Source organism: Hyla sarda, chromosome 2 (assembly GCF_029499605.1).
Source record: "Hyla sarda isolate aHylSar1 chromosome 2, aHylSar1.hap1, whole genome shotgun sequence".
Taxonomy (NCBI): domain Eukaryota; kingdom Metazoa; phylum Chordata; class Amphibia; order Anura; family Hylidae; genus Hyla; species Hyla sarda.
The window spans coordinates 38,975,163-39,119,341 of NC_079190.1; the positions used below are offsets into that span (position 1 = coordinate 38,975,163).

Genomic DNA, 144,179 nt, shown 5'->3' on the forward strand with positions numbered 1-144,179 from the left:
GGCAGGTAAGGTCCCTCCCGGTGTCCTGTAAGCACTAACCCGGCTATTCAGTCGGGCTGTTCGGGACCACTGCGTTGAGATCGCGGCGGTCCCGAACAGCCGAGTTAGTGTCGCTTTCCCTTCAGACGCGGCGGACTGCTTTGATCGCCGCGTCTGAAGGGTTAATACAGGGCATCACCGCGATCGGTGATGTCCTGTATTAGCCGCGGGTCCCGGCCGTTGATGGCCACAGGGACCGCCGCGATAGGGGTGTATTCGCCGTATAAGACGCACCGACTTTTTTCCCCCAGTTTTGGGGAAGAAAAAGTGCGTCTTATACGGCGAAAAATACGGTAATTATTCCTAACTCACCCCAACGAAAACACTCCTATTTTTTTGGGTGAACATACAAGCAAAAAATGGTCTTGTAGGCGCTGCTCAAAACTTGAACGCAAATGAAGGACCCAGGCCAGCACAGGACAAGGTATAGTTTATTGTTTACAGTATTGACGCGTTTTGACACCAACTAGTGCTTTCCTCAGGTCCACCAAGAATTCCCCAGAGAGTTCTCAGGATGTGTTGGGGTACTGGTCTGGAGGTCCTGTGACCACGGCAGCACAGCAAACTCACAGGACCTCCGGACCAGTACCCCAACACATCCTGAACTCTCTGGGGAATTCTTGGTGGACCTGAGTAAGGCACTAGTTGGTGTCTAAACGCGTCGTCCTTACTGTAAACAATAAACTATACATTGTCGTGTGCTGGCCTGGGTCCTTCATTTGCATTTAGGTTTAGAGCAGCACCTCCAAGACCGTTTTTTGCTTGTGTGTTCCTTATCCATATTGGTTTCCTTCCTGGAATCTGATACCAGTCAGAGTGCGGCAGCCATAATCCACTTCACTTTCCCTACCATTACAGTTATACACCAACGTGTAACTATCTAACAGGTCAGTGTATCACTTCGGTGTGGTGGAGGGTGCACACCATTTTGATACACAATATCTGACTTTTCTTCTCTCTCCCAATATCCTCTATTTTTTAGGTGTAAACTTTGTCCAGGATAATCATTTCTTTTTGGGGTCCCAAGGAGTCTGACACTAGAGAGTTCATGATAATGGAATGATACTTGGAATCTCAGGACAATGACCCTGTTACCTTATATTCTAGGGCTATAGCTTTAATACAGGGTGGTAGAACACTGAGGCAATGGCAGATAGACATTTGGGGGTCCAGGGCAATAGTGTGACAATGACACTCTGATGCTTGAGGCTCCAACATATGAGTGTAATGATATAGGATACAGGACAACACACATTTCCAGTCACAGATGAAATGTGGAAGATCCCAGAGGAATCCTGGAACAATAAGGGGTCACTAAAATATGACACTGTAGCAATAATTATTTAAAGGGGTACTCCGCCCCTAGACATCTTATCCCCTATCCAAAGGGTCCCGCAGCTGGGACACCCGTGATCTCTGTGCAGTACCATTGTTAGGTCAGAAAGCTGGGTGCGGGCGGTGGGGATCGTGATGTCATGGTCACATCCCTCGTGATGTGACGCCACACCCCCTCAATGCAAGTCTATGGGAAGGGGCGTGGTGGCCACCACGCCCCCTCCCATAGACTCGCATTGAGGGGGCATAACGTGACGTAACAAGGGGCGTGGCCGTGACATCACGACCCCCGCCGCCCGCTCCAAGCGTTTGGAACAAAATGTTCCAAACGCTGGGGCAGCGGAGTACTCCTTTAAGCAGTGTAGTGATATAGTGTCACTCAAAGCTTTTCTAAGATATACACATCAAATGTACTAGTCCACCATCACAATAAAAAATAACTGTTTGTGTATCCTATACGTATCCACCACTAAGGACTTGGCCTGTATCCGTTTCAGCCTCGTTCAAGGCATCACTTTTGTACATGCACACTTTTTACGAAAAGCTTATCTATGGGTGCATTGGAGTCTATTGTTAAAGGGGTAGTCCAGGATTTTTTTTATTTGACTATGCTACAGGGGCTGTAAAGTTAGTGTAGTTCATAATATAGTGTCTGTACCTGTGTGTGACGGTTTTCTCTCAATTCTTATGTGATTATCGCACCATAATTTATTTTTAACAGCATACAAAATTACGCATGTCTCAGGATTTCCCAGAGTGCAGTGCGTCAAGACCTGACATCACTATTCAGGTAATCAGAGGGAGCCTGTTCTGCTTCAATTTTGCAACAGTTGTAGGTCCCCTGGTTAGAAAACACTGTGTTTCAATGGGTGGGGTGGCTGATGTGTGGGAGGAAGGAAAGTGATCTCCAACTTTCAAGCATGGAACTGTGGGATGTGTAGTTTAGAGAAGAAAATCCAACAGGAAATACCCAGTTCTGGCAGGTTAGTACTAAAATCCCCTTATGGTGGATGACTCCTTTAAAGGGGTTATCCAGGAAAAAAACATTTTTTACATATCAACTGGCTCCAGAAAGTTAAATAGATTTGTAAATTACTTCTATTAAAAAATCTTAATCCTTTCAGTACTTATGAGCTTCTGAAGTTAAGGTTGTTCTTTTCTGTCTAAGTGCTCTCTGATGACACTTGTCTCAGGAACCACCCAATTTAGAAGAGGTTTGCTATGGGGATTTGCTTCTAAACTGGGCGGTTCCCGAGACACGTGTCATCAGAGAGCACTTAGACAGAAAAGAACAACCTTAACTTCAGAAGCTCATAAGTACTGAAAGGATTAAGATTTTTTAATAGAAGCAATTTACAAATCTGTTTAACTTTCTGGAGCCAGTTGGTACATAAAAAAAAGTTTTTTTCCTGGAATACCGCTTTAATATGTCAGACTCTGTTGGACTTATTTCATGGCTCTAACAAGAACTTTTACTCTGTTATCTCAAGCAGTTTCCCTTCATGGTCCACAGTAAATGGGAGGGAGATTTGGGATTTGGAATGGACGACAGTTCTGTCACATACTCCATTTTTATCTCTCTCTGAGGCTATCCATTGTCACAGTGTATAACACTCCAGTGCTCCTGCATAGGCTAGGTCTCCATTCTGATTCCAATTGTCCGCGGTGTAGTAAGTCAGGGGCTCATTTGTTTCATATGGTATGGGACTGGGATATTTTGGCTCTTTTCTGGAGGGAAGTGATTTCGCTTACTCTTACAGTGTATGGAATTATTGTACCACTGGACCCTAAACAATGTCTCTTGGGTCTAAAAGGTTGTGGAAGGGAGCCCTGTGGGGTTCAACTTGGAATCTTACGGATATTGTACCAGGCGAGGAAACTCATAGCTCAGTACTGGATACAACCCTCCTAATATTAAATGCGTACTCCACTGGCCAGCTTTCGGAAGTAAATGTTCCAAATGCTGTTTTCACGCTGCGGGGGTCGGCCACGCCCCTCGTGACATCACGGCCACACACCCTCAATGCAAGTCTATGGGAGGGGGCGTGATGGCAGTCACGCCCCCTCCCATAGACTTGCATTGAGGGGGCGTGGCCGCCCCCCGCAGCGCAAAAACAGCATTCGTAACATTTACTTCCGAACGCTGGCCAGTGGAGTACCTCTTTAATGACCTTACTGTTTGGATCTCACTTATTGTCCACTTGGAAAAGAGTATCTATAAGAAGTGTAAGGCTATGTGCAAGTTTCACGCAATGTGGGGCACTGTGGAGTTTACAGAGGTGACTTTTACCCTTACCCTTGGTCTAGTGGAGCCTGTAGGGGGTCCCCTGGTTTGCGGATGTTTAACTCATACTTACTCTTCCCATGCAGGTCTGTGTCTTCTCATGTTCCTGGGGGTGTGTCTCTCTCTAGCACCACCTAAGTTTCATTTAATCTTTCAGGCAAATGAGTTATACCTAGGACCTTTGCTTCTATATTAACAGTTCCAAGTTAATAAAGTCTAACCAGAGTCAGCTCTTGATTGTTTGTGGTATTTAAGGCACCGTGTGGACATTTCAGGATGTTTAACCTAAGAACTGCCTCCAGTCTCCGCTGATAGGGTATCCTTATCTACAATCCTGTTCCTGCTCCAAGAGAGAGAATCATCTAGCAAAAAAGAGAGTAGCTGTACAAGGGCACTTCTACCACTTCTGTGACTTCACTACCCAGTGCTGTAAGAAGTCTATGTTTATTTATGGCAGTAAGGCCTAGCTAACTGAAGGTGGAAGGTTAGGTGCTCCTCACCCTTCCTTTCTTCAATATAGACTACACTCAACTGGTCATGATTTTCTCCCTCTGAGGAGAGGTTGGGTAGGGAGGTTTCTACCAACACACCAGAATTTTCTGAATGCAATGTAATGTAGTAGCGTCTATGTAACCTCACTCAGCTTACAAAAATCACAGTCAGTGGCAATATAATACTATATTACACAGTTTTATCATATAGGAACAGCATAAAGCAATGCAGTAGCAATAGTTCACATTAAAGGAACCTTACTCCTTGTTTTAGCTGCCCAAACAGCAAGCAGAAGGGACAGGTCCAGGAAGCCCAAATCCCAACACACTATGATTTACTCTGAAACGTTTGGCCATATCAGAAAAATAATAGTTTAAAAATGCCACTGGTACCCAGGTAAGCATTCACGGATGTGTTCCTAGTGGCTTTTTTTTTTTTTTGCCTGAGTATTTTTAGAGTACACCATAGTGTGTTGGAATCACTCTCCCTGTCTCTGTTTCATGCTGACTGCAGTTTGGGCAACAGTAAAGCAGATATCCTACAACCAATATTCCAGTGTTGCAGGACATTGTAGTAGGACACTGCACTGTATTATGACATCACTGTGTGCCTTAGTCCTGAGAATTAGGGAGACCAATTGAAAGCTTTTCTGAACTTGCTCCTGAAAGTGGTCATGGCGGTGTGGGGCTCTATTTCTGCTCTCTTCCGTAGACATAAATGGAGGGGGCATGACGACCACTGCTGCCGTAGCCTAGCACAGCCGGCATTCTGAAAATAAATGTTCAGAACGTTGTGGTGTCAGGCTAGAGAATGTGGGGGGTCCCAGTGGCCGGACCCCCTGCGATTAGACATCTTATTCCCTATGCTTTGGATAGTGTTGAGATGTCTAGGGGCAGAGTACCCCTTTAATTCACACTTAAGATGGAATGATTATAGAACTTGGGGTCCCAGTGAGTCATCCTAACATTTAGATATGTATAAGTATTAGAATTAAATCTGTATTACAGGGTCTTTAACTGTGAACTGCGTCTATGAACTGTGTAACGCTTCCTGTCCCCTACCATGACTTTGCTAACAAAATGGGATTTTTGCTAACAAAAAGAGGGAATCCATTTAATAAATGACCATTACCATAGAAAATACATAGTTTATTATGATATCAATATAAAATATTCAAGTTAAAATAAGAAAATGATATAATATAAATACATTGCTACATACAGCTGCATAGATGTTCTGATAATAAACAGAGTGCAGTATAATGGTCCCATAGACGCTTTCACAGTGACACTACAGTATACAAGCTTTAGTCAAAACCCGTCTTCTTAACATCCCAGCCAGCTGTTACTTTTAAGAACTTGCTGGATTCTCCTGTTCTCAATGCTATATTCATACTGAACCGATTCCTGGAAGAAGTAAAGAAGTCCTGAAAAAAAAAAAAAAAAAAAAAAACATGTAAGCACGTTTTCTATATCTTGCCAATAGGTGGAGTCTTGTTTTGGGTAAAAGGTATCATGGGGTTTCCCTGATGTTACATCACTAATGGTCTTAATGTGACTCCTAGATTCCTGTGATGTCACTACTATCATGATGTCACATTCAGCATACAGTCAATTGATGATGTAGCAATGTGACAGGATGCCACTATAGCTGCATTTTTTTTAAAGATTTATGAGGAATTCACATAGTATGTAACTTTTTGCCCAATATTTAAGGAAAATGGCACCATGCATCAGCAGTTGGGGCTTTATTTGTTTGTTACAGAGCTCCAAATCCTCTACTTCCACTAGGAAGAGCTTATTGCATTAAAATGGGGTAAATGTAAAAAGCTGTGTACAGTGAGCTCCCCCTAGTGGAGGATACAGGCAGGTAAAATGTTATCATTTAAAGGGCTCATCCCATGATTATAATGTGGTGTACAGGAGCAAGGTCACCATGAACACTGTTCGGGTGGCTATTGCCTCAAAGGTTCCCAGCTCAGTCTCAAGTCTATTTTTGTAAATGTTTTGCCATGCAAGTGTATTTTTCTAAATATGTATATGTCTTCTGCATTTATTGAGCAAATACAAGTGTTAGGGGTTAACTGTCTGTACCCAAAATCCTTAAAGGGGTACTCCACTGAAAAAAAAAAAATTCAATCAACTGATGCCAGAAAGTTAAACAGATTTGTAAATTACTTCTAATTAAAAATCTTAACCCTTCCAGTACTTCAAGTTCTTTTCTTTATGAATTTCCTTTCTGTCTGACCACAGTGTTCTCTGCTGACACCTCTGTCCATGTCAGGAACTGTCCAGAGCAGGATAGGTTTGCTATGGGGATTTGCTCAAACTCTGGACAATTCCTAAAATGGACAGAGGTGTCAGCAGAGAGCACTGTGGTCAGACTGAAAAGAAATTCAAAAAGAAAAGAACTTCCTGTGGAGCATACAGCAGCTGATAAGTACTGGAAGGGTTAAGATTTTTAAATAGAAGTCATTTACAAAGCTGTTTATCTTGTAGCCCTTTAACTTCACTGTGGAAAGCTGGTAAACATGTCTCATGTTCACCCTTTAGGCAACTAGGGGCTGCCCTGTTTCCACCCCCGTCCCCACAGAACATCACAGTAGCAGCTCTCACACCTTTAGCGGGAGTCTGCCTCCAACTACAATTTTCCAGGTCTAAACAATCAGCTGCCACCTTTTTTGCGTGTCCCGCTACTGGGGTAGTGCCAACACAAATGGATGGTTTATAGACAAGAGCAAAGCTGGCATTCCCTTTAGCAAAGGACTAGGTATCCTCTGGCCCGCCTGTCTAAAGCGTTTAAGCCAGAATAAAGCTACATTGATCGATATGACTGTAAAATGTCCATATTAGGATTATGTATTATTTTAACTGGACAATCCATAACATTGGCACTATGGACCAATTTCTATAACAGCATTTCCCATCCAGGGTGCCTCCAGCTGTTGCTAAACTACAACTCCCAGCATGCCCAGACAGCCATAGTTTTTGCAACAGCTGCAGGCACGCTGGTTGGGAAACACTGGTCTATAATAGCAAATAGGTGCATCCATGAAAGTAAATGCTGCTAATTCAAATTAGTATCTGAGCTGTACACATATATTCATTTTTGGGTTTTCCAAAAAATCTTTGCATGACCGTGATTTTTGGCAAAGCGGTCAAGAAAAATAACAAGAGATTGGCAACCCCACGTTGGTAGCTATATTTACCTCTGTAATAAAATGCGGCGTTAATGTTTGGTCTCATTCCTGGGAAACCTTTGGCAATGAACTTTGGAAATCCTTCATCTATGGCTTGTTTGTCTTCATCATAGCTGAAAGGGAAAAAGTCATATCAAATTTACAGAGCGGCCAAGAAAAGATCGAAAAAGAAGCAGTTTTAATTATGTTTATGTAACACAAGAAGAATTGTCTCAAAACTGTGCAATTATTTGTGGAAAACAACCATTTATCTCATGTTATCTCATGTTTACTACATAGAAATAATCTGCATTGTCAACAAATGGAATACAGCTTTAAACTATATACATTGCTATGACTGCCTATTAATTCAACTATGAGGTTATGTTACATTTTTCAAATCAGAAATTCCAGAAAGTTAAACAGATTTGTAAATTACTTCTATTAAAAAATCTTAATCCTTCCAGTACTTATCAGCTGTTGTATGCTCCAGAGGAAGTTGTGTAGTTCTTTCCAGTCTGACCACAGTGCTCTCTGCTGACACCTCTGTTCGTGTCAGGAACTGTCCAGAGCAGGAACCAAATACCCATAGCAAACCTATCCTGCTCTGGGCAGTTCCTGACATGGACAGAGGTGTCAGCAGACAGCACTGTAGTCAGACTGAATAGAACTACACAACTTCCTCTGTAGTATACAGCAGCTGATAAGTCTTTCTGGTGGAAATATTTTTTTTCAAATCAACTGGCGCCAGAAAGTTATACAGATTTATAAATTACTTCTATTTAAAAATCTTAATCCTTCCAGTACTTATCAGCTGCTTTATACTACAGAGAAAGGTCATTTCTTTTTTAATTTATTTTCTGTCTGACCACAGTGCTCTCTGCTGACACCTCTGTCCATGTCAGGAACTGTCCAGAGCAGGAGAGGTTTGCTATAGGGATTTGCATGGACAGAGGTGTCAGCAGAGAGCACTGTGGTCAGACAGAAATTCAAAAAGAAAATAATTTTCTCTGTAGTATACAGCAGCTGATAAGTACTGGATGGATTAAGATTTTTAAATAGAAGTAATTTACAAATCTGTAAATTGGGAGAGTGGGAGTTATTGCACCCACTCAAAGGAACCCCAAGCCCCATTTGAGGACCCCTTCCCTTCTTCGGCAAACAAACGCCATGCATGCAGTCAATTGGTGCCTCTTGGTCAACTAGGCCAATTGCCATAATTTACAGTACATGGCATTCCATGTTACAAAGTGATGACCCATACAGGAATGGAAACTGGCCTATTGTTCACACAGTGTAAAATGAGTAATAAAATCAAGTACTAAAAAAATGGCAGTATATTTGCTAAATAATGTGTTCTATGAAAGTCTAAGGAAATCGGTTTGTATAAAAAACATCTACCGTAATTCCAAATGACCATTAAAATAATGAGCATGCTCCTTATTTGTGATCAGAAATAAGAGGTAACGTCAGGAATAGCAAAATTCCGACCGTAAAACAGGAAAACATTTCTATAAAAATTTGAGGAAAAAAATATTTCTTCAACTTTGCTTAGAAAAACATTTGTATTTTATATGGCTACAAATATGACCAAAGGTAAGAGTATTGAAACCAATGTCACTATTTTCGACATTTTAAGAAGCCTCCCATTTTGATAATGGATTCCCAATGGGATTCTTACCTGTAATATTTATTCTTCACGAAGAAGAAAGTTTTGCCCAAGTGCTCGACATGAACGGCTGCATCAATTTTCTTAACGTTTTTGGGAAATCCAAGTTTGGTGATGCTCCTGGGCCCTTGAGACACCTCAAATCCATCGAGAGTCCAATATTTGTTTCCTGGAGTCAAGATAGAAAATTACGGTATGAGAAATGAAATAATGTAAAAATACACGTCACCTTTTATCACATCTGGTAATAAAACATTTCTGTTACCTTTAAACACTAGAACTTCCCCAGTATTTGGATTCTCATAGGCGGCATCAATGTCATTTGGTAAAGATGGCCACAAATTCTGGATGAAGAGTAAGTCGGACTCTCCCTCCCGAGGATGCTTGCGGAGTATGAACCTAAGAAATAAGGACAAAGACTTATAAAACAAAAAGATTGGGTAGGTTAAAGGGGTACTCCGGTGGAAATTGTTTTTCTAATTAACTGGTACCAGAAAGTGAAACAGATTTGTAAATTACTTCTATGTAAAAATCCTAATTCTTCCAGTACTTATCAGCTTCTGTATACTACAGAGGATAGTTATACAGTTATTTAGTTATACAGTTATATAGTTATTTTCTGTCTGACCACAGTGCTCTCTGCTGACACCTCTGTCCATGTTAGGAACTGTCCAGAGCAGGAGAGGTTTGCTATGGTGATTTGTTCCTGCTCTGGACAGTTCCTGACATGGACAGAGGTGTCAGCAGAGAGCACTGTGGTCAAAAAGAAAATAACTTTACAACTTCCTCTGTAGTATACAGCATTTGAGAAGTACTGGAAGGATTAAGATTTTTATATAGAAGTCATTTACATATCTGTTTAACTTTTTGGCACCAGTTGATTTTAAAAAATTTCTTTCCACCGGAGTACCCCTTAAATTTTTTTTACTTGATTGTGATAAGAGTCCCAACCGTCTAGGTCAGTGGTCTCAAACTGTGGCCTACCAGTTGTTGCAAAACTTCAACTCCCAGAATGCCGGACAGCCAACGGCTGTCCGGCATTCTGGGAGTTGAAGTTTTGCAACAACTGGTAGGCCACAGTTTGAGACCACTGCTCTAGGTCAACGTTCATAACTAGTGTTGCTCGCGAATATTCGCAATGCGAATTTTATTCACGAATATTGCATATTCGCGAATTCGCGAATATTCGCGAATATTCGCGAATATAGCGCTATATATTCGTAATTCCGAATATTCGTTTTTTTTTTTTTTTTTTTCACAGTCCACATCACAGTGATCATCCCTCTCTGCTTCCAGCTTGTGTGGTGTAAAGAAGGCTCTAATACTACTGTGTGAGACTGATGTGCGAATTTTCGCATATGCGAAAATTTGCATATGCTGATTTTCGCATACGCGAATTTACGCTTATGCTAATTTTTGTATATGCGAATTTTCGCATATGTTAATTTTCGCATGCGCGACTTTTCGCATATGCAAAAATAAAACGAGAATATTACGAATATGCGAATATTCGCGAATATATAACGAATATTCGTCCATATATTCACGAATATTCGCGAATTCGAATATGGCCTATGCCGCTCAACACTATTCATAACTCATAGCCAGTTTTACTGTAGTGATAACTTTCCACCTCTTTGAGAAGACCACCCCCTCCAGACTAGATCTTCTGAGACAAAATTCCAGTCCACCCTTATGTATACCGGCCATCTTCTTTGAGAGGACCATTCCCCTAGAAGGCCACCTTGTAATACAATTTTGGGTAATCTCAAAGTGCTTTCACTAAATCAATAGAGACCAATGCCAGCCATGTAAACTTCCAAAAGCCTTCATTTCCCATTCCTGGACCCTTTATACTCATGCATGCCCTAAAACCACTTTTTTAATTTTTTAATTTTCCTGAAATCATACAAATGTTTCATAGAACTTTACGGCCATATTCAGTATTGCTTTCCAGTATGGCACAAGGTCAAAAGCCTTGGTATTGTACTTTATTGCTCTAATCCAGTGGTCTACAACAAAACTGGTCAACAACAAAAGTGGTTTTACAACATCTTGAGGGCCACAGTTTGCATACCACTGATCTTAAAGGGGTATTTTACTGGCCGGTGTTCAGAACATTTAGTTCTGAAAGCTGTGTGTGCTGTGGGGGGTCGGTCACGCCCCCTCGTGATGTCAGGCCATGCCCACTGGCGGCAGTCACACCCTCTCCCATAGACTTGCATTGAGGGGGCTTGACATCACGAGGGGGCGTGGCTGACCCCCACAGCGTGAACACATCGTTCGGAACTAAATGTTCCGAACGCTGGCCAGTGGAGTACCCCTTTAACCAATAAAAGACCTAACTGTAGAAGAAAGCTTTACCACAACGTACCTGCTTACAAAGAAGAAAAGTTCTCCTCGAAGAGTGGTCACAGCATCAATGGCAATGTTGGGGTCACATTTAGATGGTGTGGAAGGTCCAGTTGGCTGTATGGGGTTTGATGTCTTTCCTAAAATATATATTTATAGATAGATTTATAGTCTATAGAATCAAGACGAGTAGCAGCATTGGTCGGGAATAGATGGACGAGTGACATTTTTCTTACCGTAAAGATACTGGATGGCATCAATGTCATCTTGAGGAAGTCGGAAATGATCAGGGTCAGTGTTTGGGTAAGTGGGATACATAAGAGCTCCTTGGTCATTGGAGTGATGGAGGCCAAGAGCGTGACCAAATTCATGAGCTGCCACCAGAAACAAATTGTACTCTAGAAAATAAAATGATGAAAAAATGGTTATTACCAAGGTGATCGCGCTGATAACCCCCCGCTGACGGATATATTTTACAATACATTGTAGTTTTCTGTCACTACAGAATCTACAGTAAGATTTGCTGAGCCCAGAACATCTTGTAAAATTCGTTCCACTTTCCAATTGTTCTGATTCCACAGAAAAGTCTGGAATGAGACTCTTCTGACTAGGAGCACACAGAATTAAAGGGGTATTCCGGTGAAAAACTATTTTTTTCATATCAACTGGCTCCAGAAAGTTAAACAGATTTGTAAATTACTTCTATTAAAAAATCTTAATCCTACCAGTATTTATCAGCTGCTGAAGTTGAGTTGTTCTTTTCTGTCTGACAACAGTGCTCTCTGCTGACACCTTAGTCTGTCTCAGGAACTGTCCAGAGTAGCAGCAAATCCCCATAGCAAACCTCTCCTGCTCTGGACAGTTCCTGAGATAGACAGAAGTGTCAGCAGAGAGCACTGTGGTCAGACAGAAAAGAAAAATTCAACTTCAGCAGCTGATAAGTACTGGTAGGGTTAAGATGTTTTAATGGAAGTAATTTACAAATCTGTATAACTTTCTGAAGTTGATATAAAAAAAAAATTTGTTTTTCACTGCAATACCCCTTTAAGCTGCATTGAACTTAAAGGGGTACTCCGGTGGAAAACTTTTTTTTTTTTTCTAATGAACTGGTGCCAGAAAGTTGAACAGATTTGTAAATTACTTCTATTAAAAAATCTTTACCCTTCCTGTACTTTTTAGCAGCTGTATACTACAGAGGAAATTCTGTTCTCTTTGAATTTCTTTTTTGTCTTGTCCACAGTGCTCTCTGCTGAAACCTGATGCCTGTATCAGGAACTGTCCAGAGCAGGAGAAAATCCCCATAGCAAACCTATGCTGCTCTGAACAGTTCCTGACACTGACAGAGGTGTCAGTAGAGAGCACTGCGGACAAGACAAAAACGAAATTCAAAAAGAACAGAATTTCCTCGGTAGCATACAGCTGCTAAAAAGTACAGGAAGGGTAAAGATTTTTTAATAGAAGCAATTTATAAATCTGTTAAACTTACTGGCACCAGTTGACTTATAAAGTCTTAAAAATGTTTTCCATCGGAGTACCCCTTTAAGTGCTAGATCGATCTTTTTTAGTTTTTTTTGTTTATTTTGAACTGGTGCATACCAGCTTTTTCCGGGGAACCGTGAAGAAGGCGGAAAGACTTTTACAATGCTAAAAGATGCAATGTCCAATTCATGGGATTTGGGATTTAAAAATTGTACTGTAGGTTCACTCAGCTCTAATCATTAGGAAATGCTATTAGTGTTTGATGGGATAGAAAAATGGGATAGAAAAATGAACAGCAGAATGATAGACCATGACCAGTGGTCTCAAACTGTGGCCCTCCAGATGTTGCAAAACTTCAACTCCCAGCATGCCCGGACAGCCGTTGGCTGTCCGGGCATGCTGGGAGTTTAAGTTTTGCAACATCTGGAGAGCCACAGTTTGAGACCACTGCCATGACAATTCATTAGCCCCTCTACAGCAGTCTATTCTGGGTGCGTCTTCATTTGGCAAAATTGTAACAGCCGAAATCAGGGCAAGGCCAGGAGAGCCTCCAAAATACCCGCCATATATGTGGAAGTACATTGTACACCCATCCATATCAGCAATGAAGAAAACCCAAGCTGGAGCGCCACAACCTGTGCTGGCCCCCAACGACCGAACATTGATGGCCTACTCTAAGGATAGGTACCTAATGCATAAGTCTCTGAAAACTTTATATAGGGGGGAGATTTATCAAAACCAGTGCAGAGGCAAAGTTGCCCAGTTGCCCATAGCAACCAGTCAGATCGCTTCTTTCATTCTTAACAAGGCCTGTGAAAAACGAAAGAAGCGATCCGATTGGTTGCTATGGGCAACTTTGCCTCTGGACAGGTTTTGATAAATCTCCCCCTATGTGCTTAAACAGGGACGTGCACACATAGGGGGAGATTTATCAAAACCTGTCCAGAGCAAAAGTTGCTGAGTTGCCCATAGCAACCAATCAGAAAGCTTCTTTCACTTTTTAAAAGGCCCTTTTAAAAATGAAAGCAGTGATCTGATTGGTTGCTATGGGCAACTCAGCAACTTTTCCTCTGGACAGGTTTTGATAAATCTCCCCCTTAGACTCAAAAGGGGGCTTGAGCCCCTGCTCTTTTAATGTAGCTACCCTATAATACCTTCACTGACTGGAGCCTCCGTGGGGTGATGCAGGTCTTATTCAGCTGACATCATTGCCAGGGGTCCCTTACCTCAGGAAATTTTTTTTATTAGAAGTTCCCCCCAAAATGTCTGTGCTCATTCCTGTACTTTAAAGGGGTTCTCCGTCCCTAAAACATCTTATCCCCTATCCAAAGGATAGGGGATAAGATGTCTGACCGTGGGTTTCCCACTGCGGGGGTCCCATGACGTCACGCCACCATCCATAGGCTTGCATAGTGGGGGTGGGGCGTGACGTCACACGGGGGCGGAGTCATGAAGTCATGATACTCCGGCCTCGTGGTCGTCACACAGCAGATTCTGAGCTGGCAGCGTGGCGTGCAGCTCCCCAAGGTGGGTGCTGAATGCAAGATCCTTTGGATAGGGGATAAGATGTCTTAGGGCCGGAGTATCCCTTTTACCTACAGTAGAACTTCAAATTCTCTATAAACGTATGTAAAAAAAAAAAAAAAAAACTTACGTTCGCTGTTTTTTGTAAATGTCTCGGCCTCATCAAAGTGAGTATCCCCCCCAATATGAGGCCCAGGCTGAAAAGCATGAGCTAACACTCCATCAGGTCCATCAAACGGACTGTTATCATTGTGATCTATAACATAAGAAGACACATATTAGTATTGGGGATCATAACACAAAGAGATCCCAGTCATACCCATAAATGATCATTTTTACCTCCACTAACAAATTTGATCTCAATATCACATTCTCCTTCGTAGACCCTGGTGAAGGTGAGTGGGGCCACATCACTCCAGACTTTGAATGCTCTCCGGATGGAGGACTCCACATCAGCTTGTGGCATGTCGGGTGTGAAATTCACAATTCTAAAATGGATAAATGACAATTATTTAGTTTAGAGTATACATTATCAGGGCTTAGTTGCTTTCATCAGATACATACATAAATAGTGTAAAAGTAAACATGCTATACTCACCCCCTTGCAGCTGCCGCACCAGTGCTCCCTGTCCTCTGGTGGTATCCACTTCTTCTTGGTTCAGTGTCTTCCCAACCTCACCGGACCAGCCCACTCCACCAGTCTGTGACTGATAGGCTGAGTGGGCAGGTGCTAAGGGGTTGGGACAATACAGAACCCGTAGGATGGGGAAACCAGTAGGGACCAGGAGCATTGGCGTAGCAGTTGTGGAGGTGAGTAGAGTACATTAAATTTTTTTTTTTTTTTTTTTGCACCACCCCCGGTCAAGGTGCAAATTTTTGTTTTGACTGGACAACCTCTATGACATGTATTTGACAGAGAAGTGAGCAACTACAAAGAGAGCCCCTAGTTTTGGAGGACCCAGCATGTCCGTGCATTACATGAACAGCCCATTAATATCATTGAGAATAATGTACTACTTCATTTCGCCTTTGGAGGCGCTGCAGGGCAATTGAACACTAGTTTCCTACCTACAGATTACAGCTGATCACACAAAACACCAGTTATCTCACATAGCAAATGCTTACTTGTAGGTGATGTCATTTTTCTGCCAGGCAGAACTTTTGGGGACTGTGTTGTATTCACCGATGTCATAAACACCACAACGAGGTTTCTCCATCACTTCTATAGTCTTCTTGTCCAGTTTTCCCGTCACTTCCAGACCAAAGAACTGTTGCATTTCTTGAAGCTTCTTAACAAATGGATTATTATTCTTATTTCTTCCTACTGGTCTTCCAGTGGTTTTTAGATCATAGAATTTCTCCAGGTATTTCTGTGGAATTAGAAATGTGGAAAATATTTAGTGCGTAGATAAGGCTACAATATAGGATGAGATTACACACATAGCATTATGTGCTAGTCTAGATCTAGTTATGTGCTCAGTGTCTTAAGCTAACCCTTGTATAATTAAAATAGATAGATATGAGATAGATAGATAGATAGATATGAGACAGATAGATATGAGATAGATAGATAGATAGATATGAGATAGATAGATATGAGACAGATAGATATGAGATAGATAGATATGAGATAGATAGATATGAGACAGATAGATATGAGATATGAGATAGATAGATAGATAGATAGATATGAGATAGATAGATAGATATGAGATAGATAGATAGATAGATAGATAGATATGAGATAGATAGATAGATAGATATGAGATAGATAGATATGAGATAGATGGATATGAGACAGATAGATAGATATGAGATAGATAGATAGGTAGATATGAGATAGATAGATAGATAGATATGAGATAGATAGATAGATAGATATGAGATAGATAGATATGAGATAGATGGATATGAGACAGATAGATAGATATGAGATAGATAGATATGAGACAGATAGATATGAGATAGATAGATATGAGATAGATAGATATGAGACAGATAGATATGAGATATGAGATAGATAGATAGATAGATAGATATGAGATAGATAGATAGATATGAGATAGATAGATAGATAGATAGATAGATAGATAGATATGAGATAGATAGATAGATAGATATGAGATAGATATGAGATAGATGGATATGAGACAGATAGATAGATATGAGATAGATAGATAGGTAGATATGAGATAGATAGATAGATAGATATGAGATAGATAGATAGATAGATATGAGATAGATAGATATGAGATAGATGGATATGAGACAGATAGATAGATATGAGATAGATAGATATGAGACAGATAGATATGAGATAGATAGATATGAGATAGATAGATATGAGACAGATAGATATGAGATATGAGATAGATAGATAGATAGATAGATAGATAGATATGAGATAGATAGATAGATATGAGATAGATAGATAGATAGATAGATAGATATGAGATAGATAGATAGATAGATATGAGATAGATAGATATGAGACAGATAGATATGAGATAGATAGATAGATAGATAGATATGAGATACATAGATATGAGACAGATAGATATGAGATAGATAGATATGAGATAGATAGATATGAGACAGATAGATATGAGATATGAGATAGATAGATAGATAGATATGAGATAGATAGATAGATATGAGATAGATAGATAGATAGATAGATATGAGATAGATAGATAGATATGAGATAGATAGATATGAGATAGATGGATATGAGACAGATAGATAGATATGAGATAGATAGATAGGTAGATATGAGATAGATAGATAGATAGATATGAGATAGATAGATAGATAGATATGAGATAGATAGATATGAGATAGATAGATGTGATAAATAGATAGATATGTTATAGATAGATTTGAGATAGATATGAGATAGATAGATAGATAGATAGATATGAGATAGATAGATAGATAGATAGATAGATATGAGATAGATAGATAGATATGAGATAGATAGATAGATAGATATGAGATAGATAGATAGATAGATAGATAGATATGAGATAGAAAGATATGAGATAGATAGATATGATATAGATAGATATGAGATAGATATGAGATAGATAGATAGATATGAGATAGATAGATAGATAGATAGATAGATAGATATGAGATAGATAATAGATAGATATGAGATAGATAGATAGATATGAGATAGATAGATAGATATGAGATAGATAGATAGATATGAGATAGATAGATAGATATGAGATAGATAGATAGATATGAGATAGATATGATATATATAAATAGATAGATATAATATAAGACGTATAGTAGCATGCAGTATATTTACCTCTGCCATTTTTGCATATTTGTTGTCCAGATCTTCCTGAGGGGCGGCAGGGTAGGCAGCAGACAGAGCCGCCCAGGACAGCAGCAGGAGGACAGGCAGACAGGACATGTTGCTGTAGCTCAGGTTGGAGTCGGATACTCTTCAGGCATGGAGTCCGCCTTTATATAGCCCCTGGATGTCTCATAAAACATGAGTCATATTAGACTTTCTTAATTACTGTGGCAAATGTGGCTGTGCTCCAGCAATGTGACACAACAGCATTAGGTAATACTACACAATCCCTGTGTACACTGTGTATGACAGGAAACTCAGCGCCCCAAGCCTTCCAGGTATTTGTGTCAGGCAGACTATTCCCACCGCAGAGGTTACTGTGACCCACGTGCGGGGTGGGGGAGACATGTAAGATCCTATTTTTTTCCCAATGAATTTCAGCTTGAACCTGCTAGAGGACTCACTTGGGAAAACCCTTGGTTGCAGAGTCATTTATTGCAGGAAGGCAAATGGGTTTGTTGGGTTAAAGAAAAGAAAATATATTGGGGGAGATTTATCAAAACCTGTGCAAAGGAAAGTTCTCTGGACAGGTTTGGATAAATCTCCCCCATTGGGTGTTTTTGTAGGGATCTGGATCGTTACTAAGGAGAAATGTTAAAATGATGGGGGGTATTTATGAAGCATTTTACCCAGGTTTTCTTGGCAAAATTTTTCTCAATATTTTGGCACAGTGTGTTTTTTTTGCGACTTTTCCTGCAACTTTTTATTTACCTGTGTTTTGGTTTGTTGCAGTGGTAGACATGTTTTTGGTAGATTTTTGCAGTGGTCAGGGATTTATGAAAATGCGACTTTTTTAAAAAGTCGCCTACTGTGGCGCAACCCACCAAAACAGGTGCTAATCACCACCGAATAAAAAAGCACTTACAAACTAACTGTGGACAGCGTTATTAAAAAGTCGCATATTTGTCGCATAGATTAAAAAGTAGAAGCAGAAGAAGGGGAAAATGTATTAAATATTCCAAAAAATTGAAGACCCTATCCTTGAAGCTGTCCATGTCGAACCTCAGAACCTGAGGCTACTAGAGCATCCTACTATGGGCCAGTGCAACCCCGGATCAGGCATGAAAATTGGATTATACACATATCATATACTATTGGATTATACACATATATACTATTGGATTATACACATATCATATACTATTGGATTATACACATATCATATACTATTGGATTATACACATATACACTATTGGATTATATACATATCATATACTATTGGATTATACACATATCATATACTATTGGATTATACATATATCATATACTATTGGATTATACACATATATACTATTGGATTATACACATATCATATACTATTGGATTATACACATATCATATACTATTGGATTATACACATATCATATACTATTGGATTATACACATATCATATACTATTGGATTATACATATATCATATACTATTGGATTATACACATATCATATACTATTGGATTATACATATATCATATACTATTGGATTATACACATATATACTATTGGATTATACACATATCATATACTATTGGATTATACATATACTATTGGATTATACACATATATACTATTGGATTATACATATATCATATACTATTGGATTATACACATATCATATACTATTGGATTATACACATATCATATACTATTGGATTATACACATATATACTATTGGATTATACACATATCATATACTATTGGATTATACACATATCATATACTATTGGATTATACACATATACACCATTGGATTATATACATATCATATACTATTGGATTATACACATATCATATACTATTGGATTATACATATATCATATACTATTGGATTATACACATATCATATACTATTGGATTATACACATATCATATACTATTGGATTATACATATATCATATACTATTGGATTATACACATATCATATACTATTGGATTATACATATATCATATACTATTGGATTATACACATATATACTATTGGATTATACACATATCATATACTATTGGATTATACATATATCATATACTATTGGATTATACACATATATACTATTGGATTATACATATATCATATACTATTGGATTATACACATATCATATACTATTGGATTATACACATATATACTATTGGATTATACACATATCATATACTATTGGATTATACACATATCATAATACTATTGGATTATACATATATCATATACTATTGGATTATACATATATCATATACTATTGGATTATACACATATCATATACTATTGGATTATACATATATCATATACTATTGGATTATACATATATCATATACTATTGGATTATACACATATATACTATTGGATTATACACATATCATATACTATTGGATTATACATAAATCATATACCATTGGATTATACACATATCATATACTATTGGATTATACATATATCATATACTATTGGTTTATACACATATATACTATTGGATTATACACATATCATATACTATTGGATTATACATATATCATATACTATTGGATTATACACATATATACTATTGGATTATACATATATCATATACTATTGGATTATACACATATCATATACTATTGGATTATACACATATATACTATTGGATTATACACATATCATATACTATTGGATTATACACATATCATATACTATTGGATTATACATATATCATATACTATTGGATTATACATATATCATATACTATTGGATTATACACATATCATATACTATTGGATTATACATATATCATATACTATTGGATTATACATATATCATATACTATTGGATTATACATATATCATATACTATTGGATTATACACATATCATATACTATTGGATTATACACATATCATATACTATTGGATTATACACATATCATATACTATTGGATTATACACATATATACTATTGGATTATACATATATCATATTCTATTGGATTATACACATATCATATACTATTGGATTATACATATATCATATACTATTGGATTATACACATATCATATACTATTGGATTATACACATATCATATACTATTGGATTATACACATATCATATACTATTGGATTATACACAAATATACTATTGGATTATACACATATCATATACTATTGGATTATACACATATCATATACTATTGGATTATACACATATCATATACTATTGGATTATATACATATCATATACTATTGGATTATACACATTTCATATACTATTGGATTATACATATATCATATACTATTGGATTATACACATATATACTATTGGATTATACACATATCATATACTATTGGATTATACACATATCATATACTATTGGATTATACATATATCATATACTATTGGATTATACACATATCATATACTATTGGATTATACATATATCATATACTATTGGATTATACACATATATACTATTGGATTATACACATATCATATACTATTGGATTATACATATATCATATACTATTGGATTATACACATATATACTATTGGATTATACATATATCATATACTATTGGATTATACACATATCATATACTATTGGATTATACACATATCATATACTATTGGATTATACACATATATACTATTGGATTATACACATATCATATACTATTGGATTATACACATATATACTATTGGATTATATACATATCATATACTATTGGATTATACACATATCATATACTATTGGATTATACATATATCATATACTATTGGATTATACACATATATACTATTGGATTATACACATATCATATACTATTGGATTATACACATATCATATACTATTGGATTATACATATATCATATACTATTGGATTATACACATATCATATACTATTGGATTATACATATATCATATACTATTGGATTATACACATATATACTATTGGATTATACACATATCATATACTATTGGATTATACATATAGCATATACTATTGGATTATACACATATATACTATTGGATTATACATATATCATATACTATTGGATTATACACATATCATATACTATTGGATTATACACATATATACTATTGGATTATACACATATCATATACTATTGGATTATACACATATCATATACTATTGGATTATACATATATCATATACTATTGGATTATACATATATCATATACTATTGGATTATACACATATCATATACTATTGGATTATACAGATATCATATACTATTGGATTATACATATATCATATACTATTGGATTATACATATATCATATACTATTGGATTATACACATATCATATACTATTGGATTATACATATATCATATACTATTGGATTATACACATATCATATACTATTGGATTATACATATATCATATACTATTGGATAATACACATATATACTATTGGATTATATACATATCATATACTATTGGATTATACATATATCATATACTATTGGATTATACACATATATACTATTGGATTATACATATATCATATACTATTGGATTATACACATATCATATACTATTGGATTATACACATATATACTATTGGATTATACACATATCATATACTATTGGATTATACACATATCATATACTATTGGATTATACATATATCATATACTATTGGATTATACATATATCATATACTATTGGATTATACACATATCATATACTATTGGATTATACATATATCCTATACTATTGGATTATACATATATCATATACTATTGGATTATACATATATCATATACTATTGGATTATACACATATCATATACTATTGGATTATACACATATCATATACTATTGGATTATTTACATATCATATACTATTGGATTATACACATATCATATACTATTGGATTATTTACATATCATATACTATTGGATTATACACATATCATATACTATTGGATTATACACATATATACTATTGGATTATACACATATCATATTCTATTGGATTATACACATATCATATACTATTGGATTATACATATATCATATACTATTGGATTATACACATATCATATTCTATTGGATTATACACATATCATATACTATTGGATTATACATATATCATATACTATTGGATTATACACATATCATATACTATTGGATTATACACATATCATATACTATTGGATTATACACATATCATATACTATTGGATTATACACATATCATATTCTATTGGATTATACACATATCATATACTATTGGATTATACACATATCATATACTATTGGATTATACACATATCATATACTATTGGATTATACACATATCATATACTATTGGATTATACACATATCATATACTATTGGATTATACACATATCATATACTATTGGATTATACACATATCATATACTATTGGATTATACATATATCATATACTATTGGATTATACACATATATACTATTGGATTATACACATATATACTATTGGATTATACACATATCATATACTATTGGATTATACACATATCATATACTATTGGATTATACACATATCATATACTATTGGATTATACATATATCATATACTATTGGATTATACACATATCATATACTATTGGATTATACACATATCATATACTATTGGATTATACACATATCATATACTATTGGATTATACACATATCATATACTATTGGATTATACACATATCATATACTATTGGATTATACACATATCATATACTATTGGATTATACACATATCATATACTATTGGATTATACACATATCATATACTATTGGATTATACACATATCATATACTGTTGGATTATACATATATATACTATTGGATTATACACATATCATATACTATTGGATTATACACATATCATATACTATTGGATTATACACATATCATATACTATTGGATTATACACATATCATATACTATTGGATTATACACATATCATATACTATTGGATTATACATATATCATATACTATTGGATTATACACATATCATATACTATTGGATTATACACATATCATATACTATTGGATTATACACATATCATATATTATTGGATTATACATATATCATATACTATTGGATTATACACATATCATATACTATTGGATTATACACATATCATATACTATTGGATTATACACATATCATATACTATTGGATTATACACATATCATATACTATTGGATTATACACTTATACACTTATCATATACTATTGGATTATACACATATCATATACTATTGGATTATACACATATCATATACTATTGGATTATACATTTATCTCACACTACTGGCATTAGATGTCTACATTCTTCCATATAGCGATCTGCTGTGTCCATTTGTTGCTGGATCCTCAAACGCCAGATACTTCTATCTTTGTCGCCAATAGTCCCTAATATACTTTCTTTTTTTTCTTTTTTTTATTACCACCACATATTACAAAAAAAAAAGAATAATACAATATTTTATACAATTTTTTTCTTTTTTTTTTTTTTTTACCCTCCTCCCACCCATCCCCCCACCCTTATCCCCCTAGAGGAAGAAGAAGAAGAAGAAAAGAGGAAGAAAAATAAATAAATAAATAAATAAATAAATAAAAAGGAAGAAGGAAAAGGTCAAAAATGTCTTATCGGACCCCGCAGCTCAGCTTTTTAGTTCTCTTTATCTCAATTCTATATTCCCTCCTCACCCCCTCCCTCCATTGATGCACACTCGGGCCTGTTACAGATATCCACTGTTTTACTATAATTAATCTGGCATAAAAAAGTGACCTTTGAATTTTTTTTCCCCAATCCCTTTTTATTTCTGTCCCAATATCACCTCCCAGGATCGCATTTATTGGTGTTAATTTTATTCTAATCTTCCAACTTTTCTCAACTAATTGTATAACTTCTCCCCAAAATGTCTTTATTTCTGGACATGTCCAAAGCATATGCAACAATCCTGCCTCTTCCTGCCCACATTTTGAGCAGGCACTCGAGTTCTTTTTACCTATTTTATACAAAACGAGAGGTGTATAGTACAACCTATAAACTATATTAAACTGTATCACCCTATGATTCGCATTTAATGGAATAACATTAATTCTTTCGTGTATTTTTCCCCACTGTGCTTCTTCTATCTCACCCAATTCTTTTTGCCATATTTTTCTACTGTGATGATTTCTCTTTAATATAGAATATGTATTAAGTGCTCTATATACCTTTGACAACTCTTTTTTTCCCATCTCTATATTCACCATCTTATCACAAAAACGACCTTTTACTATTTCTACTTTCTTCCCCTTATCTACCGTATCTTTTACTATACCTCCTAATCTCATATATTCCAACCATGTCCCAACCCCAACTTCTCTACCCTTTTTTAACTCTTCCCATGTGTTAATCTTCCCTTCCTTATATATATATCCCCTATTTTATTCACCCCCCATTGCGCTAGTGTTCGAAATTCTAATCTATTTATTTCCTCTACTGTGTTTTTATTATTCCAAATGAGGGCTATATCCAGTATCCCAGTTATTCCCACCTCCCTTTTTACCATTTTCCACGTTCTTATTGTTATACAGTTTTTCCATCCTTTCTCTTCTACTTGTCCTGACTCCAGTAACTGGTAAATATCATCATATGATCCTCTTCATCTTACTCTTCATCTCAAATACTCAATCATATGAGATCTCCTCCAGTCCCTAATAAAGTATAATTGGACGGCTAAAAAATACTTTTTCACGTCCGGAACGCCATTCCCCCTTCTCTTCTGGGTAGACATAAATATTCTATCTTAATCCTCACCCTTTTTCGGCCCCATATCAAAGCATTGAAGATTGACAGCATTCTTTTTTTTTTTTTTATTTCATCACACCAAATGGGTGAAGCACTAAATACATATAATATTTTCGGCAACATAATAGTTTTAATGAATATCATTCTGTCTGCTTTAGACATTTTGAAGTCGCTCCATATTTTAATTTTCTTTTCCATGTTCTTTATTAAGGGTTCTAGGTTTAATTTATAATGATCTTCTAATTTACCTGAGATTTGTATACCTAAGTATTTAAAGTGCTCGTCTCTTTTTAATATTTTTATTTCGTTTTCTATGAATATATTATTCTCCCCCAATGGAAGGAGTACTGATTTGGACCAGTTTATTTCTAACCCTGAGAAATTCCCATATTCCTTGATAATCTCCATCACTCCGGTCAGATCCGACTGTTTTTCCCCAAAAATCCAGGATATCTTCTGCATATAAGGAAATATACTTTCTTTCCTTATGGCGATGAATGACACACAGACCATTTACAGATGAAGGCACCCAGGCTGTGGGCGAAGGGTTTCTAAGGAATAAAAACTCATTGGAATTCACCCAAGAGTATTAGCTTAAAGCTGTTTTGGAGAAGTGACTATAGGTGTTTATCAGACATATCTATTCCTCTCTTTTTTTTTTATATTCACAAAGTATTGCCAGATTCTTTAAGGCATCATTGTGCAATATGTCTGCAACCTGCTCAGGTAGATTACTCATGACACAGTGGCGCTTGTAGAGGAAGGGAGTGATTTTCGGGAACACAAGTAGGGCTGTGACCGTAATTGCACCAAGTCAATCGGTCCTGATTGGGGTCCCACATCAATTAGGTAGAGAAATCCGAAAAGAGAACATAAAACAGATTAGACTGGACTAGACAATCCCCTTTTAAGCTCTCTTTCCTTAGACATGATCATAATAAGAAGCTTTTAATATGCTATAGAGACATATCAAAAGTTTGGATCGTTCGAAATCTGAGTGTTCAGTCCCAGAATGATGATGAGAACGAGCCAGAAAATTTGCGCGTAGGCACCTGTGGTGGTGGCTATATCCATTTTAGTTAATGGGAGATATGGAAATGGTCAAATGTTTTGTCACCAGATCAAGGTTTTCACTTTCTGTCCTATAGTTACCGGTAGGTTAAAGGGGTACACCGTCCCTAGACATCTTATCCCCTACCCAAAGGATAGGGTATAAGATGTCTTATCGCGAGGGTCCTGCCGCTGGGGACCCCTGCAATCTTCCTTTGGATAGGGGATAAAATGTCTAGGGGTGGAGTACTCCTCTAACTGAATTTTCCCTCATAATGTAAAAGACAGTAAACATACTAGGCTCTGGAAGCAGTTTACCTGAAGAACACCATCATTGTAGTATAATCCAGGGGCTGTCGCTATGACAGACATCTGGCCATCCACTAGAGATTTTGGACAGCTGAATTGGTCAGTATAGACTATTTTCTGCCATCCCTAAATGCCTTTTTAGTTACACAAATGGGTGTGACAGATTCCAACCAATGGCAGTATCTGTTGAAAACCTGTTCTGCCATGATTTTTTGGGACATTTTCAGATGCTGTGGTTGAAAAGTCAGTAACAATTAATGACAAATATTTACATATATATATATATATATATATATATATTCAGCATGGAATGGACACACATTTTTTACATAACTTTTGCTCATCAGATAGCAGGAGTGCTCGTAAGAAAATCTTTAATGTATTGTTTTGTTATCCCCTAAACCTGTGTCCAAAGTTTCAGCCACTAGGGGTCTCATGTCTACTGAATGTGTAGTTCAATGCCTGTTGTTAGGCTCTGTCCGTCTCTAGTAACAGAGGCATAAAGACAGAACACAGGAAGTTGGGTTGAGGCAATGCTTATTACAGGCTGCTCCTCTCTGTTCATACAGCCAGTGCCTCAGCTCCAAGATAATAATAATAATATTCATCCATTTATTTATATAGTGCCAACATATTCCCCAGCACTGTATAGAGCTTGTCATCACTCAGCTCGATCCCTGTGCCCACTGGAGTTCACAAATACGGGGAGAACATACAAATACAGGATCTCAGTACCTGCAAGCATGGCAGGGTTTACAAAAACCCTGCGCAGGACTGTTTTCCTTATCCCACTCCCGTTCATTTCCTCCTCACAGCCAAGTTAACAAAACTTTTCATTGTCCATAAAGGGGTACTCCGCCCCTAGAAACGTTTTCCCCTATTCAAAGGGGGTAACACCACAGCGTCGGCATGGAGATCGCGGGGAGCCCCAGCGGCCGGACACCCGCAATCACCGTGCTGGCGCTGTGGCGTTACGGTCATGGAAACCTAGGGCTTCCTTGATTGTGCCGTCTTGTCACACCCCCTTCATTCATGTCTATGGGAGGGGGCATGACGGCAAGTACACAGCTGTGACGCCTCCTCCCATAGACATGAATGCAGGGGGTGTGGCGGCTGTTATCGCCAGTCATTCAGCACAGAGCAGAGTTTGCTCCATGCACCGGATGACTGGGGAGCCATGGCGGAGATGGCAGGGGTCCCCAGCGGATGGACCCCCGCGATCAGACATGTTATCCCCTATCCTATGGATTGAGGTCAACATGTCCAGCAGTGGAGTTCCCCTTTAAAGTATGGTCTTTTACTGTGTAGCAACAAACAAGAGGATTTCCAACATGGGTAAAGATAAGATCACTTATTCTTTATTATTTCATATTAAAAACAAACATATGTCCAGTGCAGACAACATCGGGTGCGTTTCGGCCCCTCTCAAGCCTTACTCATACACTGTACATGTAAGCCATTGCTTCAGAGCCCTTAGGCACCATGCAGAGATTGCCATCAATCCGAATATATACTGAAATTTGTATTTTGCTACAGTCCTGATGAGAAACCGAATTTATATATAAAATGTTAAGTAATAATAGATTGCACAGATAAACATAGATTTGGGAATGTTTCCCAGAAGAATTAAACAGGACAAACAAGGCAGCAAGTTTAACAAAATACTGGACAGTCTACTTGTCTTGGCGTGTGTAGGTATTATGCCGTCGTTTAAGATGATTTATGGCAAACAAAACTTTATGTTTTGTTAAATGCATTTGCCTCAAAAATCCTATAGTGAAGTGGCTCTTTATCCTTAAAGGAGTACTCCGGGCATAATAAAAAATTTCAAATCAATTTATACCAGAAAGTTACACAGATTTACAAATTAGTTAAACATCTTAAAGGGGTACTCCGCTGGAAAACATTTTTCTTTAAATCAACTGATGCCAGAAAGTTAAACAGATTTGTAAAACAATGACTTCTATAAAAAAAAAATAAAAAAAAAAATAATCCTTCCAGTACTTATCAGCTGCTTTATACTACAGAGGAAGTTCTTTTCTTTTCAAATTTTCTTTCAGTCTGTCCACAGTGCTCTCTGCTGACACCTCTGTCCATTTTAGGAACTGCCCAGAGTAGGAACACATCCCCATAGCAAATCTCTCCTGTTCTGGACAGTTCCTGACATGGACAGAGGTGTCAGCAGAGAGCACTGTGGTCAGACAGAAAGGAAATTCAAAAAGAAAATAACGTCCTGTGGAGCATTCAGCAGCTGATAAGTAATGGAAGGATTAAGATTTTTAAATAGACGTAATTTACAAATCTGTTTAACTTTCTGGCACCAGTTAATTAAAAAAAGATTGTCAGCAGAGAGCACCCCTTTAAGTCTTCCAGTACTTATCACAGTGCTTCCTAATCAGGGTCCCTCCAGCTTTTGGAAAACTACAACTCCCACCATGCCCGGACAGCCTTTGGCTGTCCGGGCATGGTGGGAGTTGTAGTTTTGCAACAGCTGGAGGCACTCCGTCTGAACAACACTAACTTAGCTACTGTGTGCTCCAGAGGAAGTTGTGTAGTTATTTCCTGTCTGACCACAGTGCTCTCTGCCGACACCTCTGTCCATTTTAGGAACTGTCCAGAGCAGAAGCAAATTTTTAGAGCAAACCTCTCCTGCTCAAACAGTTCCTGATACGGACAGAGGTGTCAGCAGAGAGCACTGTGTCTGACTAGAAAGAACTAAACAACTTCCTCCAGGGCATACAACAGCTAATACGTTCACGAAGGCTTGAGAAACACTGACTTATTAGCTGCTGTATGTGCCAGAGGAAGTTGTGCAGTTCTTTCCAGTCTGGCCACTGTGCTCTCTGCTGCCACCTCTGTCTGTGTCAGGAACTGTCCAGAGCAGAAGCAATTTTCCAGAGCAAAACTCTCCTGCTCCAAACAGTTCCTGATATGGACAGAGGTGTCAGCAGAGAGCACTATGTCGGTCTAGAAAGAACTACATAACTTCCTCCGGGGCATACAACAGCTGATAAGTTTAAGAAGGCTTGACATTTTTAAATGGAAGAAGATTACAAGGTTGTATACCTTCTGGCACCATCTGAAATCTTAAAAAGAACTAAAATGTTTTCTCAGGAATTCCTTCTTAAGAAAGATAAAAGAGAAGGGGAAGACAGAGATAAGAGGGCCTCATAGCAAATATTTAAATAGGGCCTCTTCTGATGCTTTTTTGCCCACCTTCTCCTTTTCGGGATCCTTCCCTGCACGGTTGTTGGCTGATTTTGTAGGAAAGGACCCCCACTTATGATTGTATGGTACATACACAAAACGGCAATTTCACAATATATTCTAATAGGGACTCAAAAATAGAGAAACAGAAATGGCCGCACACCCACAACTTGTACTATGATCGAATTGCTGCTCAGCATTATTTATAAAAATTAACAGGTTGGTAGTGATCAAAACGTGCAAGCCATGTCAAGGCCACCTGAAAAGAGTGGGTCCCTGAACTAAAACTGGCATAGCGCTGGGCGACGACCACCATTAGCAACAATGGCACCACACCAGCATATGGTGGGGTAGCATGCTCTGTGGACTGACGTTGCCCAGAGCCAGGGGGACTTGGTCAGGCTGCAGTGGGGTTATGTGGCCACTGGGTTATTCCCCCTGTTGGCTTGATGTTGCGGCGATGGTTGTTGCCGCGCAGTGCTATGCCAGTGTTAGTTTAGGGACCCCTACTTATCAGGTGACCAGGACATGGCGAGTGGGCTTGCAGGTTTTGATCAAAAGGTACACTAACAGCCTGTTATTTTTTGGACAAATTGTGGATGAGCGGCCTTGTTTGCTTTTCTATTTTTGAGTTATATTCAAAAATAGAGAAAGAGAACTTGCTACAAGTTTTATGCTGCCTAACCTGCAGGCAACATGATACAGTGACAGGCCTCCCTACGAATAAGTGATCATTTTTTTTAAACATATCGGACATACTGTGTATGTCCCACGTTGTGATGTTGTGCAGCGGCCATTGTTGCTGATGGCGTAATGCCCACAGGCAGCATGAAACAATGACAGGCTTCCTATGAATAAGAGATAACTCCTGAAACACGTCTGACACTCTGTGTATGTCCCTTGTTGTGATGCTGTTTTCAATGCTGGATCAATGAGGAAGCGAATTTTAAAAGTACTGTTCACAGAGATTCTCTTCTATGGATGTTCACTCTCACAATGGTACATGATTCACTGTGAATGTCATTTCAGAGGAATCATAGTCAAACCTTGGCCAGAGACAGGGCTGCATGTCATCAGGGCAATCCCTTATGTCTGTATTGCTAGATCTCTCCCTATTTAGGTATATAGGTAGTAGATCTATTTAAATTATCTAATCTGGGCCGGCGGGCCTGGGAGAATCCACCAGGGACCAACCATATAATCCAGAGCCACAATAAAGGAGTAGTCCAGTGCTGAAAAACGTATTCCCTCTCCTAAGGATAGGGGGTAAGTTTCAGATCGCGGGGGGGGTCCGACCACTGGGGCCTCTTGCGATCTCCTGTATGGGGCCCCGGCAGCCCGCGGGAAGGGGGCGTGTTGACGACCGCACGAAGCGGCGGCTGACACGCCCTCTCAATACAACTGCCTTCGGCAATCTACGGCTCTGCCATAGTGCTGTATTGAGGGGGCGTGTCCGCTGCCGCTTCGTGCGGTGGTTGACACCCGCTATCTGGCCAGTGAGTCGGGACCCCGTTCAGGAGATTGTGGGGGCCCCAGCGGTCGGTCCCCCTGCAATCTGAAACTTATCCCCTATCTTTAGGATAGGGGCTAAGTTTTTCAGCACTGGACTACTCCTTTAATAGCCAATGATATCACTATGATTACTCTAAGGCTGCATTCACACCACGTTTTGTACATACGGGAGCCGGATCTGGCGGGAGGAGGGGCAAACCGGGCTCTCCCATACCCCAGCTTAATCAGCCCATGACTCCATTTACTTTAATGAGCCGACCGGAGTCAAACGGTGACTCCGATCGGCTCAGTTTTAACCCGTATCCGGTTTTGGACCGGACCTAAAACCACAGTATACTACGGTTTTAGGTCCGGTCAGGAAACCGCATACGGGTCAAAACTGAGCCGAGCAGAGTCACCGTTTGACTCCATTCGGCTCATTAAAGTAAATGGAGTCACGGGCTGATTCGGCTGGGGTAAGGGAGCGCCCGGTTTGCCCCTCCCCCACCTGATACAGCTCCCGTATGTACAAAACGTGGTGTGAATGCAGCCTAATACGGCAAAGCCATTCAGAGTGAATCATGTATCAGCATTTAACCTTAAAGGGGTTCTCTGGTGCTCAAGCGTTCTGAGCATTTAGTTCAGAACGCTCGGAGCTGGAGGCCGTGATCGCAATGTCATGGCCACGCCCCTTATTATGTCACACCACGCCCCCTCCATTCATGTCTATGGGAGGGGGCGTGTCGAATGACACGCCCCCTCCCATAGACATGAATGGAGGGGGCGTGACGTGACATCACGAGGGGTGTGGCCGTGATGTCACGACCACTGCCGGAGGAACCCGGAGTTTGGGGATAGGATAGGGGATTAGATGTCTAGCAGCGAAGTGCCCCTTTAAGTAACTGTTTCTTCCACACACAAAAAAGAGGTTCTGCAGTAACTGGGGCATGCATTGTACAACATTTCACACCCTCCTTGTATGAAATATCTTTGTGCCCTGTATAAAGACACAATACACAGTATGTAACAACTTGTCATTTTCTCCAGGATTTACACCAGGTGTGCAAATTTTTCACTAAAATTCTGACTTTTAAGTGAAAACATTGTGACACATCGTCAAAAATTTTTATAGTGAAATTTTCCCAATATGGAGGTGACCACAAGTACGTCACATATGTACAAGTAGTAAGTCTGTCATTCCCTCTTCCTTCCAGAACTGATTTATAGAGTTGTAAAGGAAGCGGTAAGTTCCAGTTTGAGAACTATAGACAATATTTTAGCCTGGAGAAATGAAGGTGATATGACGTCAGCATTTCAGGCATCTACAAGGTTCCGAAACATCAAGAAGGGTCAGGAGAGACCCCAGAGGGGCTCAGAGATCACACCTTGAGATATCCGCATTCTTTACAATTAGGTGAATGAGGCCGGGTTGTTATATGGCGGCACGCAGCCTCTTTTGTAAACAGATGTCTGACCGCTTAGTCAGGTACCGTGTAATTATTGTTCTTGGGGCAGGAACATTTTTTTTTGTCATTTCACGATAAGAATTATTTCCCCTTAAGCTACACATACGTAAGGAATTATCCCCAATTTAAAGCCCAGAGATCTGAATTTGTGGTTAAAATAACGACATCTGAGATATATACATATGGATACATCAGAACAAGCTATTTATGGCAGTCAGGGATCTTAATGGGGTACTCCGCCCCTAGACATCCTATACCCTATCCAAAGGATAGGTGATAAGATGTCTGGTCACAGGGGTCCCGCCGCTGGGGACCTCCCACGATCTCCGCTGCGGCAGCCCAGACATCCGGTGCATGGAGCTCGGAGCCGGATGACTGGTGATGCGGGTCGTAGGCTTGTGACGTCACGGTCACGCCCCACTTGTGATGTCATGGCCATGCCCCTTCAATGCAAGTCTATGGGAGGGGGCGTGACGGCTGCCACGCCCCCTCCCATAGACTTGCATTGAAGGGGCGTGGCCATGGCTTTACAAGCGGGCGTGGCTGTGACCTCACGAGTGGGGTGTGGCCGTGACATCACGAGCCTCTGGCGCTGCAACCAATGCTCTAAACTGACGGCGGGTGCAGAAGGGAGATTGCGGGGGTCCCCAGTGAGGGGACCCCCACGATCAGACATCTTATCCCCTATCCTTTGTAATCCTTAAACAACTCCTTTTTGCCACAACAGTGAATCATACTCCCGTCCCTACAGCTATGTGTTCACTATGTTTACAACATATATGTCACCTCTACTGGGAATGCCCAAGATTCAGCTGATGACAGGGAGCCTGTCTGCTTCAATGGTTGGAGGGATCGCTTGGTGGGAGAGATCAATCTGCACCTAATGCAACAGCTGTAGGCACCCTGATTGAAAACCACAGGTCTTTTGAATGGATGCAGCTCATTTATGTTTCAATGGGTGGGGTTGCTGATGTGTGAGAGGGAGGAAAATGGAATTATGGGATTTGTAGGCAAAAGATGAAAACTCAAACAGGAAATGCCAGTTCACAAAAAGCTAGCCACAGTGTTATGGTAATCTCACAACATAGCATTTTAGCCCCAAGACAAGCGCAGGTCCTTCCTAAGCATGTCCATTACTGTCTGCCAGGTACGTACTAAAATCACCTTATGGTGGATAACCCCTTTAAGTCATGTAACCAGGGAAGGTGTCAGTGACCAGGTGACTTGTGCGTGACCTATGGGAGTCCACCAAATTGCTCCCTTATATACCAGGGAGGAGCTAGCTAGTTCAGTCTAGAGTTCTGTTCTAAAGGGGAAGTACAGTCAAGACCTGAGAGTGTCTGGTGTCCTGAGGGAGACTTAGGCCTAACCCGCAGCCACGCTTCCACCATCCCTGGACCCCATTAAGGTGAAAATCAAAACCTGGTAAGCAACCTGGTAAGCCTGCTAAAGTCAGTGTGGGATTGCATGATTAAGTCCAAGTCCACTACAAGTCCCAGCGAGCCCTCAAGTCTCCTTAAGTAACTGGTCATCTCCTTGGGCCTAACTGAGCTGTAAAGACTATCACACCTGTCTGCCTCAGTAAAGCTGCCGTTGTTCCATAACCTTGCACCGGAGTGATTATTTGCCTCGCGCCTGGCCCAGGAACCAGCTGCCATACCTCGGGTGGTGTAGAGGATAACCATGCCCTGGCATCACGAACACAAGGGGTTAATGCCATCTGCCCCTAGGGTAATAACATCTGCTTTTACCATCAACACACTAACCACATGTGGTTTAGGGATTATTATGTGGGGCTCTAAACAACAATATTTATTATGCTATTTTAAACCACTTGACCTAGAAGAAACTGTGCCAATGTCACTAGCTAGAAAAAGAGCGATCGCTTAGGAAAACCCTATGAGGGTATGTTCACATGCTGAGGATTTGTTGTGGATTTTCTGCAGATTTGTTGCAGTGTTTCCCAATTAAAGGGGTTATCCAGGAAAAAACTTTTTTTTCAATATCAACTGGTTCCCGAAAGTTAAACAGATTTGTAAATTACTTCTATTAAAAAAAATCTTAATCCTTTCAGTACTTATGAGCTTCTGAAGTTAAGGTTGTTCTTTTCTGTCTAAGTCCTCTCTGATGACACGTGTCTCGGGAACCGCCCAGTTTAGAAGAGGTTTGCTATGGGGATTTGCTTCTAAACTGGGCGTTTCCCAAGACAGGTGTCATCAGAGAACACTTAGACAGAAAAGAACAACCTTAACTTCAGAAGCTCATAAGTACTGAAAGGATTAAGATTTTTTTTTTTTACTATTAACGTTTTATTAAAAGTACAAAGTTCAAGTAAAGTACAAAAACACCATCAATAAACAGGCATCGTAAGAAGCGCGGTTGTCGATAGGGTACACACATATGATGCGTACCATCACTATATAAAGTCAGGTATTCAGTAACAAGACAGGATGTTGAATACATTAAAGTGAATAGTTAAAGACATGACAATTCAAACATCGATTAGTCAACTCAAGGTACATGGTCCGAGCTTCTATGTGATCAGGTTAGGTACAATCAACAACAATGTGGTTGGTGTAAGCAACATATGGGAAGAAGAGGAGATGAGGACAGAAAGAAGGAGGAAGAAGAGACAGGAAAGGGTTCCATAGGGACAGAAGGGAATGGGAACGAGGAAGACTACTAGGTTCGTAAGGGATTAAGATTTTTTAATAGAAGTAATTTACGAATCTGTTTAACTTTCTGGAGCCAGTTGATATATATATATATAAATTCCTGGAATACCCCTTTAACAATACGGAAGTCAAAAATCTGTAGCAGATCAAAAGAAATCCTAGGGGGTAAGCATGCTCTTACTTGGTAAATGGGAAAAGACAAAAACATTCTATAAACTTTGTCGGTAAATCAAGACAATACACGGGATCCCTGATTTCTCTTTGTCCCTTGTTGACTTTCTAGCGCTGTGTTCCCCAACTAGGGTGCCTCCTGCTGTGGCAAAACTACAATTCCCAGCATGCCCGGACAGCCGAAGGCTGTCCGGGCATGCTGGGAGTTGTAGTTTTGCCACAGCTGGAGGCACCCTGGTTGGGAAACACTGTTCTAGTGAAATCTATCTCAGGTTACATCATAGTCATTGAATGCACTTTGCATTTGGTATTACGTATCATAATAAATAAGGAAAACCGTGGCATTTATAAACATGCTGGCGGACACACAATCACGGACAACTGCTTACATAAGAGATAAGATGTCCGCCACTCCTCTCCCGCCTCTACCTGTATATTTTGCTATCTTCCCATGAGTCATATATGCAGGTAATAGGTGATGTTACTATCGGTTTGTTTTTGACTTATCAGGGCTTTTTCCTATGACTATAATGTTTGTGAACTGAGGTTTCATACGCTTAAGGCTACACGTAAATATATGACTGTCTGGCATACGTGTGGCGTGAAACGAAGGTGCAGCTGTCATCAGAGACGTGCACAGACAAATTGGGGGGGGCCTGAAGTGGGAAAAAAAAAAGGCACTCATAATTATTTATGTAAATGCCCCCATAATGATGCCAAACTGCCCAGTGTCAAAAGGGCAGGGGCTCAAGCCCCCTTTCTAGTCAATGGGGGGTATTTATCAATTTTGCCTGTTGACAGTTTCTTTTTACCCTTTTTTTTTTTTCACTTTGGTTTTTGTGGACATGCACCAAATTTATTGTGGTGTCCCGGTACTGCATTGCATACCATACCTAGTGCAGAGGTCCCCAAAGTCAGAGTAACTACGTTCAGGCAGGGTTCCTCAGGTGGGACAGCCCCTAGTCGCCTCTCCTCAAGTCTATCTCTAATAATAAGGCATGTCTATATTTAATAATTTTATATATATTTTATAGTAATGTATAGTACTTACCTTGTTCAGCATCGCAGGACCTTCGGTCATGTGACCATGCTAGTAACCTCTATGGAATGTTGCGGGACCTTTGGAGGTCCTTGGGTCACGTGTTACCCACAAATCTCTGTAATGGTGATTGACATCAGTACGGAACAATTAGCGTTAGTCCAGCCCCTGCCCATATAAGGGAGCTGCGTCCAATTATCGCTCTCTTGGGTTGCTGCTCTCGTGGATGCCGGACTAGCAGGACGGTTCTACGCAACTTTCAAAGACACGCTAGGCCTAACCACCTACCGACCTCAGCGGAACCAAAACCATGAGTTCAAATCTAAATCCCGCTTATGCTAGCGTGACTACTGAACCACAACTAAACCCATAAATCCAGTGGAACAACGCACAATACTAAAAGACTCTAAATGCTAAAGTCCCAACCATTGTCAATCTCCAGAGAAAGCCGTTGTTATGCTTAGAGACTGTTATGTTATTGAAGCTTGCAGAAGATCTTCAGTAAAAGTTAATGCTGTTACAGAAAACTCTCCGGTTGTGGACAATCCATTATTATCTACCTCCCTATCGTTCCTGGGAAGGGTGGCGGTAGGAAAAGCGTTACTGAGGATCCCTCACCCTGGCATCACGAATAGCAAGGGTTAACAAGCACCCTTCAATAACCGCACAGCTACACTCCCCATTCCCTACATTCCCCAGGCTATTACATTATCATTTGGCGCACGTTGTTAGTTAATGTTGAAATCAGCTGTTCACAGCGCCTTTTACACAGAACTTACCGCCACAGAGGACGCGTATTTTACCCTGTAGAGCAGCCATTTCGGAGTCCCTCCTGCAGTATATCAGCAAGCGACATGAGTTATTTTCTTTTGAGGGGTTTATAGCCACCATGTGAAATGGATTTTATTTTTAACTTGAGTGTTTTTTTTTTTCCTGAACCTGTGTGGCCATGTCCAATGCTGGCTCAACGGAGGCAACTATGTCGCAGGATAGTATTGCGCAGCCCCGGAGGCGTCGCTGCTTTCACACAAAAAAACAATTTTTTAAATGTATTTTGACGCCTTTACATTTTCTGACATTGCTATGCGTGTTTTCCATGTACAAGATTTCTTGGCGGTGAATTGCGCCCAAAAAATACCCTAAAGGTGCAAAATTGCGCCAAAGATAGATTGGCGCAAATGATGAATTACTGACCAAAGTAAAAATCACACACAGGACCGTGTGATTTTGAGAATGTTTATAAAATGACAGTGGAGAGAATGCGCCAAACTTTGGCGCCGCAAAAAGACACTGCGCCAAAGTTACGGGAAAAAAAGAACATAAATCCTTTGATAAATACCCTCCAATGTGAGCACATCCCTGGCTGTCATACCTGTAGGAAACACAGATAAAATGTTACTGGTGAAGAGTGGGCGATCGAAATAATACTGTCTGTAAATGAATAAAGTAGTTATTGCAGACCCAATGCTGGCAATCGCATATCAATGGATCTAGTATAGTAAAACGAACCACAAAATGACTTATCATATTTTCATCAATGTACAATCAAGAAGAAATGATCACTGGGACCTCCATTGATCATGAGTGCAGCTGCCCTGCGGGCTTTTACTAGACGTATTACCCCTTTCCTATGGGTTATTGCCTCTGACATAGCAGTTCACAATTCCACATTACAGAGATTGTACGAAGATGGTGTAGTCTGCCAACAGTTCTCAGGATTGTGGGTTCCAGGAGATCGTACCTGAATTACGTATTAATGGCATACAGGGGTTGGACAAAATAACTAGGTACACCCCCCCCCCCCATATTTGTACACAGACAAAGTGCTCTTTTGTCCCTTTTGTCAAGCTTTTACTTTCAATCACAGCTACTTCAGTCTGCAGATGTTCGATGGTCTCTACATTCTGCAATGTAACATGACTGTGAAAAAAGGGGGCATTACTGGTAATAGCAGGTGTGTCAGGAAGAGGTTAAAGGGTTACTCCCCTGGAAAACATTTTTATTAAATCAACTGGTGCCAGAAAGTTAAACAGATTTGTAAATTATTTCTATTAAAAAATCTTAATCCTTCCAGTATTTATCAGCTGCTATATGCTCCACAGGAAGTTCTTTTCTTTTTGAATTTTCTTTCTGTCTGACCACAGTGCTCTCTGCTGACACCTCTGTCCATGTCAGGAACTGTCCAGAGCAGGAGAGGTTTCTATGGGGATTTGCTCCTACTCTGGACAGTTCCTAAAATGGACAGAGGTGTCAGCAGAGAAGACTGTCCAGGGGAGTACCCCTTTAACCTCTTCCTGACACACCTGCCATTACCTTTTTCACAGTCATGTAGCTTATATCACTGTTGGTAAACCTTATTACATGTGCTGTTCTAAAAATCTGTTTATTTGCATTGGGGAGTAATATGTCAGACTCGACAGGGTGCCCACCTGGTAGGGGCCTCTGTGACCCGAGTTGATAGGTTTGTCGAGGTCTACTGTGTCCTTGATTGAATTGCAGAATGTAAAGACCACCGAACATCTGCAGACTGAAGCAGCTGTGGTCGAAAGTGAAAGCTTGACACAAGGGACAAAAGAGAACTTTGTAGCAAAAAATAACCAACATCTGTGTGCAGTGCATCTCTGCTGTTTGTAGCTAATTCAAGTGCCCTGTAAGTTTATTCTAGATGTAAGATTTTTTATTTTTTTTTATGTTGCTGGGGTCCAATGAAAAAAAAAAACACATCAAAATGTTGTCTTCCGGTTTCCTGCTAATTTCTCCAGATACACTTTCCGAAACGGACTTGTCTCAGTGATTGGCTGAGTGGGCTCAGAGCAGAGAAAAGCCCATCTCCAAAGTAGCAGCTAGAGTGTTTCATTGCAGCCCCAGCAACATATAAAAAATGTTAACATCTGGAATACCTCTTTAAACTTGCAGTCAACTCTGCAATACATTGAGGGGTCATCGTTTTGTGATTTTTGGCTACAATTTAACCAAATTCTGTTTTGTCACTTGGATCAAGCTTTGACTTTTGACCACAGCTACTTCCGTCTGCAGATGTTTTACTGTCACTGCATGATGAGAAGTAGCCCTCAACACACCTATTAACTCAACAACTCTGGTAACAGATGCCCCCTACCAGGCATGCACCAACAATCATTCTTTTTGGGACTCTTCCTGGTCTGACATATCATGCAAATAAACTGATTTTTAGATCAGATCAAGTGATAGCATTTCTCAATATTTAGCAATATAAGCTACGTGAAAGGGAACAAAGGGGTGTTACTGTTGATGGCAGGTGTGTCAGAAAGAGTTTAATAGGGGGGTCTAGTTATTAAGATAAATTCTTATTAAATCATCCATTATTCATTGAATAAAATGGCGCTGACAGGTCTCCATTGTGTTGTGCTGCACATTTGCCCCAGGTTTCATTCCACAATTAGTTTATAGATCAGTATCCACAGTAAATAATAACAGTTGCTATTGAATGTCTTCAGGGGTCAAGTCCTGGGGAAAAAAGTGTTGGAACTCACTCAAAATTTCCACTTAAAGGGGTACTAGACATCTTATACCCTATTCAAATGGCGCTGGGGACCCCCACGTTCTCCCTGCTGCACCTGCCATTCGTTTGGGTGCAGCGCCAGAGGCTCGTGACATCACAGTCATGGCCCCTCAATGCAAGTCTATGGGAGGGGGCGTGACGGCCATAGACTTCCATAGACGGCCATAACCTCCCATAGACTTGCATTGAGGGAGCATTACTGTGATGTCATAAGCCTCCGCCCCGCATCACCAGTCATCCGGCACGGAGCTAAGCTCGCCCCATGCACTGGATGTCTGGGGTGCCACAGCCGAGATGTCTAGGGGCAGAGTACCCCTTAAAGGGCTGGTCCTGCAGGACTCCTGCTAATGAGAACTGCGTTCCTGCTGTGGAAAAAGTGCAGGAATTCCATTCCCATGAGTTTCTGCAGGACTTGAGCCCTGAATGTGTTGTCTAATATTATAATATTTAATCGATGAAAAAGTAAAACTTTGCATGTTCGATCAAATGCTGCATCTCAGATGTATCATTTTTTCTACAAGAAAATGTTATATTGACCTGCAGGGACGCCATATGCCGGGGTCCATGTGGATTGCATTGCTGTAAACCTGAGCCCTTGGATTTAGTAGATGTAAAGGGAGGACACCTGAGAGTTTAATGTTTCGGTCTTTGTACTGACATTACCTTTTGGTTCTGACTCCAGCTATTGTGTTCTGACTATTCTTTGGCGTTAATTTGTTTGATACTTACCTGGTCTGTCTGACTACCCCATCTGCCCTTAAAGGGGTACTCTGCTGCTCACTCTGCTACAAACTGTTCCGAACATTGGAGCCGGCGCCGTGAGCTTGTCACGTCACGCCCCACCCCCTCAATGCAAGTCTACGGGAGGGGGCGTAACGGCCGTCACGCCCCCTGCCATAGACTTGCATTGCGGGGGTGCGGCGTGACGCCTGGAGGGGCTGGGCTCTGATGTCACAAGCTCCCGGCGCCGACTCAAGCGTTCAGTTTGTTCCAAACGCTGAGCAGCGGAGTCCCCCAGCTAGGCCCTGTAAACTTAGCCGCCAAGTTGGAGGCCACTACCTAGGGCGGATCGTTCATGTAGCTAGGGATAGTAGTGTGGGTGGAGCTCAGGGCTTCAATGTTACTCCAAACATTACAAGAGTGATGGTTAGTTTTTTTTACCTTCCAGGTTTGTTAAAGGGGTACTCCGGTGAAAACCTTTTTTCTTTTAAATCAACTGGTGGCAGAAAGTTAAACATATTTGTAAATTACTTCTATTAAAAAATCTTAATCCTTCCAGTACTTATTAGCTGCTGAATGCTACAGAGGAAATTCCTTTCTTTTTGGAACACTGATGACATCACGAGCACAGTTCTCTCTGCTGACATCTCTGTCCATTTTAGCAACCATGCATAGCAGATGCATAGCAGATGTATGCTAAGGGCAGCATGGTGGCTCAGTGGTTAGCACTGCTGCCTTGCAGTGCTGGGGACTTGGGTTCAAATCCCACTAAGGACAACAATAAATAAAGCGTTATTATTATTATTATTATAACGTCAGCAGAGAGAACTGTGCTCGTGATGTCATCAGAGAGCATTCCAAAAAGAAAAGAATTTCCACTGTAGTATTCAGCAGCTAATAAGTACAGGAAGGAGTAAGATTTTTTAATAGAAGTAATTTACAAATATGTTTAACTTTCTGCCACCAGTTGATTTAAAAGAAAAAAGGTTTTCACCGGAGTACCCCTTTAAGAATATGTGGAAATAAGGAGCACAGCACAGTCTTACACCGCCCATGAGGAATGGGATTGAGCCCATTTGGGCTGGGGTCGTCCTCTCTACGGTCTCCATAACAGGCAAAATGAAAGCAACATTTATTTTATTATAAATCACAAAACAGGATTTAGAATTCTTGAAAGTTAGAAATTTGAATGTCCATTTCCAGAGAGAAAGGTACAAAACCGGCATCATAAATAGAAAAAAACAAACAAGTCATTTATAAGATCATAAGCCCATAAACTCCATGAACCACGGACAATTAGTGTCTAAGCAATGTTCTTTTGTGTGCACAACACAGACTTTAAAAAAAAGAATTATAAGAATCAGAGTCTTCTGTCCATATGTAAATTATTATCTATTTAACCATTGATTAAATGCATAAGACCAAATAGTTTTGTCTAGGACAAGAAAGTGTCTCAAAAATTTGGGAAATTCCCTGGTCGGTTCCACTGGTGCTCGGAATTACTGTCAGTACTTAGTGTCTACTCAGCATGTGAGTATGAGTGAACAGTGTGCAGCCAATCCCTCGCCAGTCTTGGGAAGCGCCAAAGAGAATGGAAAATTGGATTCATTCATGGAAATAGACATGGGTCAATGGAAACCCGAAAGACTGTAAACATTAGCAAGCAGGAAGGGGGATGGGGATATGACGAGAATTGACTTTGGTAAGATGCAGGGTGAAATCCCTCTGAAGTAAATTAGCATCTGGCAGCCTTCACTTGGACGTGCGGCGTATACAACTGGAACAAGTCTGCGCCAATAATAGCTGTAGCTACTAGAGTGAAGAAATCCTGAAGAAATAACTAGTAGGTTATACAGAGGACAGAAAGGATTTGCCATTTTCATGGCCTAGGTGTTGTAGACTTTTTATTGAGCCGATTTTTGCAATACTACCACCTCTTTCATCTACATTGTCAACCACTAAATATCCAAAACCCTTTTGCCCAATACTTTTTGCACTTAAGGGGCCTCATTTACTAAGCTGAAACCGACCAGTTTTTGTCTGGTTATTTTGGCGCAGAGTGTCTGAGACAGTGTGCGCCTGGAAAATCCAACAAACCAGACATTGCACTGTGAAAAGCTGAACAAGGGGCGTGGTCTGTCGCAAAGAGGCGTGGCCGACCCAACTGATTTACTATTGAATTCACAGAAAATTCTGTGAGTAAATGGCTGGAAATATCGACCTAGAAAAAGCTGGTCAGAAAATGTTCCCGACTTTTCCCAATAGTAAATAAAGAGGAATCCTGCAAGTCTGAAACAACTTTTCCCACTAGTAAAAACCTGAAAAACCAATCACTTAACACTTAAAAAAAAGGCCCATCCTTACACATACCTGTCATATCACAGAAAAAAACAATGCTTCTATATGTTACTCACTAGGTCATATAGATTCAATACATGTCTTTTTTATGAGTCTAGCTTCTGTATTTGGCTCATAAATTCCTCTGTTCTGCTGCTCACTCATTCTGACATCCACTGCTCAGGAAGGGGAGTGTCCGAGGCAATCACTGAGCCCGCCCTCACTCTCCATGCATTCACTTCCTCCCTGGGTCTCCTCATCCATTCATTGTAGGCTGCTCTGTAACCCCTCCTCTCTGTTTTGATGCTGCAGTCTGATAGGACAGGAGTGAGCATAGAGTGCTAGTCCTGCCCTCACTTCCTGGACTTTGTCCCAGCCTGTGCTTTAGCTAGGACAAAGATGATGCTGCAGCCAGACAGGATTATGTTCTAGACAGTGTGGGGACCCCTTGTTGTCTTTTTATAAGCCATAATTTCTATAAACAAAATGTTATAAAGGATATTAAAAAGGTTATTGTTTTACCAAGGTGTACAACATATGAAAAGGTTTTGATTCTGACAGTGCCCATTTAAATGACAGATAATCATCATAGACATATCCTTGCACAATTCAATGCATTGTACCATCACAGGGAACACTTCAGGAGCTATGTTTAGGTAGTACCTAAAATCGGATAACATACCTACCTACTTACCTAATATGGGTGCACTGCCTACCTACCTTTATAATGTTGGGCGCCTACCTACTTCCCTAAGAGGGGACCAACTGACCTAATATGGACTACCTAATCACTTACCTAATATGAAATGGCCTATCTACATACTTACCTAATATGGGGAGAGGGGGGGGGGGCTAGATACCTAATATGGAAATTTACCTACTTACCTTTTAGGGGGTCTAGGTTCTGTGACCTCAGAAAACTCTCCCCCAGTCTCCACACTCAGTCTGGTCAGTGCCTACTGATTGCAGTCCAAATGGTTCAAACCTATGCCCAGAGACTCTCTTGTATGTTAAATATTGTACAGTAGGTAGACCCTCATTTTAGGTAAGTATTCCCCTATATGAGATACACAAAGGCTCTGATTAGTTGCTTTATTGAAAGAGAGAGCTAATAGTGGTCTATGAGAGATTATGAGAGGACAATGGTTTACTTGAAACTCTGCACCACAGAGAATGAGGCACCAACTACAGTCTCACACTGCTGCCCCTTTCTTCGCTTTTGCCTTCTACTCCCATGATGGGGGTCCTGCATAAAAAGCAAGCCCGGAGCAGGTGGTCTTTTGCCCCAGTGACATGTTTGGTTGTGGTTACCTAGTTTTGTCTTTCACCACCAATGCTTCTATGGGTCTCACCTTTACCTCCAATGATTGGGGGTCTCTCACATTAAAGGGGTTATCCAGGAAAAAACTATATATATATATATATACAAAGAATAAGTCAGTTAGTTGATACTAAACTATTATATGGACCTGGCCTACAGGTGCACGCTACTAGGCTAGATATACAGCAACAGAAGAATGCAGCAGCACACTGCCAGCACAAGGATATAGGTGCAACATGAATATGCAGATAAAACATGGAGAGCTATACAGCTATGGTGTGATAGATGCAAATGTGAAACTATGAAATAGTGAGGCACTTAGCTCGCAAATTTGTCTCCGCCGGCGGTCAAATAGCTTGGAGGTCCATATAATAGTTTGGTATCAACTAAAGTGCTGGCTGACTTATTCTTTGTCTGTATTGCACATACGGGGGAGTGGCTACCTCCATGTTGGCCTTGCACCCCACCCACCTCTATCAGGTGTGTATATAAGGTGTCTTGGATGTTCCAGATCCTGCCATGCTTACTGAACTGTTCACACATAGGCATATTCACAGTGTAGGGTCCGTCCTAATGAGGCCACCTTATCGCGGTGGGACGGTCCAAGCTATTTGACCGTTGGCGGAGACAAATTTGCGAGCTAAGTGCCTCACTATTTCATAGTTTCATATTTGCATCTATTACACCATAGCTGTATAGCTCTCCATGTTTTATCTGCATATTCATGTTTCACCTATATCCTTGTGCTGGCAGTGTGCTGCTGCATTCTTCTGTTGCTATATATATATATATATATATATATATATATATCAACTGGCTCCAGAAAGTTAAGCAGATTTGTAACTTACGTCTATTAAAAAATCTTAATCCTTTCAGTACTTATGAGCTTGTGAAGTTAAGGTTGTTCTTTTCTGTCTAAGTGCTCTCTGATGACACCTGTCTCGGGAACCTCCCAATTTAGAAGCAAATCCCCATAGCAAACCTCTTCTAAACTGGGCGGTTCCCGAGACAAGTGTCATCAGAGAGCACTTAGACAGAAAAGAACAACTTAACTTCAGCATCTCATACGTACTGAAAGGATTAAGATTTTTTAATCGAAGTAATTTACAAATCTGTTTAACTTTCTGGAGCCAGTTGATATATAATTTTTTTTTTTTCCTGGATAACCCATTTAATTGAGCCCTATATCAGGTAGCCAAAGTCACTGGTAATAATATGTTTAATCAGCTATAAAATAACATTCTACCCTATGGTATTGATAACCAAGGTCCCAGTGAAACAGGCAATATCCCATCATTGGCTTTGAATGAAAGGGCATGAACATTCCTCTCCCGGAGGATAAATCACTAGCATTATTGGGGATTTATTTCTATTTACCCTCTTCTATAATGTGTGTTTAAGTGAAAAGAAATGTAAGAAGACGGATTTCTGTTTGCCCCATAAATCTCCTTAGTTTGCTGGGTAAACATGACTCTTAAAAAGAAAACTTACTGTTCAGTTATCCTGTATAGAGGTTGTCACTCATGGCTTCTCTTACGGTAGCAGAATACAGAGTTCATACGCAAAGTTCTATTGATTCAATAAGGAGTGCTGCATTATGTGTTCCCTGAAATGAAGTGCACTAATATTCCCTACAGCTAAGTGGAGGTAAGCATCTAGCCAGACAAAACTTGTGCCGATGGTATTTATTTCTACTGTATATATATATATATATATATATATATATATATATATATAAAAATATATATATATCTCGTATATACTCAGCACTATTTTACGTGCTGAAAACACCCCCCTCGGCTTATACTCGAGTGAACTCTCCGCCTGTCAATGCCTTCTCGGTGGTCTTCAACCTGCGGACCTCCAGATATTGCCAAACTACAACTCCCAGCATGCCCGGCTGTCCGGGCATGCTTAGAGTTGTAGTTTTGAAACCTCTGTAGGTCCGCAGGGTGAAGACCCCTGCGGCCTTCGTCATTATCCAGACCCCCCCCCCCCCTTTAGTTTTCTACTCACCTCCCCTCGGTGGGAAGGAAGAGTGAGCTGGTCCGGGCCATCTATGCTGCAAGGACCGTCCGGTGGGGAAGGTTAGTCGTTGCGGGCTGTCCATTTTCTCCGGGAGGCCCTTTTCTCCACGCTCCGGGCCTGCCCCAGACTAGTGACGTTGCCTTGACGGCGACGCACAGGGACATCCATTTGCAGCCTGAGCATGAACGTCCCTGTGCGCTGTCGTCAAAGTAACGTCACTAGTCCGGGGCAGGCCCGGAACGTGGAGAAGAGGGCCCCCCCCGGTGAAAGTGGACAGCCCAGAACGACTAACCCTCCCCACCGGACGGTCCCTGCAGCATAGATGGCCCAGACCAGTTCACCCTTCCTTCCCACCGAGGGAAGGTGAATAGAAAACTAAAGGGGGTCTGGATGATGACGAAGGCCGCAGTGGTCTTCAACCTGCGGACCTCCAGAGGTTTCAAAACTACAACTCCCAGCATTCCCGGACAGCCGATGGCTGTCCGGGCATGCTGGGAGTTGTAGTTTTGTAACATCTGGAGGTCCGCAGGTTGAAGACCACTGAATTGAAGGGATTGACAGGCGGTGATAATGAAGATGGGGGGGGGGGGATGATGACGGGGGTCTGGATGATGACATGGGGGGATGATGTATTTCCCTCCCTAGGCTTATAGTCGAGTCAATAACTTTTCCTGGGTTTTTGGGGTGAAATTAGGGGCCCCGGCTTATATTCGGGTCAGCTTATACTCGAGTATATATGGCAATTAAAAAAAAAAATGTTTTATATGCTATACATATGCACTAAATTATGGGAAAGAAAATACACTTCTTCCCGCAAAAAGACTTCAAATCAATAAAAAAAACATGAACGCAGGATTGTCCAAATGAGGGAATAAAAACATTTCTCTTGGCTCTCCTCTCCATGTTGCGGGAACCTGGCATGGTAACCCCCCGTCCATTTGACTTGACGGGGGCCGCCTCTCCAGGGTGCTCATGTTGTAGTCTGCCTCCTGGCATCCACTCACCCACCTTTGCTTCTGTACTTGTTACTCGATGCAGTTCCTTATAGCTTCCCCAATTCACTTCCTACCATGTAGATTCATATTACAGAATACATATAGGTCATATACACAAATTTCATTGTTGTGGATAACAAAAAATCATCCCAATGTGGTTCTACATGGTTCTTCATGCATGCCATGGCACTCCTCTTCCCTGGAACACAAAGGGACAAAAATTTGTTAAAAATAATTTTTTTTAAAAAAGGTTACAGTCTCCTATAACAGTTTAGAGCATGTAAACATACATTGGAAGTCCCGCACTTGGGATATTTAACAAATTACAAATGTTGTGATTAATCTTAAACTCAATATTCAATCCCAGGCGATTTAAAGCCTGGAGCCTCCTCTTCAGGTGACCCACCCTATCCCCACCTTTTTTCAAGGGGGTGAAGTGGTCGATCAACTTGAAGCAGAGATCTTTTTCCGTGTGGCCATGTTCGCTCAAATGTTTAGAAACAGGGAGATCTTGTTTTTTCTTGCGGATAGTATAGCGTTGGTGGTTAATGCGTGTTTCAAAGTCCCAAGTTGTCTCCCCTATGGGCACAACAGGACGTACACTACATATGATGAGTTACACGTTAAATAATGTCTGATCTTGTAATCAACCCCCGTCCCTGGATGTACAAAAGTATTACCCTTGCACATGAGCAAGATCTACAAAGGAAACATCCTAGGTTCATCAACGTTATAAACCTCTGACTAGTCCCTGGGGTGCACACATCTGCCCTCACCAAGCGATCCTTAAGATTGCCGGACCTCTGATATGCCATCATGGGAGGATTTTTAAACTCTTCCACTCTCCCGAAACCATCCCCCAGGATGTGCCAGTGTTTCCTCAGAACACTGGAAAGCCTGCCCGAGAGCTCCGAGAAAGTGGTGACAAAAGTGATTCTGGGTCCAACCTCTTTTTACTTTTTGTGCATTAAATCATGCCTGCTCTTCATAAGTACTTCATGTTTACTTGAAATTAACAATTTCTTGGGGCATCCACACTCTGAGAAGTTGGACATCATTCTAACAAGCGCCGGCTCCAATTTTGATTCTGAGCTAACTATCCTTTTTGCTCATAACATTTGACTAGTAGGTAAGGAACGTAACATTGGTTTTGGTTGTTGACTTTCGTACTTGAGAGTTGGAATCAGAAGTCTTAACAAATAGATCTGTGTTTAAACAACAGCCATCTATTGGCACCATTGTGTCTAAGAATTGTAGCGAATTTGGGGAGTGTGTCAAGGTAAACTTGATATTCGGATGTACACTGTCAAAATACTCATGAAACGCAAGTAATTGCGCCTTGCCGCCCACCCAGAGGAGAAAGATGACCTCAATGTATCTCCACCACTCCAGCACATAGCTGAAGTGGTGGGACACATAGACGCTCTCCTCCTCCAGGTGGGAAGCAAACACGTTGTTATAGGTTGGCGCAACTTTTGTCCCCATGGGAGTCCCCACTCATTGTATATAAAACTGTTCGTTGAATTTGAAATAGTTTTTTGTAAGAACCACATCCAATAACTGTATTATTAGTTCTGTTTGCTCTGGCAGAAAATCCTCCATGATGGTGTCCCTGGTTGCCAGGATACCTCTATCATGTGGGATATATATATAGTGAGGATAAAAAGTTTGGGCATCCCAGGTAAAAATTTGTATAAATGTGCATAAAGAAGCCAAGGAAAGATGGAAAAATCTCCAAAAGGCATTACATTACAGATTAGACATTCTTATAATATGTCAACAAAAGTTAGATTTTATTTCCATCATTTACACTTTCAAAATAACAGAAAACAAAAAAACGGGGTCTGCAAAAGTTTGGGCACCCTGCAGGATTTATAGCATGCACTGCCCCCTTTGCAAAGCTGAGACCTGCCAGTGTCATGGATTGTTCTCAATCATCATCTGGGAAGACCAGGTGATGTCAATCTCAAAGGTTTTAAATGCCCAGACTCATCTGACCTTGCCCCAACAATCAGCACCATGGGTTCTTCTAAGCAGTTGTCTAGAAATCTGAAACTGAAAATAGTTGACGCTCACAAAGCTGGAGAATGCTATAAGAAAATAGCAAAACATTTTCAGATGTCAATATCCTCAGTTCGGAATGTAATTAAGAAATGGCAGTCATTAGGAACAGTGGAAGTTAAAGCAAGATCTGGAAGACCAAGAAAAATATCTGACAGAACAGCTCGCAGGATTGTGAGAAAAACTATTCAAAACCCATGTTTGACTGCACAATCCCTCCAGAAAGATCTGGCAGACACTGGAGTTGTGGTACACTATTCCATTATAAAGAGATACTTGTACAAATATGGTCTTCATAGAACAGTCATCAGAAGAAAACCTCTTCTACGTCCTCACCACAAAAATCAGCGTTTGAACATTGCAAATTAACATATAGACAAGCCTGATGCATTTTGGAAACAAGTTCTGTGGACCGATGAGGTTAAAATTTAACTTTTTGGCCGGAATGAGCAAAGGTACGTTTGGAGAAGAAGGGGAACAGAATTTAATGAAAAGAACCTCTGTCCAACTGTTAAGCATGGGGGTGGATCAATCATGCTTTGGGGTTGTATTGCAGCCAGTAGCACAGAGAACATCTCTTGAGTAGAAGGAAAAATGGATTCAATGAAATTTCAACAAATTTTGGATGCTAACTTGATGCCATCTGTGAAAAAAAAGAGAGGATGGCTTCTACAAATGGATAATGATCCTAAACACACCTCGAAATCCACGGGGGATTACATAAAGAGGTGTAAACTGAAGTTTTTGCCATGGCCTTCACAATCTCCTGACCTCAACATAATTGAAAATCTGTGGATGGACCTTCAAAGAGCAGTGTGTGACAGACAGCCCAGAAATCTCAAAGAACTGGAAGACTTTTGTAAGGAAGAATGGGTAAAGATACCTCAAACAAGAATTGAAAGACTCTTGGCTGGCTACAAAAAGCGTTTACAAGAGGTGATACTTGCCAAAGGGGGCAGTACAAGATATTAACTCTGCAGGGTGCCCAAACTTTTGCAGATGCCATTTTTTTTTTCTGTTGTTTTGAAAGTATAAATGATGGAAATAAAATCTAACTTTTGTTGACATATTATAAGAATGTCTAATCTGTAATTTGATGCCTTTTGGAGATTTTTCTATCTTTCCTTGGCTTCTTTATGCACATTAATAATTTTTTTTACCTGGGGTGCCCAAACTTTTGATCCCCACTGTATACAAGCTTACAATGTCCAGGGATGCTAGGATGGTGCCATCTGGAACAAAACATTTTTTAATCTTTCCCAAAAATCTGGTGTCCTGTATACATGATTTTGCTTTACAGGCATAGGGACGTAGGACCTTGTCGAAAAATATTGAGATATGACTCATTACAGAATACCTCCCGGACACGATTGGACGGCCGGGAGGGTTCTGCAGTGACTTGTGTATTTTTGGTAGTAAGTAGAAAAATGGTGTAACAGGATGTTGAACAATGAGGTACTCTGCTAATTGTTTATCGACAAGGCCCTTCTCCAGTGCAGTGGTAATAATAGATTTAATTAGGTGCTCCACCTCCCATCTTGGGTCATTAGATACCTTCTGATAGGTGTTGGAATAAGCCAACTGTCTTATAGCCTCGGCGATATATTTGGACTTGTCCATCACCACAACCACCTCGCCTTTATCGGCGGGTTTGATAACCAGGTTGAGGTCATGGACAAGCCCATCAATCACCGAGATTTGTTGACGGTTTAAATTAGGGGAGAGGAGAGGTACGCGTCCCCATCACCTGCGATGCGCTGATAAACCCAGCTCACTACTTTAATGATGCACTCCATCCTATGGCTGCAGAGCATTACCCTAACTCACTCCCAAACATGCAATGACAGGCCGGTCTTGCCCTTAAGCAAGATGGCACCGGCGGAGTTCACAATCATATCGTGTGTGCGCACAGTGTACGTCCCTTCTGCAATGTTTATACACATCGTCATCTCCTGCCTGTTGCCAGAAACGCTAGACAGGACACTAAGGTATAACGGATGAACTATATGCACCTGTACACTTAATAATTGTAATTAATATACAGCCTATGTATGAACCTCGTGTATGAAATCTTACTCTGCACAATGTATGTATATGTAATCATTTGTTATAATGATGCACTACAATGATAATCCTTTGCACTTTGTACCATTTGTTGCTTGACAATGGCCGTGTGAGATCGCCGAAACGTCGCTCTGATGTTTGGTGAATAAAGCCGTACACCTTCTTCACCGTAATCTGTGTGCTGCTACCTTCTTTCAAGTGTATCTATGTATCTCATATTTATCTATCTATCTCATATCTATCTATCTATCTGTCTCATATTTATCTATCTATCTCATATCTATCTATCTATCTCATATTTATCTATCTATCTCATATCTATCTATCTATCAATCTCATATTTATCTATCTATCTATCTCATATCTATCTATCTCATATCTATCTATCTCATATCTATCTATCTATCAATCTCATATTTATCTATCTATCTATCTCATATCTATCTATCTCATATCTATCTATCTCATATCTATCTATCTCATATCTATCTATCTCATATCTATCTATCTATCTATCTCATATTTATCTATCTCATATCTATCTATCTATCTATCTCATATCTATCTATCTATCTCATATTTATCTATCTATCTATCTCATATCTATCTATCTCATGTCTATCTATCTGTCTCATATCTATCTATCTATGTATCTCATATCTATCATCTATCTCATATCTATCTATCTATCTCATATATATCTATCTATATATCTCATATCTATCTATCTAACCACAGAATAAGTTGGCCAGCACTATTGATTCCACACTATTACATGGACCTGGCTTACAGGTGCAGGCTGCTGGGCAAAATATACAGCAACAGGAGAATACAGCAGCACACTGCTAGCACAAAGATGTAGATAAAACATGAGTATATAGATGAAACATGAGTATATAGATAAAACATGAAAAGCTATACAGCTGTAGTGGTGGGACGGTCCAAGCTATTTGGCTACCAAATTTGCAAGCTAAGTACCTCACTGTTTCATAATTTCATATTTTCATTTGTTGCACTACAGCTGTATAGCTTTTCATGTTTTATCTATATACTCATGTTTGATCTATATACTCATGTTTTATCTATATCTTTGTGCTGGCAGTGTGCTGCTGTATTCTCCTGTTGCTATCTATCTCATATCTATCTATATATCTCATATCTATCTATCTCATATCTATCTGTCTCATATCTATCTATCTCATATCTATCTATCTATCTATCTATCTCATATCTATCTATCTCATATCTATCTATCTCATATCTCTCTATCTATCCATCTATCTATCTCATATATATCTATCTCATATATATCTATCTCATATCTATCTATCTCATATCTATCTATATATCTCATATCTATCTATCTCATATCTATCTGTCTCATATCTATCTATCTCATATCTATCTCATATCTATCTATCTCATATCTATCTATCTCATATCTCTCTATCTATCCATCTATCTATCTATCTCATATATATCTATCTCATATATATCTATCTCATATCTATCTATCTCATATCTATCTATCTCATATCTTTTTATCTATCTATCTCATATCTATCTATCTCATATCTATCTATCTCATATCTATCTATCTCATATCTATCTATCTATCTATCTATCTATTTATTTATCTCATATCTATTTATCTCATATCTACCTATCTATCTATTTCATATCTATCATCCATATACACTAATAATGTATGCAGATTGAGTCTAGCCTGATAATATTACACATAATATTGGGAAATAAATCATCACTAAACCACGAAAATAATGCAAATGATGCAACAAGTCTTAGAAGCAGCGGTCTGTGCGGATAAACATCTGTTTACACTCATTAACCTTGTATATTCCAGTGTAGAAACGTGTCACGGACTTCCTCCCCGGGAAATGATCATGTAAATTTCCCAATATTCTTCTTAAGTAGCCAGACAATCCAAGCTGGGAGATGTCACTCTAGAATCCTTCTCGTAGAAGGAAAGATATTTTTAACATAGGATAGACATGTTTATCCCACACAGATTTGTATTTACTTACTGTGGATTTACCCACCACATCTGCTGGAAGGTTGTTCCAAGCATCTTCATTTCGACACTAATCCTTCTGTAACACAAAAATCTGTAACACAAAAATCGGTAACACAAAAAAAAAAAATTATGACGAGAGTGCACAAGAACAGGTCACATTAGGAAAATATACCTTTATAGAACATAATTATCAATATAAAACCATACATAAAAAAAATAGCAGCACCAGAACACATACTGAGAGGTTAGTATGGACGAAAGGGGCACATAAACCAGGATGCAAATAATATACAGTACCAAGTAAATAAAAATACTAATGGACGCACTAACAAATCTATTAAAGTGAATAAGTGAAAAGGGTAAGTAGCAATATTGTATTCTATTGCTTATGTGCCCCTCTCGTTCATATTACCTTTCAGTATGTGTCCTGGTGCTTCGGTTTTATTATGTATGTTTTTACATTGCTAATCATGTTTATTAAAGGTATATTTTTCTTTATGTGACCTGTTTTCGTGCACTCTTTTCAAAATGTTTTTTTTTTTTTTTGGGGGGGGGGGGGGTGGAGGGGATGACCACCCCCCCCCCCCCACCCCCCCAAAAAAAATTTTTCTTTTTTGAAAAGAGTGCCCAAAAACAGGTCACATAAAGAAAAATTGTTGGCAGTGTGGCAGTGTGCACACTTACCCACAGTTTGTAGGGATTCTTTAACCCCTTAAGGACTCAGGGTTTTTCCGTTTTTGCACTTTCATTTTTTCCTCCTTACCTTTTAAAAATCATAACCCTTTCAATTTTCCACCTAAAAATCCATATTATGGCTTATTTTTTGTGTCACCAATTCTACTTTGCAGTGACATTAGTCATTTTACCCAAAAATGCACGGCGAAATGGAAAAAAAATAATTGTGCGACAAAATCGAAGAAAAAACGTCATTTTGTAACTTTTGGGGGCTTCCGTTTCTACGCAGTGCATATTTCGGTTAAAATGACACCTTACCATTATTCTGTAGGTCCATACGGTTAAAATGATACCCTACTTATATAGGTTTGATTTTGTCGCACTTCTGGAAAAAATCATAACTACATGCAGGAAAATTTATACGTTTAACCCCTTAAGGACCAATACAAATAAACCTGTACGCTCCTGAAAGACCAGGCCTGTTTTTTCAAATCAGGGATGTCTGTCTTTATTAGAGAATAACTCTGGTAACGTTTTGCCAATCACGATAATTCTGACATAGTTTTTTTGTCACAAGTTGTCCTTCATGTACATAGTAAAAGTAAGCCGATATCATTTGTAGTTTTTTTTTACAATGCAAAAAATCATGACATTTTTACAAAAAATTACGATTTTTTGCTATTTTAACACTAATAGGTTCCATATATTTATACTTACTGACCAAATAGTTTATGAAACTTATACTTCCAGATGTCTACTTTATTTTGACATCATTTTTTTGTTTTTAATTAACATTTTAAATTAGTTAGAAGCCTAACAATTTAACTTGAAATTTTGAAAATTTTGAAAATTTTAAAAGTACATCTTTTTTTGTGTGCTATGCAAGGTTTGCAGAAATTAAAAGGTAGTAGAACATAGGAACACCCCCCCCCCCCCCAAATGACCCCATTTTAAAAACTAGACCCCTCAAGGTATTCGCTAGGGGGTACAGTGAGTATTTTAACACCATAGTTTTTTGGCAGGAATTATTACAAAGTCAGTGTTAAATATTCGAAATTTGCAATTTTTCACAAATGCATCATTTGGGGGGCATATTTTTTGTACATCACTTCTGATATTGAAAGAAATGCACCCTATATTTTATTTAGCTGCTTGTCCCATGTTCGGAAATACCCCCGCTTTGGCCATATATGGTTCCTTGGCCGCGTGGTAGGACTCAGAAGAAGAGGAGCGCCATTTGGCTTTCAGGGCAGAACAGTACCCCCACCCCCACAAGTGACCCCATTTATATACCGCACCCCTACAAGTTATTGGATGGTCGGCTGGCAGTATAACGCGTCTGTCTGTGACAGTTAAGGCTCCTGATGGATATATCCGCCATGTTGTGGGAATAAGCACCCGCTCATGGCGAATATATCCATTACTGCTGCGGCTGGGTAGCTCAGTGTGTCCGCTCATGACTGCTGGCGGGAAATCCGCCGCTATGAGTGGACACACAAAGCTACCCAGCCGCAGCAGGGAGCTCATTACCGTGACTGCTGCATAATGTGTAGGATCACATGGTGGACATCCGCAGCATATTACATGCTGCAGATGTCCGCCAATGCGATCCTACACATTATGCATTTTTTTTAAATTAGATTCATTTAATAAATGTATTTTTAATATATATATATATATATATATATATATATATATATATATTTTTTTTTTTTTATTAATTTTTTTTACACTTTTGTTACATTTTATTTATTTTTACACTTTTATTTTATTTATTTATTTATTTTTACACTTTTTAATGCTTTGGAATACTTAGTATTCCAAATTATTGCAGTTATATGCTGCCTGCCAGTTTTCACTAGCAGGCAGCATTTTAGGACGTGCCTCTCAGGCAATACCCAGGGCAGACCTGGGGGTCTTTGTAGGACCCCCGGCTGCCCAGGTATGCAGCAGCACCCCGCGATCGCGCTGCGGGGTGCTGCAGAGGAGACAGAGGGAGCCCCCTCCCTCTGTCAGAACTCCTTACAGCGCGCGGTCACTTCTGACCGCGGCTGTAAGGGTTAAACTGCCGGGAGTGAAGTGAACTTCACTCCCGGCAGTGCGGCAGGTCCCGGCCAGCCGCGGCCACACACAGCACCCCGCGATTGCGATGCGGGGTGCTGCAGGAGTGACAGAAGGAGCTCCCTCCCTCTGTCATAACACTTACAGCCTGCGGTCACTTCCGACCGTGGCTGTAAGGGTTAAAACTGCCGGGACCGAAGTTTACTTCAGTCCTGGCAGTGCAGCAGGGTCCCGGCTGTGTGTTACAGCCGAGTCCCTGCCGCGATCTCGTGGGTGCACTGGGCAGCACCCATGAGAAGAATGGACGAGTATAGACGTCCAGGTGCGGGAACGGCCGCCAACCTGGACGTCTATACTCGTCCGTGGTCGTTATCGGGTTAAAAATGTCATCTTCTGACCCCTATAACTTTTTTATTTTTCCACGTACAGGGCGGTATGAGGACTCATTTTTTGCGCCGTGATCTGAAGTTTTTATCGGTATGATTTTTGTTTTGATCGGACTTTTTGATCACTTTTTATTCATTTTTTAATGGTATAAAAAGTGACCAAGATACGCTTTTTTGGAATTTGGAATTTTTTTGCGCGTACGCCATTGACCGTGCGGTTTAATTAATAATATATTTTTATAGTTCGGACATTTACACACGCAGCGATACCACATATGTTTATTATTTTTTTTTTAACACTGTTTTATTTTTTTTTATGGGAAAAGGGGGGTGATTCAAACTTTTATTAGGGAAGGGGTTAAATGACCTTTATTAACACTTTTTTTTTTACATTTTTTTTTGCAGTGTTATACGTCCCATAGGGACCTATAACACTGCACACACTGATCTCTCATCCTGATCACAGGCGTGTATTAACACGCCTGTGATCAGTGTTATCGGCGCTTGACTGCTCCTGCCTGGATCTCAGGCACGGAGCAGTCATTCGCCGATCGGACACCGAGGAGGCAGGTAAGGGCCCTCCCGGTGTCCTGTCAGCTGTTCGGGACGCCGCGATTTCACCGCGACGGTCCCGAACAGCCCGACTGAGCAGCCGGGTCACTTTCACTTTCACTTTAGAAGCGGCGGTCAGCTTTGACCACCGCTTCTAAAGGGTTAATACCGCACATCGCCGCAATCGGCGATTTGTGGTATTAGCCGCGGGTCCCGGTCGTTGATGAGCGCCGGGACCGACGCGATATGATGCTTCATATCGCGGGAGCCGGTGCAGGACGTAAATATACGTCCTGCGTCGTTAAGGGGTTAAAGGGGTTATCCAGGAAAAAAAAATAATTTATATATCAACTGGCTCCAGAAAGTTAAACAGATTTGTAAATCCCCATAGCAAACCTCTTCTAAACTGGACGGTTCCCGAGACACGTGTCATCAGAGAGCACTTAGACAGAAAAGAACAACCTTAACTTCAGAAGCTCATAAGTAGTGAAAGGATTAAGATTTTTTTAATAGAAGTAATTTACAAATCTGTTTAACTTTCTGGAGCCAGTTGATATATATATATATATATATATATATATATATATATATATATATATAAGTTTTTTCCTGGAATACCCCTTTAATTATCAGTGACTACTAATCCTTCTGTGCAATTTTGAAATTGTTCTATCCCAACTTGTATATCAGTTCATGATTTAATACAATATGGAACCTAATGTTTATGTTCCGATGATTTTTGTGCAAAAAAAAGGAACTTAAAGGGGTAGTCCAGTGGTGAAAAACGTATCCCCTATCCTAAGGATAGGGTATAAGTTTGAGATCGCAGGGGTCCGACCACTGGGGCCCCCTGCGATCTCTCTGTACGGGGGCCAGGCTCTCCGGCCAGATAGAGGGTGTCGACCACCGCACAAAGCGGCGGCCGACACGCCCCCTCAATACATCTCTATGGCATAGCCGGAGATTGCTGAAGGCAGCTTTGTGCGAAGGTCGGCACGCCCCCTTCTCGCGGGCTGTCGGGGCCCCGTACAGGAGATCGCGGGGGGGCCCCAGCGGTCGGACCCCCCGCGATCTCAAACTTATCCCCTATCCTTAGGATAGGGCATAAGTTGTTCACCACTGGGTCACCACTGGACTACTCCTTTAAAGCCTTTTAATTATTGACATACTGTGGACACTAATATAAAAGACACATGATAACATATGTAAAAATACATTATTTCCCAGTCAGTATACCCAGTATGCCTCCAGGTGTTAGGTCGATTCCTCCTATACCTCCTTTCCACCATCAAGTGCAAGAATGCACCAACAATAAACTGGCACTCCGGGCAAATTTTTTTTTTCTTTATTATAAAGCATAAACCGTGCTCTATGTGTTACATTAATTCCTTCAAACATATGGCAATGTTTCAAGCAAAGCCCTTCTTCAGGGCTCCAGCAGGAACTACAAGTAGGTAGGGACAAATAAGGCTGGGTCCACACTACGTTTTGTCCCATACGGGAGCGCATACGGCAGGAGGGAGCTAAAAGCTCGCGCTCCCGTATGTAACCGTATGCGCTCCCGTATGTCATTCATTTCAATGAGCCGACCGGAGTGAAACGTTCGGTCCGGTCGGCTCATTTTTGCGCCGTATGCGCTTTTACAACCGGACCTAAAACCGTGGTCAACCACGGTTTTAGGTCCGGTTGTAAAAGCGCATACGGCGCAAAAATGAGCCGACCGGACCGAACGTTTCACTCCGGTCGGCTCATTGAAATGAATGACATACGGGAGCGCATACGGTTACATACGGGAGCGCGAGCTTTTAGCTCCCTCCTGCCGTATGCGCTCCCGTATGGGACAAAACGTAGTGTGGACCCAGCCTTAGCTGAGTTTGCAGCTGCACTTCCTAGAGATGAGCGAACTTACAGTAAATTCGATTCGTCACGAACTTCTCAGCTCGGCAGTTGATGACTTTTCCTGCATAAATTAGTTCAGCCTTCAGGTGCTACCGTGGGCTGGAAAAGGTGGATACAGTCCTAGGAGACTCTTTCCTAGGACTGTATCCATCTTTTCCAGCCCACCGGAGCACCTGAAAGCTGAACACATTTATGCAGGATAAGTCATCAACTGCCGAGCCGAGAAGTTTGTGACGAATCGAATTTACTGTAAGTTCGCTCATCTCTAGCACTTCCTTGTCGCTCCGCCATTACAGAATATCCCCGAAACTGGAACGTTTACATTGTATTATAAAATGGTCCCCGACCACCATCCTACATTAAGTAACATACATAGAAAGACAAAAAGGTACCCGCACTCACCGCGAGGAAACAGCAGAGTGACTTCTATGGCATCTCGGACAGATCCGACTTCAGGCTGACAGCAGGGCGCTCAGAGTGGAGGCGACTGCCGGCAAAGTTTCACGCAGTTCGCGCTTCTTCCGGCCTCGAAAGTTTCACGCAGATCGTGCTTCTTCCGGCCTCGTACGAGGCCGGAAGAAGCACGATCTGCGTGAAACTTTCGAGGCCGGAAGAAGCACGATCTGCGTGAAACTTTCGAGGCCGGAAGAAGCACGATCTGCGTGAAACTTTCGAGGCCGGAAGAAGCACGATCTGCGTGAAACTTTTTTGTCTCTCTATGTATGCTATTGAGTGACTTGGGTTTCTTGGTTCCCACCTCCGGACCCACAGGCATCAGGACTCCGCGTTGCTATAGTGACAGAACGCTAGCCTCCACAGTACATGCTGACACAATTGGTCTTTCTCCACAGCAGTGCCCTCTAGATTGTGTTAGTTACTACATTAAAGGGGTACTCCGGTGAAAACCTTTTTTCTTTTAAATCAACTGGTGGCAGAAAGTTAAACATATTTGTAAATTACTTCTATTAAAAAATCTTAATCCTTCCAGTACTTATTAGCTGCTGAATGCTACAGAGTAAATTCCTTTCTTTTTGGAACACTGATGACATCACGAGCACAGTGCTCTCTGCTGACATCTCTGTCCATTTTAGTAACCATGCATAGCAGATGTATAGCAGATGTATGCTAAGGGCAGCATGGTAGCTCAGTGGTTAGCACTGCTGCCTTGCAGTGCTGGGGACTTGGGTTTAAATCCCCCTAAGGACATCAATTCATAAAGTGTTATTATCATTATAATAACGTCAGCAGAGAGAACTGTGCTCGTGATGTCATCAGAGAGCATTCTGAAAAGAAAATAATTTCCTCTGTAGTATTCAGCAGCTAATAAGTACAGGAAGGATTAAGATTTTTTAATAGAAGTAATTTACAAATATGTTTAACTTTCTGCCACCAGTTGATTTAAAAGAAAAAAGGTTTTCACCGGAGAACCCCTTTAAGTAACGTTTATACCTTGGCACTAGAGATGAGCGAACTTACAGTAAATTTGATTCGTCACGAACTTCTCGGCTCGGCAGTTGATGACTTATCCTGCGTAAATTAGTTCAGCCTTCACGTGCTCCGGTGGGCTGGAAAAGGTGGATGCATTCCTAGGAAAGAGTCTCCTAGGACTGTATCCACCTTTTCCAGCCCACGGGAGCACCTGAAAGCTGAAGTGATTTATGCAGGAAAAGACATCAACTGCCGAGCCGAGAAGTTCGTGACGAATCGAATTTACTGTAAATTCGCTCATCTCTACTTGGCACGATGACATCCATTCCACAATGACGTTACCTCACATCACATATATCTGAGGTAGAACTACCGTTATGTGTTGAGTAATATTTATTATTCTTATATATTTTATAATTCATGTAATAGATAAGACATAGCAAAAATGGGTCGTGTTCACATGTTCAGGATTTTAATTGCAATGAAATAGATTTGAAAAGAGGAGAAGCCTCAGTCTTTCTATACCTGACCTCCATTTATGGCTTCGTGTTCAAGAATTGCAGTGAAAAAAACCTGAACGTGTGAGCACCATGGGCTCAAGGAGGACAAGAACTTCTTATACCACTGTCAGGGCATGATGGGAGTTGTAGTTTTGTACTAGCTGGATAGCCATAGATTGGGTAACACTGATCTAGTGTGAGTGTAGCCTCAGGGAGTACTTAGATGTAATTCGTTAGGTACTTGATTTAGGACGGTTGACTGACACTGCTGTAGGTATCATATGAAGTTATACAATAGCGGCCTCTGCTGGTCATAAAGTATAACTAAGGCTACTTTCACACCGCCGTTTGTCACTGGCAGCATGAAGCCCATTATTTTAGGATTGCGAATAGCGAGAGAAAAATTTGAGGGGTCCATTGGAACCCCATAATAGTGAATGGGGTCCATTGGGACCCGTCACGTAAACAGGTCAGTTTTTGGCCCAAAAATAAATAAAAAATAGAGCCTGACGGACCCCTTAGTGACAGGTCCCGAAGGCAGTGTGAAAGGAACCTAACATTTATCAGTCACTTTACCTATTTCAGTGTTTCCCAACCAGGGTTCCTCCAGCTGTTGCAAAACTACAACTCCCTGCATGCTGGGAGTTGTAGTTCTGCAACAGCTGAAGGCACCCTGGTTTTGAAACACTGACCTATTTATTGCTTTCTAAATAGGGTATTGTCCTGCAAAAGGGGGAAAACTGGGTAGAACTGAAACCGGCTTGAAGTAACCTACTGTATGTGATGTCATAATATCCCATCTATTAGTGGATAACAGGGGTGTTGCTAGGTCTCCAAAAGACCCAGGGCTAGAGCCCATAGCCCAGCCATGCCCCTAACAACACCCTCAGATATGCCCCAATCACACCCTCATACATGCCCCTAACCACACCCAGCCTCCTTCTTTAACCTGTTGAGGACCACAGGCTTACAGATACTGCTCACTGCTCGCTTCAGAGCAGTGAGTGTCGGCTACTATCAGTAGCCTCACACTCACTGCTTATGCTGCCTCTGTCCGCCTCCTCCTTCAGGCCCCTCTGTCCGCCTCCTGCTCTAGACACCTCTGTTTGTCTCCGAACCCCTGTATCTGCCTCCTCCAGACCCTTCTATCCGCCTTCTCCTCCAGACTCCTCTGTCTGCCTCCTGCTCCAGATTCCTCTGTCCACCTCCTCCTCCAGATTCCTCTGTCCACCTCCTCCACCATTGTCCTCTGTCCAACCTCCTCCTCCAGATTCCTCTGTCCTCCTCCTCCTTCATACCCCTCTGTCCAACCTCCTCATCCAGATTCCTCTGTCCTCCTCCTCCTCCATACTCCTCTGTCCGCCTCCTCCTCCAGACTCCTCTCTCTGCCTCCTCCTCTAGACCCCTCTGTCTGCCTTCTCCTCTAGGCCCCTCTATCCATCTCCTCCAGATCTCTATGTCCACCTCCTCCTGACCCCTCTGTCCTCCTTCAGACCCCTCTGTCCATCTCCTTCTCCAGACCCTTGTGTCCACCTTCTCCAGACCCCTCTGTCTACCTCCTCCTCCAGACCCCTCATCTATCATACACATCTATTATATACATACATACATGCATACATCTACTATATCATAAGTACAAACACACATACATCTATCATACATACACACATCTATCATACATACATCATACATGCACACATCTATCACATTTACTTAAATCTATCATACACATCTCTTTTGCATACCTTTACCTTGAAGTGGCCAGTCTGGCAGGATTTGGCAATGCCCCGGGTGGATAATACATATGTTATGTCCTAATATCCCATTTATTAGTGGATATTACCTATGTTATGTCCTATTATCCCATATATGAGTGGGTAATACCTAGGTGATGTCATAATATCCCATGTTTGGGTGGGTCATACCTATGTGATGTAATAATATCCCATATATAAGTGGATCATAGCTAAGTGATGTCATGATATCCCATATATAAGTGGGTAATAGCTATGTGATGTCATAATATCCCATGTATGGGTGGGTCATACCCATGTGATGTCATCATATCCCATGTATGGGTGGGTCATACCCATGTGATGTCATCATATCCCATGTATGGGTGGGTCATACTTATGTGATGTCATCCCATATATGAGTGGGTACTAGCTATGTGATGTCATAATATCCCATGTATGAGTGGGTAATACTTATGCAATGTCATAATATTCTATATGTAGGTAAGGGATGTAGGAGAGAAAAAAGACAGGGGGTGCTCCCTTCGTTTACGTATACCGACTTGGTGTGACTCTCCACCACAACTAAGTGATATACTCACTAGATCGGATAGCAAGCCTTGATCCCAGGTTTCCCGGGGTCACAGCTCACTGTAGGCTGGTGTGTGTAGGGTTTTGGTAGGTTATGGCTGCCGCACTCTGAACGGGACTGGACCCTTGCGAAAGAGCCAGTTTAGCAAATCGTCGGTTATAGAAAAAAAACGGTCTTAGAGGCGCTGCGCAGAAGTGGTCACAAATGGAGAGACTCGAGCCAGCACAGGACAATTGAATTTATTTGACACAACGGATGTCGCGTTTCGGCACACAAGGAGTGTCTTCCTCAGGTTCAAGCAAACAGTGCAATCGATGGGGTGGTAAAATGCAAGAATGCACTTGTGGGGTTCCTGTGAAGTGCGGTGCTGGCGTTGGTCTGCTGGCGATTGCACTGTATGTTTGGACCTGAGGAAGGCACTCCTTGTGTGCCAAAACGCGTTGTCCGTTGTGTCAAATAAATTCAATTGTCCTGTGCTGTCTCTCAATTGTGACCACTTCTGCGCAGCGCCTCTGAGACCATTTTTTTCTATAACCCACAATTTTATATGTAGGTAAGTAATAACTGTATGACAACATAATATCTTAATACCTAATTGTTGTCATAATATACTGTGAATGAGTAGGTTATTCATACTTTACTTGAAATTATATGATATTATAAATTATGTACATGTGTGCAATACCAATGTAAAGTCATAATATTCTATGTGAGAGTAGGCTACATCAATGTGAAATGATGATATTCTGAGTATACAATACAGACCTGAAGTCCAGTATATGAGTGCTTAATGGGCTGCGGGTCTGGCGAAAAGCTGATATTGCTGGATATAGCTAACATTGTCCTGTAACCATAACAAGGGGGGCATCATCTATGTCTAAACCACAGGGCCTCATATAGCCTCATATATAGTAGTAAGGCTCCTCATACAGACTCCTATATAGTAGTAAGGCTCCTCATACTGCCCTATATAGTATTAAGGCTCCTCATACTGCCCTATATAGTAGTAAGGCTTCTCATACTGCTCTATATAGTAGTAAGGCTTCTCATACAGCCCCTATATAGTAGTAAGGCTTCTCATACTGCCCTATATAGTAGTAAGGCTTCTCATACTGCCCTATATAGTAGTAAGGCTTCTCATACAGCCCCTATATAGTAGTAAGGCTCCTCATACTGCCCTATATAGTAGTAAGGCTCCTCATACAGACTCCTATATAGTAGTAAGGCTCCTCAAACTGCCCTATATAGTAGTAAGGCTTCTCATACTGCCCTATATAGTAGTAAGGCTTCTCATACAGCCTCATATATAGTAGTAAGGCTCCTCATACAGACTCCTATATAGTAGTAAGGCTCCTCATACTGCCCTATATAGTAGTAAGGCTTCTGATACAGCCTCATATATAGTAAGGCTTCTCATACAGCCCCTATATAGTAGTAAGGCTCCTCATACTGCCCTATATAGTAGTAAGGCTTCTCATACAGCCTCATATATAGTAGTAAGGTTTCTCATACAGCCCCTATATAGTAGTAAGGCTCCTCATACAGCCCCTATATAGTAGTAAGGCTCCTCATACAGCCCCTATATAGTAGTAAGGCTCCTCATACAGCCCCTATATAGTAGTAAGGCTCCTCATACAGCCCCTATATAGTAGTAAGGCTTCTCATACAGCCTCATATATAGTAGTAAGGCTTCTCATGGCATTTGTGCTGGAGATGTGGGAGACATGGTCAGTACTTGGGAGGCAGGTGTATAGGCCAGAGCAAACGGTGACAGGACTGGGACTGGTGTGGTGACTACCTTGGGTTGAACTAGTCTTGAGGTTGGAGACACACAGAAGATTGACGGCTGGTTTGGTGAAAACATGGGGAAATCCATAGATGGGTGGATCACCTCGCCAGGAACGTATACCCTCACAGGTCTGACATCTGGAGGAGGCGGTGCTGGGAACACAGGTAGATCTTCTTTGAGACGATGCTTGATACGATTCTGATGGATGACCTGTGGCTCATACCCAGGTTTTTGTACCTCACATACATCAGTCTCGGGGTAACGTATGGCCGTCACCCTAGAGGGTTCTGTCTCAAAATTTGTGAGTTCGTGGGGACTTTTGTAGCCAGACTTTATCACCAATTGAAGGGGTTTGGCGGAGGCAGGACAGTGATAATCGCCCATTTTCTTACTGAAATATCTTTGGCTTCTTGGATCCATCTCTGATGGTCAGAGACCCACTCAAGAGAGGCTTGTGGAGAGTTATTGATCGGGGCCTGTAGCTCAAACATGCAGTCTTTAGGCAAGTGCCCATGTCGCCCCATCATCAAGTAGAAGGGGGTATACCCTGTAGAACAATGGACTGTGTTATTATAGATCTCCAGCAACTCAGGCAGTAGTCGGGACCACTCTTCTTGTCTTGACACAGAGCATATGAATAAAGACTTTATTGATATCATGAAGTCCATTCCCCTGAGGGTGGTAGGCGGTGGTCCGGAGTTTCTTGCAGGCATAGATTTGGTATAGCTCTTGGAAGAGTTGGGCCTCAAAGGCCGTTCCCCGGTAAGTTAGGACAGACTCTGGACACCCATGGGTTTTCACCCATTTGGAGTAGAACATCTAGGCTGTTGTCTTGGATGTGAGATCTTTGACGGGTACTACGACAACCCATTTGGAGTAATGATCCACCATGGGGAGAGCATAAGTATACCCAGACCGGGTAGGAGACAGTTTGACATGGTCTAGCACGACCAACTGTTGGGCCTTTTACTCTGGATGGAATGGAGGGGTGCTCTTGCATCCTTACGCACATTCTTGGTGACGTTGAAGACTGCACACTCACTGCTCCATTTCTCAATCTCACTCCGCATTCCGATCCAATGGAATCTTCGCCTGACAGTAGCTTGGGCCTTGTAGACCTCAATGTGTCCCGAGTGGTCATGGTATGCGTTGAGGACCATCGCCACATCTCTCCGGGGAATCAGAATCTGATGAAGTCGATCACCAGAGACTGGATCCAAAGAATTTTGGTACAACAGTCCTTTGTGCACAAACAGTCGCTTTCTCTGTCTCCACAGGCGTTTCAGTTCATAATCACACTGGGCCCGGCGTCGCCAGAAGGTAGTCCAACAGATCCCCCATGACTCGACTTTCATCCTGAAGAGTCTTTCAAGTGTATAGGTCTTCTTTAAGCTTTCCGTACCTGGGTTCACTGTCCATGAGGCTGGTCACAACCTTCTGGTTCACGAACCATTGGTAAAATGGGGGCATCTCCACGTCTTCCCACACGTCTTTGACGGGTGCTTCTTTGCCGGGGGTCATCCAAGACAGTTCATCGGCATTGACATTGACTTGCCACTTCTGTACTTGATGGTGAAACTGTAATTGGCTAATCTTGAAGCCCATAGCACCCAACTTGGCAGTGTTCAAGTAGGTAAATGGATTTTTATCCGTGTAGACAGTAAAAGGCGTGGAAGCCAAATAGTCTTTGAACTTTTCGGTCACTGCCCATACTAGGGCAAAAAGTTCCATCTTGAATGAGCTGTAATTGGCATCATTCTTCTCTGCTCCTCGCAGGTTACGACTGGCATATGCGATCACTTGCTCTTGTCCTTCCTGGACTTGGGACAGGACAGCTCCCAGACCTTCAAAACTGACATCAGTACATAGCCGAAACGGCTGACTGTAGTCTGGATACGCCAAGATGGGTGGTTCTGTCAGCAGACATTTAAGAGCTCGGAACGCTATCTCTTGCTTTTCAGCCCATTCAATAGGTAGTCTTCCATTGTAGTTCTCCTTCGTCATATCCTGCAGGAGAGCAGTGAGAGGTTCTGCAATTTGGGCGAAGTGGGGAATGAAGCGGCGGTAGTAGCCGGAAAATCCCAGGAAGCTCCTGACATCTTTCACCGTGCACGGGGTAAGCGAGTCCTTGACAGCTTTCACCTTTTCAGGATTGGGCTGGACTCCCTCTGCACTGACAACATGAGCCAAGTAATGGACTTGAAGTTTGAGCAAATGACACTTTGGTGGTTTAATCTTCAGTCCATGCTTGATTAAGACTTGAAAGACATCTGACAGATGACTGAGGTGTTCCTGGTAAGACTTGGAATACACAGTGACATCGTCCAGGTACAATAAGACACTTTGAAAATTCAGATGGCCCAGGCACCCTTCCATCAGATGCTGGAACGAAGCGGGGGCATTACATAGCCTAAACGGCATACTTTTAAACTTGAACAATCCCATGGGTGTCACGAAGGCGGTCTTCTCCCGATCCTCCACGGCCATAGGCACTTGCCAATATCCACTGGTTAAGTCCAGGGTGAAGAAGTGAGTGGCCGTCCTGAGGCCCACCAGTGACTCTTCGATCCTTGGGTTCGCATTTTATGTTTGACATTGTTCAGTTTCCTGTAGTCGACACAGAAGCGGATGGCTCCGTCCGTGGTATAGGTCTAGCTACCGCCCCTATAGGCTCTTGAACGGGTGCAAGGGGTGTACAAACTTCCTCTAACTCAGTTCCTGATTCAATCACTTGGATAGACAGTCTTTTGAAAGCGGGGAATGACATTTTGGAGTTTTGGACCGCTTACATTCTCAGCTGGGCTTTGTCCCACTTATTATGAGCCCCATCAATAAATCTGTCCATTAACACCTTGTTGCCCTGCTCAGGAGTTATACCATCTAATTTCTGAACAGTCTCTAGGGCATTCTGCAGAGCTACAACATACGCTCTCAAAGTTTCCCCTGGCGTTTGTCGCCTTTCATATAACCGGAGACGTACCTCTGATGGAGAATGTGACTCAAATACCTGCTACAGTCCTTCAAAGATCTGCTCTACAGTCGCCTTCTTGGAGGCTGGCCAGGTGCGGACTTCCTCTAACGCTGGTCCCTGTAATTGTCCTGTGAGCAATTGCACCTGTTGGTTAGGAGGGAAAGAGTAAAAGACAAACAAACTCTGGATCCTCTCTTTGAAATCCCTCAAGATGAAGGGGTCTCCATTGTAGGTAGGAAGGACAGGGTTCCCCATGAATATCGGTTCCCCATGAACACCAGGACTGTTGATGTTGACTGCAGGCAGGGGGGACTAGGCCCTGGCTACTGGAGCAGGTGACGACCTTGCTGCTGGAGATGAAGGGGCGCTGGCGTCCAGTTGATCTGTGGTGCTGGGATCAGACATTCTGTTGATTTTTGAGTGCACTGTCACTTTAAGAGAAATAAGGTCCATTCCCCTTCAAGATGCTTGCTAAAGCTTTGACTTGACTAATGGGGTACTGTAATGGATATTCCCCCTCTATTTTGCAGGCACCCGGTTGTGAATAGTCTTGCAACCAGACTTGCAGGCAGTAACGTGGTAATACTGACGGCTATGGGCACCGGAGACTTGATACAGTTCAGACTGGGGTAGTACTTTGGAAATAAGGCGCACACCCGTATCCTGTTCGTAGGATGCCAAAAGTTGAGGTGAGGGATGTGATGAGGGCAGATGGAATGGCCCTAGGGGCAGATGGCTTTAACCCCTTGTGTTCATGATGCCAGGGCGTGGTTTATCCTCAATACCACCCGAAGGCATACCGCTGGATCCTGGGCTAGGCACGGGGGCAATAATGACTCCGATGCCAAGTTACAGAACAACGGTAGCTTTACTGAGTTAGACAGGTGGAATAGTCTGTACAGCTTAGCCAGGCCCACGGAGGTGACCAGTGACTTCAGAGACCTTAGGGCTTGCTGGGACTTGCAGTGGACTGGAACAATTTTGATGCAGGCCACGCTGACTGAAGACAGGTTGGCTTTGACTGACTTGACTGAGACTGACTGTACCCTGTTTGTTGCTTACCAGGCTCTGACCTGGACCTGGGGGATGTGGACTTGTAGACTTGTGGCTGCATGGTTGACTTGAGGCCTCCTGCACTGGACCTCAGAAAATACTTAACTGGAAATCAAGAGAGCGAGCTAGCTCCTCCCAGGGCTGATATGGGGGAGACTAGGAGGGGTCCCATAGGTCACCCTAAGGTCACATGGTCACTGATACCTCACTTGGTTACAATCACATGACACTGGTTAATCGCATGGTTCATAAAGACTTTTATATACAATACACAGCATAAAGATAACTATACAAGGGAAACAGATACAGGGGGCCCAGGGGACACTGCAGGGAGGATGCGTGTCAGGGCAGCTAGGGTACAGGGGTACAACTCCTGTACCGGGCCACCACACAATCTTTTTGAATGTCATTATTTGCTCAGAGTGTTTCTGGTTACTGTAGTCCATTCATGGGATTTATTACTTTGGTTGCTTGAAAATGGCCGCATTGGGCGATAAAATGGGTGATAATGGAATAAAATTATTCCTTTTTCACCTTGATCCCTTCTCTGGAGTGCTGCAATCTGCTTCCATTTTCTCTAGATAAATAGATAGATAGGAGATAGGTATGAAATAGATAGATAGATAGATATGAGATAGATAGATAGATAGATATTTGGTAGAGGGTGTGATGCAAAGGGCAGATGGAATTACCCTAGGGGCAGATGGCATTAACCCCTTGTATTCATGATGCCAGGGCGTGGTTTATCCTCAATACCACCCGAAGGTATACCGCTGGATCCTGGGCTAGGCACAGGGAGCAATATTGACTCCAACGCCAAGTTACGGACAATGGTAGCTTTACTGAGGTTAGACATGGGTCGAAAAGTCTATACAGTTCAGCCAGGGCCCAAGGAGGTGACCAGAGACTTCAGAGACCTTAAGGGCTTGCTGGGACTTGTAGTAGAGGTGGCCACGTTGACTAGACAGATGACTTTGACTTGACTGACTTGTGACTGACAAGACTGTGACTGTGGGTTACTTGCAGGTTTGTAGCTTGTGGCTGCAGACTGGACACACACTTGGGCACGACTTGAATGGACCTCAGCAAAGACTAATAGAGCATGCAGAGGCTCCACCCAGGGCTTATATGGGGGAGGCTCAGGTGGGGTCCCATTGGTCATGCCTAGGTCACCTGGTCACTGATACCTCCTGGGTAACAATCACATGACAAATCACATGGTAAACAGTCTTAAAGATATAACACTCTTACATATACAACAAAGGGATCATATATAATTACAATAAACAGATGCAGGGGGCAGGGGACACTGCAGGAGACTACCTGACAGGGCAGCAAGGGTATGGGGTAACACCTCCCGTACTGGGCCACCACATATACATATGAGATAGACGATAGAGAGATAGATAGATAGATAGATAGATAGATAGATATCCAAGCAAGGAAAGCAGCACAACCTGGTCAAGAGTGCAAAATGTAGTGGGTGCCAGCAGGACATGCAGTCCAGGTCACGGTCTGCTGTTTAGCCAGTTACAAAAAAAGAGGTTCTACAGCACTCCAGGGTAATTTCAGAGTGATTTATTGTCCCATGTAAAGATTCAACGTGTCACCGGTCTCACTCTGGCTTCTTCAAGCATACAAGAGGTAGTAGGTACCACACATTTATATGATGCAAATCTCAAACAATTAAAATGATGTCAATAAGACAATTAGTGATAACAATCTTATAAACAGTTTATAAAAATTACAAAAGTTACAAAGTGCATAATTGTGCGATTACATACACACAACTAGGTGCAATCAAAACGTTGTATAAGTCACTTCCATACATTCTCTCGCATGCGCAGCAGAGCACTATAACATCTGCTGCACATGCGCAAGCGGCACGACCATGTGAGTGGGTATGGAACACTCCATTGGCTGCCAGCTTACTACACTAAACAAAGAAGTAAAATTTGCACATGGGAACGACGTGATGGCGGTGATTATATGGTGAGTGGAGCGATCCTCTTCCTTTTTAATTGCTTTTAATTATGATCACATAATTTACACATGGGGTTCTTTTTTGAATTATGTATCGAAGTGACTTATACAATGTTTTGATTTCACCTAGTCATGTATGTATGTAATCGCACAATTATGCACTTTGTAACTTTTGTAATTTTTATAAGCTGTACTTGCTTTTTTATAAGATTTATTCACTAATTGTCTTATTGACATCATATTACGGTAATTGTTTGAGTTCTGCACCATATAAATGCACCTACTACCTCGTGTATGCTTGAAGAAGCCGGTGTGAGACCGGTGACACATTGAATCTTTACATGGGTCACCAGTCCCATGGTGGAGTGCTGCAGAACCTCTTTTCTTGTAATTACTGTTGATAGATAGATAAATAGGTAGATAGACAATGAAGAATTGCAGATTCCATGAGCCTGCAATTGCTGTAGCCCATTGCCGTATACTACTTTGCTCTTAGATTTCCTGACTCGTGAATAAAGCGGCAGACGCTGAGTAATTCCTGTATGAGGAGTCGATGTTTCGCTCGCTCAGCTTTATCCACACTGGGTTATGGAAGGACACAGCAGGACTCGCTGCCAACCAAGGAGTCATATTCCTGGGTTTTGCTTTCATCAGGGAAGTTGGCAAAGCACACAAAGGTCCTGTAATGTGTTATAAGCATTTTTTTTTTACGTTGTGGCGTTTACCTCAAGAATTTACACAAAAATATCAAAAACAAGGTGTCTTTATTTTCAAATTGCAAAAATACAAACATATGAAGAGTGAACATACAAGTGACTGAAGTGGATCTGTCGCCTGTCCATAGGAAAGAAAGCAGTCAGGGTCATCACAAGCTCCTATTGAATAGACAGCACTTGTGAAAGTTTCCAAATCATGGATGTTGTTAATTTAGTTGACACCGACACTTATGCTACAAACACAAGTTATTATTCTACATTAAAAACACAGTATACTTATGAATACGATAAACCCCAAAAAAGAAACAAAGTTTGGACCAAAAACCTTATACTGCATAAAACAAGATATAATAAATAGCTAAAAAAATATATCATCCAAAATATCATCCAAAACAGTGGTCCAATAATTTGGTCACGGCTTGTTCTCTGCCAGCAGTATTATGGTTAATAAGGGCTCTGCCCTATAACTTATAGGTTTCTATATTGAGAGTGCGGACATGCATTGATATATGCAGGAGATTAGACATTAGCTATGGGAAGATAGAAGTTTGTTTTAGATCAGATCAAGCGGTGGACCTCCAGCTGTTGAAAAACTAAAACTTCCAGCATGCTGGGAGTTGTAGTTTTGCAATAGTTTGAGGTCTGCAGTTTAGAAACCACTGGTCTACAGTCTACAGCAGTGGTCTCCAAACATCTGAAGGTCCATAGTTTGGAGACCACTAATATAGATGGTCTACAACAATGGTCTCCAAATATATGGAGGTCTAACAGGGTCCTTTAAGTGTCCAAAATAGCTGATTAATGTGTTAATATATCTCCATAGGGAGTTAGTGCTCTGTTTTCTAAGAAAGAGCTTCAAATCCCCTACTTCAATAGGACAAGCTGCATGTATGGAACTGTGCCTGGAAGGCAATGAAGAGGATGCAGCACTCACACAAGCACCGTGGCCCCTTTAATCAGCTTATCAGTGTGGGTGCTAGACTACCACCTATACCACACAATAGCAATTGGGTAACATTTACTCAAAAACTGAAGTTGCACTTTACCCCCACATTGTCAAAAATCCCTATGGTGACACAATGTGCAGAGTACTTCACTCCATATTTTCTAATAAAATGAATAGTAACATATTGGATTTCTGGAAGTTATAAAAACTATAAATAACTAACATCACTCATACCAACATGATACAAAATAAAAGAGCAAGCAAGGAACGTCTGTAGTGTCTGTGCGTTGTACAGAATGGACCATGAGACAAATTAGTAATATTCATTGTAAATCCTGCGCCATATAAAGCACAGGCTCCTGACGGCAAACTTGGCACATGGCTCCTCAGCGGTCTGCCGTGATGGAGAACAGTGGTTATGCCCAGAATTAACACCAAAGAATGGAGTTGGTCTTCAGTAATCGGGTCACTTTCTTACTCCAGGTGCTGTATTCAAATTGAAGGGGTCCATTAAAGAAGTAGATATAACCTACAACAAATAGAGGTATATGTGGTTATGGTATCTATGGAATGAGAGCTCACATAAGACTCTGTCTCTTATCACTACTTTTTTCAGAATCCTTTGGGGATCCAACACTTGAGTCCCTAGTGAGTTACCAGTCTCTGTTATATGGGTTGATTAAGTTGACAAGGTCAACATCCTTAAGACCATAATGGCCAATGGTGATGATGACAACACCAGGCCCCCACCAGAACTGTATGTATTCCTCCAATCACCTGAGAGGGCTGAAAGGCGCCCAAATGGCCTTAACCCCATATTGAAGAAATATTGATAATTCTACTTTAAACATAGTAGGCTGAACCAGTGTAATGCAATGTTAGGAGATTCTCACTATCAGTTTCTCCAAAGATTTTCTTGATCTCTACAGCCTATCCACAGATCTAATCATTGGCCTATTCCAGATTTATACTGTGGTTGGTATTTTGGGTTTTTATTTCTTGTCAAAGGGTTTCTAGACCTGACTAAGAATTAACCTAAATTAAGTAATGCGATTTAACACCATAAAGGAGTATGGCATTGTATGACAATTTATCCACTATCCAAAGGATAGGGAATAAGTGTGTGATCAAGTTCCAACTGCTGGGACCTTCCCACTATCTCCTGCCCAGCACCCTGCTCTCCTTGTGCATGGAGCTATCTTCACTCAGTGCAAGGTGACTGTCAACTACTGCACAAAATATGATCAACACGTCGCCTCCATGTATGTCTATGGGAGAGCCGGAGATACACGAATGCTGTATCTCCGGCTTTCCCATAGAGATGCATGGAGGGGGTGCATCGGCCACAGCTGTGGTGTAGTGCAGGAGATCGCTGGGGGTCTGAGCAGTCCTTTGTATAGGGGATAAATTGTCATACACTATAGTACACTCTAAGGAGATATAATCATTAAAACAGTAGCCCCATATTTACCATTTCTTCGATAAGCTGCGTCCACCTTTTCCCCAATACCTAGGAAGTCATCTGCTATCAGCCTGGGGTATCCTTTATCCATTCTCATACTTTCTTCATCATAGCTGGAACAGAAAAGATGAATCATTAACACACACATATATATATATATATACTCATCTCATATACTATATCTACTCCTCAACATTACATTGAAATTGCAATACCAAGAAGAAAAAGTGATGGAATTATGGAAATTACAGGATCGATTGACATGGTAGGGATATGTGAGTGATGAAAAAATGAACAAACATTCAACAAAAACCTCAATTTATTCAGTATGGAGTATGAGCGCCATGCACAGAAATCCACGCACTTACACGCCTTGGCATGCTATAAATGAGGTTATCAATGGCTGCCTAAGGAATAGCCTGCCACTCTAAATGCACTAAGATAATTGATGTAGATGTAAATCATCAGGATCTTCTCCTGGCAGCTCCCTTTGCAATTGCCGACCAATGAAAGTCCATATGTGCTCTATGAAAGACCAGAGAAGTCCAGTGACGCTGTAGGCCATGGTAGCACATTTAGCTCACTCAGGCTCCTCACAGTAGAATGAGCAACATGCAGTCTGGGATTGTCGTGTTGAAAAATGGTTCTTGGGACACGTTGAAGAAATGGTCGTACCAATGGTTCCATGGCCAAATGTAATGCCAAATTTGTACTGTACATGGAATAAAGACTGAGTCTGGCTACCATACACCCCCCACCAGACCAATCTCCAGTTATCATACTTCACTACAGCGCCACCAAAGGGGATATTAAACATTACGCTGACTGTGCCCACTGAAGTCAATAGGTTGTCCACGTAATGCAGGAATGTACAAGGTCCTACAGACCAAGAGGGGATCCTGGGTAAGAGACTTTATCACTCTATGCACTTGGACAATCTCTCTTGGGATTAATAAGAAATTAAGGATGTAGTAAATCTAATGACGTTATTGGTTTTCTTACCTCCAATACTTTTCTCCAGTGAAGAAATATGTTTTGCCATTTGCATCATTATGAACAGCTGCATCTATAGATTTCAGAGTTTTTGGAAAACCAAGCTCATATAATTTTTTAGGATAGTCCTCCATTATATCGTATCCATTGAGAGCCCAAAACTTTTTCCCTGAAAAGACAAGATTAAAATATTTTAGAAAATAACATAAAATTCTTGCTGAATAATTATAACATTGATGAATGGCTTCGTCAGAGCCAACAGAATTTAAAGGGAAACTGACAGTGGGTTCACCCACATGAAACCCAATACACAGGGTTATAGTGTGGGGAAGCTGGATTACAATGAGGTATCACTTACCCAGATGGGCCATCGGAGATGTTCGTTGTATTGCTAATGTGGAAATGGCTTGCTTTGTGTAATGGAGGTGGGACCCAGCATGCCTGCCTCCATCCTCCTGCCCACCTCACAATCACATGGGCGTAGGGATCTTATGAATTTTAATGAGGGGAGTGGGCATATTGAGAGATGTTGGCAATTGGATAGGAGGCAGAAGGAGGGAGGCTGTCAGAGGCTTGGAGGATGCAACCCACGTCTTGCACTGGGGAGAGGAGTCATGCTGAGGACCAATAATAAGACATGGGATACCACGTTGGGGGCCAGGAATGAGATGGGGAGCTATGCTGGGGACCAAAACAGACTTGGGGAGCCATGCTAGGAGCCAGGACTAAAATATTGGACCACCATTCGGATCAGGAAGATGGGACCAGAAATGAAATAAAGAGCCATACTAAGTAGAGGAACAAGACGGGAAGCCATGCTCTGGACTACAGCAGCAAACGACTTCAGCAGTGATCAGGAATACACCGGCGCTGTACAGGACTTCAGATACGGAAGCCACCAGGTAACGTATAAAAACTATGTACACCAACAAAATCTGGAATCACTAAAAGGGGTTATACTGGAGTCCAAACAGATTCCAACGTTTAATCAATCGTGAATCTTTTTGGATCCATAAGTTGGCTACGTTAACCCCCAATGGTCTAAATGAGACCATCACAATGTACGTTAACCATCGAAAATGTACGTTAATCTGATGTTCTATTCTAGGGTAGTTATATAAGTAGTGTCCGCATCAATATATCCATCTATGCTGTGTTGTTTTTTTTTTTTTTTGTTTTTTTTCCCCTTTTCTCTCCCTTTTATTTTATGTAAGTGCATGGAGGTGAATACACATATATAAGTATTCATATATTTTTAAGATAATTTTTATATGTACGTTTTTTCTTTTCTTTTTTTTAATGGCCTTTTTTCATACTTAATATGTATGCATTTTTTTCATGTCTTTATATTGTATTTGTTGTATTGAGATATTGCATTGAAATTGAAAGGGTTAAATTCCTCCGGAATACCTGATATCCCTGAAGAAGCTGTGCTTGTGCGGTGAAACACGTTGCATGGTTCTCTAGTAAAGTTTTTATACGTTACCTGGTGGCTCCCATGTATGAAGTCCTGTACAGCACCGGTGTATTCCTGATCACTGCTGAAGTCGTTTGCCGCTCTACACATCCACATAGGAAGGGTGCAGTCAGCCCCCCGTGTCCTTAGCTTGTAGCAAGCCTGCACCATGGAGCGCCTCTGCATTTTGTTTTATGCGCTGGACTAGAAATGAGATGGTGAACTATGCTGTGGACCAGAAATAATATGGGGAACCATAGTGTGGACTAGGAATGAGATGGGTAGCCTTGCTGAGGACTAGAAACAAAGGGAGAATGATGCTGGGGACCAGTGATTTGACACACAACAAAGGATATCTTTTTTTTTGGGGCTCTTTTATCATTATCTATATGCTGTATATCAGTGGTCTTCAAACTGCGGACCTCCAGATGTTGCAAAACTACAACTCCCAGCATGCCCGGACAGCCAACGGCTGTCCGGGCATGCTGGGAGTTGTAGTTTTGAAACATCTGGAGGTCCGCAGGTTGAAGACCACTGCTGTATATGTTTGTTGACTCCATTAAAGGGGTTATCCAGGAAAAAACTTGTTTTTATAGATCAACTGGCTCCAGAAAGTTAAACAGATTTGTAAATTACTTCTATTATTTTTTAATTCTTTCAGTACTTATGAGCTGCTGAAGTTGAGTCGTTCTTTTCTGTCTTAGTGCTCTCTGATGACACCTGTCTCGGGAACTGTCTAGAGTAGAAGCAAATCCCCATAGCAAACTTCTCTACTACTCTGTGCAGTTCCCGAGACAAGCAGAGATGTCAGCAGAGAGCACTGTTGCCAGACAGAGAAGAACAACTCAACTTCAGCAGCTGATAATTATTGGATGGATTAAGATTTTTTAATAGAAGTAATTTACAAATCTGTTTAACTTTCTGGAGCCAGTTCATATATAAGAAAAAAAGTTTTTTTTCCTGGATAACCCCTTTAAACACCTTATCCTATTTCCTGTATACATTTCTCTTTAATTTAACCACACCCATAAAAAAAAAAACTTTTTTGCGCACATCTGTGTGGTCAGCTTAAAGAGATTTCACTGTAATAGCAAAGTTGATCCACACCTCTAAATATGTATACCAGATCCTTCTGTGGATATTCATAAGCAGCATCAATTTTGTTTGGAAGTTCAGGCCAAAAAGACTTAGTCAAAACTAACTCTGCATCTGTCATCTGTGGATGAACCCTCCAAAAGAACCTGGACAAAAAAAAAAGAGAATAAAAAATTTGTGTTGAGCAAGAATATTCGTAATGCGAATTTTTATCTCGAATATCGGCAATTCGCAATTTCGCGAATATTTACAATATAGTGCTATATATTCGTAATGACGAATATTCTTTTTTTTTTACATGCAAATTTTTATGCAAATTTTCCATGCAAATTGTACATTTTTCCACATGCAAATTTTTATGATAATTTTCCATGCAAATTTTTCGCATGGAAAAAAAAGTGAATAAACATAGTGAATATGTGAATTTTGCGAACATAGGACGAATAATCGTCAATATATTTGCAAAATATAGAGAATTTGAATATGGCCCCTGCTGCTCATCACTATAAAAAAAATATATATATATTGTAAGGGTAACTAGTGTCAGGGTCATATACAGAAGAAACAAAGAAAGGACTGCATCACTCCCATTCAAATAAACGGGCTACCATGTAACTGAGGTTTAGGCCTGGTCTGGCGGAGTTGTTCTTTAATAGCAGCTGTCTGTTCTCTCTTATGAGAAGAGTCCTAAAGCAGGGGATGCCTTTAGAATGTCAATATGCACCAATAAGTCACAGGGACAGGGGCTGTCTTGGTACACCTCCTTTAAAGGTGCACTCCGCTGCCCCAATGTTTGGACCATGCCCAACGCCACACCCCCTCAATGTGAGTCTATGGGAGGGGGCATGGTGGCCGCCACCCCCCCTCCTATAGACTTGCATTGAGGGGGCGTGGTGTGATGTCACGAGTGTCGTGCCCGTCATGACCCCCGCCGCCTGCACTCAGCATCCTAAATTAATGTCAGGTGCTGCACAGAGATTGCAGGGGTCCCAGTGGTGGGGAGTATCCCTTTAATATAAGAGACAGCCCCAGAGGGGCAGGTAAGTGGAATCCATAGCAAGGCATTTCTACAGCCATTTCCGCTAATGTAGTATAACAAAGAAATCTATGTAATACATGGATGCCCCTGGTCCACCAGAGCACAAGCTATCAATTGGTAATGCCTCTATTGGTAGTGTACTGGCCTTAAAGGGGTATTCCAGGAAAACAAACTTTTTTTTATATATATCAACTGGCTCCAGAAAGTTAAACAGATTTGTAAATTAGAAAAAATGAAGGTGTGATATTCGGCACTGCTGTGACTGGCTAAACCGGACTAAACTAGGAAAATCCATAGGGATGTGGTGGTGCTCTGATTGAATAACAAAGTTCAAATCTTCAGTGCAGTGAAGGAATATGAATAATTGGCACTCACCAGTCTTCTCTAAAAACAGCTTCTTTATTGAAATATACTCATAACATGAAATGCAGTCAGGGAGAGGGATCAGTGCAGGGGGGGGGGGGGGTAAGTAGTAGTTGTCCAACTACTTACCCCCCCTGCACCGATCCCTCTCCCTGACTGCATTTCATGTTGTGAGTATATTTCAATAAAGAAGCTGTTTTTAGAGAAGACTGGTGAGTGCCAATTATTCATATTCCTTCACTGCACTGAAAATTTGTAAATTACTTCTATTAAAAAATCTTAATCCTTTCAGTACTTATGAGCTTCTGAAGTTAAGGTTGTTCTTTTCTGTCTAAGTCCTCTCTGATGACACGTGTCTCGGGAAACGCCCAGTTTAGAAGAGGTTTGCTATGGGGATTTGCTTCTAATCTGGGCGTTTCCCGAGACACGTGTCATCGGAGAGCACTTAGACAGAAAAGTACAACCTTAACTTCAGAAGCTCATAAGTACTGAAAGGATTAAGTTTTTTAATAGAAGTAATTTACAAATCTGTTTAACTTTCTGGAGCCAGTTAATATATAAAAAAAAAATTTTGCCATAATAAATGGCACAACCTTTTTAACAACAACTAATATAAACAAATAAAATCAAAATCAATGCTTTCTACCAACCTGTCCTTAAAGATAAACCTTTCTCCTCTTAGTTCAGTGACTGCATCAATCTCTAGGTCTGGGTCACACTTTTCAGGTGTTTTTGGGTGTTTTGGGTTTGGGTCTCTATGACCAGGTCCTAGAATAGATGTAAAAATTTATTAAACAAATGCTTCCCTATGCAAACCATACCACATACAGAAAGGCATCACGGGGCCACATTTTATCATTACAGACACAAGACCTAGCCTGACCGCAGGTCTATTGACCTGAACTAACGGTATCATAGATTCATATGTTAAAGGGGTTATCAAGGAAAAACTTTTATATATATATATATATATATATATATATATATATATATATATAAAACTGGCTCCAGAAAGTTAAACAGATTTGTAAATTACTTCTATTAAAAAATCTTAATCCTTTCAGTACTTATGAGCTGCTGAAGTTAAGGTTGTTCTTTTCTGTCTAAGTGCTCTCTGATGACACCTGTTTTGGGAACTGTCCAGAGTAGAAGCAAATCCCCATAGCAAACCTCTTCTACTCTGTGCAGTTCCCGAGACAAGCAAAGATGTCAGCAGAGAGCACTGTTACCAGACAGAAAACAACAACTCAACTTCAGCAGCTGATAATTATTGGAAGGATTAAGAATTTTTAATAGAAGTAATTTACAAATCTGTTTAACTTTGTGGAGCCAGTTGATATATAAAAAAAAGTTTTTTCCTGGATAACCCCTTTAATCTTAAATATGGCCTAAAGAAATGAACACAAGATGCTATAGTCACCATATAGTTCTTGAATCCCTTGCACATCATCATCAGGAAGAACGAAGCCGGTGGTATCCGCGTAACTATAAACTGGATACATCAAGGATCCTGGATCTCTGGAATGGTCAAGGCCCAGAGCGTGGCCAAATTCATGCGCAGCCACAATAAACAGGTTATAGCCTGCAAAATAGTTACATTCACTTTTAGTTATTCATCCAATGTATTTCTATGGTAGTTACTTATAAATCATCAAATCCTCAGTTACTGTGTTAAAGATGTTTCCCATTATAGCATCAAATATCAGAATTACCTCCTCCACTAATCTCATGGGTAAAGTATGACCAAAGCCATGACCATAACTACTAGTACTCCCCGACGAACATCAGCTTGCCGAAACACGCGTTGGAGTGGCGCCATCTTGGTCCCTGCACTGTATTTCTCCTGCTCTGTCTGGGTAGTATACCTTCTAGGTTATGCACTGATGTAACTTTTACTTTGTAATACTTATGGGCACTTTAGGCATAAGGCACTTTATCCTTTTTCATACTTATATTTACTCATGTTATGCATTGTGCTGTTTGCTCCCTTTTCTGTATTGTATTACATGCCAGAGTAACTCCTACCCACATTCTACCATCTATCTTTTATGCAGTGGTTCCGGTGAAGTCGCTGTGTTTTTTTTTTTTTTTTTTTGTTATGCTATTCCTTTTTATTGCTGTTATTTTATGCATATCAATAAAATTAATATTTATATAGTCATTTAAGGGACTCCATTGATTCTGTTGGTTTGTTAGTACTGGAATAAGTACATCAGGGGTCTCCAACCAGTGGCTTCCCAGCTGCTGCTGGTTACAGTGGAGAAAACTGACCTAGATGAATAGGAATTAAGATTTATCTTTCTATAGCATTAGTGTATGGATACTAGATTCAATTAAGTTGCTTTGTCTTGACGTGAGAACCTTTCTCTTTCTTTTTTTTTTTTTTCCCCCAAACAACCCCAACCCCCCCAAAGATTTTGTACAGATGGATCTGATAAATGATCAATGTTTAGAACTGATTTTTTAGAATTGAACCGGGATGTACCTTTAAAGTCATTGGTGAATATTTCGTCATCATCAAAGTGAGTGTCTCCTCCAATTTTCTCTCCAGGGGGAAAAGCGTGAGCTAGCAAACCATTGGGGCCATCAAAGGGGTAGTAGTCTCCATGCTCTAGAAAAAAGAAAAAAAAAATCAGTATCTAAAGACACCTTGGGAGTGAATGGGTTAAAAAAAAAAAAAAGCCAGACAATTCGATTTTCCTTCTGACACATGAGTAGGCATGGCGAACCAAAGAGTGGGCAAAAACAACACAATGGGGGAGATTTATCAAAACCTGTCAAGAGGAAAAGTTGCTGAGTTGCCCATAGCAACCAATCAGATCACTACTTTCATTTTGCAGAGGCCTTGTTAAAAATGAAAGAAGTGATCTGATTGGTTGCTATGGGCAACTCAGCAACTTTTCCTCTGCACAGGTTTTGATAAATCTCCCCCTTTGAGGATATTTATCAAAACCAGTGTAGAGGAAGAGCGGTGCAGTTGCCCATAGCAACCAATCGGATTGCTTCTTTCATTTTTAACCAGGCCTTTGAAAAATGAAAGAAGCAATCTGATTGGTTGCTATGGGCAACTGGGCAACCTTTACTCTGCACAGGTATTGATAAATATCCCATTATGTGGTAAAGTTACATACAGTGAAATTTTATGCAATAGATTGTCTACCCTACTTTCTCCATGGTGCCATTTTCATGAAGACCACCCCCATAGAAGACCACCTTTCAATTTCAATTGTCTTCTCAAAGAGGTTTTATTGTAAATTTAACCAGAGCCAGACACTCACAGACCCCTAAATTGTGAGACCCATCTTCCTCATCACTGCCCATCCACAGTGAGGGGGAGTTTTAAAGGAGTACTCCACTGCCCCAGCGTTGGAAACATTTTGTTCAGAACGCTGCGTGCGGGCGTCGTGACATCACGGCCACACTCCTCGTGACGCCACACCACACCCCATCAATGCAAGTCTATGGGAGGGGGCGTGGCGGCGGCCGCCACGCCCCCTCCCATAGACTTGAATTGAGGGGGTGTGGTGTTACATCATGAGGGGCGTAGTCGTGATGTCATGACCCCCGCAGCCTGCAACCAACGTACGGAACAAAATGTTCCGAACGCTGGGGCAGTGGAGTACCCCTTTAATACAAGAGCAGTTGGGCATGCCCACTGTGGTTTTATTGAAAGTCTATGGGGCTGACAGTGATAGCCATGTGCAGAGATAGATTAGCCATTCAATTTTACAGACTTTGAAAGAAGCCACTGCTGCATTCAAACTCCTCCTCATCATTGTTGATCGGTAAATAGAAAAAGTCGGTGGAGCAAGGACAGGTAAGCCCCTTACACTGTATCTATGTGATTGGCCTTGTACTCGGGGCTTCACACTCATGCTTGTGATAATAATGATACATACATACCTGTATGAAAAACATTTAACTTAAAGGGGTACTCCTGTGGAAAACTTATTATTATTTTTTTTTTTTTTAATGAACTGGTTCCAGATTTGTAAATTACTTCTATTAAAACATCTTAATCCTTCCAGTACTTTTTAGGGGCTGTATACTACAGAGTAAATGCTTATCTTTTTAGATTTCTCCGATGTCATGACCATAGTGCTCTCTGCTGACCTCTGATGTCCATTCTAGGAACTGTCCAGAGCAGGAGAAAATCCCCATAGCAAACATATGCTGCTCCGGACAGTTTCTAAAATGGACAGCAGAGGTCAGCAGAGTGCACTGTGGTCATGACATCAGAGAAATCTAAAAAGATAAGCATTTCCTCTGTAGTATACAGCCCCTAAAAAGTACTGGGAGGATTAAGATTTTTTTAATAGAAGTAATTAACAAATCTGTTTAACTTTCTGGAACCAGTTGATTAGAAAAAAAAAAAGTTTTCCACCGGAGTACCCCTTTAACAAAGCGGTCAGATTTGTGCTCATAACTGCAATGGAGGGCAGACCTTTAGAGGGCATACCCTGTAATGGATAAATTGAAAAATGTAGGGTTGGGAGGGGTCCGCAAAAACATTACGTACGCCCCGCGTGTTATACACCCCTGCCTCCTACACACAATTCCTTAATGCCCCCCCCCCCAGAAGTGCAGGAGGCAGAAGATATTCAGGCCTCTCGCACAAATACAGCCTGATAGGCTTAACACATAACATGGCACACCATACATGTGGAGGGACCATCCAACGTTAAAGGGGTACTCCGGTGAAAAACAAATGTTTCCAAATCAACTGGTGCCAAAAAGTTAAACAGATTTGTAAATTATTTCTATATAAAAATCTTAATCCTTCCAGTACTTATCAGCTGCTGTATGCTCCAGAGGAAGATTTGTAGTTTTTTTCCAGTCTGACCAAAGTGCTCTCTGCTGCCACCTTTGTCTGTGTCAGGAACTGTCCAAAGTAGCAGCAAATTCTCATAGCAAACCTCTCCTGCTCTGGACAGTTCCTGACATGGACAGAGGTGTCAGCAGAGAGCACTACAGTATTCCTACAATACAGTATTCCTTTAAAATTGCAGTTCTCCAATAAAGTGTCTCCAATGGGAATCTTCATTGTAATCTTACGAATTACGTACCTTCTTTTCCAAAGGAAACCATAATATCAGCAGTGCCGGAGCGCAGTCTGGTAAAGTTTAATGGGGTGACATCACTCCATACTTTCAATGCTTTCTTAATAGCCCTGTCCACGTCTGCGGGTGGTAAATCTGGGGTGTAGTTAACAATTCTAGAAAATAAAAACGTAATAAATAGAGTTACTGGCCAGAAAACACATTCCCCTAATAGGTTTGTAAAAAGGAGGATTAAACTTTTAACTCTATATCAGTGTTTTCCAAACAGTGTGTCTACAGCTGTTGCAAAACTACAATTCCCAGCATGCCCGGACAGCCGAAGGCTGTCCGGGCATGCTGGGAGTTGTAGTTTCGCAGCAGCTGTAAACACAAAGTTTGGAAAACACTGCTCTATATCATAAAATGACTTAAAGGGTAGCTCCCGCGATCATGTTTTTTTTTTCTGTCCCTGCCTATTGCCCTTCTATCCCTAACACCCTCCCTGCCTTTATTTTTTAACTATTTTTAAAATGGCATTTAGTCTGCCTGGTAGTGTGCTCACTACAAGGCAGACTTCCCCAGCAGGCACCACGTCACTGATGCCTGCTGGGGGGGCCAACTTCCGCCCTTAGTTCTCCTAACAGGGTGCCTCCAGCTGTTTCACCACTACAAGGCGTGAGCCGGGAGCCGATGCGGGAGGGACGGGTGTGGGGGAGCCTCTTCCTGCCGCTCGGTGAGTAACACCCAAACAGTGTGAACATAGCCAAAGTCAGAAGTGGAGGAGAAGGAGAAGTGTAAGTCCTTCCTTTACATGTTCCTTCCTTTTGAATACCGTATTTTTCGTCATATAAGACGCACAAAATTTTATAGGATAAAAATCTAGAAAATAAAGACTCTGAAACAAATACAATGTAAAGTATAGTACAGTGATCTTCAACCTGCGGACCTTCAGATGTTGCAACATCTGGAGGTCCGCAGGTTGAAGACCACTGGTATAGGAGGTAGTACTCACGTGTCCCCGCCGCTCCTGACCCGTCACCGCTGCCCTGGATGTCGCCCTCCATCGCTGTCGCCACGTCCCCGGGGTGTCCCCGTCTCTCCGGAACGTCTCTGCTGCTTGGTATCTTCACTCTCCGGTATCGCTCTATTGTATGAAGGGACGGTGTGCGCGACGACGTGATGACGACGAAGGAGAGTGCTGGCCATGCAGGGGATCCCAGCACGGAGCAGACATCGAGGAGGCAGGTAAGGTCCCTCCCGGTGTCCTGTAAGCTGTTCGGGATGCCGCGATTTCACCGCGGCGGTCCCGAACAGCCAAACTGAACAGCCGGGTTAGTGTTATTTTCGCATCAGACGCGGCGGTCAGCCTTAATCGCCGAGTCTGAAGGGTTAATACAGGGCATCACCACGATCTGTGATGTCCTGTATTAGCCGCGGGTCCCGGCCGTTGATAGGCGCAGGGACCGCCGTGATAGGTGTGTATTCGCCTTATAAGAAGCACCAATTTTTCGCCGTATAAGTGCGTCTTATACAGCGAAAAATATGGTACACTTCTGGCTTTGGCTTAAAAACTTCAGTGGCAGATATCCAAAAACTGCCAGAAAAAAAAAAACAAGTGGAAACTTAGCCTTACACTCATTTGAACGCTTTGTTCTGACCTGCTAAAAAAAATCCTCTTTTGTCGGCTGCACATCTCCCCTCGTAAATATTCAAACTATATGTTTTCTACCGTCTATCACTATATTAAAAAGTTCTAAGTAAAAATAAACGGGTGGATAAACTTTCAAAATTTAAAGGATAACTCCGGGATGTAACAACTTATCTCCTATCCTAAGGATAGGGGATAAGTGTTAGATCGCGGGGGGTCCGACCACTGGGGTCCCCCGTGATCTCCTGAACGGTACCCCGGCTCCCTGCATGAAACGAGCATTTTCGACCAACGCAGGAAGCGGCGGCCGACACTCCCCCTCCATGCAGCCCTATGGGAGAGCCGAAGCAATGTTTTCGTCAATCTCCAGCTATGCCATAGAAATGCATGTTGGCCGCCGCTTCCTACGTTGGTCGAAAATGCTCGTTTCATGCAGGGAGCCGGGGTGCCGTTCGGGAGATCGTGGGGGATCTGAACTGGTGCCAGAAAGTTAAACAGATTTGTAAATGACATCTATTAAAAAACCTTAATCCTTTCAGTACTTTTTAGCAGCTGTTTGCTACAGAGGAAAATCTTTATTTTTTTGAATTTCTTTTTCGTGTTTTCCACAGTGCTCTCTGCTGACACCTGATGCCCGTATCAAGAACTTTCCAGAGCAGGAGAAAATCCCCATAACAAACCTATGCTGCTCTGGACCGTTCCTGACATGGACAGAGGTGTCAGCAGAGAGCACTGTGGACAAGACAAAAAAAAACTCAAAAAGTAAAGAATTTCCTCTGTAGCATACAGCTGCTAAAAAGTACTAAAAGGATTAAGATTTTTTAATAGAAGTAATTTACAAATCTGTTTAACTTTCTGGCACCAGTACATAAAAAATAAAAAAAAAGTTTTCCACCCCTTTAATATACAATGAAGCTTACAATATTGACCCATTCTAGTATAGACAGAGTAAATGGAGAACAATGATAGAGATACCTGTAGGTGAGGTTGTGTCGTGGCCATTTAAGTTTCCTTGGAAAGAAGTTGTATTCTCCTATATCTGGAACTCCACATCTTGGCTGTTTCATAATTTCCAACGTTTCGTCATCCAGCTTACCCGTCACATCCAGACCAAAGAAGGCCTGCATCTCCTTTAGCTGGGCCACCACACTATTAGCTCCATTCTTTCTTAGAAACCCAATGGGGTTGGATGCAGAACTGTACAAAGTGCTTAGATATTTCTAGAGATGAAGTAAAAGGGTATTTAATAGATTATAATGGACAGGTATGAGGGAGACCTATAGCAAAGAGAAAAAAATTAGGCCTTCCTCGTGGCCTGGTGACCGCACCATAACTCCAACCATCTTTAAAGGGGTTCTCCGGTGCTTAGACATCTTATCCCCTATCCAAAGGATAGAGGATAAGATGCCTTATCGCGGGAGTCCCGCAGCTGGGGACCCCCGTGATCTTGCACGCGGTACCCCGTTTGTAATCAGTTCTCTTGCGCGTGTTCGCTCCGGGTCTGATTACCGGCGACCACACGGCCGGCAGCGTATGGCGTCACGCTCCGCCCCTCAATGCAAGCCTATGGGAGGAGGCGTGATAGCTGTTGGCTGTCTGGGCATGCTGGGAGTTGTAGTTTTGCAACAGCTGGATGTGCTCTGGTTAGGAAACGCTAGTATACTATAAGGTGCAACTTTCTGGGAATTGGAGGATTGGTTGGATAAATACCGGCCATTCCATTGCCGTTATTTTTAATATAAAAAATACCGGCAGGGTAGCCAAAATACCGGCTGTGCCAGTAAAATACCAGCAAGGTGGCGACCTTATGTGGGGGGCACATCACTATGCAAGTTCTCTCCACCTTTTCTGAGAGGGCTGAGGAAATCCCGAAACCCTACTTGGTCGCTGCTTTTATTTTCCAACAGGTCTCTAAAATACATGAGATATGGACCTGGATTGGTGGCTATTGGCAATTGCTCAACTTTTCAATGAGTTTCTATTCAACGAGTCACCTCAAATAAACCCAATACTAAAATAGGGTTACTGAGGGAGATTTATCAAAACCTGTGCAGAGAAAAATTGGTGCAGTTGCCCATAGCAACCAATCAGATCGCTTCTTTTGTTTTTCCGAGGCCTTTTTTAAGAATTCAAGAAGCAATCTGATTGGTTGCTATGGGCAACTGCACCACTTTTTCTCTGCACAGGTTTTGATAAATCTCCCCCATTCTTATTAAAGGGCTTTTCTATCAACGACATGGTGTAACAACAGGATATTGATTAATGTCTGATAAACGGGGGTTCTACTTTTGGGACCCCAACTTCTCAGCAGAATAGGGATTCAATTCCCAATTTTCTAGGCAAGCCTCAATGAGAGGTGACCCGCACTTTCCGTAACACCCATAGGCTTAAATGAAGAAAGTCCCACACGGGACAACATAACAACCTAACCTTGCCGAACATGGATCGGTACCCCCTTATACTGATAGGTGTAATAAGGCTGCATTCACACCACGTTTTTGCAATACAGTTCCCGTATACGTTTTCAATTTGAAAAACGTACAGAACCGTATTGAAAACCGTATGCATTGACTCTCCATTGAAAACCGTATGCCAAACGATGCATCCGGTTGCATCCGTTTTGCGTCTTGTACGGTTTTGTCCGTTTTTTTCCTGTACCCAAAACTGTAGCCTACTACGGTTTTTGGTCCCGGTGAAAAACCGTATTGAAACCATATACGTTTTTTTAACATCGGAGTCAATGGGAACCATAGAGAACCGTATGTGTGTACGGTTCCATCCGGTTTGCACCATACGGTTTTTTACTTTGCACAGTTTTTTTGGGGGGGTATTCAATCAAACAAGTGAAACTTTATTCATAATGGAGTGAAAAGTTAAAAACGTATAAGTTTTTTTCTTAAAAAAAGGATGCAACCGGACATCATTCCATATACGGTTTTTAACTCTATAGGGGTTAAAATTTGTACACACGTTTTGATACAGTTTAGTCAGGTTTTGAGGAATACGTTTTTCATCAAAAACTTGATACGGAAACTGTATTGTTAAAACGTGGTGTGAATGCAGCCTAAGCTCCATAGCTTATGGACATAATTATGGACTTTTATCAACGGGTTTAGTCAGGTTTTCTTTGCTATAATTGTCACAAAATTGTCGTACGTAGTAAGAATTTTAAAATGGACTACGGGTAGTCTGGTATTTATTAACTGCGACAGTCGCAACTGCGCAAAAAAAGTCGCAACAGGGTTAAAAATTGACTAAATTTACTCCAGCTCAAACATGGAGCAGAAAAAGCTACTACCAAAGTAAAAAAGGAAAAATTGCTTACGTGAAAGAAAATTATCAACAGGCTGAAACCAGTTGATAAATAAGTCACACATAAGCAAAAAAAAGTAAGGAAAAAATTACTAAAAAAAAGAATACATAAGCAAACATTGATAAATGTCCCTCAATATGAATGTCTAAGATACAATAACAAAAGCAAACAGGCTATAATCACTATACTTAAACAACATAACTCCAAGAAGTATCATTTGCAATGAGAGAATATAAAGATAAGATGTAAAAGGACCATGCATACCTGTGCAAAGCGAAGATCTTTCTCATTGACTTCATCGCTGTCCTCCACCGGAATAGGGATGGAATAACAAAAGGTGACACCGGCCAACAACACAATGATGGCTGATATTCTAGGTGTCATGTTTGGTTTCTTATGCACTGATCCTCTGCTGGTTGCTGACTGTGTATGAGCCCCTTATATAGTGTTAGAGCCATGAGTCACTCCATTGAGACATGCTAAAACTTCTAACCAATGAATGGTAAATATGATCACTCCCAAATCCCCCCAGAAGACTTCCTGGTTTGTGGTGTGGAACAGCAGAACTTCTCCATCGGGGCCCTGTTGGAGGAGATCTTAAAGTAAACATACCCTCAGCAGATTTGTGTGTGGGAAGTACTGAGTTGCATAAAGTGCCCCATGATGCTGGAATTTATTCATTCGTTTGCAAAATAAAACTTTTTACTCTTTGAAAGTTAAGAGAAAAAAAATGTGGATGAAGATATTATTGTGGAGAATAAGCAAGAATCTTGTCCAGACAGCAAACTGCCCCAAGTCAATCGGAAGTCAGAGAAAAGTATAATAGAATTTATAGTACCAGTACAATTTATGTGTTAAAGGGAATTTGTCACATTAATAATGCAATTTATTCCGTAGACATCATGTTATAGAGCAGGAGGAGCTGAGCAGATGATATATACAATACAGTACAATCTGCAGGTATCATGTTATAGAGCAGGAGGAGCTGAGCAGATTATATATACAATACAGTACAATCTCCAGACATCATGTTATAGAGCAGGAGGAGCTGAACAGATAATATATACAATACAGTACAATCTGCAGGTATCATGTTATAGAGCAGGTGGAGCTGAGCAGATGATATATACAATAGAGTACAATCTGCAGGTATCATGTTATAGAGCAGGAGGAGCTGAGCAGATGATATATACAATACAGTACAATCTGCAGGTATCATGTTATAGAACAGGAGGAGCTGAGCAGATTATATATACAATACAGTACAATCTGCAGGTATCATGTTATAGAACAGGAGGAGCTGAGCAGATAATACATACAATACAGTACAATCTGCAGGTATCATGTTATAGAGCAAGAGGAGCTGAGCAGATAATACATACAATACAGTACAATCTGCAGGTATCATGTTATAGAGCAAGAGGAGCTGAGCAGATTATATATACAATACAGTACAATCTGCAGGTATCATGTTATAGAGCAGGAGGAGCTGAGCAGATGATATATACAATACAGTACAAACTGCAGGTATCATGTTGACCGCCCATTTCACCACTTTGCATATTCTGGGTCAAGTAGTCAAGTGGGCAGTCCCAAAGAATAAGGGATAGGTTTATGATCTGATCGCAGGGGGTCTGACATCTGAGAGTGATGTACTCGGGTATCTCACACACCTCCATAGAGAGTGCATGGAGCGTGTGCTAAGCCTTTAATCCAGAATGTGCAGAGAATTACATGAAGAAATGACAAGTTAGCCCAGAACTTTCCCCACAAAACTATATATCAATCTTCTTAGCTCCTCCTGCTCTATAACATGCACCAGGCACAGTCACAAGCTCCTGAGGGTAAAATAATGTGGTTCTTGCTGGACAACCCTTTATTGCATTGGACAGGTAAGTCCTATGTCTACAGTTCTATGTAAAGACAGATGTGATACATAATATATTCATTGTTCTGAACTGTCCAGGTTACTAAGATTAGTTTATAGAAAATGTTCATATCCCGTAAAGGTCACTAAGAGGATAAAGCAGGACAAGGATGATGAACACAGAGGAAAAAAATGTACTATTTTATCAACCCCCCTTCACCAATAACAAATGGGCTCCATGTCCGGGCACAACATTAGACATTCTAGACAGGTTGTCTATGATGGGATGGGCTCGGTATGCAATCACTATGTGAAAAATGAGATTAATTACAAAATTAAGAAATTCTGTTCTAGTTCAGATTTAACACTGTTCCGTGTATGTTGCCAAATCTGCACTTAAGGCTGGGGTTCACACATTGCACATGTACAAAAAAAAGGGCAGTAAAATAGATATGAAAAGTAACAGTTTTTAAAAACAAAAAGTATAAGAATAGTTTCACACTGCAATTGTGCTCTGATCCGTTTTGGGTCCGTTTGCACCAAACAGACTCAGAACACTGAGTTCCGATGGATCCCATTGACATGAATGGGGCCTGTTGGGTGTTTGGTATTTTATATTTTCTTCTCCGATTAGCATCCATCCCTAGCTGAACATGGCGGCAGTGTGAACGATCCCTAATAATGTATTCTATTAAAGTCTATAGAAAAGCAGCCATCTATGCATTAAGCTGCATGAGTGGCGTAGATTGTGTCACAGATGTCTGCGCAAAAATATAAGTTTTTTTCATATATGCCACTTGAAGGAAGCTGGGGCTTGGTTTTGCACATCAGTCTTTAAAGGGGTACTCTGGCCCTAGACATCTTAGCCCCTATCCAATAAGATATTTGATCGCGGGGGGGGGGGGGGGGGGCGCCGCTGGGGACCCCCATGATCTCCACTGCGGCACCCCAGACAACCGGTGCACGGAGCAATTTTTGCTCCATGCCGGATGACTGGCTATGCGGGGCAGAGGCTCGTGACATCACGGTCACGCCCCGCTTGGGACATCATGCACCCTCAATGCAAGTCTATGGGAGGGGGTGTGACGGCCATCACGTCCCCTATTATAAACATGCATTGAGGGGGCGTGGCCATGACGTCACGAGTGGGGTGCGGCTGTGACGTCACAAGTCTCCGACACTGCACCCGACACTCTAAACAAGTGCGGACCCGCTCAATCAGACATCTTATCCCTTATCCTTTAGATAGGGGATAAGATGCCTAGGGGAGGAGTACCCTTTAAGCAAAATTTGCACCTGAGCACAGGCATAAATTGTTGCTGAAATCCACACTAACTTAGATTATTTTAGATTAGATTACGCCAGGAGCACGGAAGGCTTCAGGTCCGGTAGATTTACTGAGCAGCGTGCGTCTCACAGTAAATCCATAGAAGTGAACATGGGCGGAGCTTTACATAAGTGCAGCGCATAGAGTTGGTGTGTTTTGGGAGTGGTTTGTGTGTGGTTTCATGGGCGCACAGATTACACACTGATGCACAACGTGCGTAGTAGGGAAGTCAAAAAAAAATGGGGCTCCTACATATGATGGGTCTTTGTTAGACCCTTGGCTGCTATATTTAACTCTGTGGTCGTGTTAGGAAGAGGCTGAAGATAAGAGGACAAAAGATGCCATCATAATGAATTATTAGAAAACTATTTTTAAGTATTGGTGTCTATGGGTTATACAGATTATAAAGAGCATACATGCCCCCCAAACAATACACTGAGCTCTGGGCCCTGTAGATTCACCTGAATTGACTCCTATAATCCAGAATCATGACGTAGTTGGCTCTCAGTTGACATTGTGATTTGTGGTACTTCTCAGGTTCATGCAGCCACACAGTCTCTGGCTTTCATGATAAACTTCTCCACTTCCATTGCACATACTTATTGGTAGGATGATAACAATGTGACCTCTCACTAAGGCCTCAGAAATGTGTCAAGAGCTCAGGTTACTGGAGGAATGTGAATGTGTGGCTGTAACCCGTAACAAACACATTCCTCCAAAATCAGCAAATAGCCGCAGGACACAGAGTTTTATCTTTTTTGGAGAAGTGAGCACATGATAAGGGGTTGGGCAATAATAAAGGGCCCGAACCTGCAGGAGTGAAGAGAAGCTGTGTCTTAGGCTGGGTTCACACTGAGGAATCTCCGGGCAGAATTTCATGCTAGAGATCGAGCTGGCGGCACTAGGACCGTGCGGACTGCATTGCTGTCCCCATAGAACTCAATGCATTTCTGAGCAGACCCTCCAAAAGATCTACCCAGAAATGCAATGCAGTCTATGGGGGCAGCAATGCAGTCCGCTCAGTCCTAGCGCCGCCCATGGGATCTCCTGCAGAAATTCTGCCCAGAGATTCTCCAGTGTGAACCTAGCCTTAGGGTCTATTCAAACAGCAGAATTTACGCTTGCAGAATTCCGCTTCAAATTAAAGCACATAGACTTCTATGGGATTCCGCACTCCTATTCACACTTCAGAATTTCCACTAAAGGAACTCAACAAGCGGAAATTCAGAAGTGTGAATGGGAGTGGGGAATCCCATAGAAGTCTATGGACTTTAATTTGAGGCAAATTTTGCCGTGTGAATAGACCCTAAGGTATATCTCAGGTGATATCTCCAGGACATTACAACCGACCCCCAAATGAAATATAGGATGCATGTTATGAATAATGCTGTAGCATAGGTAAAAAGGGGAAAAATATCAAGGGTACTAAATCATTCAAGGTTTTTCACCACTCCATCCCCACCTGTTCAAAACTTTCTCCTTTAGAGGTCATCTCAAATGTATTTGTAGGAGATAGTTGTGGTAATTTTTGGCCACAGATTGGGTACTGTGTGGCCTGAGCTGGATTAAAGGGAGGTCCCAAGAGCCTTATACCCTGGTGCCTCCACCACCTTAGAGACCAAGTGAGCCTCCACCGCCCTTCCTCTTAGATGGTAATTTGGTGAAGTGGTGGAGATGTGACTTCTCATATGTGTCTTTCTATTGAAGTGTAAGGCTACCCATAGACTTGAGACTTACAGTGGCTCAACATGGTCAATCATATTCTCAGGGGATTGTTCGTACTCATTTGTTAGAACCATCTGGATAAAACCATGGCAGATCATAGTTTGTTAACGATCTGGATAAAACCATGGCAGTTCATAGATTGTTTGTTGTTTAAAGAAAATCCACAGTGAGCTTGCACAGTTTGGCGTGATTGATGAAATGTAGCCAATCATACCTAACAATGCATTTTTTTACATTTAAATCCAGCAAATATAAGTCTTATGTTGAATATAACAAATACTTATTTGTTTGCTATTTACACAGACAATGGTGGACCAAAAAAGTCCAGCATGGCAGATCAAGCTTTCGGCAGACATGAGTCTGCCGTTGGCCAAGGCAAGCGATTATTTATATATGATCTACAGACAACTACTCAAGACTATAGACTTTATATGTGACAGCAAAAGAGAATCAGAAATAGAGAATCAGAGAATCAGAAATAAAGAATCAAGTCTGTGTTCCAGAGGTGGGATGGGAACACCACCAATTTTTGTTTTCAGAGGCCCCCAAAAACCATAATCCAGCCCTACTGGAGTGTAATGGCACTACTTTATATGTGGGCACTACATTTCTGCACTTCTTAAGCTGAATAGTGGTCTCATTTAGCAAAATAATTTGTTTAATTTTCCACCTTCTAAAAACTGAATGTGTCTCATTAGTTTATTCTATTTTCTATGGATTCTCCCTCAAACTTTACCTGGCCCTATGAATTTATTACTATGATGTGTCATTTGTAAGATTATAAAATCTGTAAGATTATAAATGGAGAAACCTCGATGCATGTTGTAATATATATGCCCTGTTTTTTGTTTTCATGATACTTTTAATGATCCCAAATCTTAGAACTAGTTTAGGTGTGGGTAGGCTGTGCTGTGACCTTGCTCATAGTGTGGTTTGTAAGGATTTAGGCATGGTGTGAGTGATGTGGTCATGTTAGCAATAGCAAGTCTGCTATTAAAATGTGCTTACGCAGAACCCGTGTCAGCTTGACGAGAGTCGAGGCCAGGTTTGAAGGTTCTTGCTTTGAAGAGTTTTACAGGAGTCAAACCTAGATCAACTTTTAAAGAGTTTAAACTCCACCGGGACTGAGATGCAGTACTATGCACAGTCATCCGTGTCGATGAGCAGAACATTCTGTTAGTTGGTAGGGTCAAAGAGGTCTACATCCTGTAAAACTATAGAAAAATCTTCCTGGTACTGCATACTGTGCTCACTCCAATAAACTTTACTTTTACATGTCAAGGACCGACTGGGGGGACAGGAAGAGTGAGCCCTAAACTGGCCCTAAAACATCTCTCCCAGACTACTTGCCCACTCACCCTAAAAGGTGAGTCGACAAGTGGGAGAGGGTCCCTTCCTGTGCTAAAGTGCAGTGGCGTAAAAACAAATTATAAATATGGTCAGTCACAGGCCAGAAACGGAAAAACTAAACATCCAGATATACCAGACAATACAAATACTAACAAGGCAGAATACAAACTCACAAACCATGCCCCCTCAATGCAAGTCTATGGAAGGGGGCCTGGCCATGACATCACGAGTAGTGTTGAGCGGCATAGGCCATATTCGAATTCGCGAATATTCGCGAATATATGGACGAATATTCGTCATATATTCGCGAATATTCGCATATTCGTTATATTCCCGTTTTATTTTCGCATATGCGAAACTTCGCGTATGCGAAAACTATCATATGTGCATATTAGCATATACAAAATTAACATACGCGAAAATTCGTATATGCGAAAATTAGCATATGCTAATTTTCGCATATGCGAATTTTCACACGCCAGTCTCACACAGTAGTATTAGAGCCTTCTTTACACCACACAAGCTGGAAGCAGAGAGGGGTGATCACTGTGATGTGTACTGTGAAAAAAACAAACAAAAAAAAACGAATATTCGTAATTACGAATATATAGCGCTATATTCGCGAAATTCGCAAATTCGCGAATATGCGATATTCGCGAATAATATTCGAATTGCGAATATTCGTGAGCAACACTAATCACGAGCTGCCGTGACGTCATGAGCCTCCGGCGCTGCACCCGACACTATTAACAAACATCAGGTGCAGCAGGGTGATCGCTGGGGTCCTCAGTGGTGGGACCCCCGCGATCAGACATCTTACCCCCTATGCTTTGGATATGGGTGAAGATGTCTAGGGGCGGAGAACCCCTTTAAGAACCAAATACACTCATGCACTTTGGATAAAGTTGCAGAAAAGAATATATTTTAATATAAATAGAGTTGTCATATACATCTATATACTTTGTTAGGGTTTCAATAATAATAGGATTGCTAACACAAGAACTTTTCTCTGACATCTATAACACGGCGGATCTTTGGGTCATATTCAATCTGTGTTTCTCCCTGGTAAAAATAGATGTTCCCTGTGTAAGAAAAAATCATTATTAGTAGTTTTATCTGATCCATATATATTATATATAGTTTATTTAACTAATAGAACATTTTTGGTACAGGGCAGTTTTCCCATATATGTATTACAGTTCTTTTTGCACCTGTATTATGGCTGTCAGTCCAGGATTTGGGGCCATAATACGGACACAAAATTGTATCTGCTATATGCCTGTGTGAAACCAGATTCAGGGTAGGGTCACACGTAATGTATACGCAGCATGTGATGTCCCAGTACAGGTACAAGGTCCTGTACTACCTTTAGGTCCTGTCAGCTTGAGTCCTTTAATGACCTGGGGGCTCCCCTGCAGGGTTCTCCTGTTGGTTTAATAAATGTGTGTATGTTCCTTTAATGCATAGACAGGATCCTTTATCTAGATAGTCTCAAGGACCTGTGGGAGGTCTAAAGGACCTGTAGGTAAGTTGGTCACATGTAATGTTAAGTCACATGATCTGTTGTCACATGTTCTCCCCGAGAGCACCAACTTTAACCTACGACCCACAGCTTGACCAATGGTCTTTAGTCCAGCCCCTAACTATATAAAGGGGTGGCCATTTGCAGCTCTCTCTCTTAGCTTTACCACCTGCTGCTGAGAACAAGTCTTTGCTGAGGCAGCAAGCACCAGAGGCCTTAGAGTCAAGTGATCAGCATCTGGAGTACCCCAAAAGCTTCAGTCTCTCTCCAGTAAGTCTATGTCTGCTGTCACTACAACTAGTCAAGTCTTGCACATAGTCAAGTCAAGTCTAATTACAAGTCAAGTTAATTACAAGTATTGGTCCAGCAAGCTGTGAGGTCCTCTGGGTCCTGGCCACCTCTATGGGAAATCTGGCCTTAGCTGGAAGATAATTACACCTGTCTTCTATTCAGTAAAGCCTCCGTACGACCATAACTGGTTGTGGACTCTTTATTGACTACTAGCCCGTGGGATAGCGGAGAATCCGGGCGTGTGGTGTTCCGGAACCCGAAAACCACACTGGCGTCACAAACACATAGGGGTTAATACCATCCAACCCCCGGGTTTAATAACATCAGATCCCACCACTCTCACCACAACACCCGTGGTCCCGCCATTTACCCGGTGGATCACCACACAGCGTATTTCACACTGCATAAAATGGGCTGCATGGCAGGAAATACGCTGTGTATTCTCCTATGATCAGACACACAAAGCTACCCGGTGGCAGCCCTGCCGCCAGGTAGCCTTGCCTGTCTGATCATAGGTGAACATGCAGTGTATTTCCAGTTGCAAGGCCGATTTTGTGCAGTGTGAAATACGCTGCGTATACATTACGTGTGACCCTTGTACAACTCATAGGCCAAAATTTACCAAACTGTGTGAGAGAAAAAATGGAGGGATTTTCTCACAGCAGCCAATCACAGCTTAGCTTTGACTTTACCAGAGCTCGTTAGCTAGAAAAGACCTCGACTCACAAATGACGACACTAACACATGGTTCCGCAACTTTGACACCAGAACTCTTCTTACTCAACATTGGCCTGGGGGAAGTAAAAAAAAGAGGCACAAGTCCATGCTCTGCCACGCAGTTATTGCTGCCAGAACCTTCCTTTCCAAGAGATGGAAATCGACTGAAGTCCCTATTAATGCGGAGATCATTACTCAAGTTTCCCCCGCGCAGATCTACGAAGAGATCTTTCTCTTTGAGAGTGTAGCAAAGCGGGCAAAACAAAAAAATGGTGGAAGTTTTGGTCCTTACATTTCCCTAATAAAAAAAAATATATATATATATATTTTTCCCTCACATATTTCTCAGCAATATCTCCAATATTTTTTTTCCCTCCCATATTTCTCAGCATTACTCAGTTTTGTTCCACGTCATTTTCATACGTCTCAATATGTTATTATTATATGCTTTGTGGAGCGAGACAGGAGGAAGAAGCACCTGAGGCGTATCTTATTCTATTAAACTCGACAAATTTCTGTGGTAAGTCACCTTCTACACCTGTCACCAAAATACACTTATACATAGAGGAACTTCACGAGAATTTACAAAGGAATCCTTCAGATCTCAGTTCTAGTTTCTTTGTTGTACTTACGGTATATTATTTATTATTTGCTATTCGGTTTCTGTCACTTTATGCCACTCTTCGACATGCAACATAGAGTTATATCTTGACTGAAGTAACAATTCCCTACAGCACAATTTGTGCTATTACTTGTTTATTTTGCTAAAAAATCACTTATCTCTAATAAATGTTTTATAGGCAGATTTATCAAAACCTGTCCAGAGGAAAAGTTGCTGAGTTGCCCATAGCAACGAATCAGATCGCTTCTTTCATTTTTGAAAAGGCCTCTTGAAAATGAAAGAAGCGATCTGATTGGTTGCTATGGGCAACTTTTCAGCAACTTTTCCTCTGGACAGGTTTTGATAAATCTCCCTCTTAGTTTCTATGGGCAAGTGGGCACGTTTTGGTTGCTATAGGAAACTTTTCCGTTGCCCAGTTGCCCATAGCAACCAGTCAACGCGCTTCTTTCATTTTTAACAAGGCCTCTGCAAAATGGAAGAAGCTATCTGATTGGTTGCTATCGGCAACTGGGCAACTTTTTCTTTGCACAGGTTTTGATAAATCTCCCCCAAAGGGGGAGATTTATCAAAACCTGTGCAAAGGAAAAGTTGCCCAGTTGCCCATAGAAATCAAAAGTTGCCCATAGACACTAAGACATTTACAGTACTTTATGCATATGGATGAACATTCCCCTTTCTCATTTCTCTGCGTCTGTAATAATATTAATGTGTTACTTTCTTGTCAACAAAAAAACAAACTATAAAAAATCATATAAAGGGGAAATACCAACTTTATAGTTATACTTTTCTGAAAAAGTAATGTGTCCTCAGAAAATGACCCATTGTTTAAATCGAGTTTTTATGTAACCACATTTTTTTTAAAGAATTTATGTTTTTTTTCCTATCTAAATTTTTGATAATCCTGAAGTCTTGCAGTTTCCATTTTGGCCATTAGGCCTAAAACTAAGATGGGACTTCCTGTTCTGCATAGATTGTTTCCCAGTAATGCCTCTCTTTTCAGAAGTACAGTGCAAGGTGACACCAGTAGAGAGATAACACTGGATCCACCACCATTCACAGCAGAGATTAACCTCCCCCTTCCTGTATAATGACCTTTGAAAAGGTCACAGAGAATGATCAGTAGCGTCTTTAATTCATCTAAATGGGACAGGTCCTATCCAGTGTTGTCTATGCTCATGGTTCCTGCCAATGGCTTTCCGGGCATGCTGGGAGTTTTGCAACAGCTGGAGGCTGCCTGGTTAGGAAAAACCTATCTATAGGCTAGGCCATCAATATCAGATCCGTGGCAGTCCACCTCTCGGGAGATGCCCATTTGTGTGTTTGAAGAGGCTGCACATGCTCAGACAAGCACTGTGGTCCATCATTGCTTATGTGGCTCCATATACCTGCATGCTGTACTCTGCTATGTATCTCAACCATGTCCCATTCTAGCGTTTCACTTACCATTCTCATGCATATAAGCTGCATCCACTTTATTTCCCACACCAGGGAACTGTGACTCCAGAAATACAGGAAACCCACTGTCCATCCGTCTTTGTTTTTCATTGTAACTGAAAAAATGTTCTATCATCAGTGAACAGTGAGGGAAATGTGACAAATAAGTATAAAAATGTGGCCATGAGACTAATGGGGTGAGGATTGTCCAAAAAGAAGATTGCCAAAATGGAAAGTACCAAAACAATTGTAGGCCATACTTGCTCCACTGAAATTTTTGGAAAAAAAATGTAAGAAGAAGACGAAGATGAAGGAGAAGGAGAAGAAGTAAGAAGGAAAGACGGGAAGAAGATGAAAGAAGGAAAGAAGAAAGAAGGAAAGATAAGAAAGAATTAAGGAAGAAGAAAAAAGAAAGAAGAGAAGAAGAAGGAGGCAGAAGAAAGAAGGTAAAAAGAAGGAAAGATGGTAAAAAGAAGAAAGAATGAAATAAGAAGAGAGAAAGAAAGGAGAAGAAAGAATGAAAAACGGAATGAAAAAGGAGAGAAGAAGAAAGAATTAAAAAGTACCTGTCACCAAATACTGCAAACTGTTCTCCACTAACTCAGGCTATGTTTTCTAACTACTCCTAACACCCCTCCTGCACTTAAAAACTATTTTAGAGCTTTAAAAAGCTGTGTATCATACCTTTCTTCTTGCTAATATAGAGCAATTTCCCAGCAGGAGAAGCCTGCCAGGGGACCACTTCCGCCCTCACATTGTTGCAGCGCTGTGATGAATAGAAGACCTCAGGCTCTGTGGCTGTTTTAGTCTTGCAGCTTTCTGTGAGAATCTGTTGAGCTTTCACTTTCTGTGCAGCTGTCAATTAAGCTCAGTGCAGAGAAGCACTTTCTGAGTTCGGACTCCTGCCAGGCCAGGAGGAGACCAAACTCACTGTATTAATTGTGGCAGGGAACAGAGCCACCTAGTGGCCATTTTTTCTATTACATTTTAAACATATTTATGTTGATAATTTGAAAAGCGAGTGAATGGGAAAGTGTCTGCTAATTGCACAAGGAACACTATAGTAAATGTTTTGTTTGGTGAAAGTTACTCTAAAGAAAAACGAAGACAAAGAAAGAAGAAAGAAGGAAAGACGTGAAGAAGAAGAATGAAGAAAAGAAGAAGACAGAAGAAAAGAAGAAGGAGGCAGAAGAAGAAAGAAGGTAAGAAGAAGGAAAGATGGTAAGAAGAGAAAAGAAGGAAATAAGAAGGAAGAAGGAAAGAAGAAGAGAGAAAAAAAGGAGAAGGAAAGACTGAAAGAAAAATGAAAGAAAAGACAAAGAAGAAGAAAAGAAAAAGAAGAAGGAAACAGAAGAAAGACGGTAAGAAGAAGGAAAGACGGAAAGGTGAAGAGAGAAGGAAAGTAGAAGAAAAAAGGAATTTTTTGAGTTTCGAGTTTCACCTGTACACAGTCAATGGGGTTGGAAGCCCTGGCTTTGCCCAACAGCTGATTGTTGGGGGTGTCGGCATGCCACCGATCAGATACTGATGGCCTACCCTGAGGCCATTAATCAGTAGGTAAAAAAAAACAAAAAACTTTAACACCAATAAACATGGTCTATCAAAATTAAATGCAATTTTTTTTTGCTGTAGATTAGATGCTAGATGTATCATAAAAGCAGGTACAAATGGAATAAGAACATTCATATTGGGTTTGATATTAAGGATCAGATTTTGGGACACAGGTAACAATCATTGAGATTTCTCCACCCAACATGACCCATTACATGTAGGAGAACTACTCTGATGTTGTAATTGTGACACATATTTTTCATTAAAGGAGTAGTCCAGTGTTGAAAAACGTATCCCCTATCCTAAGGATAGTGGAAAAGTTTCAGATCGCGGGGGGGCCTCAGCGGTCAGACCCCCCGCGATCTGAAACTTTTCCACTATCCTTAGGATATCCTGTAGGGGGCCCTGGCTCGCTGGCCAGATAGCGGGTGTCGACCACCGAACGAAGCGGCAGCTGACACTTCCCCCTCAAAATATTGCTATGGCAGAGCCGGAGATTGCCGAAGGCAGCGCTCCGGCTCTGCCATAGAGTTGTATTGAGGGGGCGTGTCGGCCGCCGCTTCGTGCGGTGGTCAACACGCCCCCTTCCCACGGGCTGCCAGGGCCCCATACAGGAGATCGCGGGGGGCCCCAGCGGTCGGACCCCCCGCGATCTGAAACGTATCCCCTATCCTTAGGATAGAGGATAAGTTTTTCAGCACTGGATATGTCCTTTATGGATTATAAGAGGGATTGGGCATTTAAAGTTCCACCCATGCTTCCATGGATTTTTTCAGGCACACTCTAAATACTTTGTCATAGGTAATTTGACTTCTTGTGATTAACGCTTGGCTTACCTCCAGCACAGGTCTCCAGTAAAAAAGAAGGTTTTTCCTTTGTCGTCATCATGAACAGCAGCATCTATTCTCAACACCGACTCTGGGAATCCAAAATAACCGATATCTCCAGGTTCTTTTACTTCCAAGTGAGATTCATTAAAGGACCAGAAATGTCTCTCTAAAGGTAAGTCATGGCTTCAGTAAAGATATCAGTAGCATTCCATGTTTGGTTTGAAAAGGACTGTCGAGGATTAGGAAAACCAGTGTCTGCATTTAAGACATGGCACCAAGCTTAAAGGGGTACTCTGCCCCTAGACCCCTACGATCTCCCTGCTGTACCGGGCGTTCATTTAGAGAGTCAGGTGCAGCGCTGGAGCTCTGGAGGCTCGTGACATCACGGCCACAGCCCCTTTAATGCAAGTTTATGGGAGGGGGTGTTATGGCCATCACACCCCCTCCCATAGACTTGCATTACGGGGACATGGCCATGACATCACGAGCAGGGTATGACCGTGACATCACGAGCCTCCCCCCCTCATCACCAGTCATCCGGCACGGAGTGAAGTTCACTCCGTGCACCGGATGTCTGGGGTGCGGCAGCCGTGGAACACCCGCAATCAGACATCTCATCTCCTATCCTTTGGATGGGGAATAAGATGTCTAGGGGTGGAGTACCCCTTTAACCATGGGTTCTGTTTTGTATTGCAGCTCAATCCTATTTGAATGTGGCTGACCTGTAATACCAGACACAACCCACGGACAAGAGTGGCAGTGTTTCTGAAAAAAATGATTGTAAATCTATACTCACCTTTAAATAACAAAATGGTGTCCTTTCCTGGGAAATTATAGGCAGCATCTATAAAATCAGGGATCTCCCCCCACAGTGAAGTTGTTAGGATTTCTTTATGTGCAGACAAGTTTGGATGGTGATACCATACGTGCCTACCAAAATATAAGTCACATAAAGTCATACTGGAATGGAAACATACAAAGGTAATTCTCCTGGTGTAAGATTCTCAATGATTAATGTGAGTGCCTCCTTCCCCCACAGCGCCACCAACAGGAAAAAATGAGCAGGTACTAAGAGAAATATCAGATGCAAGTTATGACTCTTTAGCTAGGTCCCAGTCAGAACGCCGCCATCAATTATTTCAATGTTTCTTCAACGGAAACTCCATTAAAGGGGTACTCCACTGGAAAACATTATTTTTTTTTAATCAACTGGTGCCAGAAAGTTAAACAGATTTATAAATGACTTCTATTTAAAAATCTTAATCCTTCCAGTACTTATCAGCTGCTGTATGCTCCACAGGAAGTTCTTTTCTTTTTGAATTCCCTTTCTGTCTGACCACAGTGCTCTCTGCCATGTCAGGAACTGTCCAGAGCAGGATAGGCTTGCTATGAGGATTTGCTCCTACTCTGGACAGTTCCTGACATGGACAGAGGTGTCAGCAGAGAACACTGTGATGAGACAGAAAGGAAATTCAAGTAGAGTACCCCTTTAATTAAGATAAATAGTTTTAATAAAGGTGAACTACCTCTTCTGTCAACCCCAGATTGGTTTGAAGTCCACTGAAGAAGAAATTAAAAGCTATATAATATTATGTGTTATACCTGTCTTTAAAGATGATGATGCCTCCTTCCCAATGTGCCATGGCATCAATGGGTACCTCCTGGCTACAGATTGTGGGAGTCACAAAATGTGAAGGTCTGGAACCTGAAACCAAAGATAAGGTTATAAATATGCAGAGCAGTTGTGCATGCTCTGCCATTGTAACAAAGATCACAGATCACTAGACCGCACAACCAAGCTTTATTATTATTAGCAGTTTTCTTTTCTGGGTCCTAAAAAAAAGTACTCGGATGCCCCTAGGACTTATGGTACCACTGAAATATGACCAGCAGCTGCACAAGAAATTCATGTATCTATATCAGATGATAATAATAGTAAAATAGCAGGATGGCTCAGATAAGGTGCAAACAACAGTGATTGTAGGACAACAAATAAACAGGGCAACACTGTCCATATGAAACAATTTAATAACAGCAAGTATCAAGAACTTAAAGGGGTAATTCACTGGCCAGTGTTCGGAACATTTAGTTCCAAACACTGTACTCACGCTGCGGGGGTTGAGCCATCAGGGCATGCCCCTCAATGTAAGTCTATGGAAGGGGGCGTGGCTGACCCCCACAGTGTGCGCGTACAGCGTTCGGAACTAAATGTTTCGAATGCAGGCAAGGGAAGTACCCCTTTAAAGGGGTACTCCGGTGAAAACCTTTTTTCTTTTAAATCAACTGATGCCAGAAAGTTAAACAGATTTGTAAATTACTTCTATTAAAAAATCTTAATCCTTCCTGTACTTATTAGCTGCTGAATACTACAGAGGAAATTCTTTTCTTTTTGGAATGCTCTCTGATGACATCACGAGCACAGTGCTCTTTGCTGATGTCATTATAATAATAATAACTCTTTATTTATTGTTGTCCTTAGTGGGATTTGAACCCAAGGCCCCAGTTAGCAGTGCTAACCATTGAGCCACCATTCTGCCCTTAGGATACATCTGCTATGCACAGTTGCTAAAATGGACAGAGATGTCAGCAGAGAGCACTGTGCTCGTGATGTCATCAGTGTTCCAAAAAGAAAGGTATTTACTCTGTAGCATTCAGCAGCTAATAAGTACTGGAAGGATTGAGATTTTTTAATAGAAGTAATTTACAAATATGTTTAACTTTCTGGCACCAGTTGATTTAAAAGAAAAAAGGTTTTCACTGGAGAACCCCTTTAACAAATGAACTCTGAAATCCACAAAAGGACTACTAATACCAGATTCTAAACTGTGCATAGTATAGCGCAAAGACTTTCTAAATCTCCGTGTCCTGATTTAACATGTCCAAAGGGGTATTACTATTAAGCACTGTTTTTATATGAACTTCCAGTACAGTTCTTATAGTTTATATTGTATACCATAATTTTTATTATATCTTTGTGAATAGTCCGAAGCAAAGGCCCTGCTAAGGACCTCCCTCCATCAAGTATATCTAAATACATGTTATTATTGGAAACGCTCTCTTAATTTTCTCCTTTTCTTCCTCTCACTTTTCACCCCTAGCCTAGTAGGACTGTCACCTATGTTTTTCTCTATTTGCACCACAAAAAGACAGACTGGACAAGACAAAACACACAGAAAACAGCAATATAAAAATGACCTGAAAAACAGTTGATTGACCCTTATATAGGCTGTGGCAATGACCCAAGCCAGACACAACAAAAACCTGGCATGGGCTGGACCCGGGATGAAAATTCTGTATGAGTGGCTGCCAAAATCCTTTGGCCCTTACTATTGACCGCAATTCAGTTCACACATAATTCCGCCAAAAGAATGAAGATGTTAATCCTTTAGATGCATAAATTTCCATGTGGAGAAGCTTACTGATTTCAGTAATAACCATGTAATGTTTTCTCTCCCATGTGGTGGCACTGCAGGGAAATCAAACACTTACCCCTGCACAGTTTACAGATGATCACAGGGGGTCCTAGCAGTGGGATTCACTAGCATCAGCTTATTGTCAAAGGGTCCTTCTAACTAAATGGCATTGTCTAAAGTGGAGAACAGTTTCCTGGGAAATGTGCTGAGTTACATCTACATGGACTGAATTGGCTTTACACATATTAACATGAGATTAATTGTTGGACAATAAACATCAACAAGTTGTTTGGGTCAATGTAAATGAATAAAGAGTGGTTAGAAATAGTGAAAATAATAGGAATCCCTGAAAAAGAGTGCCAAGCAACATTCAAAACATATTGGGAGACTACCATTGTGTAGGTGTAAGTCAGTGTGAATAACTTTTTTATTGTGGATATAATATAGAAGTAATGTTTTGTTACCCTTTAAGGACCCAGCCATTTTACACCTTAGGACCCGGACATTTTTTGCACATCTGACCACTGTCACTTTAAACATTAATAACTCTGGAATTATTTTAGTTATCATTCTGATTCCGAGATAGTTTTTTCGTGACATATTCTACTTTAACATAGTGGTAAAATTTTGTGGTATCTTGCATCCTTTCTTGGTGAAAAATCCCAAAATTTGATGAAAAATTTGAAGATTTTGCATTTTTCTAACTTTGAAGCTCTCTGCTTGTAAGGAAAATGGATATTCCAAATAATTTTTTTTATTACCATATACAATATGTCCACTTTATGTTTGCATCATAAAATTTACGTGTTTTTACTTTTGGAAGACACCAGAGGGCTTCAAAGTTCAGCAGCAATTTTCCAATTTTTAACAAAATTTCAAAACTCACAATTTTTCAGGGACCAGTTCAGGTTTGAAGTGGATTTGAAGCGTCTTCATATTAGAAATACCCCACAAATGACCCCATTATAAAAACTGCACCCCCCAAAGTATTCAAAATGACATTCAGTCAGCGTTTTAACCCTTTAGGTGTTTCACAGGAATAGCAGCAAAGTGAAGGAGAAAATTCACAATCTTCATTTTTTACACTCGCATGTTCTTGTAGACCCATTTTTTTAATTTTTACAAGGGGTAAAAGGAGAAAATGTATACTTTATTTATATTTGTAGCCCAATTTCTCTCGAGTAAGCACATACCTCATATGTCTATGTAAAGTGTTCGGCGGGGATTTTGGAGAGTACGTTTTTTTTAAATGGTTTTTGGGGGGCATGTTGCATTTAGGAAGCCCCTATGGTGCCAGAACAGCAAAAAAAAAACACATGGCATACCATTTTGGAAACTAGACCCCTTGAGGTACGTAACAAGGAATAAAGTGAGCCTTAATACCCAATAGGTGTTTCACGACTTTTGCATATGTAAAAAAATAAAAATAAAATTTCACTAAAATGTGTGTTTCCCCCCAATTTTCACATTTTTGCAAGAGAGCAGAAAATACCCCCCAAAAATTGTAACCCCATCTCTTCTGAGTATGAAGGTACCCCATAATTTGACCTGAAGTGTACTATGGGTGAACTACAATGCTCAGAAGAGAAGTAGTCATATTTGGCTTTTTGAGAGCAAATTTTGCTCGGGGGCATGTCGCATTTAGGAAGCCCCTATGGTGTCAGGACAGCAAAAAAAAAAAAAAAAACACATGGACTACCATTTTGGAAACTAGACCCCTTGAGGAACGTAACAAGGAATAAAGTGAGCCTTAATACCCCACAGGGGTTTCACGACTTTTGCATACGTAAAAAAAAAAAAAATTCACTAAAAGGTGTGTTTACCCCCCAAATTTCACATTTTTGCAAGGGTTAATAGAAGAAAATACCCCCCAAAATTTGTAACCCCATCTCTTCTGAGTATGGAGGTACCCCATAAATTGACCTGAAGTGCACTACGGGCGAACTACAATGCTCAGAAGAGAAGGAGTCGCATTTAGGAAGCCCCTATGGTGCCAGAACAGCAAAATAACCCCCACATGGAATACCATTTTGGAAACTAGAGCCCTTGAGGAACGTAACAAGGCGTAAAGTGAGCATTTACCCCCCCACTGGTGTCTGTCAGATCTTTGGAACAGTGGGCTGTACAACATTTTTAATTTGCACAGCCCACTGTTCCAAAGATCTGTCAGACACCAGTGGGGTGTAAATTCTCACTGCACCTCCCATTCACATTCCGTGAGGGGTGTAGTTTCCGAAATGGGGTCACGTGTTTTCTTTTTGCGTTTGTCAAAACCGCTGTAACAATCAGCCACCCCTGTGCAAATCACCTCAAATGTACAAGGTGCACTCTCCCTTCTGGGCCTTGTTGTGCGCCCCCAGAGCACTTTGCGCCCACATATGGGGTATCTCCGTAGTCGGGAGAAATTGCATTACAAATTTTGGGGGGCTTTTTTCCCCTTTACCTCTTGTCAAAATTAAAAGTATAGGGCAACACCACCACGTTAGTGTAAAAAATTAATTTTTTTACACTGACATGCTGGTGTAGACCCCAACTTCACCTTTTCATAAGGGGTGAAAGGAGAAAAAGACCCCCAAAATTTGTTAGGCAATTTCTCCCGAGTACGGCGATACCCCATATGTGACCCTATACTGTTGCCTTAAAATACGACAGGGCTCCGAAGTGAGAGCGCCATGCGCATTTGAGGGGTGGACATAGGGGTATTCTATGCCAGTGATTCCCAAACAGGGTGCTTCCAGCTGTTGCAAAACTCCCAGCATGCTTGGACAGTCAACGGCTGTCCGGCAATACTGGGAGTTGTTGTTTTGCGACAGCTGGAGGCTCCATTTTGGAAAGAGTGGCGTACCAGACGTTTTTCATTTTTATTGGGGAGGGGGGCTGTGTAGGGGTATGTGTATATTTAGTGTTTTTTACTTTTTATTTTATGTTAGTGTAGTGTAGTGTTTTTAGGGTACAGTCACATGGGCGGGGGATTACACGAGTTTCCCGCTGCCAGTTTGAGCTGCCACGCAAAATTTGCATTGCAAACTTGCAGCCTGATATTCACTGTAAGCCCCCTGCCCATGTGAATGTACCCTGTACATTCACAGGGGGGGGACCTCCAGCTGTTGCAAAACTACAACTCCCAGCATGCACAGTCTATCAGTGCATGCTGGTAGTTATAGTTTTGCAACAGCTGGAGGCACACGGGTTGGGAAACACTGAGTTAGGAAACAGACAATGTTTTTCAACCAGTGTGCCTCCAGCTGTTGCAAAACCACAACTCCCAAACATTCTCAGGCATGCTGGGAGTAGTAGTTTGGCAACATCTTTAGAACCAGATGTTGCCGAACTACAACTCCCAGCATGCTTGGAGTTGTAGTTTTGCAACATCTGGAGGACTACAGTTTGCAGACCACTAATACAGTGGTTCCCAATCTGTGCCCTTCCAGATGTTGCAAAACTACAACTCCCAGTATGCCAAAACTGTCCAGGCATGCTGGGAGTTGTAGTTCTGCAACATCTGAAGGGCCAGATGTTACAGAACTACAACTCCCAGCATGCCTGGACAGTAAGGGCATGCTGAGGATGTGTAGTTTTGCAACATCTAGAAGGGCACAGTGGTCCCAAAACTGTGGACCTCCAGATGTTGCAAAACTGCAACTCCCAGCATACCCAGACGCCAAGGGCTGTCTGGGCATGCTGGGAGTTGTAGTATACAGGGTCCCAATACAGCAATGCATGTCGCTTTACGGCGACGTGCATTGCTGTAAAGGGCCCGACCGCGGCTGAAGATCAACTCACCTGTCGCCGCCGCCATCTTCATCGCCGGGATCCGGGTCTTCAGGGACGAGGTAAGTACCTGGGCCGGACCCCAGCACTCCCCCGTCCCCCGCCGCGTCCTCCGGTCTTTCTCCCGTCCTCTCCGGACTTCCAGGGGCCAGGCAGGGCGGGAGGAAGTAACCCCCCCCCTGCGATTGGTCGGTTAACTAACCGACGGATCACAGGGAATAGGAGGAGGTGGCAGGCTTGCCACCTCGCTCCTATACTTTAGCATGGTCCTTGCTGTCTGTGACAACCGGGATCATGCAAAATTACCGGGTGGTCGGGTCCCAGAGACCCGATCAGCCCGGTATCGCCGCAGATCGCATGGCCCCCCTCGGCGTTTGCCCTGGATGCCTGCTGAAGCATTTCAGCAGGCATCCGGTTCGATCTCTGCCCGGCGCGCGGCAGGGACCGGAAAACGCCAGAACGTATGGGGACGTCCTGGGTCCTTAAAGCCCAGGGTGCGGGGACGTCCCCGTACGTCCTGGGTCCTTAAAGGGGTACTTTTTTTTTTCAATTCAACTGGTGCCAGAAAGTTAAACAGATTTGTAAATTACTTCTGTATTACAATCTTAATCCTCCCAGTACTTCTTAGCTGCTGTGTGCTCCACAGGAAGCTGTATAGTTATTTTCTGTCTGACCACAGTGCTCTCTGCTGACTCCTCTGTTCATGTCAGGAACTGTCCAGAGTAGGAGAAAATCCCCATAGCAAATCTCTCCTGCTCTGGACAGTTCCAAACATCAACAGAGGTGTCAGCAGAGAGCAAACAGCAGCTTATAAGTAATGGAAGGATTAAGATTTTTTTTAATAGAAGTCATTTACAAAAATTTCTGGAGCCAGTTAATTTGGAAAAAAAATTATCCATTGGAGTACTCCTTTAAAGGATCAGACTCAGTGGACATTGTGGTGTTCTCTTGGAAACATTTAGCTTGTCTGATTGTAATCTATCCCCCATCCTCTTCCCCAACTATGACAATAAACTAAATAAATCTAATAATGCTTTGCAAAATAAAAACTCATCACTGAATCATTCATAATTGTACAACATATACAGTAAATACCAACAGTTGTAATAAGGGAAAAATGGAAGCATATTCTGATGGGATAGCTTACACACAAAAATAGTAACATGCAATATATACATATATGCAAAACTGTGACCTTTACCATACAGTTCCTTAATTCCCAGGACATCATCAGCCGGAAGGGTGAAGTTCTCAGAATTGAAGTAAGTGTAGATAGGGTACATAAGTGCATAAGGATCACTGGAGTGTGCCAGCCCCAGAGAGTGTCCAAACTCATGTACAGCCACTGAGAACAAATTGTAGTCTGCAAGGAGAAGATGAAGGAATGTTAGGATGACCTATGGGAAAAAAACAACAAAAAGAACAAAGCAAGAATAAAAATGCTATTGTCTATAGACTGTTATAATGTATTTTGCCTGAATGTATTTTGCAGCTTGGACTGCTAACTACTGCTGTATAATGTCCTTCATGCTACATAGTACAGTTAAAAAAAGACACATGACTATCAAGGTTAACCAAGCAGGTGAAGGTAAAGAGTATGGGTGAATGAAGGGAGGGGATGTGATTCTACATTTCTACATATGCATTGATGTTATTTTGTTCTTTGAATGTATGTAAACCTGTTTTGAAGCCCTAAAATGTTTCTGCTGTGACCAGTTCTTGAGGTAGACTGTTCCATAAATTAATGGTTCGTATGTTAAAGGCGTCTTGTCACCCCTGGAGTGCCCCCTTGTTTAAAATTTTTTGCATGGGCCATATTTATTATTATATTTTAGTTGATCATATCCCCTCTTGAATGTCTCTTCTATTTTTATGAACCAGTGCCCAAAACGTAAGCTGCATTTTCTCTTCCCTGTGTGCAGTGTATAGGAGCCATCACAGAGGTTAGGCTCTACCCTAGGGTTTCCCAACCAAGGTGCCTCCATCTGTTGCAAAACTACAGCCGAAGGCTGTCCGGGCATGCTGGGAGTTGTAGTTGTGCGACAGGTGGAAGCAACCTGGTTGGGAAACACTGATCTACCCACCAGTTTAGGAACAATTGGAAATTAAAGATGGAGCCTGCTGGTGAAAAATGTTATAAACAAGTGATATAATGGCCAGAAATAGTACCACTCCTCATATACACACACAACAGCTTATCTCTTAAAATGACAGGTACACTTTAACACAAATTATTGTATACTGGGCACCACTTGGCACTTGGCGAGTATTTCCATGTAGTTGATAAACTGCATGTAGTTCTTGAACTCCTCAGAGGTTATTTTGTATAAGCAGGAGTGGAGAGTTAAGGGGGTGGGGAGATAGTACTCACTTAAAGGGGTTATCCAGGAATCGAAAAACAGAGATAATTTATTTCTACTCCCTGTCTGTCTCCAGGTTGGGTGTGGTTCTGCAGCTCAGTTCCATTGAAGTTAATGGAGCCAAGTTGTAATACCACACCCAAAGTGGAGGCAGGAAGGGCGCGATCTTTGAAAGAAATTAGGTCTGTTTTTCTATTCCTGGATAACCCCTTTAATCATCCCAGGCCCTGAGTTTGTACATAGGCCCCTCTACCACATAAGAAGACACCAGTATTGTAAATGGCACACGGTAGGTTGGGGCCCTGTTGCAGATCTTTCAATGGAATGCAGGTGCTTCAAGTTACACCTTTAGGTATAATTTGATGGAAATTAAAGGGGTTATTCACCATAATGTCATAATGGTACTTACCTGCCAGACAGTAAAGGACATGCTTTGAAAGGATCCGTGCTTGACTTGGTGGTAAATGGCTGTGTTGTGAGTCCACCATAACGCTGCTGATTTCTTTGTGAAATGGCTATTTCCTGCTGAAGTTCCCTCCCTCCAGCTACAAGTCCCAGGAACCTTTGTTTGTAAGTGTGAGGTCACTTTACTCCCTCCCACACATCAGATGCCCCCCCCCTCCCCACCCATTGCAGTACAGTTGCAGCCCTGTGGAGAATAATCTCCCCCTCCCCTTCCACCCACCCAGCAGTTGCTCAGCCCATTGAAGCAGACAGGCTCCCTTTTAACACCTGACTAGTGATGTAATGTCTCGGCAAAAACTGCAACAAGGAAAACCTTGTTCAGGTTGTATGCTGTTCAAAATAAGCATCATGGCAAAAATCACAAAAGAATTGTGAGACCACCATCAAACACAGGTACAGACACTATAATATAAACTAAACTAATTTTACAGCCCCTGTAGCATAGTCAATAAAAAAAAAATACCCCTTTAAACTTTTACCTTTTGTATCTAGAGTCCAAGTTTCTTCATCATCAAAATGAACATCTCCACCCAAGTTCACACCAGGAGGGAAGGCATGAGCCAGCAGCCCTCTAGGACCATCGAATGGGAAGAAGTCTCCATGTTCTAGAAGTGAATAAAGTACATCCCGCCATTATTACTATACAATTATAGAAATATTTCCACAAACTTATGAAACATAGTTCACCTTTTGCAGCAAAGGCAATCATCAAGTCAGCATTTCCGTTACGAAGCTGTATAAACTGGAGGGGGCTCTCCTTGCTCCACATTTTAAGAGCTTCTCGGATGTTCCGATCCACATCAGCTGGTGGCACATCTGGGGTGTAGTTAACTATCCTATACAACGCAAAGTCACCAGACATCATGTCAAATGTCACACAATGAAAAAAAATAAACTTTAGTCACAATACTGAATACGGTATATTTCTAGTGTCCTTATATACTGCTTGGTCATCACAGCCCCCCTCCACCAGTAGGGATCCTAAGAGCAAATTTTATTGACCAAAACTCAACATCTCAACATACATATACATTAAAGGGGTACTCCACTGCCCCGCGTTCAGAACATTTTGTTCTGAACTCTTGGTGAAAGCTGTGGGGGTCGTGACGTTGCGGCCATGCCCTCATGACGTCGCGGCTGTGCCCCCTCAATGCAAGTCTATGGGAAGGGGTGTGGTGGCCCATTGACTTGAATTGAGGGATGAGGCCATGACATCTCGACCTTCACAGCCCGCACCCGGCGTTGGGAACAAAATGTTCCTAACGCTGGGGCAGTGGAGTACCCCTTTAAGGGGCTGATGTATCAGTGAGTGCACATTTGTGGTTAGGGCTTTCTTACATGTGTGCGCTGCATGTACCAAATGAATTTCACGGCACAAATGCCTGTCTCCGTCATGCACGTCAGTGGGCATGTTTTGGGTGAGTTCTTACTGGTGTACCGATTTCTGCCTCATATATGATGTGCGACTTTTGCAAAAATCTCACAGTTTTGCGCAAAGGCCACTCCACCCCGGACCATACGCAGCTAACTTCACCATGCAGACTTTAAAGGGGTACTCCCGTGGAAAACCTTTTATTTTATTTTTTTAAATCAACTGGTGCCAGAAAGTTAAACAGTTTTGTAAATTACTTCTATTAAAAAATCTTAATCTTTCCAGTACTTTTGAAGGGTCTGTATACTGCAGAGGAAATGGTTTTCTTTTTGGAACACAGAGCTCTCTGCTGACATCATGACCACAGTGCTCTCTGCTGACATCTCTGGCCATTTTAGGAACTGTCCAGAGCAGCATATGTTTGCTATGGGGATTTTCTCCTACTCTGGACAGTTCTTAAAATGGACAGAGATGTCAGCAGAGAGCACGGTGCTCGTGATGTCAGCAGAGAGCACTGTGCTCGTCATGTCAGCAGAGAGTTCTGTGTTCCAAAAAGAAAACTATTTCCTCTGTAGTATTCAGCAGCTAATAAGTACTGGAAGGATTAAGATTTTTTAATAGAAGTAATTTACAAATCTGTTTAACTTTCTGGCACCAGTTGATAAAAAAAAAAAAGTTTTCCATGGGAGTAACCCTTTAAAGGACAAGTATCACCAGGAAAAACATATCCCCTATCCAAAGTATAGTGGATAAGTTTAAGATCATGAAGGGTCTGAGCACTGGGGCCCCCACGATCTCCTGAATGGAGCCTCAGTTCTCTAGCACAGGAGTGCATCACAACCCCCACCTGAAGCGGAGGCCGCCACGCCCACTCCATAAAGCTCTATAGGAGAGCCAAAGATTGCCGAATGGCTTTCTCAGAGAGCTTTATGGAGGGGGCGTGGCGGCCTCCACACCTGGCAGGGGTTGTGACGTGCTTCTGTGCTGGAGAAACGGGGCTCCATTTAGAAGATCCCAGGGGCCTCAGCGGTCGGACTCCCGGCGATCTAAAACTTCTCCCCTATCTTCCTTCGGGTAGGATCTTGGTGATCCTTATCCTTTAACGTGCACACCAGTGTACATTTATCAAGTACAAATTTGAGTGACTGTTGATCATGCTCATCAGGCCAAGTCTATTTTTCCCACCTGCTGCGCAAATCTGTGCACCAATGGGCAACCTAAAGTCATACCCTTTCATTAGCCAGCATGTAGTTAAAGACACACGTCATCCTCATACATGCCCACAAGATGTGACATAAGTAAAAACATGCTCCTTGGTGCACCACAACCCCCCTGATCATACATGACTCCCTAAATGTTCTGAAGGAAGTAGGCCTAAATGATGGTGGTAGGATGATGGCTTCTGAAACCGCTAGAGACCAATTGTTATCATTGAATAAAGTTTTATCAACAAATTTCCTTGTAGAGTACATAAAGCTTTATGTAGCCCACTCTGGATTAATGTGAGGAACATGGCCACGCTGAGCAACTTTCGAGAGATTAACACTTCAGTTGTCGGTTTACTAAAATAAATGCATCTATTTGGTTGAATTAACCCATACTTATTTTGATTGTCCTGAGTAAGGGGATTGCATACCATAAAAGCAGCCAATGATTGCCCAAAGAGGCCAATGTGAAGGGAGGAATCTGCTCTTCCTCTTTATTAAGAGCTATGAGCATAGCATAGTCAATGCTTAGTCCATATTACTTGGCAATGTGTAAACTATTATTTTACCATACCTGTATGTTAAGATAGTGGATGGCCATTTTAAACTCTTCTCAATGACAGCATACCCTGCGACATCAGGAACCCCACATCTAGGATCATCCATCGTATCCATCTGTTTCTTCACTTCACGTCTCCAGTTCAGATCTTCCACATATCTTACATCTTTCCCATATGTCTGCATATAGTATTTAACACATTTTGGGTGTATTATTATTTGATAAAATAAAGGGTATTTATCATTATTATTATTTATTATTATTATTAAAGGGGTTATCCACCATAAGGTGATTTTAGTACTTACCTGCCAGAGTAATGGCCATGCTTAGGAAGGATCTGCGCTTGTCTTGGGCTAAATGGCTATGTTATGAGATTACCATAACACTGTGGCTATCTTTTTGTGAAATGGCTTCTATTTGTTCCCTTAAACTACAAATCCCATAATTCCTTGTTTGTAAGTGGGAGGTCACTTTTCTCCCTCCAACACATCAACCACCCCACCCATTGAAACACATCTGTGATCCCCTTAGTGCAATAAACCAGTGTTTTCTGAAAAGGGTTGATCTTCAACCCATTGAAGCAAAGACACCCTCTGATCACCTGACTAGTGATATAATGTCTCGGACTGCACTGAAATCTGGGGAAACCTGAGACAGCAGTCATTTTGTATGCTGTTAATAAACCTTGGGTTAAAAATCACAGAATTGTGATACCACCATGAAACACGGTACAGACACTATACAGTCATGGTCGTAAATGTTGGCACCCCTGGAATTTTTCAAGAAAATGAAGTATTTCTCACAGAAAAGGATTGCAGTAACACATGTTTTGCTATACACAGGTTTATTCCCTTTGTGTGTATTGGAACTAAACCAAAAAAGGAGGAAAAAAAGCAAATTGGACATAATGTCACCAAACTCCAAAAATGGTCTGGACAAAATTATTGGCACCCTTAACGTAATATTTGGTTGCACATCCTTTGGAAAAAATTACTGAAATCAGTCGCTTCCTATAACCTCTCCTAAAAAAGCCAACCTTTGACCCTAAAACTTGCCAATCTACTGCCCCTAACATGCCAACCTAGTGCCCATGTAATTCCAGCTTAGTGTACCAGTAAACAATGCCAGCCAAGTGTACCCCTAGAAATGTCAGCCCAATGGTCTCAAGAACATGTAAATCTAGTGCCTCCATAAACAATGCCACTTAAGTGACCTCCCTAAAAAAAGCAGTCTAGGGCCCCCATAATCATGCCAACCTTATGCCCCATATAAACATTGCCAGCCAAGTGTACCCCTAAAAAAGTCAGCCTAGTGGTTTGATGAACATGCCAACCTAGTGCCTCCATATACAATGCCTACTGAATACACCCTCTAAACAGACCAACCGTGTGCCCCCATAAACATGCTGGTGAAGTGTACCCATAAATAGTACCAAAAAAGGGTCTTCCCATTCACAATGCTAGTAGAGTGCCCCCTATAATTATTTGAAGAGTGCCCTTTATAAACAACACCAGCAGTAGGGCCCTGTAAACACCAACAACAAAATGCCCTACACAACCAATGGCAGCCAAGTGCCCTCTAAAAACAATTCCAGCATAGTTTCCTTCATAAGCAATTCCAGTGCAGGAATATTATTGTTAAAAAATAAAATACAGTGACCCCCCCGACCTACGATGGCCCCCGACATACGATCATTTAGAGATACAATGGCCTCTCAGAGGCCATCGCATGTTGAAGGCAGCATCAACATACGATGCTTTTGTATGTCGGGGCCATCGCATAAACGGCTATCCGGCAGCGCAGACTGCTTCAGCTGCCACCGGATAGCCATTTACGGTGCCCCGTGTGGTCCGCTGACGATCACTTACCTGTCCTCGGGGCTCCGGGCGACCTCTTCGAGATCTTGCATCGTCGGCGCTCTCCATCGTCGTCATCACGTCGCTGCGCACGCCGTCCCGTCATCCAATAGGAGCGGCGTGCGTAACGACATTATGGCGGCGACGGAGAGTGAGGATGCGGGGGAAGCAGAGGCCTTGCCAGAGCGTCGGGGACACCCCGGGGATGCGGCAACAGCGATGGATGGCGACATCCAGGGCAGCGGTGACGAGCGGTGACGGTCCGGAGCGGCGGGGTCAGGAGAGTACAACCTTTAATACTAGTCCTCTACACCCTGCGGACCTCCAGATGTTGCAAAACTACAACTCCCAGCATGCCCGGACAGCCAACGGTTGTCCCGGCATGCTGGGTGTTGTAGTTTTGCAACATCTGGAGGTCCGCAGGTTGTTGCCAACTGTCCTATACTTTACATTGCACGGATCCCTCAACATACGATGGTTTCAACAAACGATGGTCCATTTGGAACGGATTACCATCGTATGTTGAAGGACCACTTTAGTGTAGTATCATTCTTAGACTGTCCAAGCCGTAAATATAGCCCTGCCCCCATGGTTTCATCTGTATTTGATCCTCAAAGTGTCAGGAAAGTCCTAACACCACCTTTACAAGAAACCAATAAACATATACATATATATATATATATATATATATATATATATATGTATACAGCATATTATAATTGTGTATAACAATTGTCTAAAAAATAAAAAAAATGAACCCAAACCTTTGCATCCTGTAGATCCTCCGTTGTAAACGTCCTCCGGTCTGGAAGACTGTTCCTCGCGATCGGCAAGGCATTTACTATCCCGAGGAAGAGAAAACTCAGAGTAACCTGGAACATGCCCATAGTGGAACTATTCCCTGGTTTTACACAATTCTGACGGCATATATAGTTATATCAGGGGAGACAACACTTTCTTATCAGACTATGACATTCTTGATGGTTGAGCTAAACCAGATTTAATCACAATTTGTAAGGATATAAAGAGCTGAATAGTGAATTTTGATGTAATAATAGACACATTTCTATTAGATTGCTCACACAATACTCAACACTAAAGCCAAAGGTTAAACAGTAGCAGTACACTTCTTATTGTGGTGTTAAATAGTTATGTGGTATTGTCAATTTATAGAATGTATAAAGTAAGTGATAGTATATTGCAGGGATAGGGGGTCCGACCAGTGGGGTAACAATAAATTTGGCCCCCCCCCCCCCCCCCGTGAGGAGGCCCCTAAGCTCCAACCCCACAAGGTATGTCCCACCCATACTACATTTCTCCACCATACTGATATGCACTGCGCATAGGCATTGTCTTTGGACATATGAAGAGCATCTGTAAGTAATACTAACACTTGTATTTTTGTTTTTGTTTGTTTTTAACCCCTTAAAGGGGTTCTCCGGTGCTTACACATCTTATCCCCTATCCAAAGGATAGGGGATAAGATGCCTGATCGCGGGAGTCCTGCAGCTGGGGACCCCCGGGATCATGCACGCGGCACCCCGTTTGTAATCAGTCCCTGGAGCGTGTTCGCTCCGGGTCTGATTACGGGCGACTACAGGGCCGGCGGCGTGTGACATCACGCCTCCGCCCCTCAATGCAAGCCGACGGGAGGGGTGTGATAGCTATCACGCCCCCTCCCGTAGGCTTGCATTGAGGGGCGGAGCGTGACGTCACACGGGGGCAGAGGCGTGACATCACACGCCGCCGGCCCTGCGGTCGACCGTAATCAGACCCGGAACGAACACGCTCCAGGGACTGATTACAAACGGGGTGCCCCGTGCATGATCCCGGGGGTCCCCAGCTGCAGGACTCCCGCGATCAGGCATCTTATCCCCTATCCTTTGGATAGGGGATAAGATGTGTAAGCACCAGAGTACCCTTTTAAGGACACAGACCATTTTGACCTTAAGGACATAGCCAATTTCATTTTTTTCCTCCTCACCCTCTAAATATCATAACTCTTTTATATTTCCATCCACAGATGAGTATGAGGGCTTGTTTTTTGCATGAACAGTAATGACATCACTCATTTTACTATAAAATATATGGCGAAATTTACTAAAATATTATTTGTGTGGGGAAATTGAAAAGACAACCGCAATTTTTCTGATTTTGGAAGGTCTCGTTTTTCACGCTGAACAATTTACGGTAAAAATAAAATTTTCTTTATTCTGTGAGTCAATACGATTAAAAGGAAAAAATTATACCCATGATACTTTTTTATTGTACCGCTTTAAAAAAATCTCCAATTTTTTAACCAAATTAGTGCGTTTAAAATTCCTCTATTTTGACGACCTATAACATTTTTCTGTACAAGCGGCGGTATGAGGGCTCATTTTTTTACAACGTGATCTGTACTTTTTATTGATTTCATTTATTCTTATTTTTTTAGAATATTATGTGACAAAAAAGCAGCAATTTGGGACTTTTTTTTTTTTTTCGTTTACGCCGTTCACGGTACGGGATCAATAACATCACATTTTGGGAAAAAGGGATGATTTACCTTTTTATTGGGGGAGGGGATTTTTCACAATAAAAAAAAAAATGTACACTTTTATAGTCCCCATAGTGGACTATTAATAGAAATAATTTATTTGCTAATACTGTTCAGTGCTATGCATAGGGCATAGCACTGATCAGTATTATCGGTGATCTTCTGCTCTGGTCTTCTCGATCTCAGACCAGAGCAGATGACCCATGGAGACGGACGGAAGCAGGTGACGGGATCTCCGTCCGCCATTATGGATGATCGGATCCCGCAGGGGATGTTGTGCAGGGGGACATGGGTTGTTGTGTAAAGGGGACATGGGGTGTTGTGCAGGGAGGGCAGGGAGGTTTTTTTTTGTTTTGTTTTGTTTTTTTATGCAGCCCACATAAACTTTAACCTTGTTTTTTTTTACCCATGTTAGCCTTTGAGTTTGACATGCTTGCTGACAGGAGTCCCTGCTCTAAAATTTTCAGCAGAAGACTCCAGAACTGCAATGTAAGTCTTCTGCCAAGTCAGCCAAGAAGGAGTTAAGGGGTGATGCCGTTCATCTTTTGTGGCCAGACACAAAGCAGTGGTATACTGTATATATATATATATTACTTTTGGTATAGAAAAATGCCCCCATTCCTCCTCTATAGTATTAACAGAGTTAACAGAAGCGGAATGCACTTATCTATACTAAGGGTAGGGTCACACGTACAGTATCTTCTGCTTATTTGAAGCACACTATTTGAAGCTGCAGATTTCGATGTAAACTAATTGACTGAACACAGCTTCAAATCTGCAGCTTCAAATAGTGTGCATCATATATGCAGAATATCCTGTACATGTGACCCTACAATAATAGCATTATACCTATATTTAAGGGGTGACAGAGGGGTGTACAGGGGTGACAGAGGGGTGTAGAGTGGAAGGAGTGCAGTACCTGAAGCTGAGTAAGCCTCTTTGGATCCAAGCTCCATGCTCAGCAGGGCCGCTCCTGCTCTTTCCCCCATCATTTTGCTGGGAGATCAAAGAAAATCGCATGGAGATATGGGGATCAGAGCTGCAGCATCCCAGTCCTGGAGCGTGTGCATCCTAGGCAAAAGCTAATTTTGCCGCCCCCTGGACTCCACCCTTTGGCACACCCCCTCCTCAAGTAATCTCCTTACTACTGGGGTGACACACTGTAACAAACCTCCTCCTCATGTAATCACCTTACTACTGGGGTGACACACTGCAACAAACCTCCTCCTCATGTAATCTCCTTACTGCTGGGGTGACACACTGTAACAAACCCCCTCCTTATGTAATCTCCTTGTTACGCCGAGCGCTCCGGGTCCCCGCTCCTCCCCGGAGCGCTCGCTACACTCTCCTCACTGCAGCGCTCCGGTCAGATCCACTGACCCGGGGCGCTGCGATTCCGCTTCCAGCCGGGATGCGATTCGCGATGCGGGTGGCGCCCGCTCGCGATGCGCACCCCGGCTCCCGTACCTGACTCGCTCTCCGTCGGTCCTGTCCCGGCGCGCGCGGCCCCGCTCCCTAGGGCGCGCGCGCGCCGGGTCTTTGCGATTTAAAGGGCCACTGCGCCGCTGATTGGCGCAGTGATTCCAATTAGTGTGTTCACCTGTGCACTTCCCTATATCACCTCACTTCCCCTGCACTCCCTCGCCGGATCTTGTTGCCATCGTGCCAGTGAAAGCGTTTCCTTGTGTGTTCCTAGCCTGTGTTCCAGACCTCCTGCCGTTGCCCCTGACTACGATCCTTGCTGCCTGCCCCGACCTTCTGCTACGTCCGACCTTGCTTCTGTCTACTCCCTTGTACAGCGCCTATCTTCAGCAGCCAGAGAGGTTGAGCCATTGCTAGTGGATACGACCTGGTCACTACCGCCGCAGCAAGACCATCCCGCTTTGCGGCGGGCTCTGGTGAAAACCAGTAGTGACTTAGAACCGATCCACTAGCACGGTCCACGCCAATCCCTCTCTGGCACAGAGGATCCACTACCTGCCAGCCGGCATCGTGACAGTAGATCCGGCCATGGATCCCGCTGAAGTTCCTCTGCCAGTTGTCGCTGACCTCACCACGGTGGTCGCCCAGCAGTCACAACAGATAGCGCAACAAGGCCAACAGCTGTCTCAACTGACCGTGATGCTACAGCAGCTACTACCACAGCTTCAGCAATCATCTCCTCCGCCAGCTCCTGCACCTCCTCCGCAGCGAGTGGCCGCTTCTGGTCTTCGACTATCCTTGCCGGATAAATTTGATGGGGACTCTAAGTTTTGCCGTGGCTTTCTTTCCCAATGTTCCCTGCACTTGGAGATGATGTCGGACCAGTTTCCCACTGAAAGGTCTAAGGTGGCTTTCGTAGTCAGCCTTCTGTCTGGAAAAGCCCTGTCTTGGGCCACACCGCTCTGGGACCGCAATGACCCCGTCACTGCCTCTGTACACTCCTTCTTCTCGGAAATTCGAAGTGTCTTTGAGGAACCTGCCCGAGCCTCTTCTACTGAGACTGCCCTGTTGAACCTGGTCCAGGGTAATTCTTCCGTTGGCGAGTATGCCGTACAATTCCGTACTCTTGCTTCAGAATTATCCTGGAATAATGAGGCCCTCTGCGCGACCTTTAAAAAAGGCCTATCCAGCAACATTAAAGATGTTCTGGCCGCACGAGAAATTCCTGCTAACCTACATGAACTCGCATTGACATCTAGCCACTCGCATTGACATGCGTTTTTCCGAAAGGCGTCAGGAGCTCCGCCAGGATATGGACTCTGTTCGCACGAGGCGTTTTTTCTCCCCGGCTCCTCTCTCCTCTGGTCCCCTGCAATCTGTTCCTGTGCCTCCCGCCGTGGAGGCTATGCAGGTCGACCGGTCTCGCCTGACACCTCAAGAGAGGACACGACGCCGCATGGAGAATCTCTGCCTGTACTGTGCCAGTACCGAACACTTCCTGAAGGATTGTCCTATCCGTCCTCCCCGCCTGGAAAGACGTACGCTGACTCCGCACAAAGGTGAGACAGTCCTTGATGTCTACTCTGCTTCTCCACGTCTTACTGTGCCTGTGCGGATATCTGCCTCTGCCTTCTCCTTCTCTACTATGGCCTTCTTGGATTCCGGATCTGCAGGAAATTTTATTTTGGCCTCTCTCGTCAACAGGTTCAACATCCCGGTGACCAGTCTCGCCAGACCCCTCTACATCAATTGTGTAAATAATGAAAGATTGGACTGTACCATACGTTTCCGCACGGAGCCCCTTCTAATGTGCATCGGATCTCATCACGAGAACATTGAACTTTTGGTCCTCCCCAATTGCACTTCCGAAATTCTCCTTGGACTTCCCTGGCTTCAACTTCATTCTCCAACCCTGGATTGGTCCACTGGGGAGATCAAGAGTTGGGGGTCCTCTTGTTCCAAGGACTGCCTAAAACCGGTTCCCAGTAACCCTTGCCGTGACTCTGTGGTTCCTCCTGTAACCGGTCTCCCTAAGGCCTATATGGACTTTGCGGATGTTTTTTGCAAAAAACAAGCTGAGACTCTACCTCCCCACAGGCCTTATGATTGTCCTATTGACCTCCTCCCGGGCACTACTCCACCCCGGGGCAGAATTTATCCTCTATCCGCCCCAGAGACTCTTGCCATGTCTGAATACGTCCAGGAAAATTTAAAAAAGGGCTTTATCCGTAAATCCTCCTCTCCTGCCGGAGCCGGATTTTTCTTTGTGTCCAAAAAAGATGGCTCTCTACGTCCTTGCATTGACTACCGCGGTCTTAATAAAATCATGGTAAAAAACCGCTACCCCCTACCCCTCATCTCTGAACTCTTTGATCGCCTCCAAGGTGCCCACATCTTTACCAAACTGGACTTAAGAGGTGCTTATAATCTCATCCGCATCAGAGAGGGGGATGAATGGAAAACGGCATTTAATACTAGAGATGGACACTTTGAGTATTTGGTCATGCCCTTCGGCCTGTGCAACGCCCCTGCCGTCTTCCAAGATTTTGTTAATGAAATTTTTCGTGATCTCTTATACTCCTGTGTTGTTGTATACCTGGACGATATTCTGATTTTTTCTGCCAATCTAGAAGAACACCGCCAGCATGTCCGTATGGTTCTTCAGAGACTTCGTGACAATCAACTCTATGCCAAAATAGAGAAATGTCTGTTTGAATGCCAATCTCTTCCTTTCTTAGGATACTTGGTCTCTGGCCAGGGACTACAAATGGATCCAGACAAACTCTCTGCCGTTCTAGATTGGCCACGCCCCTCAGGACTCCGTGCTATCCAACGTTTTTTGGGGTTCGCCAATTATTACAGGCAATTTATTCCACATTTTTCTACCGTTGTGGCTCCTATCGTGGCTTTAACCAAAAAAAATGCCGATCCCAAGTCTTGGCCTCCTCAAGCGGAAGACGCCTTTAAACGGCTCAAGTCTGCCTTTTCTTCGGCTCCTGTGCTCTCCAGACCTGACCCATCTAAACCCTTTCTATTGGAGGTTGATGCCTCCTCAGTGGGAGCTGGAGCTGTCCTTCTACAAAAAAACTCTTCCGGGCATGCTGTTACTTGTGGTTTTTTTTCTAGGACCTTCTCTCCGGCGGAGAGGAACTACTCCATCGGGGATCGAGAGCTTCTAGCCATTAAACTAGCACTTGAGGAATGGAGGCATCTGCTGGAGGGATCAAGATTTCCAGTTATTATTTACACCGATCACAAGAACCTCTCCTACCTCCAGTCTGCCCAACGGCTGAATCCTCGCCAGGCCAGGTGGTCTCTGTTCTTTGCCCGATTTAATTTTGAAATTCACTTTCGGCCTGCCGATAAGAACATTAGGGCCGATGCTCTCTCTCGTTCCTCGGATGCTTCTGAAGTTGAACTTGCTCCGCAACACATCATTCCTCCTGACTGCCTGATTTCCACTTCTCCAGCCTCCATCAGGCAAACTCCTCCAGGAAAGACCTTCGTTTCTCCACGCCAACGCCTCGGAATCCTCAAATGGGGTCACTCCTCCCATCTCGCAGGTCATGCAGGCATCAAGAAATCTGTACAACTCATCTCTCGCTTCTATTGGTGGCCGACTCTGGAGACGGATGTTGTGGACTTTGTGCGAGCCTGCACTATCTGTGCCCGGGATAAGACTCCTCGCCAGAAGCCCGCTGGTTTTCTTCATCCTCTGCCTGTCCCCGAACAGCCTTGGTCTCTGATTGGTATGGATTTTATTACTGACTTACCCCCTTCCCGTGGCAACACTGTTATTTGGGTGGTCGTTGATCGATTCTCCAAAATGGCACATTTCATCCCTCTTCCTGGTCTTCCTTCAGCGCCTCAGTTGGCTAAACAATTTTTTGTACACATTTTTCGTCTTCACGGGTTGCCTACGCAGATCGTCTCGGATAGAGGCGTCCAATTCGTGTCTAAATTCTGGAGGGCTCTCTGTAAACAACTCAAGATTAAATTAAACTTTTCTTCTGCATATCATCCTCAATCCAATGGACAAGTAGAAAGAATTAACCAGGTCTTGGGTGATTATTTACGACATTTTGTTTCCTCCCGCCAGGATGACTGGGCAGATCTTCTACCATGGGCCGAATTCTCGTATAACTTCAGAGTCTCTGAATCTTCCTCCAAATCCCCATTTTTCGTGGTGTACGGCCGTCACCCTCTTCCCCCCCTCCCTACCCCCTTGCCCTCTGGTCTGCCCGCTGTGGATGAAATTTCTCGTGATCTTTCCATCATATGGAGAGAGACCCAAAATTCTCTCTTACAGGCTTCATCACGCATGAAGAGGTTCGCGGATAAGAAAAGAAGAGCTCCTCCCATTTTTTCTCCTGGAGACAAGGTATGGCTCTCCGCTAAATATGTCCGCTTCCGTGTCCCTAGCTACAAGTTGGGACCACGCTATCTTGGTCCTTTCAAAATTTTGTGCCAGATTAACCCTGTCTCCTACAAACTTCTTCTTCCTCCTTCTCTTCGTATTCCTAATGCCTTTCACGTCTCTCTTCTTAAACCACTTATCATCAACCGTTTCTCTCCCAAATCTGTTCCCCCCACTCCTGTTTCCGGCTCCTCGGACATCTTCTCCGTCAAAGAGATTCTGGCATCTAAAAAGGTCAGAGGGAAAAAATTTTTTTTAGTTGATTGGGAGGGTTGTGGTCCAGAAGAGAGATCCTGGGAACCTGAGGACAATATCCTAGACAAAAGTCTGCTCCTCAGGTTCTCAGGCTCTAAGAAGAGGGGGAGACCCAAGGGGGGGGGTACTGTTACGCCGAGCGCTCCGGGTCCCCGCTCCTCCCCGGAGCGCTCGCTACACTCTCCTCACTGCAGCGCTCCGGTCAGATCCACTGACCCGGGGCGCTGCGATTCCGCTTCCAGCCGGGATGCGATTCGCGATGCGGGTGGCGCCCGCTCGCGATGCGCACCCCGACTCCCGTACCTGACTCGCTCTCCGTCGGTCCTGTCCCGGCGCGCGCGGCCCCGCTCCCTAGGGCGCGCGCGCGCCGGGTCTTTGCGATTTAAAGGGCCACTGCGCCGCTGATTGGCGCAGTGATTCCAATTAGTGTGTTCACCTGTGCACTTCCCTATATCACCTCACTTCCCCTGCACTCCCTTGCCGGATCTTGTTGCCATCGTGCCAGTGAAAGCGTTTCCTTGTGTGTTCCTAGCCTGTGTTCCAGACCTCCTGCCGTTGCCCCTGACTACGATCCTTGCTGCCTGCCCCGACCTTCTGCTACGTCCGACCTTGCTTCTGTCTACTCCCTTGTACCGCGCCTATCTTCAGCAGCCAGAGAGGTTGAGCCGTTGCTAGTGGATACGACCTGGTCACTACCGCCGCAGCAAGACCATCCCGCTTTGCGGCGGGCTCTGGTGAAAACCAGTAGTGACTTAGAACCGATCCACTAGCACGGTCCACGCCAATCCCTCTCTGGCACAGAGGATCCACTACCTGCCAGCCGGCATCGTGACACTCCTTACTACTGGGGTGACACATTGGGGCGACACATTGTAACAAATCCCCTGCTCATGTAATCACCTTACTACTGGGGTGACACTCTGTAAGGGTACGTTCTGACGAGCGGATCCACAGCGTATTTTATGCTGCGGATACGCCGCTGAAGGACTACTACATGGTGCCTTTAGACATGCCTGCTCGGAGCGGAAATACGCTGCTACAAGCAGACACACTGAAGCGTTGTGCGAGTCGCCACACATTCGCGGTGTACTCGCACACATTGCAGCCGCTCCCCCTGCTTCAGGAGCCAAGCCGAGAGCTGCCGCGATGAGCGAGTATACTGCGAATGCGCACAGCGACTCACACATCACAGAGTGTCTGCTCGTAGCAGCGTATTGTCACTCCGAGCAGGCACATCTAAAGGCACCACGTAGTAGTCCTTCAGCGGCGGATCCGCAGCGTAAAATAGAACGTACCCTTACAAACCCTCTCCTCATGTAATATCATTACTACTGGTGGGGCAAGCTGTGCTTAACTAGCTTGTCCCCTGACTTTGGAGCAGTTTAAGGGTTAACAAATCCCTGCTGTATTGGTTTGACCCCCTCCCCCACCTGCTAGTCTGCCCAGCAACAACGTTGTTTTTTCCCAAAAGTGGGGGGATTGAGTGCGCCCTATCAGGAGGGTCAGTGGTTCCTTGGCTTTTTGGTTTTTATAGCAGTTGTTTTGTTGCCGGTTAGTATGGACGTTGCTGCCCAGATCAGATAGAGCAGGAGGGTGAGGGCTGGCTTGCTCGCTTGTTAGCTGAGCTGGCCTCCCCTCCGGTTCTACCTGCGGCCCCAGCGTCTCAGTCAGGAGGCAGGTTGTCCTCCCGTCAGTCCCTCACACCTTTGACCCAGCGATCTCGCTCCCCCACCCATACTTCAAGGCCGGACACGTGTTGTGGTTGCTGAGGATACTGCTAGCCCTGTATTTGTGCTGCCGCGTCCACCACCACCCCTCCTCACCACCCCCCCAGGCCCCTCTGCTGCTGTAGCTGCTGCATACCTTCTTCCTCCTGCTCCTCCTGTGATCCCAAGGAGGAGCAGGGAGTGTTCTCATATTCGCTCCTGCTGTTCTTCTCCCTCTAGGGCCAGGGGAGAGCACAGACATGGCCGTCACCGCTCTGGTACAGATGGTCCTCGTGGGCCTCTTGCTCATACAGGCAGAGTAGGCGCTCCAGATCTTCCCGCTGGAGGTTCACATCTTCCTCAACCGGGTCCTCCAGTGCCTCTGAGTCTTCGGATGCAGGCTCCCAGTGCAGTTCCAGGCTCCGTTGCAGGCGGCCGAGTTCCCGCGGTCAAGCGGCTGTGAATGCGCCTTTGCCCCACGCTACTGGTGGTAGTAAAGCGGTTCCTGCTGCAGTCGTTTCTTCTACTTCTTCAGGAGCTGGTGAGTGTACCTATTCCAGGTCTTGGGGGCGGGGTGGGTTCTACATTGGTGCATGCTCTTTGGGCCTTGGCAGATCAGTTGTCCTCAACTGGTTTGGCGGAAAGAGTTCCCCCTTTCTCTCCTTCCTCGAGGGCTAGTGTGCTTAAGGATACTTTCTTTTGCGGGGTTAGCCCTTTGGGTTCTCCCTTGTTTTATGATGTTAAGACTAACATATGGGAAAATGGTTATGTGGATATCTAGTCCCTTGTCTCGGCGGATCAGCACATGGTGGATAAGGAACGTAGGGCATTGGGCGAGCTGTCTTTTGACTGCAAGCCCAAGGTGACTAGGACGATGTTGAATTGTCTTCAGTGTTTTGGGGTGCATGATGGGCCAGAGGCATCCTGAACAAGCTGGACAAGGACAAGGGTCCGGGCTCAGCTCAGTGGCTGTGCGAAGTCCAGGGGAATGTTGGCTCTTCAATGAAGGCCACTGACATTTTTTCGGGCTGTGTAAGTACAAACATGAGTGCTCCACCGTCCCGCCTCCAAGTTGCCTGGTAAGCCCTCAGCCCCTAGTGACCAGAAGGACCCCAGTAAGCGTAGTCGCGATGGGGCCGTGGGTCGACCTCTATCCTAACAAGGAGGCGGACGGTCAATTACGTTTTGCTTTTCTTTTAGTTTTTTTTATCACCTTTTTGTATGACAGTTCCCCCCGTTTTGCTTCCAATCTTAAGTTTGCTAGGGACAAGTTGCCGGAGGGGGTGTACAAGGGTAGGATGGAGGGTTCTTTCTCGAATCTCAGGGTTTCCACCTTGGGTTTGGTGCCTAAGAAGGAGGCGGGAAAGTTTTGTTTGATTCATCATTTGCCTCACCCTGTGGGTTCCTCGGTCAATGACGGTATTCCGGAAGAGGACTCTTCTGTCCAATATGTGTCGTTTGACAGGGCTGTGGAGTTAGTTCGGAAGGTGGGAAGAGGGGCGTTGCTGGTTAAGCCTGATGTTGAGGCGGCTTTCTGCCTTCTCCCTGTAACACCCTGATTGGCATCATCTTTTGGGTTGTTTTTTGGATGGAGAATATTTTTATGATGCATGCCTCCCGATGGGCTGCTCCATATCCTGCCACTATTTTGTGACTCTGGCTTGTGTCGCTTCCTGCTTGGCACGTTTCGTTTATTCATGGAGCACCTTGGTGTTCCTTTGTCCGAGGATAAATGGTGAGCCCTTGCTGTCATTCCTTGGTATTGAAATTGAAATGCTGGCTATGGTCTTCCGCCTTCCTTCTGACAAGGTGGTGAGATTGCGTTCTTTGTTCCTCGGTTTTCTTGGGGCTGAAAAAGTGACTCTGGTTCAGTTTCAGTCCTTGTTGGGTTTATTAAATTTTGCATGTAGAATTATGCCTATGGGCAGGGCTTTTTCTCACAGGTTGTCCTTGGCTACTAAGAGTGTCCGGTGGCCGGACCACCGAATCCGTGTCACTAGGCCATTGAAGGCTGACGTTTCGATCTGGGTGGGTTTTTTGAAGTCTTACAACTGACGGACCTGTTTTCAGTCCCCCATTGTTACGAACGGGGAGCTTGCTCTTTTAACGGATGCGGCTGGATCGGTTGGTTTTGGTGCCCTTTTTGGTTTTTGGTGGTGCGCTGGTGAGTGGTAGGAATCCTGGAGGGCCTCCGGTTTGTGCTGTAATTTGGTGTTGTTGGAGCTGTTCCCCATAGTGGTGGCAGTTGAGATTTGGGGGTGTGAGTTGCGTGTCCGCTGTGTTTGCTTATGGTGAGATAATTTAGGTGTGGTTAAGGCCATTAAGGGTCTTTCTTCCAGCTCTCCCCCAGTGCTCAGCTTGTTGTGTCGCCTTGTGTTTTGCTGTTTGGAGTTCAAGGCTCAACCCTGGTGTGGAGAATCAGGTTGCTGACGCTTTGTCCCGTTTTCTTTGGCAGGAATGCTGTCAGCTGTTGGAGTCAGGGTGACCAATGTCCATCCAGCCTGTGGGACATCGTGGAGAGTGTTTGATGACCCTAGTCCAATCATCTGTGGCTCCTGTGACATGGCCATCTCACAGTAAGGCGTGGGCGGAATGGTTTGAGTTGGTGGGAGGTAATGATGTCTCCGGAGTGGTGCCTGATAGGCTGGAAGTCATGTTGGATTACTTGTTGTCGCTGCGCTCGAAAGGAGTTTCTGGCACGCTGCATGGCGGGTGTTGCTTTTTATTTTCAGCTTTTTGGCTGGTCGGATGTCACCAAATTTTTTGTTATCCGCCAGGCCCTTAAGGGTTGTGCCCGGGAGCGGGTTAGCATTGACGTTAAGCGCCTGGTCTCTTATCCATTGTTGAGTCGCCTGGTGGTGGTGACGCATCAGGTGTGTTCGTTGCATTTTGAGGTGTTTTGTTTTCCACGGCTTTTGTGCTGGCTTTTTCGGGGCGATGAGGACCAGCGATTTCCTTCTGCCTTCTCATTTTTGTCCTGGTAGTCTCGGTGAATCCGATGTGTTCCTTGGTGATAGTTTTGTGCGGCTGCGAATTTGCAAGTCCAAGACTGATAGAGCGGGTCGTGGCTGGTTTTGTATGCAGTGTACGGGGATGCGTGCCCTTTCCGGTTGTCGTCCTATTTGGCATTGTGACCTCGGGGTACTACTTTTCTTTTGCATGAGGATGCCTCCCCGCTCACCCAATTAAAATTTTTGTCTGTTTTTCGGCGCTGCCTTTCTTTCTCTGGGGCTTGATTTTCAAGAGTTTGTGACTCACTCTTTTCGGATTGGGGCTGCTACAGAGGCAGCCAGGGCTGGGTTGCTGGAATCGGAAGTGCAGCGCATGGGGCACTAGCGGTCTGCGTGCTATGCCCGTTATATCTGCCCAGATTTGCTGGTTGACCTTTGAGTTTTGTTTTGCAGGCAGCTCTCGGCCAGTGGTGTGGATGTTTCGGGCAAGTCAGAGAGCAGAGATGCATCCTGGCGGCAGGAATATTAGATTTTAAGGAGTACAGATTTTTGGCGTGGCATCGGGGGTCTGCGGTGGCCACAGGTATTGGCTAAGGTGGTGAGCATTAGTGGGTTGTCCCAGGGGCCAGTGCTGCTGGCTTTGCATGTAGGCAGCAACGATCTCTGTTCCACGCCACTGGTGGAGCTCCTGACAATGATGAGGGCGGATTGTGTGGGATTCCCAGGTTTCTTCTCGAAGCTCCTCCTTCTGTGGTCAGAGATCATCCCCCGCGTTGTGTGGCATGGGTTAGAAGGGGACAACCACACTTTGCTCAGGTCGGATGGTGTGCATCTCACGGATATCGGGCTTGATATCTTCTTGGTGGGTTTACAGGATTGCATTGAGCATGGCCTGTACCTCATGGGTGGGGGTAGGAGCCCAGTGTAGGGTTAACTGGTCTCCTCCGTGGCGGTAAGAAGACTAAGAAAGAGCAGTCAACCTGGGGGTAGACCTGCACACCTGAGGGTGTGGCAGCACCTCTTGGGTTGACAAGAAGCCAGTTTGTGCCTTGTTTTTACTTTTAATATGTTATTTATTAATAAAACTGTGGCCCTCACCCACACAAAAGTTAACAAGTGTCATGGTCCGTTATTTATTATTTAGTATGTAATAAGGGGGTGGGGGTTTAATTATATTGGTTAGGGTAAGAGTTATTGGGGTCTCAACAGTCTGGGTTGACACATTGTAACAAACCTCCTCCTCATGTAATATCATTACTACTGGGGTGACACACTGTAACAAACCTTCTCCTCGTGTAATATCATTACTACTGGGGTGACACACTGTAACAAACCTTTTCCTCATGTAATATCATTACTACTGGGTTGACACACTTTAACAAACCCCCTCCTCATGTAATTCCCTTACTGCTTTGGCAACATAGTGTAGCAAACCTCCGCCTAAAGTAATCTCTTTACTGCTTTGGTGATACAGAGGTGCAGGTGCCATCCTGAATGGCTGAGCTCTGCCTGGTCACATGATGGCGACATAATCACAGGTCCTTTTCCCCATCCACAGGTCCTACAGAATCCAGTAAGTCCCAGGGAGGGGGAAAAAATTAACGTTTCGTTCGGGGGGTGGCGTGAGAACAAAAACTAAAAAAATTAGATTTTTATATTCGGGCTTCAGGCTGGCTGGGGGCCTCTACCTAGATGGGGGCCCTCCACTACACCACTGGGTCCGACTGCCTTGACCCACAGGATTATTAGAATAAAGGGGCAACATATTCATTGGTATGGAGGTGTATTGCAGTTCCCTGCATAGAAGGTGACAGCTTTCTTCAGCATGTTTGGTAACCAACAGAAACAAAAAGAACTAATGCAAGTGGGAAAAGTCACTTAAATGGGCTGTCACATATGGGCAGGGAAGAGTGAAGCCCTCAACTCACCTGCTCCCACTTGCCCTGCCTACTTGCGTACCCACCCTAGGTGACTGGCCCACAACCACAGTGACAGTCCCTGCCTGAATAAGTGCAGGGAGTAAAACTTCAACAAAATAACCTTACAATACAGATGGAGGTCGGGACACTGTATGGAATCACACTCACTAACAGAAATAATAACTAAACACACACAAAGGCCCTGATTTACTAAGAGTAGAGTGTTTATTCTGGAGTGATTTCAATACCACTCATCTTTTTTTCAGGCTTATATTTACTATTCTGTTGCACATGTTGGTTATTTTTCTGTTGCGCGGTTTTATTGTCTCGCACTAGTCAATTGTGTCGCACAAACTCCGAGCTAAAGAAATTAGTTGTGTGAGTCAAAATGGTTCAGACGTGTTTGTTTAAAAATGTTTCCATGAATCAAAAGTATTCATGTGTTATCATTTTTCAAACATTACAATAATTCTCCTTGTTTATCAGCTTGGGGGTTAAATTGATTTAAACCATAAGATTTTGAAAATATTTATTTATTTAGTTAATCTGATTAAAGCAATAGGAGCAAAACAAGTTGGCATATCCACCTTCCACCTCGTATCACTGAAGTCTCCCTGCCGGAATGGAATGACCGTATAATATCTCTCTACAGGAACGGTGAGTGCAAACTTTATTTTCTATATCTGGATCATTCGAATCGTCTTGCTATCTTTAAGCTTTGCACCCCGTCAGTAGTAATACTATTGTGATACCCGGCTGCTGTCCTCCTCCAATTAACAAACTCCTTTATGGTCAACACACATGGACTCGTTTGACTGTGCTCTCTGAATTCATCGTTTTTTGGTTTCTATATGTCTGAATTGTTAAAGGGGTATTCCAGGAAAAACTTTTATATATATATATATATATATATATATATATATATATATATATATATATCAATTGGCTCCAGAAAGTTAAACAGATTTGTAAATTACTTCTATTAAAAAATTTTTAATCCTTTCAGTACTTATGAGCTTCTGAAGTTAAGGTTGTTCTTTTCTGTCTAAGTGCCCTCTGATGACACCTGTCTCGGGAAACGCCCAGTTTAGAAGAGGTTTGCTATGGGGATTTGCTTCTAAACTGGGCGTTTCCCAAGACAGGTGTCATCAGAGCGGATTTAGACAGAAAAGAACAACCTTAACTTCAGAAGCTCATAAGTACTGAAAGGATTAAAAATTTAATAGAAGTAATTTACAAATCTGTTTAAGTTTCTGGAGCCAGTTGAGATATATATATATATATATATATATATATATATATATATATATATATATATATATAGTTTTTCCCTGGAATACCCCTTTAACAACTCTGGGATTAGTTTATGGGAGTACAAATCCGTGACAGTTGTGCTATAAAAATGTTTAGGGCATTTTCTTAAATGGTTTATAATTCTACATTTATTCAATAGAAGTTGATTTCCTTTTTACATACCGCATTGTCCATGTTTGCCATTTTGGTTGCCAATTTTGGTTGCAAATATAAATGCTATTAGATTTCGGCCCTATGGAGTCACAGGAATAAGCAGCTGTGATTTGATGATTGACTCACTTTCCTTATTCTCATTTTCATGATAGTAGATAAGAACCACCAGCAGGTAGTATTGATTTATGTGGTTAGACTTGGTTTCTGTGGGTGGAAAAGTGAAATTGACAAAAGAACATTTCCTGACATCACCTGCATTCGATCTATTGCTGTTTCTGTTGACTGGGTACAGACAATGGATGTCTGGCTGAGGGTGTGAGAAAAGGGAATGGTTGATTTTACTTAGGAAATTGCCCTATACATTATGTACAGTCACACTCATTCAGTTGTATACTGTGCAATGCCCAGCTACTTGTGCCCTAGCTACAAAACTATCAAGTTGTAGCATGGCTGATGAACCCCGTTCCTAATGCCTAAATCTGAGTTAGGGGTATTGTGAGTTAATATGTATAACCACTCTTTTATTTGCCACACTACTTATACAGTATACATCGAGATATTACAAAAGTGTAAGGATTAACATATGGACTTTTGCTGTCACCAATGGTTGATTGCATGTTTTGCACAACATGAGTGGATCATTGATCACATGCACTACCCAGTCAGTTTCTCTGTAGAAGCTTCTGGAAAGGCTGAGGGAGAAGTTTCCAATCCAACCACCTCTCCCCAGAGGATTGTACCCCAAAACTCTAGAAAGAGTATTTATTCATTTTTTTTTTTTTAGTACCAGGACGCTGTACATATGATAAGGGTTAAAATGCATAACACAAACAATGAATGAGATACAGAATAAATGGCAGACTGATACAGAGGAAGAGAGGGTTCTACCCTCAAGGGCTTACAATCTACAAGAGGAAGGGAGGTAAAGAGTAGGTGAGGAAGACAAAGTAATGTGCACATATCTCATAGCTCTGCTCCTGCTAGGTAGACCAGTTAGTCAGATTCTGGTATGTAAAAGGTATGTACCGAGTCAGAGTGTACTTCTTAGGTCCAGTTAGTAAGGTTCAGGCCTAGTCAGTGACATGTTCAGGTAAAAGCCCGCTGCCAGCAAGATAACCAAAACAGTGGGGAACTAACTGAGCAAGGAACCTTCTGCAAACACTAATCTCTTTGTGGAGGTTCTTCAGAGTAAACCCTGTACATAGGGTATCGGATTTATCTACACAACAGTATGCCAACCTGAGTAGACCAGTAAAGTATAAACCAATTGGTCTGTACCTTTATCTGCAACTGCGTGTGTGTAACTACCTTACTAGCAACATCACTAATACGTCTGGGAAGCACATTAGAGAATTTCAGTGAATGTAGTCACTAAAGGGAACACGGACCAACTTTCCACTCATCTACTTAAAGGGGTACTCCGGTGAAAACCTTTTTTCTTTTAAATCAACTGGTGGCAGAAAGTTAAACATATTTGTAAATTACTTCTATTAAAAAATCTTAATCCTTCCTGTACTTATTAGCTGCTGAAAACTACAGAGGAAATTCTTTTCTTTTCGGAATGCTCTCTGATGACATCACGAGCACAGTTCTCTCTGCTGACGTTATTATAATAATAACACTTCATTCATTGTTGTCCTAAGTGGGATTTGAGCCCAAGTCCCCAGCACTGCAAGGCAGCAGTGCTAACCACTGAGCCACCATGCTGCCCATAGCATACATCTGCTATGCATAGTTGCTAAAATGGACAGAGATGTCAGCAGAGAGCACTGTGCTCGTGATGTCATCAGTGTTCCAAAAAGAAAGGAATTTCCTCTGTAGCATTCAGCAGCTAATAAGTACTCGAAGGATTAAGATTTTTTTTATAGAAGTAATTTACAAATATGAATTCGGGTAGAAAAACAGACATGGTGCACATCTACAATCTTGTATAATGATCTGATTGCTTCTCAGCATAATATCAAAAACTAACAGGTTGTTAGTATACATTTTTGATCAAAAAGTACAAGCCCACTCACCACGTCAAGGCCACCTATCCAGAGTGGGTCCCTAACGTCCCTAGCATAAAATAGCGTAGCACTGGGCGGCAACCACAACCGCCGCGACGCCAATGCCCACAAATATGTTTAACTTTCTGCCACCAGTTGATTTAAAAGAAAAAAGGTTTTCACCGGAGTACCCCTTTAAAGGCTGTAACTTTGCAAATTCTGTTCCAAAGTAACTTGTTGTTTTGGGTTTGCACAGTGACTTCAAGTAAAGTTTTACATTGTTTGCCAGTTACCCAAGTGCCTGGATCCTTCATTACTGCTCTCAATACTATTAATACAACCCCAGGTAGTATATAACAGTACCCCTATTTCCAGAGGTTGTACGGGCTCACAGGTGGACCCATCAGGTAAGCAAGATCACCCTGCCAAACATGACACTACCATAGGGACTGATACCCTCATCCAGCCTGAGCTGCTACATCTATCCTCCTTGTTGGTATCACAAATGTCAATTTGATGCATTTAACATAGTCGTTGTAAGATTTCGGTAGACTTCACTTATTAAAATAGTCTAACCAGAGTTCTAGCTATTGGGGTGAAAAGCAGTTGGACCTGGTTCCTGGTGGCTGAGATATCCAAAATCTTCTCTGCAATATAAGAAGACACCGGCATTATATATGGAAGGTTGGGGTCCTGTTAATACAGATTTTGCTTCGGCACATCTGGTACCACGTCATAACACGGTATCCATAGACCTCTATGGGCTTATACTGTACTTTTAAATGCCTCCAATGACATATAAAGGCATACAGAGGTTTGTTTACATTTCTTTACGAGAATTCATTTAATCTATGTAGGAACAAGGAGAACCATATAGCAGCAGGTATGTAGCGCTTTACAGTCTACTGCACTCAGTGGGTAAAAGAGCCTTATAAATAAAGGCAACAAATAAAAAGCCAAAAATAAAACTTCACAATATATTGGAAATCAGTGCTAGAAACAAGCAATAGATTAAAAGGCTGTGTTCACACATTGCAGTAATGCTGCAGTAACGTTCCATTTAAAAAAAAAACAAAAAACATTTTGCTATGATTTTTCAGAATCACGACGACATGGCGGAGCCATGAATTCTATCTCTGCAGCACTACTTCAATGTGTAAGCATAAGCTAAGACTTTCAGAAACATGGATAAAAGGGGTACTCCGCCCCTAAACATCTTATCCCCTATCCAAAGGATAGGGGAAAAGATGTCTGATTGCGGGGGAACCCCGCAATCAGACATCTTATCCCCTATCCTTTGGAGAGGGGATAAGATGTCTAGGGGCGGAGTACCCCTTTAAGGGAATATACATCACTATCATAGTCTGCACATTATGTTACCTACATAGTCATAGTATAAATAGATGTACTCTGTCTTTAAATCCTGGCCTGAGTAAGAAAGAACCTTTTATAAAAAAAAAAAATTGGACTGAAGGCCCCCTCGCAGCAGCTCAGCGTGCCGTTTATGTTTAGAAATAGGGTATAATTTATATTTATATATAGAGATCTGGTTCACCGACTTCTGGATCGCAGTCATCAGAGTTTTTAGAGAAAGCTTTCCGTCTTGATAAACAATCTGTGTGACATCTCTTCTGTAATGTATATGTAGATGTATACAGTATACAGACAAGAAACCTGATGTTTGTATTAAACTTACGTGAAAATCTGATTTACTAACGCTCCACTGAGTGGAAATCTTCCCATTACAGACCTTTATTATCCTCATATAAAATACTGGTGCCTGAAATATTTGAATATAGATAGTGTCTTAAACACATCCTTGCCCACTTTTAACAAGCAGCATCAGGGAGATAATGAGAAGCAATTGTGGTGGCCCAGTACGGGAGTTGTACTCCTGTACCCTTGCTGACCTGTCAGGCAGCCTTCCTACAGTGTCCCCTGGGCCCCTCCTTCAGTTATTATTATGCTATGTAATGTATATAAAATGTTGTAGCTTTAAGAACAGTTGTCATGTGGTTAAACATCTGTCATGTGATTGTAACCCAGCGAGGTGTCCATGTTACCGAAGGGTGACCTATGGGACCTCACCAGAGTCTCCCCTATATAAGCCCTGGGAGGAGTCTCTTCACTCTCTTGGAGTTCTGCTCTTAGTCTTTGCTGAACCACGGTGCAGTCAAGTCCAAGGTGCGTGTCTGGAATCCAGAGGAGGCCTAAAGTCTGTTAAGCAGCCACAAGTCCACCAGTCCACTACCCCCAGGTCTCAGTCAGAGCTGGTAAGCTACAAACAGGGTATAGTCAGTTTCAGTCAAAGTCAACCTGTCTTCAGTAAGTGTGGCCTGCATCACAATTGTCCCAGTCCACTGCAAGTCCCAGGAAGCCCTGAAGTCACTGGTCACCTCCGTGGGTCTGGCAAAGTTGTATAGACCACCTGTCTTATTCAGTAGAGCTACCGTTGTTCCATAACTTGGTGTCAGAGTGATTATTGCCCCCGTGCCTAGCCCACGATCCAGCGTATTACCTTCGGGTGATATTGAGGATAAACCAAGCCCTGGCATCATAAACACAAGGGGTTAATTCCATCTGCCCTGCATCACACCCTCTACCACAAATTTTGGCGTCACAAACAGGATACGGGTGTGCGCCTTATGCCTAAAGTTGGCATGAAAGCCAAGTAGCATTTCTAATCCTAAGTGGACCCTGAAAGGTGCGCCCCTTGTTGCCGGGGGGTAGAAGAAGAGGACGAACCGCTGAGTCATTTCCAGTCCCAGGCCCTGCTGATGACGAAGTTCCAGCCGGTGTCCATTTTGTCGGAGACCTGTATAAGAAGCGGAGCCGAATCAGGCCTCTTCAGTCTTGCGGAAGTTCCTGGTGAGAGCAAGATGGCGGAAGTATAGCAGAACACAAGGTCAGAGAGTCCCAAGAAGGCGCCGGAGGCCCGGCAAGTTGCCATGGCCACGGCACAGATGTTCCAAGAGTTAGCGGATCGTCTGCAGAGATTCTTCATCGGGGCCGAAGATGCCCATCTTAAAGTTCCGCTGACTGAGGACGATGGAGATTGGCCTGCAACTCCGGCAGGTGTAACGGAGATCCACACGGAGGTGTCGGAAGTAAGTACTCCTGCCAAGGCTGCTTTCTCTACCACCGCATCTACCCCCAGTCCAGAGACTGTGCCCCAGGTCCAGCAGCCATCAGTACGGCCCCAGTCCCCACCGCTGTCACGGTGGCTATTTGGCGACAAGCCATCACTTATCCAATACATGAGGGACCATCTACTACCCCTGCCAGGGAACTTCCATCCTCCAGTTCCAGTAGCCCAGACCGAAAGGGCCAAACGAGAGGCCGAAGTGGCCCCCATAGTGGAAGAGATGAGGGCACAGAGGAGGAAGGAGTATGGCCCTAAACAAATGCCTTATGAAGTGCGCCGAGCACAACAACAGGACACTAAGAGTCTTGAGGCCGTATACATCAGGAGGCTAGAGCATCCTGGAGAGGGGGAGCCACCCCTAGTGTGGCAGAGAGCCACGGTTATCAAATTTTAGCCCCCTCCCATAGACTTGCATAGCGGGGGCAGGGGGGGGACGTCACACGGGGGCAGAGTCGTGACGTCACGATACTCCAGCCCCGTTGTCACCACCCGGCTGTTTGTGAGCTGGCACCGCAGCATGCAGCTCAAACAGGTGGGTGGCGAATACAAGATTACAGGGGTCCCCAGCGGCAGGACCCATGCGGTGAGACATCTTATCCCCTAGCCTTTGGATAGGGGATAAGATCTTTCAGGGCCGGAGTACCCCTTTAAACAACACAATGTAACTCCAAGTCCATCACACTTCTGTGAAATCACACTGTCCACTCAGGAAGCAACACTGATTGACAATCAATTTCACATGCTGTTGTGTAAATGGAACAGACAACAGGAGGAAATTATAGGCAATTAGCAAGACAACCCCAATAAAGGAGTGGTTCTGCAGGTGGTGACCACAGACCACTTCTCGGTTCCTATGCTTCCTGGTTGATGTTTTGGTCACTTTTGAATGCTGGCGGTGCGTTCACTCTAGTGGTAGCATGAGAAGGAGTCTACAACCCAAATAAGTGGCTCAGGTAGTGCAGCTCATCCAGGATGGCACATCAATGAGAGCTGTGGCAAGAAGGTTTGATGTGTCTGTCAGCATAGTGTCCAGAGCATGGAGGCGCTACCAGGAGGCCAGTACATCAGGAGACGTGGAGGAGGCCGTAGGGAGTCAACAACCCAGCAGCAGGACCAATTCCTCCACCTTCGTGCAAGGAGGAGCACTGCCAGAGCACTGCAAAATTACCTCCAGCAGGCCACAAATGTGCATGTGTCCACTCAAACGGTCAGAAACAGACTCCATGAGGGTGGTATGAGGGCCCAACGTCCACAGGTGGGGGTTGTGCTTACAGCCCAACACCGTGCAGGACATTTGACATTTGCCAGAGAACACCAAGATAGGACAACTTTGGCACTGGCGCCCTGTGCTCTTCACAGATGAAAGCAGGTTCACAGTGAGCACATGTGACAGACATGACAGAGTCTGGAGACACCGTAGAGAACGTTCTGCTGCCTGAAATATCCTACAGCATGACCGGTTTGGTGGTGAGTCAGTAATGGTGTGGGGTGGCATTTCTTTGGCGGGGGCCGCACAGCCCTCCATGTGCTTGCCAGAGGTAGCCTGACTGCTATTAGGTACAGAGATGAGATCCTCAGACCCCGTGTGAGACCATGTGCTGGTGTGGTTGGCCCTGGGTTCCTCCTAATGCAAGACAATGCTAGACCTCATGTGGCTGGAGTGTGTCAGCAGTTCCTGCAAGAGGAAGGCATTGATGCTATGGACTGGTCCGCCCGTTCCTCAGACCTGAATCTGACTGAGCACATCTGGGACATCATGTCTCACTATCCCCTGCATATGCCCTGGCTTTCTCTGCACAAATTGGCGGCTGACATACTCCCTCCATGTATCTCAATGGGAGAGGCGGAGACACAGCATTCCGGTATCTCAAGCTGTCCCATAGAGATACATGGAGGGGGCGTGCGACGCTGCATAGCACCTCTTAGCGCACAGTGCCGGACATTTACGGTGCGGCTGTGATACCAGCATCAAACTGCAATTTTTTTTAATAAAAAGCGATCAAAAAGTCACATATACGCAAATCTGGTACCAAAACAAACTACAGATCATGGCGCAAAAAATGAGCCCTCACAAATCCCTGAATACTGAAAAATAAGAACGTTAGAGGTGGTCAAAATAGAGCAATTTTAAACATACTGATTTTGTAGAAAAAAAAAGGTTGAGATTTTTTTTAAAGCAGTACAATAATGGAAAAGTATGCAACCAGTATGCAACCATGGGTATCATTTTAACCCCTTAAGGACGGAGCCCATTTTCACCTCTAGGACGAAGCCCTTTTTTGCAAATCTGACCACTGTCACTTTAAACATTAATAACTCTGGAATGCTTTTAGTTATCATTCTGATTCTGAGATTGTTTTTTCGTGACATATTCTAATTTAACTTAGTGGTAAAATTTTGTGGTAACTTGCATCCTTTCTTGGTGAAAAATTCCAAAATTTGATGAAAAAATAAAAATTTTTGCATTTTTCTAACTTTGAAGCTCTCTGCTTGTAAGGAAAATGGATATTCAAAATATATTTTTTTGGGGTTCACATATACAATATGTCTACTTTATGTTTGCATCATAAAATTGACGAGTTTTTACTTTTGGAAGACACCAGAGGGCTTCAAAGTTCAGCAGCAATTTTCCAATTTTTCACAAAATTTTCAAACTCGCAATTTTTCAGGGACCAGTTCAGGTTTGAAGTGGATTTGAAGGGTCTTCATATTAGAAATACCCCATAAATGACCCCATTATAAAAACTGCACCCCCCAAAGTATTCAAAATAACATTCAGTAAATGTTTTAACCCTTTAGGTGTTTCACAGGAAAAGCAGCAAAGTGAAGGAGAAAATTCAAAATCTTCATTTTTTACACTCGCATGTTCTTGTAGACCCAATTTTTGAATTTTTACAAGGGGTAAAAGGAGAAAATGTATACTTATTGTCACGATGCCGGCTGGCAGGTAGTGGATCCTCTGTGCCAGAGAGGGATTGGCGTGGACCGTGCTAGTGGACCGGTTCTAAGCCACTACTGGTTTTCACCAGAGCCCGCCGCAAAGCGGGATGGTCTTGCTGCGGCGGTAGTGACCAGGTCGTATCCACTAGCAACGGCTCACCTCTCTGGCTGCTGAAGATAGGCGCGGTACAAGGGAGTAGGCAAAAGCAAGGTCGGACGTAGCAGAAGGTCGGGGCAGGCAGCAAGGATCGTAGTCAGGGGCAACGGCAGAAGGTCTGGAAACACAGGCAAGGAACACACAAGGAACGCTTTCACTGGCACTAAGGCAACAAGATCCGGCAAGGGAGTGCAGGGGAAGTGAGGTGATATAGGGAAGTGCACAGGTGAACACACTAATTGGAACCACTGCGCCAATCAGCGGCGCAGTGGCCCTTTAAATCGCAGAGACCCGGCGCGCGCGCGCCCTAGGGAGCGGGGCCGCGCGCGCCGGGACAGAACAGACGGAGAGCGAGTCAGGTAGGGGAGCCGGGGTGCGCATCGCGAGCGGGCGCTACCCGCATCGCGAATCGCATCCCGGCTGGCAGCGGAATCGCAGCGCCCCGGGTCAGAGGACGTGACCGGAGCGCTGCCGCGGGGAGAGTGAAGCGAGCGCTCCGGGGAGGAGCGGGGACCCGGAGCGCTCGGCGTAACAGTACCCCCCCCCTTGGGTCTCCCCCTCTTCTTAGAGCCTGAGAACCTGAGGAGCAGACTTTTGTCTAGGATGTTGTCCTCAGGTTCCCAGGATCTCTCTTCAGGACCACAACCCTCCCAGTCCACTAAAAAAAAATTTTTCCCTCTGACCTTTTTGGCAGCTAAAATTTCTTTGACCGAGAAGATGTCCGAGGAGCCGGAAACAGGAGTGGGAGGAACAGATTTGGGAGAAAAACGGTTGAGGATGAGTGGTTTGAGAAGAGAGACGTGAAAGGCATTAGGGATACGAAGAGAGGGAGGAAGAAGAAGTTTATAAGAGACAGGATTAATTTGACACAAAATTTTGAAAGGACCAAGATAGCGTGGTCCCAACTTGTAGCTAGGGACACGGAAGCGGACATATTTAGCGGAGAGCCATACCTTGTCTCCAGGGGAAAAAACGGGGGGAGCTCTTCTTTTCTTATCCGCGAACTTCTTCATGCGTGATGAAGCCTGTAAGAGAGAATTTTGGGTCTCTCTCCATATGATGGAAAGGTCACGAGAAATTTCATCCACAGCGGGCAGACCAGAGGGCAAGGGAGTAGGGAGGGGGGGAAGAGGGTGACGGCCGTACACCACGAAAAATGGGGATTTGGAGGAAGACTCAGAGACCCTGAAGTTATACGAGAATTCGGCCCATGGGAGGAGATCTGCCCAGTCATCCTGGCGGGAGGAAACAAAATGTCGCAAATAATCACCCAAGATCTGGTTAATCCTTTCTACTTGTCCATTGGACTGGGGATGATATGCAGAAGAAAAATTTAATTTAATCTTGA

General features: G+C 42.5%; 3 protein-coding genes and 1 long non-coding RNA gene across 8 annotated transcripts; 1 reads left to right on the forward strand and 3 right to left on the reverse strand.

Moving 5' to 3' along the window:
* Positions 1-5,289: 5,289 nt before the first annotated feature.
* LOC130358392 (matrix metalloproteinase-18-like) lies at positions 5,290-46,958 on the reverse strand. Its single transcript, XM_056561579.1, has 11 exons — positions 46,833-46,958; positions 17,672-17,842; positions 15,478-15,722; positions 14,692-14,840; positions 14,483-14,608; positions 11,586-11,747; positions 11,372-11,489; positions 9,263-9,396; positions 9,010-9,166; positions 7,359-7,462; positions 5,290-5,576 (listed from the first exon to the last, which is right to left on the reverse strand). Exons 2-11 carry the CDS (start codon positions 17,777-17,779, stop codon positions 5,476-5,478), a joined length of 1,404 nt encoding a protein of 467 aa, XP_056417554.1. The 5' UTR covers positions 17,780-17,842; positions 46,833-46,958; the 3' UTR covers positions 5,290-5,475.
* On the forward strand, positions 13,235-113,753 carry LOC130358394 (uncharacterized). Of its 2 annotated transcripts, none has more exons than XR_008889505.1 (4): positions 13,235-13,512; positions 17,702-17,794; positions 102,945-103,099; positions 113,429-113,753. It is a non-coding gene; the product is annotated as an uncharacterized LOC130358394 (long non-coding RNA). The 2 variants fall into 2 exon arrangements; XR_008889506.1 differs by lacking the exon at positions 113,429-113,753 and adding an exon at positions 106,026-106,766.
* LOC130358391 (collagenase 3-like) lies at positions 72,385-90,111 on the reverse strand. Its single transcript, XM_056561578.1, has 10 exons — positions 89,956-90,111; positions 87,354-87,598; positions 84,758-84,906; positions 82,177-82,302; positions 81,112-81,273; positions 80,342-80,459; positions 78,302-78,435; positions 75,748-75,907; positions 74,755-74,858; positions 72,385-73,812 (listed from the first exon to the last, which is right to left on the reverse strand). The coding sequence occupies exons 1-10, from the start codon at positions 90,073-90,075 to the stop codon at positions 73,712-73,714; spliced, it is 1,419 nt and encodes a 472-aa protein (XP_056417553.1). The 5' UTR covers positions 90,076-90,111; the 3' UTR covers positions 72,385-73,711.
* Positions 96,875-118,892, reverse strand: LOC130358393 (collagenase 3-like). 4 transcript variants are annotated; one of them, XM_056561581.1, is made up of 10 exons: positions 118,693-118,892; positions 116,142-116,251; positions 113,624-113,772; positions 113,416-113,541; positions 111,313-111,474; positions 104,530-104,632; positions 103,724-103,857; positions 102,934-103,093; positions 100,556-100,662; positions 96,875-97,042 (listed from the first exon to the last, which is right to left on the reverse strand). In XM_056561581.1, the coding sequence occupies exons 1-10, from the start codon at positions 118,813-118,815 to the stop codon at positions 96,951-96,953; spliced, it is 1,266 nt and encodes a 421-aa protein (XP_056417556.1). In that variant the 5' UTR covers positions 118,816-118,892; the 3' UTR covers positions 96,875-96,950. The 4 variants fall into 4 exon arrangements, with proteins under 4 accessions (XP_056417556.1, XP_056417555.1, XP_056417558.1 ...); XM_056561580.1 differs by having other exon boundaries at positions 116,088-116,251; positions 118,693-118,889; XM_056561583.1 differs by lacking the exon at positions 118,693-118,892 and having other exon boundaries at positions 115,651-116,218.
* Between the last annotated feature and the right edge of the window lie 25,287 nt (positions 118,893-144,179).

Bases quoted from the DNA above. Each gene is read 5' to 3' on its own strand.
- LOC130358392 (XM_056561579.1), bottom strand. From the start codon at position 17,779: ATGTCCTGTCTGCCTGTCCTCCTGCTGCTGTCCTGGGCGGCTCTGTCT. The intron at 14,841-15,477 runs GTAAGCATTTGC...TATCCATTTTAG, and splicing joins AAAAATGACATCACCTACAA to AATTGTGAATTTCACACCCG. The intron at 9,167-9,262 runs GTAACAGAAATG...TCTTGACTCCAG, and splicing joins GGAAGTTCTAGTGTTTAAAG to GAAACAAATATTGGACTCTC.
- LOC130358391 (XM_056561578.1), bottom strand. From the start codon at position 90,075: ATGACACCTAGAATATCAGCCATCATTGTGTTGTTGGCCGGTGTCACC. The intron at 81,274-82,176 runs GTACATCCCGGT...ACTATTTTGCAG, and splicing joins ATTCACCAATGACTTTAAAG to GCTATAACCTGTTTATTGTG. The intron at 73,813-74,754 runs GTAAATATGGGG...TATTTGTTGTAG, and splicing joins CGCAGCTTATCGAAGAAATG to GTTATATCTACTTCTTTAAT.
- LOC130358393 (XM_056561580.1), bottom strand. From the start codon at position 118,815: ATGGGCATGTTCCAGGTTACTCTGAGTTTTCTCTTCCTCGGGATAGTA. The intron at 113,542-113,623 runs GTGAACTATGTT...ATTCACTTCTAG, and splicing joins GATTGCCTTTGCTGCAAAAG to AACATGGAGACTTCTTCCCA. The intron at 103,094-103,723 runs GTGAGTATAGAT...ACTTACCTTTAG, and splicing joins CACCATTTTGTTATTTAAAG to AGAGACATTTCTGGTCCTTT.